Raw genomic sequence first — 121,896 nt, 5'->3', positions numbered from 1 at the left:
TCTGTTAGATCTTAGTGGTGCATTTGACATGAAGTAGATCCCACTTCCAATAAACGCATCTTGGCAATTGAGAAAAACTTTTAAGCTGTATGTGGCAGCATTACAGTAGCAGCATGCACCACATGGATACGGCATATCAGACATTTTTTTTTTATTCTCTCCCAATTATGTTACCATGAAGGATATCGACTGTGAAAACACAGAAAAAAAACATTTAATTTAATAAATGTATTTGAAGCTTTGAAAATAATAGTGATGTTTCAAGAATTGAGCCAAAGCCACCACGAAAAACTATAATTGAACCTAAGGAAACAAGAAAACCTTATTTTTAAGTGGGCAAAGCAGAAATCATCACTGTCCATGGTGCTAAAATGTTGTATTGTGCTTTGTGCCCACTGAGGTGCATTCAGAGAAGAGCAGAGCACTGTTTCCTTTACTAACAGGGGTCATCCTTTATCTGTTAGGGGCCCCAGGGGAGATGAATACTTTATTGGATTTTTTTATTTTAAATTCCATAAATAAGCACAACACTGCCCTGTTCTCAGTCTGTATCTGTCAAAAAACAAACTTTTCCAGATATTTTATATTCTGTGCTGTAACTCCAGTGGCGTTTGGGATGAGTTTCTAAACATACTGGACTCAAGGACATAACAAACATTTATGTTTAAAATTTTATATTTGCCATCTACTCAAACATTACTGAAACATCCACAAGCTGGGTTAGAGTGAATACAGCTTCAGAAACACAGCTGAGAAGGCAATGAAAAGAAAAGCTTTGCATATCCATGCACACTGGAACTAGCAGGGCCCCAGGCCAACCCCAATTACCAACCTGCAAGATATGTTAGTTTGGCTTCAAGGGAAAATTTCACCATGCCATTCAAGTTAAAACTGTTACAGGCCAAGAAGCCAAAAATGTTAGATTTAACAATCATAGTGGTGACTCGTTCTGTCTGCACAAGGCAGGAAACATAGATAACTACATTCACTGGGGATCTGCATTACAATTTGTTTTCTGTAAAAGACCACAAACAACTAAACATTTCTTGTCAGCAGCCATAGTCTAACTTTGTTTCCCCTCTTAAATCCTGCAATACCAGTGCAGCCAGCAATTATATAAGCTGTCAACAAAACAGAAAATGAACAACTTGTGTAACCCAAGCGCTGCCTTCATCCTACAGCAGCTGGGCCGTGACTCTGTAGATGCCAGAATGAGGATTGTTATGTTCATGTTCAGGTTTATTGTAATTTCCGCATGTGCATGATAGACAGTATGTGTAATGGGAAAAAAACTAGAATGTAGTGTAACACAAAATGCACAAAAAGATGAGTGCTAAGTAATTAGTATGAGTAAAACTTACTAAAAGCTAAGCTAAACAAATGCCACACAGTCTTAGGGGTAGAGGGAGCACTTTTAGCTACAACATGGATTTAAATGTTGAGCTCTTCCAGCAAACATAGCATGCCAGTGTTATTTTGTTAATGCTGTCTTTATTTTTGGTGAGTAAGCTGTTAAGAATCCTCACAGTTTGAAGAAAGAGGCATCTGGACAACCTGGGAGTAGAGGTATTTATACTTTTGTAATTCCAGCCAGATGGTTGCGGGTGAAGAGGCTGTGGCCGGGGTGGGAGGAGTCTTTCATGAGGATGAAGGCCTTCCCTGACTCTGGATTCCAGTGGAATCTGTTAACAATCAGGCTAAAGGTCAGAGGCCATTAGCCAGGACATGTGGAAGTTTTATCTTTGCATTGTTTGAAGCACAAATTGAACTTTTTGTGTCAGTAGGAGCTTTAACTAAAGCTAAGTGTTGATGGGTTCATTCTTAATGAGGAAGGTACCGACTGTAGAGGCATGTCAAACATAATCTGACAACAATGTGGAATTTGAAAATGTACACACAAACATGTTTAAGGATTAAAATGTTAATCCCTGGGCCCTTTTCTGTGGTAAGATGACATTTCATATGCACCTGCTATTTTCATTTGAACTGAGTTTGAGTTATTCTTGGTAATGCATTGTGTTTTCTTGCACAAGCCAGACTGTGGTTACTTGCAAACAAACAACAAGTGAAATGAAAGTCTAAAAACAGAAAATACTAACAAATCACTGCACTGAATTACATCATGGTAAAAAGAAGCAGATAGTACTAAAGAGTTTTACTTGTGCTCAGGTTGGAGTTGGGATTGTGCCAACATATGTTGTTTTTATGGTTATGAGAGGAGCTAGAGAATGTACCAAGTCAATGAGTGTCCTCACAACTATTGTAAGACAAGTGTGTGTGAGTGTGTGCACCCTCAGCCCACCATATATCAACTTAGTCTAAATCTACTTGTCTGCCTGCCTTCCTCCCCTGACACCATAAATAGAAACTACCCCAGACACATTACTATTCCTACAACATAATCCAATGCAGGTACTGTATAACCTACATCATAGCATAGAAGGGATACAGTGGTTAAAAAACGGTTTCATATTTCTTCCATCTCCCCAGCATCGCCTCGAAATCAATAACAGTCGGCTGAATACGACTGACCTGCGTGTTTTACATGATGCGCGTTGAGAAATATCACAAAAAGCAAGTTAGATACGCTCGTACTTGGTTCCTGTCTGTGGTTATAAAAACCTGCGCCAGAGCATCCCTCCTATCCTGAGACGAGAGAGAGAGGGAGAGAGAGAGATACAGGCATGCAGAGCGACAGTGAGGGATGCGCTGGCTAAAAGTGAGGGGAGAAGTCCGGAATTTTCTCTTTTCTCACCCGTTTTGGAAATAAACCTCACATGACACAAATACCGACTTTACCGCAAACACTGGTCGCTTCTGGACACTTTTGGGGAAATTCGACACCCGCCGACGTCGACCTGTCCGTGTTTTGAGGCTCACAGAAACTTGCTTACGGGTTTTGTTTGTTTGTTTGTTTATGTGTTTGTTTGTTTGTTTGTTTGTTTGCGTCTGTGTGCGCAATGGCTGCTGCGTTACATCGTCTGTCTCTCCGTCTCCACGTGGACGAATTTGGGACGCTTGGCTGAAAATAAATAAATAAGCAAATAAACAACTGCGGCGGATCCGAGCACAATCTTCTAAGTCTGGATACTGGGAAGATTTATTAGTGTCTTTCATGAAACCTTCTCACCGTTTCGCTTGGGGGATCCACTTAGGAGTCTGTGCAACGTTTTAGCTCAGAGCGCACTTGTGTCTGACTCAACGATGTACTCCAGTGGGAGATACTGTGTGTTTCTGTTCTTGCTTGAAAGTATACTGTCGGACCCGGGAACCACAAACCAAGGTGAGCATAATGACCAACACTGGATCTAAACATATACTTAGAACAAAGGATGCATCTAATTATTATTTAAGGTTTTTTTTTGTACAAGAAAGATTCTCTGCTCTTCCCATAAAACAAGGAAACATAATGTTTGCAGTTCAGTCTCGTTTACAGTGCACAATGCAGTGTTTTGCTATGTCTGGTCATGCAGTTTATTTTGTTGTTGTTGTTGTTGTTGTTGTTGTTGTTTTTGATTGAGTTGACAGCAGATCAAACAGCAGAAAAGACAATAAAATATGCATCCACAAACATGCATGTAAAGATGCCATTGTTTTAGCTGAATTAGTAAATGTCATTTTTTCTTTTAAGTGTATGTATCCTTCATAAGCCCTAATACAGTATTGCTTACCACAAATCCCAACATTTGACAGTAAATACATTTCACAACTACTCTAATTGACCTACGATTTTGTCAGAAATACTAATTTATAGCATAAATGTATTCACGGTCTCAAAAGTTAGTTTATTGGCCAAACTGAGAAATGTGAGTCTTTGCTTCAATAATAGTTAACAACACAGCCCTATCAAAGACAGTGGTCATAATGATTTGGTTAATATTTAAAGTTTATGGATTAAATATTCCCTGTTAAAAAAACTTTATCAGTCTAACTCAGATTTTTTTCAAATTTATTGAGTATGTACACACATACATACTCACATTTACATACACACATACATCCATGCCCATCAGTATGTGGGGGGCATGGTGGGAGAGTGGTTAGCAATTCTTTAGACAAGCAGTGTAGTTGGTGATTCTGACCGTGTCTGTGTCTATATGTGTGGCCGTGTGATAGACTGATAACCTGTCCGGTGTTTACTCTGCCTCGTGCCCAGTGTCAGCTGGGATTAGCTACAACCCACCCCCACCCACCCCCACCCACCCCCACCCACCCAGTACTAACTGAGCAAACCTTACCAAGATAAGTGATATAGCTCATTTTCTGTTTTGAGCCTCAATAGCTCTAATCAAACGAATATCTTTAACAAACAATATGGAAACTTCATCCAAAAATACACTGCTCTGAATTTCATAACAAATAAACACACAATTACTGATTCAAAATTATTCTCCATCTCTCACATTGCTCTCTACCTCCAAAATCTCTACATTTGTGCTCGGAAACATTACCACAGCTATAGGAACCACTGAGCGTCATAGTTAATGTCAGACTCTGCCATACTCTGTCACCCATACTGAGAATTTTAGGTGGCCTACTTCTGCCTCTCTGTTTTATATCATGATTTCTTACATTCGTTTATGAAAATATAAGCGATTTAGGCTTATACAATCCCAAGAGGATTCCCAATAGGTACTTGTGTTATACTTACATAGAAATTTGAATTTTATCCTGTTGGGCTGCTAGTTGACACTAAAAGTGTCAGAACAATTTTCCACTTTTCAAAATTAATTTCCAGTCACATGGGCTGTGCTTGCTGTTGCATATGTATGAGAAACACAGAACATAATAATGTTATCTCCTCTCAGTTATACTCATAAGTCACATGGGAAAATAGTTACCATAATGCAATCTCTTCTTGACATCTTCCACTTTGCACATTTGCAGAGGTCAGTTTAATATTCCTTCTTGAATGTTTAATGTTTAGGATACACAGTTTTCAAAGACGACAGCACCAAATGTCAAAGTCTCCTTCACTTCGTTTTTCTATGTGTATGTCTGTGTGTGCGTGCACTGAGTTGTCCCCACAGGATGTCTGTCTGCCTGTGTTGGTGACGGGCTTGAAGGGGAAGGAATACACACAGGGGAAGCTTGAAATAACGACAACGTGAGGAGTTTAAAATACAGTGAGAACAAGCTAACGTGTTAGCCACGTTCAGTTTATCTAATGAACATTATTCACCTCTGTTTGTCCTTTCAGCCTAAGAAAAAGTGAGATAGATGAGATTCAATCCTTGTACAATAGAGTATGTATTAGTCATTTAGCTTTTTGGATTCAATATAAAGGTCATTTAGTATAAATAATGTATATAATGGTAACTTCTCATCTAAAACTGCCTTGCAATCCTTTAAAATGACTTCTTCAAACTCCTCTCTGTTACTTTTGTTCAGTTTTCCTCTTTCAACACAACACATATGTAGTTTATAATAATAACAGTGGCAGATTTTCTATTGAAATTCTCAGTAATTTTTGAAATGATGGATGCTTCTTTTAAGACAGAAGTAGACCAAAACAATCTTCTGATTTCTATCCAGAAACCCGCTGACTGCTTTCTCTTTTTTCTCTGGCAAATTTTATTGGCTAATGCTATTGCTAATTTTGCTAATGTTTACACCACGAGCTGGTTGAAGATGTTTTTCTGCAGTTGATTCCTTAATGTGTCCATCTGGGGGGTTTCAAAGGGGACTCTTACTCTGTACTGTACATGATAGCTGTATACATGATAAATAATGAGTGTAAAACCACATGTAGCAACATTTGTCTGGTAGTAAATGGTCTGCACTTATATAGCGCTTTTCTACCTATTGGCACTCAAAGCGCTTTACACTGCTTCTTATTCACCCATTCACACTCACAATGATACACCGATGGGGGAGCTGCTATGCAGCTGGCCAACACTCACCGGGAGCAACTAAGTTAGGGTTCAGTGTCTTGCTCAAGGACACTTCGACATGTGACTGGAGGAGGTGGGGATTGAACCAACAACTGAGATTGGTGGACAACCACTGTACCTTCCTGCGCCACAGTCGTAGTGAGTCCTAGATTAAAAATAATGAGAAAAAACGCAATCAAACTGTTGTTATAATTTCTTCTAAGATAAACTGTGCAATTTCACAATGTACACAAAATGGACAATCTTTTGTTTGTCTAGTTTGCATTTTAATATCATGAGCCTGGCATCTCTGAGATACTTTCTTCCCAACACAGCACTAGCATTCAGGCAGATACCGCATTGTCTTCTTCCTGTCTTAATATGGGAAAGACACGTCATCTGTGTTATAATAAGGTGAATTAGTTGCTGCTGTCAACCTTTATTACCATCTTATATAGAAAATAATGATTCCTCCTCTATTGCTTTCTATTGGAATTGGATTCTAAGGAAACCACAATCCTGGAAACTGCAAAAAAATTCTGAGGGCTTCTATAGAAATGTCTCGTTCTCTGGGGGAACTCAGCCAAGTTCTTGTCTACTTGAATATCCATAGTACTGTATATTCTTACAGTGTATATAATAGAGAATTCTGATTTAATGTCCAGGTTCTTGAGTGTTCCAGAGCCAAATATATATATGCAAAATGTTGTATGTTGTTATCAGTGAAAAAATCTATACAGTGCAGTTTGTGACTGAATAATAGGTTACACTGTGAGTCTTTCTTACACATGTAGTTCATCTGAACTAAATACTTGCTGGCACATGGCTGACAACAAAAGTTGTTGCTTTTGTTTAGGTGGTAGGATTACAGTTCAAACAAGATGTTACAATGGGCTACACTGTAGAGGTTGTTCTGCAGTGTACATTATTATTACATCCTGAAATGTGTGTAGTCATGGCTAATTATGAAATATGAATCTAGACCAAGGAAATGAATAATATCAGGAAATGCAACTGAAAGGTAAACATACCAGTACTTTTGTCCTGTAAAATATATTGTAACCTATAGTATGTAAGTATGTAGGTTGTTTGTCAAGCTGTAAACATGCATTGGTTGTTTGTTAAAGGTTTAAACGTTTTGTTTGGAGAAGGTTGATGCAGATGATTTAACAAAGCACAGCACTTCCTCACAGAAGACCAAAGTCCAGTCTAAATTTTCTGACAAACTCAATACTTCTCTTAAATGCATTGAGTCAGCTGCTCACAGCAACCTTTAGAACAATGGATCTTCTATTTGGAGCTGAATAAAGACCTGGAGTAATCACTTAGCAGCAGAAAGTATCTTTTAAAATACTTGCAGTTGTGGTTTGAGAAAATATTTAAAAAACGTATTCAGAGCAGAATCCTTCACAGGTTCAGTTTGCTAACCTGTGCCCGCACACAACTAGCTAAGGTAAACGTGAACAAATCTATTATAGTGCCTTTACAGACCGGAAAGGATCGGCATCTGCCAAAATAAAGCTGGTCCAATTCCGATCTATATATTTGAGGAACAATGGCTGTAGGTAAATCTAAGTATTAAATCTGAATCGTTTCACGGAAGGTAGCAGATTGGCATAGTATTCCAAATAATTGTAAGCATAAATCCTGAAGTATCTACAGTAAATAAAAAAATCTTGCAAAGACTCAACTTACTGTATTGAATAGTTATAATTAAATGTAGGCTTAGAGATGCTGCAGTAAATGATGCAGCTGTTAGGACGCACAATGGGAAGAAGAAGAAAAACAACATTAACATTGCTTTTAGCAGCAGAAACAACATCCTTAATTTCATTGGGTTATTTTGACTTGTTTTTCCCTCTGTTCAGAATCAACACCACCTCACTCAAACACTGCTTACTCTATGCACTATTGGTACAGTGAATTATATTGTTTAAATGCATGAGGGCTGTTATTTAGCAATCATATTCATCTTTCTGTTGTATTTTAAAGATATTATTGAGTGTTTTCAAATCTGCAAAGGAGAAGAAGAAGAATGTACCTAAATGATTGCTCAGTATAAGTAGCGCAAACACACTCCAGCACTTGCTGCACTAGTCTACATCACCTGCCTGTTAGTTTACATTATGTATGCGTGGTGATATATAATAATAATTGTGTGCTATGTGTGTGTTTTTTGTTGTTGTGGTTAATTTTAGAACTTCACAGAGACTTCCTTCCTTCATGCTGTAGACTCTAAGTCAGGGGTTTAGACTTTTGTTTGTATTGTGCCGTATTTCAGCAAAATATGGCCAACAGTTCTTTCTTTATGTGGCTCGTTATGGGATCCTCAATGCTAAATGCAACTGATTCCATCAGTGACAGAATGGATTACAAAGACGTTCAGCTTGAAATTTCACCCTGCAATATTGGTGCAAGTATGACACAATGACAATTTACTAACGTACAGTTTGGATAATATGTGCAGAAATTAAGTTCTAAAATGACAGGAGTAATTCGACTGCTCACTGTCTGTTTGTGTGTGTGTGTGCACGTGTGTGTGTGTGTGTGTGTGTGTGTGTGTGTGTGTGTGTGTGTGTAGGTGTTTCTGTGTGTGTGTGTGTGTGTGTGTGTGTTTGTGTGTGTGCACTTTGAGAAAGAAAATCTGCATATCACATTCAGTACTCTTGCTTTGGGTTATCTATTATTTCCTAGCTCTGAAAATACTTTCATGTAAGAATAAGACAATGAAAAAAGTTGATGGAAAAAGTTTCACATGGTATTAAACATTGCTTGTCATTATGAAAGACTATTTTTATAATTTTGTCAAAATGTATTATCACTCTGTCGCTTTTGGTCTGTGTCACAGTCTCTCTCCCTCTCTCTTTCTCTTTCTATGTCCTCCTTTTGTAAAGAGGCAAGGCCACCTTATTATAATTCAGCCCTTAATTACCAGGAGGGGATCAAGGCTGAATGAAGTCTCTGTAAATACTGAAGCAGTTCATTCAGTGTATCTTCTCTGGTTATCTAACTTCTTCTGAAAACAGTAGCAACCCCATTAAATTACTCCAGATTTGGCAAAGTCTGATGTACACTGAAGTGACAGGTCATCTGAAGATGTGACTCTTTGGTCTGTAATGTCAACCACTGAAGTGGGACGTACTTTATTGATAGAGATTGTAATTAACTGGCTGTTTGGAGACAAAGGAAATTGCACATTCATCATATCAAATTGGCTCAGGAGGCTTAGGAAGGGCCAGATAATGGCTCTCTTCATGCCTGAGCCGTGACCAGAGTGCAGACAGCTTGAGATCGTTACACTTGTATGTACACAATGCTGTCATGGGCATGCACACAGAAACCAAGTTAACATGCTCACATTAAAACACCATCCAACATGAAGGATGAGACCAGATATGACACATTTTTGTCTTTTGAAATGAGTCATAAATCTGTGGTGTGATGGCCACGAACCACAGCAAACACGACCAATACGAGATGCCATGTTCATGACTTGTATACAAAACCATAATGTTCCAGGGACTGAGCTTACCGTTCCACTTGACAGCACTAGCTAAACATGTTTTTGCATTTCACTGTTGTATGAATAAAAGTGAACCTCTGTGGTGAAGGTGGGATTAGTATTTCTCCTTCCCACTCAGTAGAGACGGTATGTGGGTGCACAGCCTAAACACAATATGCACCCACACAGGAGGATGCTGCACTCATAGGTGTGATTTAAACGATTAAGGGTCCCGACTGGAGAGTAATATCATTGCCAAATGGCTCTAGGTTTGCAGTAATCAAATAAATTATAATTTATTTTTTGCTGTGCATGTTTAGTTGTGTAACGAAGTGCACCTACTGTACAGGTCAGCATCACTGAACCACACTGCAGAAGGTGTCAAACTAAGCAAACTAAACTAAGCAAACAAAAGAGTCCCAGATTTTATTTTCCACTATTGCAAACAACTCTGTAAAATGAGAAATGCCTGTAATCTAAAAGTTTTCCTGCTGTTAGGCTAACACTGTATTGTCTAAATGTATCCTAAGACAGACAAATATGAACACGCACTCTACCCAGAACAAAACTACAATAGCCTAACATGAGCATGAGTGTCCTTTCCATCTATCGGCATGGTGTGGGTCACTTTGGGTGAGTGGGTGTGTCCTTTCAGGAATTGACTTTTGGACCATTTAGCATTTTCAGTTTGACCAAAGCCATTGGATGCTTGATGTATTCACTAATCGATACATGACAAACCTTGGGTAGCAGTTTACTTTATAATATTAATAATAGGTAACATGTCAGAACAAACAAGCTAATAGAGGGGTAATATTCAGGTAATAGGCTAATAGTGTAATATATTGGTAATAACAAGCTAATGTAACAGGATTATTGTGTTGATAAAAATTACTAAAGTAATATCACTGTAATCTAAAGTGATAACCATGCAATATCTTGGTATAAGCAATGGATATATTTAGATAATGGGTGGTACAAAACACCTTTGGGATATTGGGATATTACCAACCAGTTAAATTGAATTTATACTTTAATTTATGTGTTGACTCTATGCCGTACCTCGCATAGGTAAAAGTATACCGTGTGATGTGCCACACACTAGTCCACTAACCCAAACACCGCACAATTTTTAATTTTCTCACTATATTGAGTAAAGACAACATTATTTCTTGTATGGCACGGATTTTGGAATTGTAAATAAATTGGTGCGGAATCATGCACTATGAGTAGATACTGGGCTTTGCAACCAGGGGACAAAATTATATCATTTGGATCAGATGGGAACGTTGGCAGAGTTTAATATTCCTTCCTGAATGTTTAATGTTTAGGATACACGGTTTTCAAAGACAAATGTCAAAGTCTCTGTCACTTAATTTGTGTGTGTATAAAATAATATGTATATTGCTACTGAAATTCTTATGACATGAATGTAGAAAGGCTGGCATACTGACAGTGACAATAAGAAAAAACAAGGGCAAATAAATTTGGAATATCTTGCATGTATGAAATTATCTTATTGTCAGATCTTCATCCAAGTTACAATTACAGTATAAACTAATTCAGTTTAAATAATACTAGATTATTCAATGTCCAGTTTTTGACCATATTGAAAACGTTAAATACAAGATTAAGATTGCAGGTTCAGTACTGCAGCTACAGTGGACACATTCCAGATGCTAGAAAAAAATTTAAAAAGAAGCCCAGAGTAGCAGCTATAGGACTAAAGGAATACTCAGAGCTCAACATCTCAGTTCATGAATCTAACAAGCACAAATTGGAGCATGATGTTGATGGCATGACATCACCACAGGAGACTGTGCAACTGTCATTTAACAAAAAACACTTTGACACTCCACACACCATCTGGGAAAATCCCTTGTGTAATAATCAAACTAAGATGGAATAGTTTAGGAAGAGTATGCAGCATTAAGTATGTTAAGGGAAAGGAAACTGCATACCAATGTGAAGACGTCGTGTCAAAGATGAAGTACAGTGGAGAGATGTATCATGATCTGTAAGCTGCTTTTCTGCCGCTGGGCTAGAACTGCTTACCATTATCAATGGTAAATTTTAATTGCAGTAATTAAGATTAATTAAGTTTGCCAAACACAAATAACTGAATAATGTCAGAGTATAAGTGTGGTTGACAAGTTGGGGATGAGTGAAGCTCAGTAGAAGTTGGGGGATGCAGCAGAATAGTGAACCAAAACATCAAAGTAAATCCACCACAAAATCACTACAAAGAAAATTTGACTTTTGCAGTGGCCCAGTCGGAGGACAGTTCTTATATGATTCTAATACAGATCCTGGTCTAATGACCTCAAGAGAGTTGTTCATCCCAGACATCCTAAGATTATGGCTGAGCTGAAGCAGTTCTGTAAGGAAGAATGGTCCAACAAAACCTCGAACAAGCACTTTCTGTAGCTGTGCAGGTCTGATGCACAGCTACAGAAAGTGCTTGTTTGTGGTTATTGCTGCCAAAGGAGGCCTGACCAGTTATTAAATCCAAGGGTTTGCTTACTTTTTGCACCAGCACTGTGAATGTTTAAAGGCTGTGTTCAACACAGACACGAAAAATTCTAATTGTTTGTGTGTAATTAGCTTAAGTGCCCTGTGCTTTTCTTTACTGTACGAGGGATTAAGGTGAAGAACCCTTCCAAAGGGTTTACAGTATATACTCTTTCCTGCTGTTCTCTCTAAGGAGTTTTAATTGAATTAGTTAAATATTTAAAGATTCTACAGTCCTTCCGTCTTTCCCCTTCAACTCTCTTTGACTTATCTTTGATGCCATGTAGCAGAAAGCTCCTGACCTCTGAGAAGGAGAGTACCAATCTTCCAGACTTCACTTAGAAGGAGGGCGGATCTGTGTTAATGTGGATGTTGCTCTGGGCTTTTCTAAGAGCTGTTATTTCATAGGTGGTTGAATCTGATAAGGGCTTTACAGCTCTGTCAAACTCCTTGTGGACAGCTTAATAACTATTGTCTGCTTTCTTCCTATTTTGTCATCTCCATTTTTCTTCTTCTTAAATTCACTGTCCAACCTCTCTTTCCCCCTCTCCTTTCCCCTTTCTGTTCTCTCCTCTTGCTCCTTGTGCTTATACTGTTGTTCTTTCACTATACTGACCTTTCACCCCCACTTTCCATCATGTTTCTTTTTTCCCAACCCATTCAAGTGGTTCTGTTGGACACTACGACAGTACTAGGAGAATTGGACTGGAAGACCTATCCTGTCAATGGGGTGAGTCACATTGTCATTTACTAAAGCGATTAGAATATTCACTGTTTTTTCAACACATTTTTTAGCAAACTTAATGACATTGAATATAATCAGCCAAACAAGTTAACAAACTAATTCAAATGCACCAAACATGAAACAACCTTTCTTGTGTAGCTGAGTGTAGCTGAGACTTAAACTGTCCTTTCCTCACAAAACTGGACCATTGAGCCAGTGTTGTCAGGGTTATTTCTTGGATTTAAGACCTGACCTTGGGTCACATTCAAAATCATACAGGCAGAAAGTGACATATTTCAAATGCCAACTTTCCTGGCAGCATTCAGAGCCATCACCCAGTGAGCTTCCATTTGTGGATCTGTTGATCAAAAACGTCTGGGTTAAAGCTAGGCCACACTGCATTTTGTTAAAAAGGGAATTTCTTCTAAAATGTCTACGCTCGATATACAGAATTTTAACACCATACTTTAAAATGTAGTTCAGTCAGCCAAGGCATGTAGAAGGAGTCATTATTTGAACAGTGTACACCACTGATCGTTGTTGCCTTGGCTCTAACCTCACCAATAAAAGGAAGCAAAAGTACTGATGAGTAACCACATTAACTGTCCCCCTCCACTCCAAGGCGAAGCTATGTGCCTAGATGCTACAGCTGGATCGTGGGGTGGAGGTGGTGCCAGAAAAATGCCAATGAAAGTGACAGCATAAATTTCAGGTGGCCCGTAATGGCTTCAATACACACCATGAGCAAATGGGTTAAATAATGCTTGTTTGTAACCATAAACATATCTATAGGTCTAAAATAAATTTTACTCTCATTTAAAGTAGATGTCATGTCTTTTGAAATCACTAAACTAATGCTCACTTAACACAGATTTTGTGTCAACCAAATGGAGCCAAAGTCAGCTTTTCAATATCACACCAGAGGTGTCCTGTTGACATGTTTGCTCTGGAATATCCCTGGTAGGAAACCCAGATGCATCATTATTGTAGTTTTGAAAACATAGGGTGGATGGTCTCGGGATAATTTGGCATGTAAATACATTATTATTAGTATTATACTACTGTCACTGCCCACGCATGTGTTTTTTTTCCTTGTGTTTTTTATAAAGAACACATGCAATAATGTTAAAGTGCAATAAAGATTTGATCAACCCTTTAAAATATCTGGAGAATAAAGTAATTTAATTGTGACATGTAATTCTTACAGGGTAAGCCTGAGGGGGCAATGCTGTAGATTTCATTTTTACAAATATTTCAGCTGGGACTGAGCAACTATCAGCAACAAGAATAATTTGTCAATGATGTTGTGTCTAATTCGGGACACAAGGTGGTAGCGAGACTGTTTGTGCTTTCAGGCTATTATTAAAAGTGTAATAAATCCTTTGAAGCAAAACCAATAAATAGAAACAAAATACTGAGATATTTTCAGGGCCAAATACCAATATTGAAACAGCTTCTCTTCTCTTGTACACAGCCTTAACAGGTTTTTGCTATAGGGTGCAACAACACCATTAATTGGTTGAACAAAACACAACACCACCACGCAGATTCACATCAAATCAATAATTCATCACAGCTACAGAGTTAATGATATTTTCATAACACCTCTCTCTCTTCCCTTTAGTCTGACAATGACAAGGCATCCTGATTTAATCAAAGCCCCACACCTCTTAGCCAGGTGGTGCGAAACCACCGTTGCTCTTAATGCAACAGTACCTGTCTCTGCCGTGTGTGTGTGTGTGTGTATGTGTGTGTGTGTGTGTGTGTGTTAATAGTATCTTTTTTTAGATTCTACTGGTGTGAAACACTAATAGGAGTTTCACCTTTAAGGGGAAATCCACATTTTTTACATGAATTGTAAGATTTATATTGGTGTGTTGTGTACAGTAGGTGACTTTGGCTCAGTCTTTTTCTTTTTTTCCATTAGGTATATTTTGTTTGTTGAACTTCTAATTTTGGTATCAGCTCCTATGCTAACAATAAGAGAGGGAACATAGGCAAAGATATTGTTTTCTACTGTGAATGGAATGACAGTCGTCAGCACAGCTAATACCAAATATTTTTGGAAGTGAAATGCATTGAAGATGATAGACTCATAGTTCTATCATCATTCAAAAGAAATACCTCCTGACAACTCTGTTGACACTGAGCTTACAAGGCCACTCACAGTAGTCAAGTCATAATGACAAGTTTGTTTGTCTTTATTTGTTAACAACGTTTTCATTTGGCATTTCTCAACAATTATTATTATTTGATTATTATTATTTTTTTGCCCTTTTGTCTTATCCCGTGAGTTCAGGGTCACCACAGCAGATCATTGTCCGCATGTTGATTTGGCACCGTTTTTACGCCAGATGCCCTTCCTGACACAACCCTCCCCAATTTCTACCAGGCTTGGACCAGCACTGAACAACTGGGAAGGGGCTGTTGGGGGTTCAGTGTCCTGCCCAGGGACACTTCGACATATAGCCTGGACTGGGGATCGAACCACTGAACTTGTGGTCCGTGAAAAACTGCCTTTACCAACTGAGCTACAGCCGCCCCATTTCAAAACAAATATACACAGTGCAAAACAATTAAACTTACAACAGATCACTGCAAAGTAATAAAAACTAATTATAAATATACATTTAAAAAGTATTCTCCACCTTTAAAGTCAGTATTTAGTAGATGCATCTTTAGCAGCAGGTGCAGCATTCAGCCTGTGTCGATAGGTCTCACTTAGCTTTGCAAAATCCCTATTTTCTTTTCTTTTTTTTCAAAATTGGTCAAGGTCTATCAGGTTAGGTGGATTGTGAGTGAACAGCAAGTCCAGCTACAAATTCTCAATGGGATAAATGGCTGGGCTCTAACTCCAGAACACTGACATTTTTGAAAGCATGTCTGTGTAGTTTTGTTTGCAGGCTTAGGGTCATTGTATCCCTGGAAAACAAATCTTCTGTAAAATGACAGTTCTCTTGCAGACTGCATTAGGTTTCCTTACAGGAGTTCCCTATATGATGCAGCATTCATTTTACTGTATAGATTATCAAGACCTCCAGGGCCTGATGCAGAGAAGCCTCCACACAGCATGATGCCGACACCACCATGCTTGTCAGTGCTTGCTATGTGATGGTGATGGTGTGCAGTGTTTGGTTTCAGACCATAGCACCATCTTTTAGTTGACTTCAGAGTGATGATTTAGTGGGTCACTTTAAAAACACAGTCACTTATTGTCTGTTTAAAGGGCAACTTTACCAATTTTCAATTTGCTCTCCATGGCATTAGTTATGGTGTAAATATACAGTAATGCTTTTAAACTTCTCTCTGACCTCCCTGATTTTAAATTATTTCTCTTCTGCTGGCTGAAAAATGCCTCTAGATGACATCAACCGGAGGAGTTACACATCTGAAGTCCTAATGATGTCTAAGTCCTTCAGGTGATATCATCTGGAGGTATTTTTCAGCCAGAAGAAGAAAAATATTTTAAAATAGGGAAGTGAGAGGGCAAAAAAGGTATATATATATATATATATATATATATATATATATATATATATACATATATATATGTCCCCAATGAATAAAAGCTACACATATGTATGTACCACTTATTCAATTAAAGCACAATGTCAGAAGACAGTTCTTGCTTAAGTAGATTAAAAACACAGTCACTTATTGTCTGTTTAAAGGGCAACTTTACCAATTTTCAATTTGCTCTCCATGGCATTAGTTATGGTGTAAATATACAGTAATGCTTTTAAACTTCTCTCTGACCTCCCTGATTTTAAATTATTTCTCTTCTGCTGGCTGAAAAATGCCTCTAGATGACATCAACCGGAGGAGTTACACATCTGAAGTCCTAATGATGTCTAAGTCCTTCAGGTGATATCATCTGGAGGTATTTTTCAGCCAGAAGAAGAAAAATATTTTAAAATAGGGAAGTGAGAGGGCAAAAAAGGTATATATATATATATATATATATATATATATATGTCCCCAATGAATAAAAGCTACACATATGTATGTACCACTTATTCAATTGAAGCACAATGTCAGAAGACAGTTCTTGCTTAAGTAGATTTGGGTATATGAAACTTTGCTATTAAAAGCAACGACATATATGTAAAGTGGCAAAGTGCGGAATAATGAGCACAACTATTACCACAATGGTACAAAAAAGTACCCGGTGTGAAGGGTACAAAGGTGACCTCTTAGGGAACAGCCCCAGTGACACTCGGTCCTACCCCTAAAGGTACATTACTGTCACAATATGAGAGCATCTGTCTTTTACATATTACAATCACAATGGATTGTTTTTATTAAGGAGGATTCGTTTAGAAAAGAAAGGAGGAGAAGGTAATAATCAATACATCTATGTTCCGCTAACTTTATTTAAGTAGATTTAATAACTTACGTTAAATGTTAAATGTTCTAATACAAGTGTCCTGTAGGCAAACATTGGGTGGTTAAAGGGTAATGAACTGTAAAGAAAATATGTTTTCTCCAGACCCTTTTAAAGATTGCCATCAATTATGATCATTTTTTCAATGAGGCAGGTAGCAGTGTCAAGCTTGTCGGGTTCCCATCTGTACAGGCTTGGTCCACTGCTTTTGTGATTAGAGTTGGACACTGATGAATAAAATTCACAACCACCTTCAATGGTGAAAAATGCTCAGCCTGTTTGTCTAACATATTGCGTGGCAGTGAGAGATTTACTGTGCCATTTCAGGTATCATATGCTATAGTTTATAAATTGTTGACCTGACAAACCTCAATTGACCAGATTATGCCGTGTTTAACCTTAAAGTATGAAATCAGCATTACCTCGTTGCTGTAAACACTTCCTGTCATCATTCTTACAGTTCTTTCATTGTCACCACTGGCAGCGTAGTTAGCTTATTAACAAGCAATGAATGGGCAAAGTAGGGAAACTGGGGGGGGAATTGTTGTGTGAGGCAAAAACAACCCCCAACTTGTCTTCAATTTAGTAATCAGTACCAAATTCTTGTTATATTTAGGTAAGGTATTTAGCTGGCACATGACTGATGAAATGATAGATGTCTGCTCATAACAGTAATCCCAGATTTGGGAGGCGATGTCTTTATCTGTGAGGCAAACTCCTAAAACCTCTTTTCATTGACAAACAACTTTCATAACAGCTTTCCACTGACTAAACCCACTGGCTGTCAAAGATTCCTGTCAGGAGCTGAGCGCAGACCTTAGGCTGCCTGGAACTACATGGTGAAAAGACCTAATTTCATTACAAGAGGGGTTGGAGTTTTTAATATCTGAACAAATCTGCACAGCGACAGGGCTTTGCATCTTTTCTAAGTGCTATGGACAAGGCTAAAGTATGTGAAAACACTCAAAGATGATGCAGAAAACTGCTTCACCTACTAGGTACTGTAGGAGCTGTCTTTAAAGCCCAGGCTACACAGGATGTGAATTAAAGGGATTTACATTTGCAGGTTGTAGTTGCTCTGCCGAGTTGCTTGTTTCTGAGGTCTGGGACATAAACAGCGAGGACAAAGAGGAGAAACGAGTAAAAACTGGCTTAATTCTGTCCGACACATGCTGAGGCAGAAGAATCCAATCTAACTTTGTGCATTATTATACATGTGTTTTTAGAAGTAGTTTGATACGTTGTGTTTAAGAAATCACCTGTGCAGATGAATCTACAATAAAGAAGAAGAAAATACATTCATAATTATGAGTATATTAGATCTTCCCCTTCCTGTGGAATCTTATAGCGTGTCTCAGGACCCACCTGTTTTTTTATAGCAGTATTTGTGTTTGTTTGTTTTAAAGTTATCGTTTCCTGTCTAGTGGTGGCATATTTTACTGTGCGATCTTCTGTTATTTATTAATTTACTTATATTGCTTAATTATGGTTGTGCTTAATTGACTGTAACCATCATTCAAATAATCTTATAATCTCCTCTCTCTGTAAGCACATTGGTCAACATTTTTGTTTGTCTTTAAATGTGCTTTATGAATAAATGGACTTTACTAATTAAAGTGCCAATTCAATTACAAGCCTAATTTTCGAAAAGCAAATAATAATCGAAACTAAGCAGGATCTAATTCTGCACTGGCAACTGCATTTGAATTTCTGAAGTGTTTCACATTTATACTGTATATAGCAGTAAAGATATGGAGTAATGGCTGATCAGTACATTTCATTTGTTCTACCCTGGACGTAACACAGAGCAGCTGATGCACACACCTACAAAATCTTGGTTCTAGTTGGTTGGTACTAAAACATCCTGTCACAAGTTAATTCCAAAAACACAAATTCAGTATGTTCAAATCGGTCAATGTATGAGCCACACAAACCTCTCAGAACAACACAAGTGTAGAGTATGTCTGTCTATGTGCAGCCCAGATAAGCATATTCCTCTCTTGAGGATGCTATGCACCAGAACTATCACTGTGGGGACATCAGCCATGAGTACAAATCTACTCAGCACAATTTTAACCCATTAACCACAGCAAACTGATGTAAACTAAGCTGCTGCTATGTTTATGTCCTTTAAAAGTGTGAAGAGGCAGCGAGGCTCTTGAAGTAATGGCAATCGACTAAGCAATAAGGATGAATTCTTGTATGATTCTCCCACTCAAATCACCATCTGTATGCACACACTGTACTCATTAATTGCTGTGTTGCAGACCTAGTTAAAATCCCTTTGCCCCTTGAGAACAAGCACTTGAGCAAGTAAGAGTCAATATGACATTTCATAGGGGCAAGTCTAATTGTAGTGTGAGTGTTATTGTGTTGATATGACATGCTTTAATTACTTTTTGGATTAAGTGAGAGAAATGTTAACAAACTCAAAGGTTGTGAGGCCAAACTGAGACATTTGGCCCAAAGTTGTAATGAGTACCCCAGTAATGAATGCATAGGTGTTTGTGATGGAAAATCAAGCATGTATACTTTTAATGCTTATGATTTAGTTTTACTCATGGAATGTGCTCATTATGCCTGTGCAGGATGTTTTATGGGGATGTTGTGACACTTTGTTTTGATATATATATTTCAGTTTTGAGGAGTGCCTGCAGAGGTGAACAAGGTCAGCTATGTTGTTGTCTGCCCACACGGAGACATCTCCAGGTCACACCAAGTTCTTATGTGCTTAACATATGTAGTAAAAGTTACCATAAAAGGGAAAAAGCTGGAGGTAACAGCCTGGAGGGGTGGGTGGGGGGGTAAAGAGTACTCTGCCCAGCAACAGGAAGATATAAAATCATGTTTGACGTGTTAAGACTTTAGCACTACATGGACTGAGACTTGAGAGTCTGATGCACTATTTGATGCACTTCTCTCTTGCAAGAAAATAAAACCCCTAAAGACATCCTGGATGTGGAAGCTTCTTTACCGATTACACTTGAGGTGTCTGTTACCAGTAATTGTTCAATTTTGCCACGACAGTGTTTCAGTCTCAACCTTAAGTCAGGGCCTTTTTATGGGCCAGTTGCAGGAAACCAGGTATTGCACTGTTGCAATATTAGAAAGTTCAGCACATTAATTAGTTCACCTAATACACCTTGTACTCAAAACCTTGTTTCTGTCTGCTAAGCTTGGGGCTAATAGGCAGAGCGATTAGTAAGTGCATATCTCAGAGAGCGTGGGCTGCAGCTCATCTTTCAAACACGGGGTTTGCATTTGTTTTCTCTGCTCTGAACCATGCCACATCCCAAGGGTGCATTTTAGAACACTGAGGCACAGAGTGACAAATCACCATTTCTCTCTTTTGTATGCATAATGGAACTCCAATTAGTTAATGCTGATCTTATGCAAACCAAAAAGCATTTTTACTTAAAAGATAAGTTAGGTTTCTGTTTCGATGTTTGTAAAGAGGGCACTGAAATGACATATTAGTGTTTATGTTAAAGAAACACTTCTCACATCAAGTATGTGAGCCCAGCACTTTCTTTCTATGACATCTACAGCTCTTCCACCTCTATTCTGCATGCGGCAAAAAATCTCACAAATGACAAGTTGAATGGCATGTAGAAAAGCACCGCAGAGGCCTTGCAGGCATATACAACAGTAGTCAGCTTCTCACATTTGTGAGCACAAAATAAATTCCCTGACTAACAAATACATATGTATGTGTTAAGTAGTTTGTTGAGGCTATACAACACGGCATTTAACAAGATTTCTTAAGCTATTGCAGACAGAACATACAGATTTTAGATTGTATGCCTTGAACATTTTTTTTAAATGCATGATTATATACTGCATAAAAGTCCAGTTACTGTTATGCAGGTACGGGTGCCGCATTACTGGGTGGCTGGAGTTCCAAATGAGAAGAGAGTGATTACGATTGATTAATCATTTAGCCCTTGGGTGTCACATAGAGCTAATTTAGATAGCTTAATTAATATAAGATTAATTGCTTTTGCACATTCCACTCAAGGTTAAAATATTATTTAATAATTTATATCTGAGAACACTCTACCTCACTTGTTTCAATTTCCTGTATGACTCAATGCGTTCTGTCTGTCTTCCACCTTTATTGAGTCTTTCTTGTGCGAAACATTCACGATATTCATCATTAAGCTCTGTGCAGCCACTGTGTTTGTCTGTGTGTTTGAAACTGAAGACATTTGCATCACATTCAGCACAGCAGCTTTGAGTAATTTTCTCCAATTGAATACGTTATTTTTCAGATCCCAGAGATACGGTGTTATATAATGTAGATACATACATAGAAGAGAATGCAATCAATAAAAAGTCATAGAGTGCGTTCTATTGTGCTCCAGATTGTGACCAAAAAAATCATACTATAGAGAAAAACTTTAAGAAGCTAAGATTCTTCCATCTTTTGCATCTACGACAGAGGACACCTTTTTTTTAACCCAACATGGACTCCTTTTATTGGATATCTGTTTAATAGCTCTGTTCAAATTCAGAGGATGGATCCTGGAAACAGTCCAGACTAAAAACATTGTTTAAATGTCTCTGAGATTTGCAGGGATCCCACATTATGTAGTAAGACCCAATTCTTGTCTCTTTTGCTGCTCTTGGTATCTCATAATCCATTGTGCAAGTCTTAAATGTCGCATTCTTATAGCCTTTTGTCAAATAACTTTGCGTACTGTATTTATATCTAATGTTGGCTCTCGGGTCTTTTTCATGGATTTAGTTCATGTGGCAAATAAATAAACCAATGGAGAAAAAAAAACTCCAGTAAACAATGGACATAAATGGTAAAAAATTCTAATGTTTTTTCTTGTTTGCAGTTTGCATTGCAGTTATATTAATATTAGTGCAATACTACAGACATATGCCTTGCAAGTCTTCAATCTTAGTTTTGATTATACCTTAAGTTCAATAGAAGCTTGAGGTTTTGTCAATTCTGTGAAACAAATTGAACCAATGGCATGTTAGTAAAATAAAGAGGCTGCTCTCTTGTAAATTACGTTGTTTGTACCAGCAGCCAAAAACAGCCAACACATACTGTACTTAATACTGTTTAACAACATCTATATATACTGAACATAATTAGTGCCTGCACCTAAACCTCACGTCTTGTGTCAAAACCCACCCAACTACTATGGTTGCACAGTTGTAGTTCAGAGTTTTCAACTGTTTATTTAGGGTAAAGAATAATTTGTTTTACCAGGTATAATGTTGGCTCTATTGTAAGAAACAGCATCTAACATTTTGGTGCCAAAGGGTTGCACTTTTAACATGCTGTAAATTTCTCTATTATGGCCTTTACAGGACAAAGTCAAGCAGAACTGTTAGGATGTCTCCCATGTATATCATGCTCTTGAAATGGTATTACAACGTTAGCTGTTTAACAATGCCCATTCAATGCCACAGGAGTTGTGAGATAGAAGATCTGTCAATAAAATGTTAGAGCCTTTGAAATGCTGATCATCACACCAGTAAAGCAGTGTAGACAAATAAGAGGGTCTGGCTTATGTAACAGCTTGAAACTACCTTGGTATCTCACATACGTCAGGTTTCTTTAGAAATTAAGTTTTACTATATGAAACAGGCATGTTAAATATTTTACGGAGCAGCTCTGACACCACATCATTCATTGGCACCTTGAAGTTTGCAGTATAATTCATAATTGTAATTGTAATTGAAGGTTTGCATTGTAATGTTTTGGTCATTATATTTTAAAAAAAGAGGTGGCCAAAACATTATATCCACCTCTTCTTATAATGCCCTCCAGTACGACTACACCACCCACTTGGACATCAATAATAAACACATAGTAGAATTATCACCTTTCTGACAGTTTCAACCTAAAAAACTGAGGAATTATAACATTGTAAAAGTAGAATTTCAGAGTTGCTGTACTGGATTGCATTATATTACACAGGTGTACTTAATGTTGTGCCTGATCAGTGAAAGGGGCTGAGCCAAAGACAAATACTTTACTTGCTACACAAATATACCCATGTTTATTTCCTGTATTTTTACAGTGGGATGCCATCACAGAGATGGATGAGCAGAACAGACCTATTCACACCTTCCAGGTTTGCCATGTAATGGAGCCCAACCAAAATAACTGGCTACGTTCAGGATGGATTCAGCGGCAGGCTGCACAGAGGGTCTGGACCTTATCATAACACTTCCTCTGACACATACTGTTGTTGTTCAGCAATCTTTACTAGGAAATTGGGATCAAATGAAGTAGTCTTCAAACAGGGCCTGCTTTTGACTTTGTCTCAAGGTTGGGAAAATGAAACTGACTTGAGGGAATGCAATTTTCTGCCTAAAATATTGGGAGACAAATTGGCAGGCAGCTGTAGTGTAAAGTAATAAACACATGACCTCACTTTGATACAGGGGGCAGGTTTACATTTAAGTCAGCTTAAAACCACTCATAATACATCAAAGATGGGAGCGGATTTCCTCTTTTACAGCTGAAGAGCTGTTCTTCATTGTAAGGCAATTGTGCCTGGCATAACATTAACAGAAGCTATACAATTCTATAATAGTAAGAAATACTAATTCTCCCCACTCTGTGAAACATGATTAACATAAATAAAACATAACTTGATGAATAAATACAAGTCAAAGTAGAAAGCATACACTTGGTCAATTAAAATAAAATGAAAGCACACCGTGAATGCACACAATAATCAGTAGGAATCGATTCTGTGCCACTTCTTATGCTACCCCTTAGACACCCAGTAGTTATACAAAAGTCAAATAATTACAAAGGCAACTAGCCCAAGATACAAGTAACACCAAAGAACTACTAAAATCAATGTTAATTAAACAACAATGATAAAGTTTAGCTTAAAACACACTGAAATGATTAAAACAAGCTATACTGAAACACGGCCCAAAACTAAGCACAAAAGAATTTAACCATTCAAAACAAACTTCAGGCAGAGCAATTTAAAGACAGAGCAGCAGTGGTTTATCTGCAAAATAATTAAATACTATAAAAAAAATACTGCATTAATTAAATCTCTGTGAATTTGGTATAAAACAATACAGTAAATAAAAAAGAATAAAGTGTATCTTGACTGCACGTCTCAGTCCCACATCAGCCCAAATTCACTCAGAGTCAAAACAAAGCTGATACTCATATTTGAAGATAAGTTATATTTAGGCTTTGTTTATCACATGCATTTTCTTGGCATTTAACAAACGTGCCAGCCTATAAACAGGGCACATTAACAGGCAACGCAGCAAATGCCAGTGTCACCTGAAATGGGATGTCAGTTCAGAAACAAAGTAACTATACAACAGTGGATGCCAGAGAGCCAAACACAACGAGCTTCAGAAGGAGGGAGAGCACTTCACTGGGAGGTATTTATTTCTGCAATTAGCATACCAATGAACTGATAGTATTGCATGCACTTTCATAGTTACCTTATAGGCATTCTTTATTCTTTAGGTACTTTGTTTTATTTATTTCTGTGCTATGTTCATCCTGTCTGTTCATTGTTTGTTTGTTCATTGTCTGTTTTGTGACCCCCAGCGACCTAAAAAGTGCTTTTAAAAAAAAGTGTTATTTTTAATATTAGTAGTAGTAGTATAGTAGTAATAATATAAGAATGATAACATTTTCATTACATTTTTACACCTGCAGTATTACAAGTATTGCACTGAATGCATTTATTTTAAAGATAGACCTGACTGCAAAATGATCCATATAGCTACAAATGTAATGTAAATGCTTAATGGCAAATGCTGCTTTTCCACCTTACTGGTAACCAAAGCACTTTACACTGCGTCTCATTCACCCATTCGCACTCACAACCGCACACACATTCACACACAGGCTGTTGTGCCGCTGACATGCACTCACCGGGAGCAACTAAGCTGGGGTTTAGTGTCTTGCTCAAGGACACATTGAGATGTGACAGGAGGAACCAGGAATCGAGCCAGCAATACTGGGATCAGTGGATGACTGCTCTGAGCCACTGTCTGATGTGCTTGTGATCATTTGTTTATCTATACTTTATTTCAGGTGTATGTGGAGCTACGCTTTACCCTGAGAGACTGCAACTCTATTCCTTGGGTGTCCGGAACCTGTAAGGAGACCTTCAACCTCTTTTATCTGCAGACAGACGAACCGCTCCCTTCAGGGACCCGGTTTCGTCCTGCTGACTATGCTAAGGTTGGTTTTAGGATCGGCATCAAGAAAAAGGGTTCTCATTTACTAGCAATGGATAAAAAAAGGAATTTTACAAATGTTAAACAAGCCTTATTTCTGGGAAAAGTTTTTTTTTTTTTTAAAGAAAGAATGTTTTGCATTGAAAAAGTATTCTCATTGTGAGAAAATATATCTTTTTCCTTTTAAGATATTCCAGCTAACGTTTAGCTACAAGCACCATGTTAGTAGAGTTGTTACAGCTGTTGACTCACAGCTTATGTCCATCATTCGAAACCCTGGCCAGCCGTGGCCTTTCTGTGTGGAGCTTGCTTGTTCTCCCCGTGAATGCGTGGGTTTCCTCCGGGTACTCCAGTGTCCTCCCACAGTCCAAAGACATGCATGTTAGGCTGGTGACTCTAAATTGCCAATAGCCTGTAGGTGTGAATGTGAGTGCAAATGGTTGTCTGTCTGTGTATGTCTCTCTGTCTTGGCCCAGAGAAAGACTGGAGACCTGTCCAGAGTGTACCCTGCCTCTCACCCAGTGACAGCTGGGATAGGCTCCAGCCCTCTGTGACCCTAAACATGATAAGCAGTTAAACATAATAGATGGATGGATGGAAGAATAAGGACACTTACTGTACACAACTTCTCAATATAAAAATCTTACAAATGACAACATTTAAAATGTGTTCAGGAATTTTATTAATTATCAACAAGTGTCAGTGCGGCCATAGCCTACAATCCTTCTGTTAGAGAAAAGAATCTTCTCCCTTATATTTAACAACATTACTATTAAGAGAGCTGCACTCCGATCTATACAGTGTGCACAAAGCACATTATGAATGACTGTGCTGAAAACTGTGTCACAATAACGTACAGTAATGTGCCCATTTATAAATATATATTATATTTGCACCTCAACCTGGTTACAATGCATTTGGACTATCTTATAGATAGGGAAAGACAGAGATGGCGACCGGGAGATGGCAGAAAGTAGTTTCCAACACCAGTAAGTCTGCTGTTGTTGTGATTTTAACTGCAGCATCTGAAAGGTGAAGTCAGAGAGTATTGTCGAGTCTGCAGCTGCTTTAGCTCTGATTAGATCTGATGAGTCTTCATTCTCACTTGGTCACAACGCAAATGTTGTTTATTTTATATTTATGTGACTACATTTGTTTCTGATTAAATAATGCAGTTAGGGCTAGCCTAACGCTAACCCTGACAAATTATTGAATGGGACCATGGTCACAGAACTGTAAGTGGAGGAAGCGGTGATTTGTTTAACTGCTGTCACTATATATACTATATACTATATACTATATACACTATATTCAATCACTGGCCACTTTATTAGGTACACATGTACAATCTAATGCAATCTAATACAGCAGCTCTTGCATGAGTTGTACAAATTTTTGGCCCCCTCATTCATTTTACATAGGGTGGCCAAAATATTAGAACCACCTTTTCTCATAATGCACTCAAATAAAACTCCATTAACCAGTATGAACTCAATAATAAACAGAGAGTAGAATTCTCACATTTCTGGCATTTCCAACTTAAAAACTGAGAAATTATAAAAGTAGAATTCATGGGGGAACTGCTGTATTGGATTGCATTAGATTGTAGAGGTGTACCTGTTAAAGTAGCCAGTGAGTGTTTACTGCAATACTACTGCGGAGTTTAAAGAAGGGTTATTGATCACATTTGTTGAATAATAATTTAAAAGCTCAAATGAAGATTTTTATTCATATTTTAAGCTATATTTATGTAAATGTTGTTTTTGCAGTGTGGTGCAAATTAAATGTTTGTCCCTGGCTTTAAGGTGGACACCATAGCAGCAGATGAAAGTTTTACACAGACGGATCTTGGAGATCGTGTTCTTCGCCTCAATACGGAGGTCAGGGAGGTGGGGCCAGTTACACAGAATGGATTCTACTTGGCCTTTCAGGATGTGGGAGCTTGCATTGCTCTTGTGTCTGTAAAGGTTGGTAAACAGTGTTGCTTTATGAATGTTTGTATGCACTACAAATAAGTCTGTTTTATTTCTTTCACAAAACTGTCTACACTTTTCCTCTTTTACATAAGGTTTTCTACAAACGTTGCCCATCCACTTTGAGAAACCTGGCAGCATTTCCTGACACAGTGCCACATATGGACTCATCTTCTTTGGTGGAAGTCAGGGGTGCATGTGTGGAGAATGCAGAAGAAAGGGACACACCCAAATTGTACTGCGGTGCGGATGGAGACTGGCTGGTGCCATTGGGCCGCTGCGTCTGTAGCATCGGCCATGAGGAGAACGATGGCTACTGTCTGGGTGAGAGGCTGTTCTGAAGATTTAGATGTGCATGTGTGCATTTGCATTAATGTTAGAGCAGTTCATCAACAGTGAAGTAATGTGCAAATACAGTGAAGAAAACAAAAAGAGATGTAGGGAGAATAAAAGAAAAGAGAAGAGAAGAGAAGAGACTGCATAACACTAACAGATCTCTAGGGCCTCTCTAGTCATCCACAGGAGTTTGAGTTTACAGAACTATTCCCTGTTCTCATTCTCAGATCTTGCATCCTTGTCTGATCCTTTCCATTCACATCTCTCTTCATCTCTTTTCAGCTCCACCTCCCCTCATCATCATCTCTCCTCTCTTGTCCACTTTGTTATTCTTCACTTGCTCCCCTCTTCGCTCTCCTATTGTCCTTGTTTTTCCTCTCTTTTCATTCTACCCATAAAACTCCCACTCTCAGTGCTTCATCCCCACTGTTTTTCTGCTACAAAACCCCAAACAATGTGAATATGAAGAGATTAGTGGGTGTTACACAGACTTTTCTGACATTTCAAAATCATTGCTTTGGCTTATATGATTGATGTGGTTTATATGCAATGTTAATGTCTTGTAATATTTAGCTTTTTGGGGGGGATTTGTGATATTTTTTTCATGTTTTCTTGGTAAACATCAACTTGTGGTAGACAACTGCAAACATTTGTCCACTTAAGATTTACATAAAGGCTCTTAAACTCACAAACTTTGAAAAACACCACTAAGCTTTTGGGCTTTTCAGCTCTCTAACTAGTCATATCAACATTCCCCTAAATGTGGCCCATTGTCAGCAGAACAAATTAAGAAAAAGTTAAAGCAACTGTTCAGTTGTTCCAGATAGTCTTTGACCTTGTTTCTCAATTAGACTGAGCAGAGAGACTGGGGCCTAGCTGGCTAATTGCCTTCATTTGTTAGATTCACAGCTAATTTAGCTCGCACCTTGTGTTTTCTAAAACTCTCCCAACCCTCTCTTTCATTTACATGGTGCTGACTTACTCTTGTAATTTAAGCAGGAGCTTAAATGAGCCACGCAGTATGATTACGATTGAAGTGCACCTCGTGTTACTTAGTACATTTTGCAGACATACAGAGGTCTCAGCTGGTTGTGTTGAAATTCATGTAGTACCCCTGTGGTGATGTGGTTACTCAGGTTATTACAGAGAGAACTCCGACAGTCATTAGCACTACTGATATGTAGGACAGACTTTAATATCTCCTTTATTTGCTCCTTGGGTGTAATTTTTCTTTTTATCTTCTTCTGTTTTATCTACTTTTTATTTATCTTTTTTTTATCTCTCACTCTCAATCATCTCATAGATGTAGTTAAACAACAAGAAGCCTGTCAGAGGAGATTACTGGTGAGATGGCAGCTTAAGGGCAGCCCTCTCACACAGTCTCTCCTACACATCCTATATCTATACTCCCTATTCATCTCTTTTGACTCTCAGTAGTTCTCTTGATTGTACTGTAGGTACAGAGTCAAGGGGCTCTCGACAGCCACTACAATGTATGGGTCAGTAACTTGTGTAGCATTAACCCACTGGGCACTTGAAAATCGATGTTTGTATATTTATGTCAGAGCCAGTGACATCTGTAGGCAGATTTCAGCTATATAAATCAGTATTGTGGTTATAACTACATATAGCAAAAATTGTAATTAATGAAAAGCCAGATGTAAATGGTTAAGCTATTTTATCCCCTGTGTCACTATTGTATATTTAAATTTACATGTAGTCATTTGGCAGATGCTTTCATCCAAAGCGACCTACAAGTGAGGTACAAAGCAAGCAAAAAAATCTAAGTCAGGCATAAGCAGACATAAGCAATAATAGTGTTATGACAAGTTTCATGATGCAAGAGATGCAAGTGCAAGATAGGAAAGATTTATTTTTTCTTTATTGTTTAAGAGTATAAGAAAATGCAGAAGAGCTCTGTCTCCAAAAATGTTTTGAAAATTGGAAAAACTCCTGAGCATAGAGATTTTGGTAGCTTGTTCTACAATCATGGAACCCCTGAGCTGAAGAACTTGGGATCTTTTGCTGTGTGGTGTAGGGACCACCAGATACAGTTCACTGGCTGAGCACAGTGGGTGTGAGGGAATTTGGCCTGAATGAGGATGTGTAGGTAGGAATGTGCTGTTAAGTTGAGCACTCCATAAGCGAGGCTTTGAACCTGATGGGGGCAGCTACGGAACAGGAAGCCAGTGCAGAGATCTATACAGTGGTGTTATGTGTCATTTTTAGCTGATGAAAAATTAGACATGCTGCTGCATTTTGAATCATCTGGAGGGGTTTGATTTTGCATGCTGTTCAAGGCAAGATATGACCAGTTCCTGCACAAGGATTTGGGTTGAAGATGTCTCTCTGTCATCCAAGCAGAGATGGCAGACAGACAGGCACAAATGCAAGATGAAACAGTGGGGTCATTTGTTTGAAAGGACAGGAAAAGCTGTGTGTCATTAGCATACAATGATAGGAAAAGCCGTGTGAGTGACCAATAGAACCCAGGGATGTAGTATAGATGGAGAACAAGACCAAGAACTGAGCCCTGAGAATGAAGTACAGGTGGATGCCAGCTCTCCGGGTTGGGGGATTGGTGGTCAGTTTCAGATCAAATGAGGTCAGAAATGGTAGAACGTCAGCAGCGTGACATCAGGTAGTGCTTCACTCATCTTACCCCCATCTGTAGTCTGTGAAGTAGTAGTAGTAGTAGTAGTAGTTTTCCTCCTGGTAAAATGCACCGTAAAATTTATACAAAATAATTACTGTACTGTACTAAAACTTCAGGATAATACCTAGCATATGTCGAATTTAGGGTAACGCAATACTAATACTAAGGATAAGAGTGCTGACTAAGCTTGTGGTACATTGTACTACAGACAATACTTGTGCAGCTGGTGTATAATCCTAATCAGTGAGCAGCCTGTAGAACTGCAAAATGTTACTACAAACAAAACATATTTGATATCTTATATAAAGTGTAAGAATTTGTAAGATGTCACAGTTTTCCAGAACCCAAAGTGATGTTTCCAAATTGCCTGTTTTATCTTAATAGAAGTTTAAAACCAAGGAAGACTTCTTTAAATACAATAAATATAGTATAAATAAATAAAGTATATGACAAATAAAAACAGCAAATGCTAGAATCAGATAAAGAAACCATTATCAACAAGATCAAGATTATTCATTTGTTTTTCTTCTGACTAATCAATTAATTGACTAATTATTTTTGCTCTAAAACTTAAAAACTCTTAGGAGGCTATACTTTCACTTTCTCCAGTCTTAACTCTGCTGAACATATCTCTGGGTTCTCGCTGCACTGGATGTGCAGACTTGTGGCTAATATCGATCCATATATCATCTCGCTGAGAGTCTGACAGAAAACAAGCATATTCCCCAAAATGGCTGTTCCTTTAAGATGTGCAGTTCTCGGAAGGAAACCATCAACCCTACTATGCTGCATTGTTTTCTGTGCATTACTACTGTTAACTGTTGTGTTCAGAATTGTCAGGTTATACAGCAACTATGAAGAATGTTTGCTCTGAATGATCTTTGAACTCATTAACATTACATTAGATGACCTTATCAATAGCAACATCTATCTTATTGCCTTGGAATTAATGGTTTTTGGTTTTAATGAGCAATGGCCAATTATTTTTCTTATCAGTAATTTCCCTAGGATTTGCAGAGCTTATACTGTGATGAAGATGTGCAGTTTGCAAGTAGTTGCAGGAAGTTTAGGCATGAACTTGCGATGACTTCTGCTTTCTCCTCGTTTTCATTTGGAACACTGCTTCAAAGGGTACTGTGATCAAAGCTGTCTGAGAGGCAGCATGGGGAGAGAGAGAGAGACAGAGAGAGAGAGAGAGAGAGAGAGAGGAAAACCCCAGTGCTCCTGAATATAAGCAGAGCTGTGCGCTAACACGTCCATCTTTCCCTCCCAGCTGCCTAAACAAAGGCATCAGCGCTTATCAAGCCCTGCTTTCCACCCCAATAGCATTCTGCCAGACTGTTTTGACATCTCAATCGAGTGCTTTATTATTCTATTCCTTTCATTCAGTGTCAGCCACAAGAGGATTACTCAGAGATAGGCTGGTTATATCATGACCTAGATAAAGCAACATCATAGAGCTAATGCTATTTGTTCCACATCCTTTCGTCACAGCATCATATTCAAAAAGAGTCAGTGAACTGTGGGGGAAGCTAATAGAGATGTCTTTCAAAATTTCTGTTGAATCCCAATAGATGTACAGACAAGATGAAAACCCCACCTCTAGTAAGTGATTACATTCAATAGCCAAAACAATCTATTTCTGTTTCAACAAAACCTTTTGGATACCTTTTTTTATTTTCGTTGCTAACACCTTCAGGAAGTGCACACTAACATAGCTAGTTTTCTACTTAATGTACAGATGGATAGTGAGGAAGAAAATTAACACACATTTTCTGAATTTTATAATAAGGTTCATCAGACCTTTCCCTTTTTCCCCATGACCCAGCCTAGTCAGAGCTCTCCAGAAATCAATAATACTTACCTTGCTCAACAAGGACCTCTGCTGTCTTGAGACACAGGATTGATCAGGTGGTGCAAGCTACAAACTTGTTACCTTAAATTCAGGTAAAAGTTGGATAGGAAACGAGGAAACAAAACATAGTTGTATCTGAGTCACTGTGCCTCTCCTCCGTCCATTAAGGTCAGTGTTTACTCAGGCCCCTTCGCAGCTCAGCCAGACTGGAGCATCACTCATTCTGTGTGAACTTTCCATCTGCATATCAAAGCAGAGAGACCAAGGTAAACATAGTCTCTGGCTCCATCTGTTTCTGACAACATAAAGCCAAGAGAAATCTTCCAGCTCTCTTAGTTGGCATGTCATTACATTCTCTTTACAGAGCTTAACAGCATCTTTCAGCTCCTTGGTTTGGTTTTCAGGTCCCGAGCTTCACACTTTGATTCACTTTGTGCTCTTATCACCAGTGTTTTCAGCCGGCATGAAGCTATTTTCAGGAAAATGTTCTAAAAACCCACTATCTGCAAAGCACCAAAAAGCAAATAGACATAGTAAATGACTAGTGTGCAAACGGGTAGTAGTTAAGACCCAAAACCTTCCTTATAAGTGCTCTATACAAAGTGAGCTAATGTAGATTAGGGGCTCGGCACTAATACAACACTCTCCATTCACCTCCATCTTTGTTGTCGATCTCCTATGTTTATTTTTATTGGACTTTGAAGAGCCAACAATCCATCGTCCCACCTGTAACCAGGTTACAGTAGACATTCTCACGAAAGCTAATTCCTGCAGATGGCACACGTAGCAGATTTAAAAGGTGGAATCCACCCAAAATCCAAATAAAACTGAAACATACACAAACAGCTGTCTACAAGAGCTCTGCGCTGCGTCTCTCTATCCTCTCTGACTGTCTTTCTCTGTGAGCTGTCATTCTTCTCCACACACACACAGGCCGAAAGAAAGTGGCATTTTTGTCACTATACGATTCAAATCTGTGAAGTATGTTTCCAAAATACCTTAGCAACAGAAAAGAAATGTTATTGTCTTGTCTGCTTCCTGCAGCCTGTACAGTATATTACCAAGAACTTGTTTAATTAAGTGCATGTAAATGTAATTACTGACCAATTACAACAAGAGGTAAACATTAAAAAAACACAAATTCCGCTTGGACCACTCTGACAACACTCACATTGTGAGATATAAATATAAATCTTGTTCACGTTTGGCAGTGCATCAGTGTTACATAGTGACTATGTAAAGACACGCTACAATTGCCACCAGCGTTTATCCATTAAGTGTAGCTGGCATTCGCTAGTGCGTCCAAATTACTTTTTGCATTCACAGATGCACTAGCCTGAGGTGCAACTTATAATCAAGCCTCAGATAGCGATAACTTGCTAAACCAGCCGCAAGACGACATCTCTGTAACGCTGTTCATAAACATTATTGTCACAGATGTCACAGTTTTCTCACATTTCATTGGCCAAATGATTGCCTGATTAATAAACAAAATATTTTGAAGAGTAATTAAGAAAAAGTTATTAGTTTCAGTCCACAAAGTTATTAAACGGTCAAATATAGTGTGTCTGTTTTATTGTTGCTTGTTTTGTGTGCATAGCAGTGTTTGCTCTGAGTGGGAATAAATATTTTGTGGCAATGTTGTTCCTTTCAAGAACAAGAATACCTTATATGACAAAAAGGCAGACAAATGGTAGTGAACAAATTTGATGTCATTATGTCTGTGTGCGCATGATTGTGTGGGGTGTTTGCAAACTCTTTGCTGGAAATCGTGCTATGAGTGTTGGTATGATTATAATTGCTTTTAGTGGTGATCTTGCCAGCTTATAGCAGAGAGCAGGGAGCAGCTGGAAATTCAAATGAATCTGTGTGTTTGTTGCCTTTGGCAAGAGATCAGCATACGTCGGAGGAAAGTAATATCCAAGCGAATGAGGTTACTCAAAAATTGGAAGCTGGGTGACAAATTACTCTTTTCATTCTATTCTCACAAGGATTTCTGTGTGCGTGTCAATCTTTAGTCTCATCCCTTTCACATACCTTTACTCAGTTACATCTACCTGCTTATACGCAGATGAACAAAGGAGAACAGATCAAAATATAGCCATTTAGAAAGCAAAGTTGAATCCATCCATTCCTGTGAACCTGATATCTCAAAAATGGTTTGAGGGTATTTCTTTACATTTTCTGCAAACATGCACTTGGGCTCAAGGATGAAATCATTATAATTTGTTGTTCAGAGGTCAAAGGTTAAGGTCACTGTGGCCCCTCGGCTTTTTCATTCTTGTGAACAAATTATTACAGGAATGCCCTGAAAGAATTCAGATTTGGTAAAAGCATCCACTATAACACAATGGTGAACTGATTAAATTTTGGTGGTCAAAGGTTGGAGGTCAAATTGACTGTGAACTAATGTCCACGAGTTCTTGTCTATTCTTGATGCTATATTTCAGTAATGCCAAAGATTTTATTATATCATCCATAAATGTTCTCTTGAACTCATGGATAAACGGATTTAAATATGAGTCTGAACAAACTCGATACGCAGAGTTATAATACCACGATGCATGAAACAACTGCCTTTGGGTTTTTTGTAACAGACTACACAAATAAAATGTATAATATTATGATTATTATCCAGTCATCCTTCCACTATCTCTCCCCACTTATCCTGTTCAGGGTTGTGGGGGGTTGAAGCCCATCTAAACTTCCATTGAGGCAGGGTAAAACCTGGACAGGTCACCAGTCTATCTCAGGATCAACACAGAGAAAAACACATTCAGTCTCTCACTGTGAGAGTACCAGGAGGGGACACAAACATGGGGAGAACATACAAACTCACAGAGGAGGCAGCTGACAGGTAGGTCAGAAATGGTTGACCTTCTAGCTGTGAAGCAGCAGTGGTAACCACTTCACTGCTCTTTGCTGTCTGTTATTATTAGTACTGTTATTTAGCAAGAGAATCAGACCAAAAGTGAATAATACTTTGAGGAATAACAAGCAGGCAGGTAAAGCTGCACTACAGAGATACCAAAACCTGTCTGACAAGGAGTGGCCTATGTGTACGCTGTCCAGTACAGTGCCATCAAAAGGGTCATTTATTTACCTATTTACATACAATGATAGCTTGAGGTCTCCACTTGCGACATCACAATAAGCTGGATATCTTATCAGGTGATGCTCTGTCAGTTGGTAATGACCTATCTTTTATCTATTGTGAGCCGTGTTTCACTGAATAATGTTATGTCTTCCCCGCTGCATAAAGGCATGCTCAGTTCAGATTGTGTAAATGACAAGGTCGCCAAAGATATGTTGAAAAACTCCTTTATTGCTTTAGCAGGATGTTTGGGATCTTGCTGTAAAATGAACCACCACCCAACGAGTTTTCAGGCAAATCCAATCAAATCAAGTATAGCATCAAGTTTATTCATAAACCCAAAGTAACAAATAGCAAATTTGCCTCAAGGCGCTTTTTTTTTGTGTACACAACGGCAACACCCTGTGTCCTGAAAAAAACGAGTAACGAGAAAACAAGAGAAAGTAAGACAGCAAGAAGCTGCTCAAACCCAACTGGAATAAGAGAGGGAGAGATGTTCCTAAGAAAAGAATTTATCAAGCACAGAGAGCCTGACAGAAAAGAGGACTGGGAAGAGGAGAGAGACAGACACACAACCTGAACACTTATGTTAAATGGCAAAACCACTGATAAGATGTGTAATGGTTTTCACAAAATCCACTATAATCTCATTGGGAGCCCAAAATATACTGTACTTGCAATGTTTGATAGATCTTTGAGACTGAAACCAACCCACCAGCTTAGGATTGTTAAAAGATGCTAGCCCTGAAATAATCAGTTAGTAAGCCACTGATTCAAAGTTAAACCATATAGACAAGTTTTAAGCTGGGATTTAAAAGCTTCTTCAGAGTCAGACTGTCTGATGTCAGCAGGGAGGTTATTCCAGAAGAAGGGGACACAATAGGATACGAACCTGCAGTCAGCTGACTCTGGGGACATTTGGGAGCACAATGCAGAGAGCGAGGGGTGGAATGTAAGGTTTAAGGAGATCAGGCCAGAAAACAGAATGCTAGCTCGTAGGCAATCAAACTAGCATCGACCTAGGCAATCATTCAAGAGATTTAGTCTGAAAATTAGTTAAAAAAGAGATTATAGGGGATTCTACGCATTGATTGACTGGTTTTACAAAACAAATTATACCCAATATATCATCTATTTTACAGTTGAAAAAATAAGAAAATAAAATTGGAGAATTTGCATTTCTTTTTATTACTTTTTAGTCTCAAACATTATGGAAGGAAACGCATTGTATATGTAAGGCATATGATTAGTGGATGAGATGCAGGTGAGCAGAAAGGAAGGGGAAGTGTGGGGTGACTGAACTGGTGGGAAGCAGTGGTTACTGCTTGGCCCTGCCAGGTTTTTAAGGACAAAGAGGTTAGTCCATAATAAAAAGGTAGCAGATAATAACTGGATAACTGAGTGAACTGTGACTATAGTAAAGATTACTGTGACACTGACAGATGTATGTTGATAAAACTTCAAATTGCTTGGAGAAAGTAATGGGTTTTATTCCACTCGCTCATTTTGCATTTATCATTGAGGAAAAATACAATTTTGGATGTCGAAGTTCAGCTACAGTATATCAGGTTTCTGGCCTCAGATAGACTCAAGTAACTAAAATCTAGCCTGAGATATAAGGTCTAATACTAATTTTGGCAGTAGACTCTCAGTGTTTTACCTTTTTGCTCACTCATTGCATTGTCTTTTTTAAAGCTGGCATATTTGTTTGCAAATTTTGAAATTATTACTTCTGCTACATATCCTCATACAAATCACTCTGCAATACAATTATCCCAAGATATCCAGAATATTAAATAACTGCTCTATTCATGCTTTATTTTTCTTTGCTGAGATAAGTCTGGGGACAAAAACGCAATCTGCAATGGTTATGCCATCTTCTGATAAGCCTTAAGGGAAAGAGTGAAGGAGAGTAAAGCAGGAGGGCAGATGGGAAAAGGAAAAAGATATTGGAAAATGAAAAAAAGCAAGAAACGCTGAGGCGAATTGTGGCTGAGCAAAACAGAAAAAATTGGAGAGATAAGGAAAGAAGAGTTGGTTGAATAGATGGAAAAAGGAGAAAGGGGAAGGCAAAATGGGAGACAACTGGAGGAAGTAATGAGGTGGGAAAGGGAACTGTGGCCTTGATGGAAACCTGAAGAATAGTGGGGTCAATGTAAGTGAATGTGACTGTGGAAGCGAATAGACATTTTAGACTGAAAGCAGGCTATAATTGCATTTTCATAATGCATAATTTATATGTTTTTTACCTGCCTGACAAACAACACAAACATTCATCTGTCTGTATTAAAAGGAATCTGAAAGTTGAGTTTAAACCTGCAGATTAAAACAAATGGAGTCCAGAATGTTTTCCATTGTTTAATTATCCAGATAGTCTCCTGAAGTCTTATTTTACTATGTCTAAACTAACCTTTCCAACACTTGTGTTAATGATGTTAACATGCAACAATGAAAACCCTCTGCTTTTCAATTGGATGTGCCAACTGTCCCATGGAGAGGTTGGTTGAGGTTTACCAGATTATAGAAAAAGACACTGTGGTGATGTTGAAAGTCTCCCAGTGGATCTGTGCTGTTTGCAATGTATTTATTCAAAAACATATTTGATTTATTTATTCACAAAAGGGGCATTTGAGGTGTGTGCCATTTGTTAGACTAGACAATGGGCAGGACCATAAGCATGTTGCTTAGTGAGCTAAGAAGAAGGTGACAGTGATCCATTGCACCTTTTGGAAATAATAAGGTCAGCCCACAGGTGAGGAGTGAAGCACCTGGAGTTTTGAATTCAATGTATGTGAACTGAAAGAAATGCAATTGTATGAAAAACATTAACCTTGTGTACCTGCCCCCTTCCTTCACTTCTGTCTGTCTCACCAGCTTGTAAACCTGGCTCCTTCAAGGCATATGCTGGAAACACTAAATGTGCCAAGTGTCCTGCACATAGCTCCAGCCATGACCAGGCTGCCACTATCTGTCACTGCGATAAAGGCTTCTACAGGGCTTTGAAGGACCCCTCCACCATGGCTTGTACAAGTGAGTAGAACGTTGTTATTCTGAAAAGTTTTAGTCTATGATTCTGTCTGTCCTACCTGCTTTGGATGTTATCATGCCATTTAGAGGCTGTTACCTGTGGTTATCTATCTATGAGCCAGCTGGTACCAATACTCCACATACTAGTAGGCTCAGTTGGTCATTTTCATACAAAATTATGCACCAAAATGGATTTTTTTTTTTTGCCTTCATGAAGGAGGATTTACTCCAGGATTGTTAAATTGCACTGAATGTCAGCTTCATGTACCCAGTGAACTGACGACTGAGTGAAAATTAATTAATGGATTTCTACCCCAGGAAATCACAGACTCAAAATCTCCCTTAAATGTAAAATGTCCTGACATTAATCACTGGGTGTTGATTAAAAGTTTAAAAAGAATGAAGAATATAGAAATCAGTCACACTTACTCACTGGTCCTCAGTGCCGAGCAAGTCCTGCTAGCAGAGGGAGGAGCTGTTCGGGAGTGGGGGAGCTACTGTCTCAGTGTTAAGATGCTGTACTGTCTATGTAAGGGAGAAATATTATCTGTACAGCTCTCGGTTTAGTGTGTTCATAGTGATTAGTGAGAGCAAACAAGCTTGCTATGTTAACACATACTGTACTGATTGTGAATGGGAGGCAAGGGGGGGAAAGCTGGAATGATAGCTTTGGTGCATGTTTATGCTTGTTCAATGGACGTTCTTGTAAACTGCTTTTATTGGCTTGTTACTCACTTATATCGCACGAGCATAGAAGCTAAGCGTTTGACCTCAGCTGGGCTCCATCTGAAGCTCCCTCTCCTTTCATGCAGCTCTTCAGTATGTGTGGAACTCAGCTTCCCACTTCACTCACACAGAGGGGACTGTCCAAATCATTAACTCAATAAATGTATATTCCGATCCACCAATCTTGCTTTCTTCGAGTGTTAATAAAATTCTAAGAATCAGCTGGAATTCCCACTCAGATTTGCACCTCCAAGTTTTTTACATTCACATGCTCTAATTTCAAGTCGGGCCCTGCTTTGGTGTCTAAACACACTAAACACACGTACTGCAGATTCAAATTATGTTCACTGGCTGTGAAAGGACCTTAACAGTCCAATTTTGGCGATCATGTGCCCACTGTGACTTTATCATCAAGGTCAGATGAGTGGTGTGATCTGAGGTGCTTTTTGTAGAATGTAGCATGTCAGAATGATGTTATTACTACTCATTTTATCGTTTTTGCTAAACTCTAAGCACTGTTAATAGAACTCCCAATAGGTCTACAGTGTCAGAGACGTCACAAATAATCATCACCCATGAATCATGTCTATTTTTTAATTCAATCACTCAATAACCAAGAACCAGCATTTTTTAAAGGAATTGGTGTTTTAAAAAAAAACTACCAGAGTAGATGTTAGGAGTTATCTCTTTGTCTCTGTAAATGCTTTTATTTCTCTTCAGGGCCTCCGTCAGCTCCCAGGAACCTGGTCTCTTTGATCAATGACACGGCTCTCTTCTTGCAGTGGATGCCTCCTAGTGATACAGGAGGCAGGAAGGACATCACTTACAACATCTTGTGTCAGCGCTGTGATGGAAGTGACACTGACAGTAGTGCGAGTCAGTGTGAGCCATGTGAGCCAGACCTGCGGTTCATCCCCCGGCCACTGGGTCTGACTGGGACCTCTGTGGCAATACTAGATTTTGCAATGCACGCCAACTACACCTTCCACGTAGAGGCTGTGAATGGCGTCTCTGGGCTAGCTGTTACTGCACGCTCTCTGGCAAATGTTACTGTCAATACACACCAAGCAGGTGAGTTCCAGAGCTTCTGTTCACTTCAGTCCAACTTTCCAATTTTGTTTCTTTTACGGCACCTCCCATAGAATTTCAGAGCCCACATCCTGTACAGTATGATGATATGGTTTCTTGCATTACTGTAAAAAGTTAATGAATTAATCTAAATTGCTAAAATAATGTCAAGTTTGTTATTCCTTTATCAAGCAAAACACATTTGTTGTTTCTTGATAGTCACGTGAGAGAATTTGCAGATTTTATATGTCATATATCACTATAGTTTATTAAAAAAGAAGAGCCTTACGACTGAGCTCAAGGGCATCATTTAAATAACTGTTTTCTCACAATTGATGAACTTATTACTTTAATAGAGAACAGTTAATATTGTAAACATTTGTTCTTTGACAGGATTTTCTATATATATTATGGCTGAAAGCCAAATTGTACATGTTGTACTCTCTATACTTGTGTTCTTGTGGACCTGTAAACCGTCATCAGTCAAAGCCAAAGTACTTTTCTAATTTAAAGTTAGCCTCTATGGAGAATACTTTGGTAGTGGCTTATGTAGACTTGAGGTAGCTAGGTAATCCAGAGGTCTTGGCCAAGCACTGGAGCCAGGCTCAGTTCAACTCTTATCCTAGTACTGCTATTACGGCACATTTTTAAGTAGTAGTAGTTTTCTCATTCACAAAAAAGTACCCTTTTAATGAACATTTTCAGCCCCATGACAACCGTCCTGTCAGATGAGACAGTGGCTATGTCAACAGTCTGCAACATCTGCCGTCATCTCTGAGATAACAGACTTATTTCAGTAAGCTCTGTATTGTAGTTTTACCACTAGTTCTGTTGTCAGTAGCATTTTTATGTTATTATTTACTGTGGAAGATGAAAGCATCTTAAAATATGCTGCGGCCAGCTTGTCTGAAGGGAAAATGTAAAAGTTTTATTTGATATTATGCCACAGTAGGGCTGCAGAAATACTTATGTTTGAATATGCAAAAAGGTGACCTCACATACCCTGGCTTGAATTGTAGCCGCTGTTATACTAAGATATATATATGATATATATGATATGATGTTTTATATCTTTCGGACATACACATATACCTTAAATACACAGTATTTAAAGAAGTGACTAAACACTGGCTCCCTGTACTCATATAATTGGATGGTTATCTACGGCCTAACAAGACACTTGATTTGCTTTTCTCTTCACTGGGCGTCGTGTTTCTTCTCTTACAGGCTCTGTCTTTCTGTCTAATTTACGGTGTCAACGGGCAAAACACATTTATAACCCTTGAATAACTCACAGAGCCACTGTGACCTGACCATAGTTTTAATTAGCTGAGCCCAACTGACCTGAGGGCACCTACAGCTAACAGACAGCATTGTCTTGGGCTCGAATGAGGAGAAATAAGATGCCTAACATTCTCAGAAACCAGAGCCTCATAGTGTTTAAGAGCAAGAATATTGATGGAATATGAAATGAAGAAGGTTGAGATGAAGAAAGGAAAGATAGTGGATTAATAAATTATGCTGGGATGTATATGCCCATTCTGTCCCCTTTCAGCATGCAGAGCAATTACTAGGAGGAAAGTCTGATTGAACAAGACTGAAGTTCATCAGTAATCAGTAGCTCAAAAATTCATCATTAAGTGCAAAAATAAAATACCATAATTGTATTACACTGTCAATGTTTACTGTTTTCTCTAGAAAAAAGAAAACTATATATCTATACAGAGTGTGTTTTTCCACACATGCGTGTTTGTATAAAGAGAGAGGGGGATTTAATTAAATGGACTATTACATGCATATGTTGAAGCAAGTATAATTTTACCATGATCATCATCATAGCTATTTGTGTTGGTATTTGTACATGTGACTATTAACACCAATGACAATGCTTTATTATCATCTTGAAGGGGAACATATATATCTGTACAAAATGTAATGTCAATATATAGATGTATCACCACATGAACTGCCAGTGACACTACACTTGGGATGGGGACCATGAAAACCATGAACCAATGCATTCAATGATATATTTTAGTCTGCAAAGTTTTGGACTAGCCGGTTCACCAACCCATAATGACAATAACCCATAATTAGACAGGTTATTTGCAAAGCTGAGAGCCAGATTCCGATTTTGTGAGATAGAATCAACAGTTTGTTGTGTTAAAAGCTGTAACATGCTTGATGAGAATAACGCAGCACTAATGGTTGAGTCGGCAGTTTAAGTGACAGCAAGGAACCAAGACAGACTGGAGGAAATAAAAATGTCATTTCACATTTGTTGTCAAGTATTGAAACTGTGCACATGGCGATTGCAAGGCAGTACAAGAAGGGCAGACTTTCAGGTTTATTATTAACATTTCATTTAATCTAGCAACTTTTCTGCATTTAGTTGCTTTTTGTAAGGATTTAGCTTCGTTGGGTTTGTGGTTCACTCAGATTTGCAGGCAATATAATGTAGATGGAGTGTAGTGTGGGGGGTTAACCATGGTATCAGTTATTTTGTAGCTGTCATAATGGTCAGGAATGATGCTTTTGATCGTGTGAGAAAACTAAACTCTACCAACAATCACCAGCAATGCCCCATTATACAGTGAGAGATTGCATGAAAGTAATATTTTTAGATATTAACTGTTGTGTGAAAAGCTGCCATCCTACCATGGAAACAAGATGTCAAGTGTCTGTGTCACTCCTTACCTACCTCTCTGTCAAAAGCAGCTAGACTGATGGAAAGAAGTTGGAATGCAAAATAATCCCTGTAGACGAGGAGAAGCAGCCTGTGGGGATGCTCCCATTAGGATGCTTAGAGTGGATTAACTTGTCAAACTGCCTTTCCCCAGTAGATATCCTGTATGCACACACAGCCAGGCACCATGCAAACAAGCAGGCAAACAAATTCACACATGTGACATCTACACCCCCATATTTTTTACCCATGTACCTCATGCAGCCTTGCTTGTTTCCAGCTATCCCCCTTGCTCTACTACACATACATGATGTTTTTCTTTTCTGGTGGTTCATTTAGAGAGAGATGTAGTATTTACTTTAGAAAAAGGAAGTAGTCTTTAAATTAGCATGCTGTACGACACCGATAATGTCTGAAAACGGTTTGGAATATATGCAAATTTCCAAAGCATTAAAATATTGTGCACTGTTGCTGTACCATAAACTTTTTTTAAATACAGTACAGTCTATAAAGCGTACACAAAGAAAAATCTTTCAGAACGCTTACTAATAATCTTGTCACAAGTCTGCTTTAACTCTTCAAAGTACTACAAGGCTGTTGTTAAATCCAAAGCATTCTTCACACACTCCAAAACTCCCTATAAATTCAAATGAGAAGGAACAATTACTGAGAGAAATGCTCGTTGCAAATCTCCGCTTGTCCAAACGTGTGTTTGGAGGGATTCAGGATGGACAGGCTCACTGCCAATTAACACAGATGCTGCAAGGTGATTCAAATAATTGATTGTGATATTATGCCAATGGTGGAATAATAGCCAATCAAAACTAGAATTAGCAATTAAGTGGATTTCTTTAGACGGAGGCGATTTATTTTCTGCTGTCATGCTATCTGTTTGTAAATTGCATATTAATGCCTCATTATGCTTTTAATTATTCTAAACATATTAATCAGAATTACTAATAATTTCTCTTCCCTGTTGCCTGTGTGCTTGTCCAACCTTGATAAGTTATAATAGTCAGCTAAGAAAGATGCAGGATGAGTTTGTTTTAGTTAAGACTGCATGTGGAATACTGGAATTATTATTCCAATAGTCCAGTAGTCTGTAGTCATAGGAGATGAGCAACATCTGTCCGGTCATGAATTCTACGAAAACACATTTGATAATGTTGAATGCTTTTTTTTCCCGTGCATATACTCCTCCACACTTAATTGCACTTTTTAAAGAAGGATGCTGGTTTTCTGCTTGTTGGAGCTGATGAAGGTCGGCCGTTGTCCTAACGCCTCTCAAGACAGCAATGCAAAGCAGAGTGAGCGAGATGGTCTCTGCGTTTATGAACAGCGAAGTGCACTCCTCTCAGAATACACTGTAGTTATTGCTCAGCCAAGCGTTTCTCACTGAAGATTCCTCCCACAAAGTTCACTGCAGTGTTCTGTGAAGAGGCACAGAGAAATCAGTGCAAATTTGTGGAAGGTGTTTGCTGCACAGAGGAAAAATGTGTTCCTACAACAGGAACAGAGAGGCAGCAAAGAGAAACTTGCCCTGTACTTTTATCCTTATGTAAGATTACATAAAAGGCAAATGTAGTTCTGCATCAAAAGCTGAAATGTTGAGCCTTTCAAAGTTTCGAGTGAAGATTACATTTGTGAGGGGCATGTGTTTTGTTGATGCTGCTGATTGAGTTTTTTACACTTGTGGAGCATGAAAGAATCCAAATTAAAGTAATTACACATGTAGTTGGAAACATTTCATCACTATTATGTGATTTATTTAAGAGGAGCAGAAATAATCTCAATCACAAAACTGCTGCTTTAAATTGTTAAAATCCCTACGGAGTTGTTGTTGTTGTTGTTGTCATTTCAGGCTCAAGTCCTGTACTTCTCCACTACTACAGATTGTACATCTGCTCAAGATACTAGTTCTTAAAATCATACAAATACATACTAATTAAGTAATATGTTACAATTGGATTTTAAATTGTCCACTGACTCATGGTTGGTTCTATTTACCTCAACAGATGTTTGCAAGATTGACAAACGGTGCAATAAGTCACATTACATTTACAACCTGTGGGACCTCAATTGGTCATAGCTTCACATGTACAATGAGTTCACTGCCATGACATCATCTGTCATGTTTAGAGGACTGCTTAAGATCACAGTAGGCACAAAGCAATGTTAGCGATAGTGGGTCCTGGGCTCACAAGATCTACAAGAAGGGGCAATAAAAGGGTTTCATTGCAACTGATATTGTCAGATGACTTAGAAAGAGACAAGAATGATGACTGTCAACTGCGTGCACCTGGTTTTTTCAGTCATGTTTTGTGAGGGGGGTTCCTTTCTTGGGTTTGAGTATAAATAGAAGGGGTCTGAGAAAGTTCTGTCTACAATTCTTCTAAGTTATAGTAACACTTGACTAAGGAAGAGGGGAAATTTCTATCACAGCCCATACCCTGCAACCTGTAGGTCTGTGGCATGTTGTGTCTGTCACTGTGTGTACCTTTTAAGAAATCAGTCATGGCACTACGTTGGTGCTGTTTTGCAATAATTTCACCAACGTCACTTCTTTTTTCTTCACCCTGACACGTCTGACTGACAGTGCTTGTGCAAAGCAAAATGTCACAATGCCAACTGCAGCTATTTAGAAGACAGATCGCAAATTAGTATTCTGAGTATAACACGATGCTGTTTAATCATACACCCGGTGGCTTGTTTTAGGCCTTTTCACAGAGTTTTCCCTTTGTTGACTAGTTTGGGAAAGGTATCCGTAGTTGAGTCAGAGCATTTTCACTCTAATCGTTTTACATGACATCTCTGGGATATGGATCAGTGTTACAGCACAATATTCCAATTATCTCTGTACCATATTTTGTGAACGTTTGTACAGTATACTGTAAAGGTAAATGTGTCATGCATGTGAGGTTTGTTTTTGGTTTAATGCCCTATGACGAAAGACTACTGTATGTACAGTAGAAATCTTGTCATCCACTTTGATTCCAACTAACCCTGAAAAGTACCTGTTCCTGTTTTTAAAATATATATATTGTGCACTGCTTTCATCAGCAGTGTTTTTTTTTTTTTTTTTTTTTTTTTTTCAGAACAGTACAAAAGTCATGCAAAGTTGTCCCAGTGTTTTGTGGTGTCCTGATTCAGGAGATTTTCTCTTTTTCTTTGCTCGTTGCCTCTTTCGTCGAGTGGATTCTCTTCTGTTTTCATCTCCGTTGCTCTGGGAATAAGACTGACTTCTATTTATATGCTCAGATGCTGGGGAGATGCAACCTCGTGGGATTTCTTTACAGCTCTCCCTGTTCACTTGTTCTCTCTTCTTCTCCTTCTGTCCTTTCTTTGTGTATTTGAGCACATATAGATGAGGGTTAACCTATTTTTACACATTGCCAATAAAGCAACTAGAGCCTATGGATTCTCAATTATCTTTGGCTGTGGGGATTTTGATTGAACTGTAATGACCATAATTGTTCTCTTTGAGCCACTCATCCATAGCAGTACGTATCTAACCAGCAGAATGATTTACCCTGAACCTAAAATAGCTTCTTACATAAGAATGTAAAGTTGTGGGGGTTTTTTAAGTTTCTTCACTTTGGCAAAAATTCTAAATTCAAAAATGCTGGTTCTCACAAAGATGGGACTGCAGCGACACACACATATGCAGGGGGATAGATACATAACATTATACAGTATGCTGCTGAAAAAAATCCCCTCCAGTAATGTGATTCTTGCAAATATTCTTATCTTCTAAGTGGGTTATGCATATTTATCTGCGTGGTAGAACTGATGCCAGCTGAAAAACACCACTGCTGCTTATTTTAACGTAGCATGCACTGCTTAAATGTCCTTTATCAACCGATGAATTAAAACCACAAGCACAAGTCACAATTGTACTCTTTCATTCAAATTTTTAGACTATTCATGAAAGAAACATTTAGTGGTTCAAAATTCCAATTAATATTAATACACAACATACATGTGCACATGGCTCACATCCCTTATAATATATCACATGGTGACAAATGTTGACTTCTTGATTTTTCAGAACATTGTGGGATATTTAAAAGCAAAGATGATATTGTGCTACAGCCACACAGTGCACATTTAATAGTTTTTGTTTAGCATTACAGTGTATTCATGGATTGGTAATGTGGTCATACATGAATCAGCCGAAACATAAATGCTTACAGTTTCCTGCCAGATATTTGGCTTCTAAAAACTTAAGTTTTTAATTATGAGCCTTTTTTAAATGTATCTCCTCCTTTGTGCATTTTCCTGATTATTATTATTATCATTATTATTGTTGTTATACAAAACATAAAATGATTCAGGCATAGCACGGAAGACATTTGCAAAGCAACTCAGTAGAGGGTGTCCTTGGCCAGTCAGTGCACTTTTGTACTGTGTTGTTCTGTCAATACACACTACACTGTATATTTCTGTTGGTGTGCCTGCTTTTTGCCATTAATAACTGCAGCAGGCAGCCAAACTGAAGCGCTTAAGTTATTCCCACAACACCTTCAGGCTCTCCACACAGCTCAGGCACCACCTGCCACCAGGATAGAAAGGGCATGTGTTACCTGGTATAACATGGATTACAGCTATGTGTCACCTCTGTCTTCAAATTGTTTAATAGACAGCACAGTCCAGTGATTGAGATGGCATCCATTTCTTCTGCCTATCCAAGGTTTTGATTTATTTTTTTTATCATGTAAGAATTGTAGAAATTTCACATCATACATGGTTATTTCTTAATTTTTTGGAGCTGTTTAAGGTATGAAAACGGCTGGCTGAAAATGGCCTTGTTTTTGTGTCTCAGTATCACAGACAGGGGATTATGTAGAGGTTTAGTTGCATGTTCAAACAGACTCCACTCAGGAGTCTCAAAATGTGCATTGCAATGTGAATGTTGCACGCACCCTGAATTTACATATTTGTCACCTTGAGTGTACCTTTTTGCAGGAGTCAGCATCAAACTCCTATTTTCTGTGTGCACCATTATTCTCTCTGTGCTTTTTTGTTTTAATACATGTTAAAACGCATGAGCTGCTGGACTGTGAAGAATTGCATCTCAGTGATGCTGCTGCTAGAAAATCGTGGCCTCTTGACAAGATGGGAAAGTTGCTTTTGGACTACAATGTGTCTGACTTAATACAGTGGCACATCACTTTTCTGAGGGGCCCCATCTGGTTTTAGGCCTTCCCTGTGCAGTAGGTTATCCGCCTCTCTGAGCATGAGGACAGCTTAAGACATCAATCTGGCCCTGAATTTTCATTCCAGCGATGATCTTCCGAACAGCACGCCCAGCAACGGAGGGTCTGGATCCATTAGTTTGCTAAATCTGTTCAAGCAAAGGTTTTATAAATAATTGATGGCAAATATTTGAATCTCTGCTAGGTGATTGTGTGTCTCCCCTTATGTAAAATATTCCCTCAAATTCAGCAATAATGACAAACATGATAAACACTTGCTGTCGATCAAATGGTCTGGTTATCACAAATGTTTCTTGAAAGCCACACATCCTACTGGTAGTGGACAATAAAATGTTTTTCTCTCGGCTGTATCTTACCTTTGGGTATTAATGTCACAGTCAAACAGTTTTTCTTCCAAACTGCAGCCAGGTTATGTTTCTCAAAAGTCATTTGACTTAGATTGTCAGCTGTATGCAGGAGAGTGGAGATGTTATATTCTGTATTCGTTGCCAGGCATTTTTCACAAGCTCTATTTCAGTTGTTTTTCAGGTCTGGAACTTTTTGTTCAATGTTGATGTCTTTGCTCTGATGACAGAAGACACAGAATAAAAGTGTTTTGCTGTAGTCTCTCTGAACCCAGTGGATTCACTTTAACTTCATTCACTGCACTGGGTAGAGCAAGAAATGGACGGAATCATTCATTTTCTCATTCCCACGGGTCTCTCAGGCGACTCAGAGTTGCTCTGTCTCTTGTTTCTCCCAGAATTCCTGGTGTTTTTATGTCAAGACTCAGTCTCTCATGAGTCTCTCATTTGCATTTAAACTGCTACCTCAGTACATGCTATAAATTAGGCACAAATCTTTTATTTTTTTTAAATATCATTAAAGTGCCTTTGTGTGGAGATTTGTACCAGCGTATCAACTTGTCCATGTGAAAAGACCAGATGAGTTTTTGTTGTTGAACATTCTTGTGTGCATAAGCCTAAACCTCCAAAAAGCCAAACCCCCTCGGGTTTGTAATGGCAACTGACTCAAATCCCTGTACTTCTTAACTACACCTACAGGTCCTGCTCTGGTGGGTGTAGTCAGGAAAGAGTGGGCCTCTCAAAACAGCATCGCCCTCTCCTGGTCAGAAGTGGAACTGCCCCCTTCAGACATTGTGGACTATGAAGTCAAATACTTTGAGAAGGTATTTTATCATAATAAATAAGGTAATTGTACAGTGTATTTAAATTGGTTTGAGGTTTAAGTGGTTTGATTTGTTACAGCTGTATTTACACAATAACACTGGGAACAATCCATGCTCAAGAGCACTGTGCATGTTTAGCATACAGAAAGCTAATGTAAATGTAGATCATCAAATCTGCTTTGATAGTTAATAGGATAAAAATGTATGTGTTTTGTTGAAATGTTGCTATGACAATGGGCTTATGCCAAAGCATCAGTTTCTGTCTTACCAAAATGTGCCATTGTTTATCACTTATGATAATCTGATTCTGCATTTCTAGGAGCAGGAGCAGTTGAGCTACTCCTCAACAAGGACCAAAAGCCCCAAGGTTGTGGTAGCGGGCCTCAGACCATCAACTGTCTATGTCTTCCACGTGCGAGCTCGCACTGCTGCTGGCTACACAGCTTACAGTCCCAACTTTGAGTTCGCTACTGCAGCTGAGGGTATGAGGCAATAGTCGTTGTTTTTTTTGTTTTTGGTTTTAGAGAGTATCCAGGTGTCCAGTCAATTCGATTTGTGTTGAGATTCCTATGGATAGGGAGCTTTTGTTGTATTAAAACAATGCACAGGGGATGATGGGAGCTTTAAAGCCAAACATGTGGAGTCACCGGTGTTGATCAACAACCTGATAAAACCCTTAGAGACATTTTATGGTCATTCTTTGCTATGGATCAGTGAAACTCATCAGTGCTTCTTCAGGCGTGAGCCATTTATTTAAATGTTTATAAGCTCTTTAAGTTCCTGATTCAGGCTGTGCACTTTTGCCTATGATAGTTTTTATGCACACATAACGCTCTGCTGATTCCAATCCTGAAATATGAAGGAATGGGCAGCCTATTGCAAAATACAGACTTTAGATGATGAATATGTAGATGTCCAACTTAATATCTTTATACTTATGTAGACCATATATGAACACACGACACGCCAAAACAGTGGTTTTACCTTGTGCACACTTTATTGTGTTGTAGGTTTCATTTTAAAAGGTTAAAATTGCCCATTTTGCCATCTACACTTAATAACCCTTGACTACGAAGTGAAAATATTGTATCATTTTAGATGTTTTGGCATCTTACTTTTATAAAAAACTATTAACACCCTAATACTTCCTCAAGTCTCAAGCCAATACAGCTTGGCACACTTGATTTGTGCATTTTATCCCATTTTTTCTGGTAGTCTCAAGCTCTATCAAATTAGATAGAAGTGTCTGTGAACTCCTTTAGTTTTCACTTTAAGATTTTTCTCTTAGACTTTATAGCTGTCCTTTTGTCCTGACATGCAGTGTGAATGAAATCAAAGGGATCTGAATACCTTCTGAAGCCAAGGTAAATTATACACTGGCTCACTAAATAAATGTGCGAAAAACTTTGTTGAGTTAAACATTCACATGAGGCTCCTTTAGTGGCTTGTCTCTTGCTAACCCTCACTATTGTTAATCTGTGGGGGAAGGGGAAGCATAAGCTAACATAAGGATAGTTTATATAATGTATAATGTGAGTGAATGCAAGGAGTGTGTCCGATTACTGTTTTGAACCAAGAACAGGTACCTATTGATCTTTTCTGTTTGCCCTTGGCTTTATTCTCATTTTCCTCAGATCCTGATATTGCTGATCAGGGTCAAGTTCTGGTGGTTGTCACAGCATCTGTAGGAGGCTTCTCCCTGCTGGTCATCCTTACCCTCTTCCTCCTCATCACTGGACGGTAAGACACTATTCTTTCTCTTTGTTCCTGGCTTATCGCAGCTGCACACACATACACACCTCTTTGCTTCTCTTCTCATAATCTCCAGAGTGGCGCTACGACCAGAAGTCTGTTAATGGACTCTCTTTTGCCACCATGCAGACACTCCCATTTTCCAAATGGCTGAACCAATTTTCTGCCTAATTACTCAGCATGTAATGCATGTACCAGCAGTTTGCTCCATTCCATTAACTTCCACAGGTCAGCTCGGATTGTTGTCTTCAGTCTGCCTCCGGTTTTACCATTTTTGGCACTTATTTATAAACAATGAAAAATGACCCACTATCCGAGGATAGTTTGTCTGAATTTTCACCTGATTATGATACAAACTAAAGTGAAAATCTTTGATCATACAATTTGCAAATATTATATGCTGAAAACATCTCCACTGAGGAATGGGAGACTCAAATAATGTAAGTAGAGTTTTTTTGTATTTCAAATAAAAATCTGTTGAAGATAAGTGACAATACTTAAATACATACTGTTTATGCAAACCTGTGAGCATAAAGATGGTTTCATCTAGAGAGTTAGATGAATCCATCTTTATGTTCAAACATGTGACATATGTGTCACGTAACAGTTGTTTTGACTTGGGTAGATATACTGTTATGGGTGTCATCAAACGTTACCATTAATACCACTGCCTAAAATTACTATAAGGCTGCCTGTTTGTCCCAAACCATGAATAACTTTAATTAATGTGTTAATGTGTGTTAATGTTACCTAATCATAAAAAAAAACCCAACTCTGTCTCATGTTGTACACCATGAGATAAACATTCTAATAACATTACATTATGTAAATGCAAAATGTAAAAACAAATCCTCATAAATTGCTTATGTGCTAAAAATGAACAAATGTACAAATCTACTAAGGGTTTCTGCATGAGTCACAATAAGATTTATTTTTACATTGTACATAAAACATTAAGCCCCTTTGAGAAGTGGATAAATTCATCAGCTATCTCAAGTGCCAAAAATGGAGGAATACTTGCTTTATCTCCAGTTTCTTCTTGGCCCAGGATAACTGGCTATGCTGTCAGAACAAATAGTCACTTTTCCACTTTTTTTGGAATAGCAGTAAATCTGTTAATCCCACACGTTTCTGCTGACAATTTCAGTTACTGAGACTGTTATTAGTACAAAGTGTAAGGGCAGTGGGGGACAAAAACAAGATCTACATGGTTGTTTTATTTGGTGATGATTTAGTCTTTGGTTATTTGGTTCACCTGTGCAGGTGCCAAGGGTACATTAAAGCAAGGATGAAGTCACAGGAGAAGAGGAGGACACGTTTTCACAGTGGACACGGTAGCGTATATAATGTTTCAACACATTCTTATTGTGTGTATTTTAATTCAAATTTCTCTTCTGATTTAAGTATTGACTAAGCATCATCAAACGTTCTGTTTTTCTGTTCAATTTATTCAATTAATGGTTCTGTTATGGACTAAAGTGAGTCCAAAAGACTCATTAGAACTGACTTTCCAACTCTGTCCTGTTAATTATGGCCACTTGATTGATGGAGCTGATTAAAGGTTTGTGGCTTGTTATGTATGTCTAAGTGAGTGCATTAGGCTGATGTGTTGTAAAAAATAGCAAAGTCAACACATGCTATAACCTTGCAAAATACCAACCAAAGCTCCAAAGGCTTAAAAAAATATAATCTATTTAAGAAGCAACCTCATCAAAAAGATGAGTTCAACATATCAGCCAATATTGGCTTATTGCAGATTTATCACTTTTAATGTAAATGTCAGCTAATAACAAAAATTGCAGTAAAAATGCTAAACAAGTTATGAGATCATTTAAAATCAATGGTTACATGACACAGTTTGTCCATGATAGAGCACTGACGTGTGCATTTGTAACTGTAAAATGTCTGTATGCATCTTGGACACTGTTATTTTAAAGAGATGATAGGAAGATTGTTTCAAGATTGTTATTTGGTTATTTCTTTTAAAATATAATGGATTGGTAATCCACAAATCCCATCAAAAAGCCAACAATGAATTGTATTAACTCACTGATTTTATCTCTTGTCTGTACCACAGAGCTCCACTGTTGTCTAAAAACTATTAAAACCACACCAGTGGCTCACACTGATGCAGTGGGTGACATGTTTCTTTTTCAAGAAAAATGAACAGCTGAAAAGAGATTTTTCTTCTTTCAACTGTCATTTCAATCCTTTCAGCACACTGATCAAACTAAGCTTTTGGTGGAGTCTAATTACACCAATTTGTAATAATGCCGTGCTTTGCAATTTTTATAATTACCAAAAAAATGACTTTTACAAACACTTCTGTCTGTCTCACTTCATGCACACAATTGATCATGTTCTGATGAAAATTTAAATTTTGAGCACTCACTACTGTATGTTCTGACATTTTTCGACATAGATTGGCCCTTTTTCAGCACTAAATCTTTATCCTTGCTCACCACAGTATCTGATAACATATTGGATTTCGACAAAACTTGGGTAACCAGTGTTCCATTTTCAGAATTACAGGACTGCCCAGTGTGTGTTGCTGCAATTACAGATAAAAACAAGGTTATTGATTGGCCAACAGGGGAAGCATGTCTATCTTTGGGAACACAATGTTGTCGTGTACTTTACTAAGACAGTTCAACGGAAATTTTAAGTAAGTTTCGATCCAAGTTCTGCAAGGGGACAATGGCTTCTGAAACAAATCCAGCAATTCTACCATCTCTTGGCTTAAACCTGAAGAACCTGAAGGACTGTAAATGAAAATATCGTAACAGGCCACTTCTACACACACACACACACGCACAGACACACAGGAAAAGGGACATCAAGCATTTCTTTGTGTGTGCACTACTACGGCTTGCATCATTATGCTATTGTTTTTTGTCAGGGTACACAAAGTTAAAAAGTGACTTTTGTTTTAGTTACAACACATGTTAGTCAGAACAATTTTGTCAATACAAATGTATTTCTTGAATGAGCCTCTCTTCAAGTGTTATAAAAATTATTTGAATAGTTATAATCCTTCTCAATCTGTTATTATTGCTGTTTGCTGTGGTGTGCTGGGAAGGCATCACCAAGCCAGCAGGGATGTCCGCAAGCTCAACAAACTGGTAGAAAAGACTTGTTCTGCTATAGAGCTTAGACGCCCTGGAGACAGAGGTGGAGTGTAGACACCAAACTGGAGTCTGTCTCTAACGAAGCCTTCAGTCCTCTACAATATGAGCTGACACAGCTATAAAGTACGTTTAGTCCCCAGCTCATCTGCTGGAGGAGTACAGGGGCTGCTTCAAGTTATCATTTGTGCCAGTCATCATGCACAGGGCTCACTGCAGCAGCATCCCCAGCCTCAGCCAAAGAGGATGATACTGTGTAACTGTATGCATTGTTTCTATTCATTGTTTTGGAGCATTTTCTGAGCTTTCTTTCTTTCTTTTTTCAACCTTTTTTTCAATCCCTTGACAAAACACAAAAAATACTTACAGCTTAATGTAAGCAAATGCACCACCATCTTCTCTGGCACAGGCTCAACAATGCATTCAACCCTTCAAAAGAAAAGAAATCTACAAATCATTAAGCTTATATGCAGACTGTTTTGAATAAACTCTTGTAAACACCGGGTTTTAGGTTTTAGAGCAGTCGAACACAAGTAGAACATCAAATATAGCAAAAACCTTTTTAAATCTGATCACTGATAACTGTACTGAACATGTTATTATGTCTTGCACAAAACAGATCAGATTTTAATGAATAAATGATTTTTCACTCTGATACATAAATCATATAATTTGATCTAATTCTTTTACACAATTACAGTCCACATATACTGTACCATTTGTTTTATCATTTTGTCCATCCTGCTTATACAATATGCTACATACGTTAAAACCTATGAAAGGTTCTTGCATGTTTTAGTTTTGTCAGGTGTATACTTTGTGTTGGATATACTTCAGTGTTGGTTCTAGTATTGTTGTACTACTCTACGTAAATCCGATGTATTGCTGCAGTGCAGCTGTATGGAAATCATTCGTTTTCTGTTCCACTGCAAGATTTTATGCAACATATCCTACTACATGTTATGTTTTTTGTCTTATAGTCCCATTCTCAGGCATAAAGACCTATGTGGATCCAGATACGTACGAAGACCCCACTCAGGCTGTGGAGGAATTTGCCAAAGAGATTGATCCCTCATACATTTGCATCGAGAGGGTGATTGGTGCAGGTAAAATTACTACCAGTTAATAAGCTCTAATAATGCATTATTTTTACAATAGCTACATAAATTTTTGAATGCTATTATCTTTCCTGTTTTTTGTTAGTATTAGTTAGTCATTTGTTTAAAAAACAGAGGGTTGTCTAGTACCTGTGATAGTAAACCAAACCCACGTTTTATGTTGAGTAGCATTTTTAATTTATAGGAAATGTTAAACTTCATAAAGTCCTTGTTTAAAAACTTTACAACCCCTTATAGCAAGCTGGTTTTAATGTAATTTATAGCATTGTACCTTAGAGTAGCAAAGCCTGAGGTGCTGACTGTGAATAATTATATTTGATGGTTCATTAAAGTGAACAGATTGTGCCTATTTACTCCATGAGTGATAATGAAGGTGCCTCCTATGTGTCGTGTTTTTTGCATCACTGGCTCTATCTGGTGGAGGCAGGGTGCAATCGCCTGTTTACAAATTGCTACAACAAAGCAGAGCATGTTATAATGTCATCTTTATTATGCTTTTGTTTCAGCATCAAGCTGTTAAAATTGATATTTTATACAAACATGAAAATGGCATTTTATAAGCAACAGTGACTAAAACTGAATTTTGTATTTATAATTGCATTTGCCGACTCTATTTGCAAATCTGTGTGTGTGTGTTTGTAGGTGAATTTGGAGAGGTCTGTAGTGGTCGTTTGCATTTACCTGGAAGGATGGACATCGCTGTGGCAATAAAGACACTTAAAGGTGGCTATATGGAACAACAGAGGCGGGACTTTTTGCGCGAGGCCTCAATCATGGGACAGTTCAACAACCCCAACATCATCAGGCTGGAGGGAGTAGTCACTAAGAGTAAGCTCTTACACTGTATGTCTGCTTACATAGAGAACCCATCATATGTCACAAAACCTTTTCTTTGGTCCGTTTTCTCAGTCAATCACTCAAATTGTGTGTTTTAACTTTTACTCAGGCAGACCAATAATGATAGTAGTTGAGTACATGGAAAATGGTGCACTTGACTCCTTCCTCCGGGTGAGAAGAATACATGTTCACAGATGTAAACCTTTGTCCTGAGTACATATTGTCTTCTTTTTGCCTTATTTGACCTCTGTCTTTGACACAACCTCTCCAGACACGTGATGGTCAGTTCACAGTCCTCCAGCTGGTTGGCATGTTGCGCGGCATAGCAGTCGGCATGACCTACCTTTCGGAAATGGGTTACGTTCACAGAGACCTAGCTGCTCGCAACATCCTGGTGGACGCAAACTTGGTGTGTAAGGTGTGTGATTTTGGCATGTCCAGAGTCCTTGAAGATGACAGTGAAGCAGCCTACACTGCTACAGTGAGTGTGGATTCTGCTGTTTTTACAGGATATTACAATATGACATTTATGGTGGCAACTCTGAATTTCTCTCTAATCAGCTGAATTTTTTTGCCACATCTGTCAGGGAGGGAAGATACCAGTGCGCTGGACAGCACCAGAGGCTATTTCTTATGGAAAGTTTTCTTCGGCCAGCGATGTATGGAGCTACGGCATTGTAATGTGGGAAGTGATGTCGTATGGTGAGAGGCCCTACTGGGAGATGTCCAATCAAGATGTAAGCTGCTGTTCACATTTCACCTTTCTAACTACTGCAACACTGGCAACATTTAGTGCTATTAGTTTTTTGTTTCTTCGGTAACTAGATGAAAACATTAAGTGGCCTGTTTTAAACACGTTAACTAACAATCATCTCAGGTAATTTTATCAATGGAGGAGGCCTATCGTCTGCCAGCACCAATGGGCTGCCCTGTGACACTGCATCAGTTGATGCTACACTGCTGGCAGAAGGAGCCTAGCCAGCGTCCACACTTCAACGATGTGCTGTCTTTCCTTGACAAACTGATAATCAACCCCAGCAGCCTACTGACTTTGGTGAATGAGGTTCAGAGGTAAGTACTTATTCACACAGACATCGTGTAGAAGGACCATACCGATGTTTTTTCCTACTTAAACCCACTTTCTAGCAGTGTAAACACCATAATACAATGTTAATTGTTTCTAAACCTTTTTGGCTGGTTTTGCATTTCATATCAAAAAGGTGAGAAATATAATTAAGATGAGGTTAGTACTCTTAAATCTATTAAATTAAAGTAGTAATATTGTGTATGGACGATTTGCACTTCGTTTGGTTAAACAAGCAAAACATCCTTGATGGGATATAAGAAAGTTAGCGTGCGCACTAACTATTTGTTAACATCTGTGTATATTTCTTATTGATCTGTTTGTCATGTCAGTTTCCCTGACTCCCCAGAGGAGATGCCAGACTACCCTCTTTTCATCTCTATTGGCGACTGGCTTGACTCCATCAAAATGAGCCAGTACAAGAACAACTTCCTTGCAGCGGGATACACGACACTGGATTCCATTTCAACCATGAGTATAGAGTGAGTGCAGCTACAGTGTCATAAAGCACACTGAATGCAAGCTAAGTAACATCAAAGGAACAGAAGGATGTATGTAATAAAACTCTTTCCACCATTACAAATCGTGAAGGAGATATCTGTACAGTATGTGTATATGATGTTCTTTGTTCTTTTTTTGTTATGCTATAATATCAAATGTGTAATTTTGGCTTCATCACTTTCTCATCATGAAGCTGCAGGTGTATCCAAACACTTTCTCCACATACTCTGACAGTCTGACTTAAAGTGTTTTACTATTAGTACTGGTATCACAGCAAGAAATAAAACTATTAATTTGAAAATGCATAAATCTTCCTTCTGCCCTTTAGCGACATCAGGCGTATCGGGGTCTGTTTGATTGGACACCAGAGGAGAATCATAAGCAGCATACAGTCCCTTCGCCTGCAGCTTCACCACATCCAACAAAGTGGCTTTCAGGTGTGAGACCATTGCACAAAGACAGACTGTGTGTACACACTGATTTGGAAACAAACCAGAGCTCCTTGGCTTCTTCATTCTACTAACTGCACAAACACCAGACTGTTAGGTGTAACAGGTACCACACGCTGCTCATGTGAGTGCGGACTGCTGCACACTCATCATGTTATGGATCATTATCAATTGAACCTCCACAACAACCAACCTCTGTCAGCGTTGGCCAAATGTGGTTAATTTTCTCAGCAACTACTAGCATTCACTTGAATTTAGATCTTCTTAGCTCTAGTGTCTATTCAAGTGTTCACCAATACCTCTTCTCTTTCCAAGTGACAATCCAATGGTTTCCATTGACTTCGAATGGTCTCAAGTATGTTACCTCATGACTAGAGAAGTTGTGGTTAGAATAAACGGTATGGTGATGTATGGTACAGTATGGGGTTTAATAACACCCTTTCAAGTGGGTTTATGAATCAATTAACCTGATTTCAAAATTAACAAAATGGAAAATACAAACATGTTTTTTGAACTGAAGACAGCTGAATGTCAAAAGATTTTACAGAAGTGTCTGTTCTATCCTCATGATAATGCAGTATGTCTTGTACAAAAACGTCTTGTGAAAGTTGTATGTTTTCTTCAGTATGTTTGTTCCTTAATAAACAGCCCTATTTTAATACCTTGTTTTCTCTCAGACTTTAAAAGCCACAGGCCTTATTATATATCTCTCTGTTGCACATTTGTTTTCTCCTGCCTCACAGCTAAAGGTTTTTGGGTTTGAATCTGCCAACCTGCTGTGGCTTTTCTGTGTGGGTGTCCTCTAAAACTCCTGTTTCCTCCTAAAACCTAAACATATGCAGGTTAAAATACCTGGCTTTTGCCTGTGTTGGTCGGTGTGAGTATTTCTTTGTATCAGTCCTCAGAGACTGGCAACCTGTCCAGGCTGTACACTGCCTCTAATTCAAAAACAGCCAGATGGATGGGATGCGCAAATGAATTTTTATAAACCACTTACAAAGGCAGTTACACTGATGAAACAAATTTTGTTTAACCTTGTAGTTTTTCTTAAAGTAGATCATTCAGAATAAAGTTGCATAATACATAAACTTAAGCCTAATAAATGTTTGCAATAGGTTGGGTTAATGGTTTTTTTTTTAGTCTGTAAATTTAGTCTAATGTTCCCTTTTATTATATATTTTCTTTCTTTGATTTTACCACTTTGTTGTGCTACAAATGTAAAGTTATGAGTATTATACATTTTCCATAACTCTAATAGTGCTATATTCAGGATTATTTAATGGATGCTTGTGACACTACCATGTTGTTGTGTGTGTAGTAATAACATGAATAGTAGCCAGCTCCCAAACATAGTGAGGAAGCTCAAAAAAGGGTATCTGCAATTTGAAGAGCATTACCATGTATTATTGCTGGCTGAATAAATGGTTTGGCAAGATTTATTTTAGCCCTTTCACGTTACAAAGAACCAAGAAAAACAAAGAAAGACTAATAAACTCACAGTTTCTGAGTAGGACCCCAAGTAGGCCAATATTGCTTCACCTTAGAGTTAAGAAAAAGAGAAGGATCTTATTTGTCATCGTAGACACGTTATCCATAAAGCTGTGACAATAAATGTGTTAAAGGAAAGAAAAGGAACCCTAAGAAGCTGCTTGTCTGTATGACATCTGTGCTACACCTCCCATAACAATCACTTCATCCTGTCGGTGTCGGACGTGAAGCCGCCTCGTGCGGCCTGCAGGTGGCGCACATTAGTCGACGCAGTGGTCTCCCGGCAACACGGTGTAAATAACTCTCTGTTTTCAGGCTAAAGAGGAGAGGGTGGAATGAATGAAGCATCGATTTGACTCTGGTCATTTCACTTACCAACTTCAGGGGCCGTTAATTTCATTCTGAAAGCAAAACCTCAAGGCTAAAACGCAGGTAAAATTCACCTCTACAAAATCATCAATTTTCAACACTTGACGTGTTAGCGTTGGCTAACTAAACGATAAGCTACTTAGCTAGTTATGTTAAGTTTCACACATGCTTTATGTCACGTGTGGTGCTTGTTGTTGTCTTAGAAATCTTGAAATGCAGAGTATCGCAGAGGATTTCTCTGGCTAGATGGGTTAAATACTGTCTATGTCACTTTGGCTAGCTTAAGTAATTATTGCCTAAACCTTAGCTAACGCTAATCGTTAGCTAGCAACACCACCAACAACAGATTAGTTGGTCACCTTAATAGGCTAGTTGTTGGGTGTTAGCGGGTGTTTTCTTCGATAGGACCAGGTAACGATTAGCATGTTAGCGTATGCTAACGTTTGCGAACGAATGCTGCTGGATAATGTGTTTTGTTGCTGTGATGAGCTGATGCACAAGCATCTAACAAGCATGGACGTATTATCTTATCGTATTATCATGTAAAACTAAACTTTGCAAAATGTGTCTTGAATGAGTGAACATGTTGAAGAAACAACATCGAAGGCTGTTATCGATCGTAATGTACTGTACCAGAGTTACCCAGTGACAAAACGACATTACCGTTTATATTCGTTCAAGTATCTTAACGTTTTCGGTCAACCTGTATAAAAGAACGTGTGATGATCATGTGTTTGTCCAACAGCAATCGTGATATTTTTAAAGAGAATTCAAAGCTTTAGTCCATACATTAAATTACATCTTATTTCAAATAGGCAAAAGTAGACCCATCATATTGTAACTAACCTTATGGCGTTTTGGGAGAAAGTATTTTTTTATTGATGTCCACCGTAGGTGACCATAAAACCACTTGGACACATGCATGTCATAAGACATTTTCACTCCATATATTCCCTCCAGAAACAAAACTGCTAAAAGCAACATAGTTGTGTGTGTGTGTGGGATCATTTTACTTTTCTTACTGGGAAATGATGAGTTGTCTTTGTGACTTAACAAATGTTATTACTTCATGCAAAGGGCTTTGGCTGAGGGACCACCTGACATTTACTAGGTCTGTACCCAGTAGGGTACACATGCTGTGCCCTGTGAGATCTGGACTTGCATTTGAAATACAGCAGTGTTTATGGTCTTTTTTTCTTGAAGATCAGACAGACAGCTGATGGTTGCTGGTTAGTCAATGGGGCTGTTTGACAAGTTGGCAGGATGGCTGGGGTTGAAGAAGGAGGTGAATGTGCTGTGTCTCGGCCTGGACAACAGTGGAAAAACCACTATCATCAACCAACTTAAGCCCTCAAATGTAAGTCTATGTGTTTCTGATACTAACATGAGAACTAATGCTTTTCTCTCATACAGCGACACACATGACATTTAGGCATCTTCAAAATTAATTACTGATTGTACTGTACTGAAATTACTTTCATTGCTTTTCTGTAATTACGATGTGCACTTATTTCTGTGTTAACAGTATGGTGGATTACAAAAAAAATTATAATTCTTTGCTAATGCATGCTTTCCCTTTTGGCTGCTGCTAACTATATACTGTATTTGTCTTTCAGGCCCAGGTGCAAGATATTGTCCCAACGATTGGATTCAGCATAGAGAAGTTTAAATCGTCCAGGTAGCTGTTCATCATAAGACAATTTGTCTGGACAAGTCCAATTAATGTATTAATCTTCTATCACCCTTTCTAGTTGTATAGGTAGTTGTATATAATATTTTTTTTCTTCTGTCCCCTTCACATAGTCTTTCCTTCACTGTGTTTGACATGTCGGGTCAAGGCAGATACAGAAACCTGTGGGAGCATTACTACAAGTGGGTTTATGGATGGCACAAAAACCCAAAACACTTTCTACGTATTGCCTTGTAGACTAGTGAAATTAACATCTTTGATCTCCTTGTTCACCTCAGGGAAGGTCAAGCCATCATATATGTCATTGATAGTGCAGACAAACTACGGATGGTAGTGGCCAAAGAAGAACTGGACACACTGATAAATCATCCTGGTACGTTCATTTAACACAATTCTTGACCTTCTGCTTCTATGGACTTGAATCCCTGCCTAGTTATTGTGACTGGTCTATGTGACATGGTACATTTAAGATTCAAATAACCTTGTTAATCCTACGGGGTGACAGTTGTATATGTAATGATTATGATGATGGTCAGAATGATGCATGGATGTGTACAGTACAGTTAAGAATTTTGATGCAGTATTTTTTCAGTATTATATGAGCTGGATTAGAATGTATATATAATTTACACATTATGATGGCTTTCACTCTTTGTTTTTGTTTTACGTAATCGAATCTTTAAAATTTGTGGTTGTTGAATGAAAAAATTGCTCTCCGTCTCACTGGCAGACATTAAACACAGGAGGATCCCTATCCTGTTCTTCGCTAACAAGATGGATGTCAGAGATGCTCTGTCATCAGTCAAGGTCTCACAGCTGCTTTGTTTGGAGAACATCAAAGACAAGCCATGGCACATCTGGTATGAACGGAAAGCTGCACTTGCATGTGTTTATTTGTGCTTGTTCCAGTGCCATTGAGAAACCAGGCATTACTGATCATTTTTTGTCTTCTGTAAAATCATACTGCCTGGAGTGTCAAAATCCACACAGTATTACACAGTTTACCCCCATTTTCCATGCTCTTTTGGAGTCAGCAGAAGGCCACGGATTACTCAAAGCTACCAGGATGTTGTGCAGAGGAATTAGTGACACTGATTAATTTTTGTCATTAGTTAGTTATGGTAAACAAGTGGTCTTGACTTATAATATGTTCCTGCTATTAAAAATAAAAAAGTACGCCGATTTGTTTACACTTACTGCAACTATTGTGTATTTTTGTAACACATAGGCGATTATGATCAGTTTTGTCTGTTTCTTTGATAATATGATATGACAGTGCTGTTAATGTAGCCTGTGCTGTTACTATGTTTCAGTGCCACAAATGCTCTGACAGGAGAAGGTTTACAGGAGGGAGTCGACTGGTTACAAGGTACGATGAGAGTTCATAGGAATGAAAGTGAGAGTGGGGGTAATGGTGTGCTGAGCTCAGAGTGGAGTTTAGTGGAAGTACTACATTTTAGAATTGTTTAAGTAATTTCTATTAAGAGCTTATAAAGAAGGAAATGCTGACTTTATGTACCGTAAATCTGTAGAGTTAAACACCTAATATTTACTTTAAAACAAATTAAAATGAATTATGTTTGTTTTAATGCATAAATGTGTATGAGTTGAAGATGTGCTGGGTTAATGCAATACAAAAATATTGGTAGTTAATCCCCATACCCATACCCATGGAAATACACAATTTCAATTTGGACACCTTTGGAAAAAAAAATAAACCAATGTAATGAATGTATTTCAGCATGAACCTTTCTAATCTATTTCTGCAATAAGGATAAGACGGAGCCTTCAAGTAATAAAAAGGCATTACTGTTATTTAAGACTATAAAACTGTGTCTAAAAATAACTTTTTAATTGTAATTTAGCTCCTGAAAAGCTTGGTTGGCTCAATTAGTTTGTGTGCTTTACACCTATCTGTCCTACCTAACGTCTTCCTAATCGCGCCAATGCAGTGAAAAGACAATTTAGTGATGCCTATTATATGGTATTACGTTATGGCTTTAAAGACCCCACCGAGGCTGCAGCACACACAGCATGCCCACAAACGTGTCAGTGCGTGAACATCATTATGATGTGTATGTTGACAGGCTGAATGGTAATGTCAGTAGCCTGATGACTAACGTTTTAAGCAGCAGCCAGCTCGAGTTATGAACTATCGCTTTGTTAGCTTGAACAAGCTAACATTAGCCTCTGTTAACATTTGCAGCTGGTGCAATTCACAGTCCTGGTAATTTTGACACGTCCATAGAAGATTACCAACTGAAACTCTGTTACCTTGAATTCTTCATGCAGATCTGGATGTCTGTGTGTGAGATGCTAAAGTTTAGATGTTTCCTTGTTTAATTCTGAGACACTTTGTGTAGCAGCATTTGATGGTAGATAACTTGTCCCTTTTGGACTTTTTTTTTTTCTCCCTCGAGTTGCAGTGAATGTGTTGCTGCGCCTTCTGACACCAGCCCTCCACATGTTGTTACCTTCCTTCTTCTCTTTGTGTCTAATGTAAGGTTATTATGCTGCTTTGTTAGGGCCAGAGAAATCACGTTCTCCAGCGCCTACCACTTCTGCTATGGTACTTCCGATACTATTGGTACCATAGACAACAAATACTGGCGCATTTTCAGAATTTTAGTACTGAGTTGGTACTGAAGTATCAATTCTCGCTTCATCGCTATGCACAGCACTTCATCTCTTTAATCTTTTGTACAACATCAAAATCATTTCTTTTCTTTTTCCTTTTATGTTTAACGCTCTCATACAAATTGCCCATAGATCAAATTATGCAGTGAGTACTTGGTGTTTTGCACTTCCTGTCTTATACTGTGTCTTGTAATGATGTATAGGTGTAGAATATTGTACAAAAATACTCCTACATTTTACCCCAACCGTATTTGTTATATTAATGTGATTTAAAGGAAAACTTCTGCCACTTTCTACCATCACCATACTGATGCTAAAATACTGAATCTCTCTACTCACATTTAGTTAGTTGTCAGCCTGTATACAATTAATACAATTCATTTAGAAAATGACCAAAGTTATCCTTTGAGTTTTAAATTGGCTGAGTGAGCATCTAATATTCTGAGTTAACAGTCTCCTTACAGACTGTAAAGAGTCTGTAACTTTTCACATGCATGAAGTTTTGTTTCTTCATACAATGTGTCCCAGTATGGCAGGTGGTGTTTCATATAAAAGTCTTAGTCTTTTGTGGAGGGCAACAATGGTAGTCAGCTAGGATTCACAGCATCTACAATGTGGATCTATATGCACAGTATTTTCACTACTGTTGCACACACAAAAGTAGCACTACAAGTAGTTTCCTTTTTATTATTTTTATTTTTTTGCACATTACCGAAGTCACAAATATCAGCAGTCATGATCTGTCATGTCTTTATTGAATACATTAATTAAAGATACTGTGGACTAATTAATGCCCAGACCTAAACTCAGAAGAGAGGTTGTGGAATGATGTTCCACACCAGACGTCCTAAGAATATGGAAAAGCTAAAGCAGCTCTTGATTGAGGTTATTGCTGGAAAAGGTGGTTCAACCAATTATTAAAACAGTGTGGTCATTACTGTTTTCACCATTACTGTGTATTATTAAAGCATGTGTTCAATAAAAACATGAAGGTTTATTGCTGTTTTCATTTGATCAGCTTAGAAATATTGTTTTTGTTGATATTTAAAACTTTGGTAAAGATCAGATCGCATTTCATGACCAATTTACACATAAATTTCCAAATCGTGCCAGAACTTTCTTCTTGTGACTGTAAATAATGCAGTTTTTAAAAAAAAAATTTCCATACATTAATTTACTGAATTTCTCTTTGTTTTCCAGATCAAATCAAAACAATGAGAACATGAGGTCATAAAAAGAGACACGCTGGAAGTAGCAGCATCTGTAGAAATTTTTTATGAAAGGCGAGTTGACCATGTTATCAGCAATGCTAAATTGAGAGCAGAGAAATATACAAATTAGGCATCTGTAAAACATTGATTTTCAGCAAATTATTATTTTCTAAACACGCATTTTTTAGTTTAAACTGATAAATACTGATATGCACCTACAGTACTTTAAGTTGTATTTACATTAAGGAACATGACTGTAATATCTTTGAGGGGAAAAAACTCATTGCTGGGTGCGTTTATGTTGCATGTTTTACACTATTTGTCTATGTCCAAAAAATTGTATGTGGTAGATTCACTGAAGTTTTAGTGACCAACGTTTGATTATATCAGTGATGTAAACTAAGTTTTTTTGTATTGTTTTGAACATTGGCTCAGAGTTACCAAAAAGGTGTAATAATGTGTGCAATGATTACAATTCCACTGCACCTGAAAGCAGGAGTCAGTCTCTTCAAAATCTTTATTTAACAGGATAAAACAGTAGAAATGTCTTGAAAAAACTGTCCTTATCCATCCTCCTCTAAAATATGCCAAATGCTGCAAGTTGTCTTTCTCTTTCTCTCAGGCCTCTGTAGTTATATGATTACTTTTGTGAAATTTGAGCATCACAACAATTTAGTTTTATTCTCTGGTATTTGACTGATACTATTAAAAAATTCATGCATTCATTTTAGTTCTTATCACATTTCTCATTGGCTCATCTCTTTGTCACTTTAAAAGCGGGAGTTACTATATCTTTAGGGCAGCTATTACTCCATGCAGCTCGGCTCATGTTAGATTAACATTACTCTTTATTGAGTAGCTGTGACAATTCATATGTGCATAGAGAAGATTGTAGTTGGAACCAATTAAATGTTGTTGTATATACAGTTGCTTGTGGTTGAGTATCTATTTTAAAAAGTTAACTTAGCTGTAAAAATGATTGTAAAAAATGAATATCAGGTTAGTTAGCCTGTATAGGTTTTTTTAAAAGTCAAATAATGTCTAGGCAAAGCAAATTTTTCACCTTGTGTTTTTATCTTTGCCATATTCGATTGCTCAAAGAAAAATATACTGTATTCAAATCGAATGCTTCTTACATTTTATTCAGAGTACTTCACTGATACAAAGACAACAGTTGAATGAAACATCTGTTCAGTCTGCATGGGTTTACAATGCAAGCCTTTGATCACCTCTGACTGAAAGCTTTTAATATTATTATTGTATTGCATTAAAACTGAGCAGATCTGAGTCTGTTGTTGCTTCCTTTTTTGTTATTTCATAAGCTTTATACCAAATATAAGGTTACAAAAGGAAAATAACTGACAAGATTTAACAAAAAGATAAAGTTAAATAATTGGAAATACATTGTAGTATTTTATTTTTCCCATTATAGCAACTATCACCTATCAGAGGTTTTTCTCACCATATTAACACGGAACTGAAAATTGACACATAATATCAGGATTATTAATGTCACTGTCTTCTTTATTTTTAGGACTGAAATGCAAAACTATACACAAAGACAGTCCGGTCTTGTTTTGAAAATTATTTTGTTTGTGGTTAAGAAATTTTGAATACCTTTGTAAATTTAGTTCAGTATATTTTAACTGAATGAAAAGTCCATTAATTTTTACTTAATTCAATTAAACCGATTTACCAAACAGAAAACTTAGCAATTTAAAAACAATCATAAAAAGTTTCAAGTACTTTTTTATTTGAAACTTTTTTTGTCATACTGTTTAAAATGTTTATATTCTGTATACTGTATATAATTATTGTAATGCTTTTGTTGCAAGAAGACTTTTCCAGTGTAAATTGGTCTTTGTATTATTTTGATCCCACTCATATCAGAGTCCCTGAAGTCGGTGTCTCTTTTATAAAACCACTAGGGGACGCCCAATCCTAATCCTGCTGATAGTGGCTCTAAAGATACTACATTGACTTCATTGTAGTCTATTTCTTGAAAGACGTCTCAGAGTGGAATTTTACACATCTAGTCAACAGTCAGACATCTTATTTCACATTTTCCAAAGAGGGAGAAAGTCCTTTTAAGATCATGTTTCACATCCTCCTGACATCTATGTTAAATCAAAGTCACTCTGAGAACAAGTTGTGAATTTGTCTTTTAAACTGTGTCAGTAAATTAGCTCTTTGAATTTTGTTTAATGTATATGTCCATTTTCAAACAACTGCAGTTGGAAATTGTTTCATATTGTTTCATGATTTAACCTGTGCTCTCTCTCTCTCTCTCTCTCTCTCTCTGTGTGTCTGACTCTTTCTGTCTGTCTCTCTCTTTTTTGTCTCTCTGTCTGTGTGTCTCTCTCTCTCTCTGTTTGTGTTTATATCTCTCTTAATCTTTCTCTCTCTCTCTCTGTCTTTGTCTTTCTCTCTCTCTCTCTTTTTCTCTGTCTGTGTGTGTGTCTCTCTCTCACCCTCTCTCTCTCTCTCCCTCCCCCCCCCCCTTTCTCTCTCTCTCTCTCTCGCTCTCGCTCTCTCTACCTCTCTCTTTCAGACATCTTTAGTGCTGCCAGCAACAGATGCTCATTAAATCTTGAGTCCTTGGGCCCTGAACAATTTATTTGGTTAATTACAATCATTAATTTCTTAAAGAAATGGGCATTTCTGTTATGCTGTGCAGCACTTCAGTTGATGTTTTGAAAATGTCTTATTAGTATATATATGCTGATGTAATGCACGATTAGGTGAAGTGTATGTGGCTATGAAGCCACAATCCCGCTGAAGCTCAGCTCCAGTTTTTGGTTCGAAAAAAGTTGAGATCATTTCCCAACCATCTGTCAAACATGTAGTTAGGAAACTTTCCAGCTGTCTTCCAGATGTTTTAGATGTTGGCATCAGTACTAAACAGAATCACTTGTCAGATGTGATGCAAGTTCAGCTGTTCAGTAGCCGCTGTAGTGGTTTTCTTTCTTTATTTGTAATTGAATTTAATTTGCTACAATCAAATATATATATAGAAATTATGGAAATCAAAGCGTCCTACATAGAAATGTACAGCTCAGCCTTTCAGGCACAATTAAATCATGTTTTCATCATTATTCCTATTTGAACAAGACACATTGTAGCAACAAAAACCTCACACAAGGGTAAATTAGCACTGAAATGCTAAAAACACGGTAATTGTACGTCATAGTCTTCATGCATGAGACATAAAGCTGATTGCATCACACAATGGAATGACCAATATACAAAGAAAACAATTAACTATTGAACTTGGCAAATACTTCAGCCCCAGTGCAGGAAACGCTTCTGTAGCTTTACGCGAATAAGTTCTTCACATTGAAGTTTGTGCGTGTCTGTCCGTATGACTGCACTCAGGTTTTCGAAATCTCTTCCGCTTTTTTAGTAAGACTGTATCATTAAATGTCCCTGCTCATCCTCTAGATAGATCCTAATTGGATGCTTGTCAGCGGACAGAAGAGACCATTAAGCACCAACAGTTCACTGATATAAAGAAACTAGCTGATTTAAATTGTTTCTAATTCTAAGGGGTATTTTAATAAACAAATTCTTATGTTGAATGGTAAAATATGCTTAAGGAAAATTATGTGTATTAGAGTTTTCGAAATTGCTGTCTTCTGCACAGTGTTAAGGGAGCAGTAAGGCAGTTTCTCATCCTCCTTGTTATAAAGGTGCAGGAAAGAGTGACAGTAAGAAAAGGCCACACGCTGTATGGCTGCATAATTGGACGGCTGTTTAGCTTGAATGAGACATGAAGAAAAACTCACACTATTGATCATTCAATAATTTAAAAATGCAACGTTTATATTAAAATTCAGGTGATTGCGTTGAGCGGATTAGTTTTTTAAATGTATTCCCCTTCATCAGCCCGCGCACTCTGACGTGTTTCCATGCGAGGTGCTCATTAAGAGAGACATTTGGTTCCTCTGACGTGTATCTCAGTCCTCTGACGGCACCTGCCCCCTTATAAGCCTCGGTAAGTCACCCGTGGGACCTCCACCAACGCTTCATCTGACCGTTTCTCTAAAGAGGCGCGACGCTCATCATAACCCATCCACAACCGCTCTGCTCTCCGCACAGGATTCTAGAAATACTCGAGGTATGTTTTGTGTGTGTGTTTTCAAGTTTTTGTAAATTATTTAGTTTCCCATAATGGAATTTGAATAGGGTTGTCTCGAAGTGGCTGTGGTTCTGTTTTTTTTTTCTATCGTGAATGTTGTGCGTAATTAGATTTTTACGCACAAGTGTCTGGATGGAAGGACAAGAGGGGACATATAAGTGCGAAAGTGATTGGCTAAAAACACGGACTGATTATGTTTTAAACAGTTGTCATAGATTTGTTCGATTTTTATTTACATCTCTGTAAGTTTGGTGCCTTAAAGTCATCTATAAAAAGACTTTTAGCATCACGGGGACACATGAACTACATTAAATAAGCAGAGAAAAACATTTCTTTTAGATTCATACGTTTTCTGCTTTCACAAATCAACCAGTGTGTAATCGGTTGAACCTCTAATTTAATAAAAACCCATCAAATATCATTTAGAAAATCTTTTGGATGTCACATGAACCAGGATGATGTCGTGAATCATGTAACAACTAACTCATATTGTTTTTATACTAGGTTATAAATGTTTTCTCTACATCTTTATCGTGCGCCATCAGGTCTCCATGCATGCCCGTCCCTAGCTGAAGACCGGTGCGACCATGACCATCCATGTTGAGGGGCTTGTGGCTATCGCGGTCTTCTATGCGCTGATCCTGTTCGTGGGCATCTGGGCGGCATGGAAGAACAAGCACTCTGGGGAAGCGGAGGGCACCGACCGCAGCGAGACCATCATGGTCGGGGGCAGGGATATCGGATTATTTGTCGGTGGATTCACCATGACAGGTGAAGTTTGTATTTATTAACTAACAGTTCTGGGATTTTAGATCAAATAGACTACATGCTTTAAAATACCCAGGTTACCTCTTTTTCCAAGACAGTTTGACCTCTTCTGTTTTTAATATGTGAACAACTCAGTTCCTCTTTGTTCTCATTTAAAATGACTTGTTTTTCTTTTCTTTTTACGAATATGTGCCTCTCATTTAAAATTGGTTTGTTAGATACTTGATTCATCTTCAACGTGAGTGATAGAATAAATACTTCCCATTTGCAGCACATTAATTCTGGCATTAACCGATTCTTTATCGTTTTAGTTAGACAGTAGAGAATGAGTTTGGATCAAATAGTTTTTAGCTGTGGATTTTTACTTTTCTTTTCTTTTCTTGTGATCCAGCAACCTGGGTTGGAGGAGGATACATCAATGGCACAGCGGAGAATGTGTATAAGCCAGGTTTTGGACTAGCTTGGGCCCAGGCTCCCTTTGGATACGCACTCAGTCTGGTTGTGGGTGAGTGTTTCTTGGTTTGTAATTAATCCAAATCCAGTTTTTACTTTGCTTTAGACATTAGACACATTCATCTGATTGAAATGAGATGGGACTAATAATATCTGTCATGTAAAATACTGTTGTTTCTTTGTCCTTCCTTCTGAGGGGTGCAGCTTTAACCCTACAGCAAATACCTTTTAAATGTCCTCTTTTTTATGACATGTTTTTAAGGATTCCTATGGAATAGTAAATAAAAGAAAAATAAAATCATAGGCATAGATTTAGATGCCCCAATCTGACAACTGAGGCTCTGCATGTTGCCTAGGTTTTCAGATTGTAACGTGTCCACTCTTGGTCCCAGGTGGTCTTTTTTTTGCTAAGCCCATGCGTTCACGGGGTTACGTCACAATGTTGGACCCGTTCCAGCAGCTGTATGGGAAACGGATGGGTGGCCTCCTCTTCATACCTGCACTCATGGGTGAGATCTTCTGGTCAGCTGCAATTTTATCTGCCCTTGGTAAGTTGATGTTTCCATCTATAAAAAATCAAATATTCTTGAGGGCAATACGTGTATTTGGTTTTGTCCTAATGTCTTTGAAGAGACCATAATGTCTATTCTTCTGCTTGCTCACAACCTTAGGTGCTACTCTGAGTGTCATCTTGGACATGGACATTAAGATGTCAGTAGTTATCTCAGCACTCATTGCTATCTTTTACACCCTGGTTGGAGGACTGTACTCTGTGGCTTACACTGATGTTGTGCAGCTCTTCTGTATCTTTATTGGCCTGGTAGGTCTATGTTAAGCTGGGGTAAAAATAAAAACAGTAATTACTTCTTGATTTTGAGTAGACTATTTGTATTTTAATTTGAACATTTCAAACGCCTTTCAGCAGGGATAAAAGTTCACTTTTCAGCCCATTTCAAAAATATCCATTTCAAACATCTGCTGTGCCACTTGGATTTGAATTTTAAGACTATTGCACCATGGCAGATTTTTAACACTATAACATTCCTGTACTTATTTTGACATCTAAATAACTTTATGTAGTTTCTACTACTCTGTATCGTGTGCATTACTACCTATCTGGAGTACTTTGATCATATTGTTTTGTAGTAGCAGTGTGCTAGAGGCTACAGTTACCCTTAAGCCTGCAAGCTCGTGTTTGTAACTCTATTTGTTTCTCTTTGTCTCCAGTGGATCAGTGTCCCCTTCGCTTTGACCAACCCTGCAGTTTCAGACATCACCGTTACAGCAGTGAAGGAGGTGTACCAGTCACCCTGGAGAGGCAGCATCAGCAGGAAAGATACCTGGGTCTGGATCGACAACTTCTGCCTCCTGGTACAGTAACTATGACTTCATCTGTCACATCGTGAGAATATAGTCCACTAGGACCAATACTTTCTCAAAATGGTAAAAGGTCTTTAGTGATGAACTCACTACTGTTAAGTGGTAGAACTGACTGCAAAGTGGACATCTCTTTTTAAATCGTGTAGTTAAAAATTGTAACAGGGCGTTTCGTGTTTTTCTGTGTTTATATAAAACTAAAGGAAGAAAAGGTTGTTGTTTTTTTCTTTATCAGAATTGATAGAGGGTTCCATGTGTAGTTTAGATGAAAGGCATTTGATGAAAAGTATTTGGACTATATAGTAAAATTGGTTTGATGTAACGTTGTAGAGCATTAGTTCTGTGAATGTTACTGTGCTACAGATGCTTGGAGGAATCCCCTGGCAGGTTTATTTCCAGAGAGTCTTGTCTGCCTCCTCGGCTACCTACGCCCAGGTCCTCTCCTTTCTAGCTGCATTTGGATGCATCGTCATGGCTGTGCCTTCTGTTCTCATCGGAGCCATCGGGGCCTCCACAGGTTAGAGAGCTTACACAAGCTTGTATATGCAGCAGTCTGTGTGTATGTTTGTTTGTGAGGGCAGGCTCTGGAGGGGTCCGTGTTGCCCTTAGATCTGAGAAAACCTGGTAAATAGCAGCTGTCTTTCAGCTTCATAATGAAGCAGCAAGGCAGCTATTAAACGACTTGCTGCTGTTTGTGTAAATATTACATAAGAGGATAGGCAAGGGACCAAATTTAGAGGTTTGATCTCCAGACTTCCTCTGTGAAAAAGTGAATGCAAAACTATATTTGGCCTGTACAAAAATCTGGGTTAATTTAAGAAAATTTAAATAACTACAGTCAGTTTTACACAACTTCCTGCATCTTTGCAAAAAAGTCATTATATTAGTTTGGCTAAAGGTTCGATTTCTTCATTTCCATTATTAGTAACGTTTCCTTTATTTAAGACTCAGACATTTGGTGCAGTTTTTAAAATGAATTTAATGTGTAAATTGAGTTTCACAGTGTGGATTGCATAAGCATTTTAGAAATTACAATCATTCACAATGAAGTCATTTGTTTACGGTACAGTACATGCACACTATGTGTACGTGTAAATGTTTAATCTTTTCTTTGCTCAGACTGGAACCAGACGTCTTACGGTCCCATTCCTCCTAGACAGAACGACAAAGCAGACATGATTCTACCCATTGTGCTCCAACACCTTTGCCCACCATTTGTCTCTTTCTTCGGCCTGGGTGCAGTGTCTGCAGCTGTCATGTCATCTGCGGACTCTTCCATCCTTTCAGCAAGTTCAATGTTTGCGAGGAATATCTACCAGCTTGTCTTTCGACAGTCGGTAAGTACATGTATGTGTTTCTATTCAGGGACCAAAGTCATCTAGGTGTTGTCACTGTTTGTGCTTGTTTTTGACTGTACTTCATAAGTCATAATGCCTTTTCCACTCCTCCCTACCTCATCAGGCTTCTGACCGTGAGATTGTGTGGGTGATGCGTATTACTATATTTATATTCGGCGGCCTAGCAATGTTGATGGCGCTGGTAACCGGGACAGTTTACGGCCTCTGGTACCTGAGCTCAGACCTGGTTTACGTCATCATCTTCCCTCAGCTGCTCAGTGTTCTCTTCATCAAAGGTACCAACACATATGGCTCGGTGGCTGCCTACGTCTTTGGCATGATATTGCGCATAGGCGGAGGTGAACCCTACCTGCAGCTGCCTCCTTTCATTTATTACCCAGGCTGGACCACTGAGAAGCGAATGCACCACAATACTAAAGAAATGGTGGAAGTTGTCATTCAGAAGTTCCCCTTTAAGACTGTCTCTATGCTCGCCTCCTTTCTGGGTAATGTCGTTTTCTCCCACCTGGCCAAGTACCTGTTTGAGAGCGGCAAGATTTCACACAAATACGATTTTCTTGAAGCAGTTGTGTCCAAGCACAGTGGAGAGATTATGGATAGGACGACACTTGTAACTCGTGGCAACAACATTGGGTTATCGGAGATGGTGTCCGTCAAACCGCGGCTGAGCGTAACCTTGGCTGCTGCGTTCACACGCCGTGACACACTGCCAAAAGAAACAGTGGAGGAGGAGGAGGAGGAGGACTCCAGCCCTGACTCCTTCCACCATGATAAAGAATGATAAACTCTGGATGTGATTTTAAAAAACTGAGCATGTAAACTAGTTACTGTGGCAGACTCTCCAAAAAGAGACATCAAGCAAACGTCCCTCTCTGTGACTACAAAATACCACATTGTGCTTGTGGTGACTGGATAACAGCCACATATTGTAGCAGCATATTGACGCTGTCTTCCTGCAAAGCATCGATACATACACTCACATGGTACTCCTAGTTAACTGGGATATCTGTAAATTCATCATTCATTGAACAGGGTTTAAGGTATATGTTTAGAGACTCTTGATTTGGTGAATTTTATTTAATTTTATTTTATTTTATTATAGACCATTTTAAAAGTGCAGACTAGTGGAGGTACATCTTTTACCTGCATCCAGTTTCTTCATAGGTGAAGCTTTGAAGTATTAGATTTATATTAAGTGACTGACAGCACAGCCATAGTAGGCAATGGGTACACTATATGTACCAAATAAAAAGCAATAACATACTTACATATTTTATCAACAACAAAATCTGAGTGGATAGTGAAAGTAGTGAAAATTATGGAACTCCATCAACTACTGATGTTATGTTTAGTCAAAATCACGTTTCTAGCACTGAGAAATATTTTTGATGTATGAATAATTTAACACATTTAATAGAATTTAATGTCATAAAATGACTAACATTACCAACACCCAAAGTGAGAGGCAATCATATCTCTCATTTATATTATTAGTGGTAGACACATTATGACTGTGAATCAAAAAAGCAAAAGGTCATCTACCATGGTGAGTAGAATATATACAAGCAGTAGTGATGGTAGTTAAAGCATTAGCTAATATTCTCTTTAATGTCAAAGCAGTTTAATCAAAAGATTTAATGTGAGCTAGTGTTAAAGAATTACCTTGTATTCAACTGCCTTAATAAAGTTGGCAAAAAGAGATTTCCACCGGTCGGACTAGACGCGTGTCAGACTGTAGTGGACACAGACTTGAATATGAATGTAACCTCTACAAAGCATCTAGTTATGTCAAGTAGTGTATCTTTACCGCTGTTTGTGTATGTTTGTTCATGGTTTGCAAAGTCAAACAGTAACTGTTTCAGAACAATGTAGCAGGAGGTTCATATTATTTTCTGTGATGTCTATGTTTGTAAGGAAAATAATTTAAATATATAGATAACGAAATCCTGGTTAAAATTATTCATATAAGATGGATGGGATGCTTTTTAAGTGTTTATTTATTTTTGTTGTCAAATAATTAAACAATAAAGTGGAAAATTATTTCAGGCATATTTATAAATCCTACTTTTGTAAGAAGATAAAATTGTCATGTCACTTTTTTCTTTGCTGACTCTTAAAAAATAATTCACTTTCACAATATCGAAAATGTAGTGAATCTTTTGGACAATGTGTTTTATTACAATATTAATGCTCATTTTGTTTGTTTGTAATTTTGAGCCTAAAGAAAGTGTTCAGGCTCAGGTTTTAGGACGAACATTGAATGTGTAGTAGCGAGTCCAAGGTCTTTCTTGTCTGTCAGGCCCTTCAGCTAGCGGGATGAAAGACGGAGAAAGAAAATGGTCTGAAAACGTGACTGAAATTATAATCGCTTGGCTTGCATCTTTGTCCCCCTCAATGGCCACAGTGAAAGACAGCATCTTAAAATAGCTCTCCCTCTCTCTTTATTTGCATTACCTTAAGTGCTGTACTCTCTCCCCTCTGGGATTCAAGGAGGAGCCACCTGGGAGTGGGTGGGGTACATGGCTGCGGTCAGGCAGGGCAGATAAACTTGGGTGGGGTTTAGAAGGAGGGTAACTTACTGGTGCCTGTTGGCATAAAATCCGCCAACCACGATGCACAGCAATGACGCAGGTGCCCCACCCATCCACTGCACCTCCTCCCACCATAGCCAGCATCCTTTCAGATGTCCTTGAAAAATAAGACCAATCCCATAAAAAGAACAGAGAGCGGCGAAAAAGAGAGAGTGTCCCATCCCCATTCACAGAAAGTACCTCAGAGAGCACTCATGATAATTAACAATTATAAAGGAAAACTATTGCTTGTCCTAAAGTCAATCCATTTATTTCAGGCTTTGCGGATGAGGCAGAGATTGTTGGGGGGATGGTTTTTGCGTAGGACACTTCTATAGAGAGCATTTGGATCCAGACCAAAAGAGGTCCATTCATAACCAAGATACATTTAGAACATCTGTAATGTCTTTCCAGGAATCATTGACAAATTGGACAGACTCCTTTGTACTGAATTTGTTGTCATCTGCAAGTAGTAAAATGTTTCCTTCTAAAAAGTTCATATTCACTCTGGTGATATCTCTGCATTAATTTAGAAACCCATAGAAGTTGATGGTCTGGTCAAACAGACTGAGAATTCTTACATTTTTATTTCATCTGGAGGAAAATTCTTTAAGTGTCTAATTAGATCCCAAAAGGGAACCAGTAGATGTAAGCTCTGGCCCGTGGACAGACAGGCAGTTTGGAAAAAGTGAGTTGAACCATTTATCTGTCTTTTCATTTTATCTGCTTTTTTGTCTGCTCTAGTTATTCCTGGCGTTGTTTTCCCAGATCACAATTACTCATTTAGCAGATCAATCTTAACAGAAAAGAGGAAATTCTGGGAATTAAAGTCCCGCTACAGCACTTTACCTGAATGTGAACGTGAGGAGATGAGATTACAGAGGAAGCATTCAGATAGACATCTAATGAGCTGGAGTCAGATATGACTGAGAGAAGGCTCAAGGTTGGTGCCTGTCCAGGAATCAAACAGTGGATGTTAATATTATTATTTTATTTTTGAAAGATATGCTATTTTACTATTTTTAATGCTTGATATCAAGTGCAAATTTGTCAACAAATTTCAGTCTTAAGATCAACATTTACTTTAAGTATATGGGATTTAAGCACATTTTCAACAATATATAATCATCTAGTAATTCGCCTTGAACCATCACATGTGTAAAACATCTCTGATACAAACTAATGAAAGAAAATGATTGAATTACTTTAAGGAAATGTTAGGTTAATGTCTGAATTGGATTCATATTCATAAAAATAACAACATTTTCAGTGTAAGTATGTTGCTTCATAACTAGTTGTGAAGGCATAAAACCATGGTTTGGACCATGTCTTAGATTTGTATTGAAGGAGAAATCAGAAAAAAAGCTTTTATCTTTCTGGACAGTGAAGGTCACGCACATGAAAATATGAAGAGAGGCTTTAATATAGAAAGAAATGTGGGATTTGGACAGTGTCAGACATGGCGTCAGACAAGAGATAGTGTTTCATAAGGCAGCTCATATCTCATCTGAAGTTGAGGCACCACTATCATGTCAGTGGACCATAATTTATGTCCTTAAGTAATGTCCCCCATAATTTAATTGCAAGGCAGTTAATTGAAACGGGAAGAGGGCGAGGGATGGAGAAAGGGAGAAAGAAAAAACAAAAGCAATGCAAGAGTGAGAAGAAAAATATCTGGTTTGTGTGTGGAATAAAATATTTTTTCTCCTTTTGACACGAATATAGAGCTTTTTTATTCAGAGGGACAGATACAGGCACAAATACACATACCAAGATAATGTCAGGTCAAATAGTTTCCCATTTATCTCTCCATCTCCTCCATTAGTCCATCCAAGCAGCTGAGGAACATCTTTAGCAAAATGAATGTAGCAGCTGCTCTAATCGAATCTGCCATGAGAACCTAATTATAGATCCAGCTTTGTTCCACTCGAGCCGGCTGCAGGTAGACAGTCTGGGGCTCACCGCAGGAATGAGATGATCAGCAAACCCACTGATTCTTAATGGGTTGGAGTCATGAATCAGCTGTGGGACAAATACTGAGACCCTCTGAAACTAGATTTTATAGGTGGTGAAGAGATGTCAGCTCAAATGGATCAGTGAAAACTAAATAGCTCCACTGGACCTCTTTGTACTGTATATGAAGACTCAGTGGTGCAGAGATTGTTGTTATAGTTGTTGGTTTTGGTTAAAATACATTCATTTATTTGATGACATTTCTCCAAATATGCACAATAGATTTTTGTTACAGAATTCACAGTTGATTTGGCTCAAGTGTTTTATTAAATGTTCAAAACCTTTAATGCAAAAGCTGTTTTTACATTTACACGCAATTCAGTTTCACCATATACACCCAATAAACTTCGTAGCATTGCTGCATATTTGCTAATAACTGTATCACATTTAGATTTACTCTAGAACTGTACTGAAAAACAACAGCAGTATATTTGAATATATTATAATCTTTATTCATATGAGTGATGCTCTGCTCTTGGATTATGCTCACCTCAGCCTCAACTCTATTCTAAAGATAAGAAGGAAGGATGGATGAAGAGCTTTTTTATCCAATACAAAGTAAGTGGAGAGAAAAATGACACACAGAGAGAAAAAAACACACACACACACACAAATACAAAAGCACACATTAGCCACAAGGGACCTGTTCACTGAATGGAGACAAAGTAGGAGTGAGGCCAGGACCCATGTGAACTATTTACAAGAGACTGGTGAAGATGGTGTGTGTGGGGGGGGAAAATACTTTTAAAATGTCAGATCATTAAATTTTATGGTCATTTAACATAAGAAGGGTTTAGTTTCATTTTACAAAAAGTGATTCTAGATATAATTATTGTTTTCTACAGAGTTACTGATAATTAAATAGGAACCACAGCACTGATGGATAACAATAGTGACGCACAAGAGAAAAAACAAAGGACAAAGACAGGAAGAAAATGTTGGGAGGGTCATCATACCTCTTAGCTCATCATGACACACATCTGCCTCTCGCCCCACCCTGTCTTCTGTGTGTGTGTGTGTGTGTGAGCGCGCGTGTATGTGTGTGTGAGCGCACGTGTATGTGTGTGAGCGTCTTTAGTGTCACAATCAGTGCCCTGGCTGAGTCTAAGCCAAAGAATCCATTAGAGCTAATTGAGGAGCACAAGGGTGCAGACGTAACCCTGAGAGAACGTGATGAGAACACACACACACACATATTCCATCCTACAACATGAGGCCACCTAGAGCTACAAACACAATATGATGTTGCACAAATGTAGAGACACAACAGGAACAGAGAGGCCCACAACTAGCTATAAAATAATGCACATGTAAACATCCAGAAGGAGACACACTCATCTAAAACATGTGCCTCCAAATAATTGTTTTTCACAGCTGAGTAAGAAGAGCATGCACCTTACCAACAACACAACTGATTTTACTCTAAGCAAATACTTAATGTTACTCGTGTCTGGAAACAGCTGTTTGCTTACATGTATTTACAGGTTGTTTCCGCAAAGTCCCCAAGTGAGCAAAAAATCATTTATAGCAGATTATAAGAGTATAAAAATAACCTTCTCGACTTTTAAAAGTGATGTAAGTATTCCCAGGTGTGGTTAACTTCTATGTGGTTAACTGTATCATAATTGAGTGTAGGGTTACTGCAATAATGCAAATACAAGTATGGAGCCAAGCTGTAACTCAGGCAGTCAATTGTAGTCCCGTGTCCTCCAATCTCAAACTGTCATCTCTCACATTATACTCCTCCTCCTGTATTAGCATTTACTGAGCACAGTGGTTGATTGATTAGCACTGCTGCCTAGCAGCTTCAAGATTTCTGGTTCAAAACCCAAACGTGCTGGGGCCTTTCTGTGTGGAATTTGTATGTTCTCCTCGTGATTGTGTGAGTTTCCTCCCACAGTCCGAAGACATGCATTTTAGGTTAACTGGTGACCAAATTGCCCATGAGTATGAATAGTGGTCTGTCTGTGTTGGCCCTGAATTAGACTGGAGACTTGTCCAGGTTGTACCCTGCCTCTTGCCCAGTGACAGCTGTGATAGGCTCCAGCCCCTCACAACCCTAAACAGGATAAAAGGTTAAGATTATGGATGGATGGATGAGTGGGAATGTTTCTTTTAATGTGCGTTCATTAAATGTGGCACACTCTGCATCAAGCTTCCACTGATTTGTTCCAGGGCAGCACAAGAGCAGAGGCAAACTGCCAAACTCAAATGCAAACACTGTAGTTGTCATGAATGGGTGAAATATTTTCACTCTCCTGGCTGAAATTAGAAACATTCACACAGCGTTTAGACTCTGTAGAGCACTCAGCCATGTTCAGCATAAGGGAAGCAAGTAAAGTAGAGAAAGAAGAAACTAAAAGTGTATAACGTAAATTGTTAGGTAACACTTTACAATAGTGTACACAAAACTATGGTACAGCAAATACTGACGATCAAATAAGAAGCTACCTGATAGTTCATGAGTATTTCACAAATAGTTATTGAATAACTTCCATAATTTGAGTTAATATAAACAGACTGGGCAATAAAATGTTCATTAATGATCTGAAAATATTTGTCATCTAGGTGAGGTTATCAGGAAGCTGAGTTATGACAATGAGTCTAATCCAACTCATCACTATCTACTGTATCTAAATTCAGAATCAATTCATGAGCGATCAGGTCCCTCCTCAGTAACTAGTAGTGTTTCTGAGTGGAGTGTTTTAAAGTGTTAACCGTTATATATGTATATGTGCAAGTGTGTTTTGCAGCAAAAGGAAAGCTTTCTTGTTGACAGCAAAGAGAGGGTTTATGCCTCTCTCCTCTGTGTCTGTGTGTCAGAGGAGCTGAGTGGGAGCAAGAGAGAAGGGAGACAACACACGGATGATGAGCCAGGCGGCTCAAAGCGTGCAGACATAGTGCTGAAGAGGTCACACTCCAGTACGCTACAGAGTGACAGTGTTTGGCTGGGTGTCACATCAGAAGGCTGCTTTATGTCACAACCAGGAGGTCACATGATCACTCAGCAAGCACACACAAACACACAGAAAAATAATTGTACAAATCTGAAAGAAATAACAAGATCCAACAATGCAAAAGCCCTTCTACATAAATAAACCAGAGGTAACATGTCCCTTGTTTTTCCCTGGATGTCTGAAGGTGCATGAAAATAAGTCTTTTAATCATTCTATTTCTTAACACTAGGTGGGGCCATGTGGACTGGAAAAAATGTTTGCACCTTTGAATTTGAGTTATGCAAGAAAAGTTACTTCTACATAGACATGTAACCAGAATTTTCTGTTGCTTCTGTAACTAAACTTACCTCCAGTGAACCTGTGAACCTTCATCTTTTGGTCAGTCTCAGTCAGTGAGTTGTGGGTGCTATGAGATAAAGAGGAAATATTTAAATATCCTGCTGGGGATATGAATACAAATCATGTTTTATGTAAAATAAATGATATTACTGCTGTGAAATTATTCTTTAAATGTTAAAAACATACACGTCATAAGGGGACTGTTAGAAATAATGACAGGTGGAACTTTCTATGTTGGTAAGCAAGCAGACATATTTCTTTTTTACAGTAACCTCCAAATTGTTCAGGAAATGGCTGAAAGAACTTTACATCTTCTTTATCCAATTATCTCCTGCCAGACTGCGACAAAAATTTTAACCTTTAAAGGTGAAGACACAGACATGAGGTTGAGACTTAACAGGTGATGAAAATTGAGGTTGCATGTGCAGAGAGAAACAGAGAAAATCTACCATTTTTTTAATTTTAACAAAACTACTGAACAGTGTTTGTGACACATCTGTTAATTGGTGTGTATCATACTCAATAAACAAACATACTCGTAAAGCAGAGGAACTGAGCCAAAGCACAAAGGCGCATAAAGCATTTTGTTTGTGTTCTGCAGAAATTTCTGAATTACTTATTTGCACAGTTTGTTTTTCTAACTCGGAAATGACAAAGTTTTATTGAAGGTGGCTCATGAAAGCATGTGGATTAGTACTACAGTAAATATCTCCATGTAAGTAACATAAGAGAAACACCCTTTATTTACAGACACTAGATGTCAGTCTAATGCAACATTTGAATGTCACAGAGAAGGCTGGGTGATATATTTGAGGTCTAAAGCAACAAGCTCAAATGTCAGGAAAGCAACTCATGAAAGTATCATGTTTACAAAGAGTGAGCTGGTGATGTGCTGTACAAACGACTGAATGACAGACAAAAACAATCCCACAAGCAGCAGTGAATTGAATTTTCTTTTCATTATGGTTAGGAATATTTTATACAGCCTGGTGGATCAGTGGTAGAGCATTGGGATTGGGATGCAGAAGGCCATGGGTTCGAAACCTACCCTACCAGGTGTGGCCCCACCCACGCACCAATGGCCACCTTAGTGCCGGTCCTGGACCAGATAAAATGGGAGGGTTGCAGCATATATATATATATATATATATATATATATATATATATATATATATATATATATATATATATATATATATATATATATATATATATATATATATATATATATATATATATATATATATATATATATATATATATATATATATATATATATATATATATATATATATATATATATATATATTCTTATATATTATTATTATATATATATATATATACTCTTATATATATATATTTAATAACATAGGTTATTAACTTATTTAATTCAAGTCTGTTTTCTGCTTGGTTTCAGTTCATTTGTATTGAAACGTATTTATATTTTGTGGCTTCGGACTAAATGTTGTGATGGTTTAAAAGCCTTTTGCTTCTCCAAAATCTTTATTTGTGTATGCATAATCATATTTATCATACAAGTGTATCAACATCATTTCTCCCACAGCACTATTCTGATTGGCCTTGATTACTTACTGTGTCATTACGATCCATTTGTGCAGGCTGCAGCTGTCTCTCTAACTGTTTCTGGCCTTTCAAACCTTGTTTGTTTCTGAGTGATATTATGACAAGAGTTGTTTTCCACGATACAGATAGATCCTAATCAGCGGTCTCTCCTATGGCGCTCTGGCTAAATTCACCATCAGAGATAACAGACTAGTTACATCATCTGCTGGGACCATGAGCGATGATATCAATGGTCATCCACGGCAGAAATGGTGGAGCATGGACTGAAATATGAATACAGCTGACACTGCACTTGGAGACTAGATCAGAGAGCTCTTTGGTGTTGTGCTGAAATCGATCCTGAGTGAAGACGTACAGCATGTGGGTTTGAGGAATACTGTGTCCCTCTCAAGGCATTTTGGAGACACCGCAAATCAATCAAACCAACTTTATCTTACCTTTAAAGTAGACATTTTTGGCACAGTGTGTGATGAACTTTGCCTGTTATTCTATTTTCAGATTAGGACACTCTCAACCTCTCAAGTGTGCGGGAAAATGGGTTTAACAGTGGACTTACAGTTCTTGCATTTCATCTTTGAAACAAGGTAATTGACTTCTGCAGCCAATGTGATGTTTTTGAACAGCTATTATTATATAAAAACATAGCTACACACAGCGAAGCTTTGTCTCACAAGCAGTACTAAGATTCTCAACTAAAACTTGGGAAGATGGGTTTTATTCCTGTGGGGGCCAGAAGAAAACATTTTCCAGGGCAAAGTCCTTGCCCCCGTGAACTTGGTCAATCCTAAAATAAGCAAGACTAATTTTGGCCAATTTATTATGCTCATAATACATAACATAAAAAATGTCCTATAATAACAACAAAAATATGTATTGTCCAAAGTTGGCATTGCTACAACAAAGTAATGGAGTAAAAATTGTAAAAATATATTTGAGGTGCTTGTGCTTGACTTGAGTATTTTACATCTACAAATGAAGTATTGTGTATAGAGGCAAATGTTTTATTAAACTACAACTGTTTGATAACTGCTACTTTAGAGTATGTATTTGTATGAATAATACAATATAACATTAAGATAAGTCTTTATTGATTCTTAGAATGGAGCAGAAGTTTTAAAGTGAAACAATTGTATTTAATTAATCATTCTATTTTGACATAAATAAAACGTAGAGGGGTTAGCGCTGATGCCTCACAGCTAGAAGGGCACAGAATCTAAGGCCTCTCTGTCATGTTCAGGGTTTAAATATGCATGTTTGTCCCAGGTGTTCTCTGCTTACATTGGTTTCCTCCAGATACTCTGATTTCCTCCCACGGTCCATAAACATGCATGTTAGGTTAATTTGTGACTCCAAAGTGCCTGTAGGTGTGAATGTGAGTGTGAATGGCTGTCTGTCAATGTGTGCTGGGCCTGAGACAGACTGACGACCTGTCCAGGTTGTACCCTGCGTCTGAGCTCCAGCCCCAACCGTGGTCATCCAACAGGATAAGTGGTTACAGATAATGGATGGACGGATATTTCTTCCACTACTGTTGAAATGTGATGAGGAAATATATAAAGTACCATATAATAGAAGTGGTGTGGTGGTGTAGCTCAATAATCTGGACCCTATGTGTAGCCTCTTTGCCCTTAAGGACACACCATGTCTCTTGTACAAGTAACTTAATCAAAACATAAACACTTTTCTGTATTGTAGTAGTTATAACATTGCTAAGTCTGAACTGTCTGAAATCCTGGCATATTTTAGCCCTGTGTTCTCAACACACTGTACATACTGTGTAAAGCTGCACTTTAAGGTTATTAAATATTAAATAGTAGACTAAAGTATAATAAATAGCAGCAGCACTAGTCTCTTCCTTCATCAACACTGCTGTGGTGCCTTACACAGCAGACCTTTGACCCTTGCAGATCCAGTGGAGATTTTCAGCATCTGTGTGAGATGCTGGGCGGCTTAGTGGTTCTGCTAGTTTGCATCATTTTGACTGCTTTTCCATGCATCCCTGCATTATCCTATCCTGTTAAGGGTCACAGGGATACCATGTTGTCATGAAAACACCAGTAGCTTCATTCTACTTAACAATGCTTGAGGTGAGATTGTTTGTTAAGTGCTGTCCCCAGTTTGAAATGTCACGTTTAGCATCTAAACATGGATGAGAAGTCATGAAAGTGCTCAGGTTCCTGAACAGTCCTCGTGTTTCCGTGGCAACCGATCAAGCTCTGGCTGTGAAACGTTGAAAAGATCCAGAGGAAGGGAGAAAGTGGACCTTAAGCCGGGATCCTAGGTCCAAGTTCAGAGCTGATACAGTGATAGTTTGCCCTTTGTTTCTCAGCAACAATGTTGAAATGATTAAAAGTTATGGTCATCTCATAAACCCGCTACAGGGTTACGTTATTAGACAGAATCCGGTTTCTCTCTCTCGGGGAAAATTAATGAAAGAAAAACTTTCGGTTATACAGTGGGGGAAATACTTCCGCACTATGGTTCCTCCCAGTGAACATCTTATTTGTGCACAAAATCGACTATAGACAATGAAATTTAAAAATTGGACAATGTCTAAGCTCAAAGCGTCCAACATTGTCGCGGCTGGACACGGAACACTTTCTCTGCTGAGCAGCAGGTTGGCGACTCTGCGCGTCTGAGACGGGCGCACCTTTATCGTCAGGGCGTGACAGAGCCGCAGAAAGTGACGCCACGCGTTAAAAATGACAAAAACAAACATGTTCTCACTACTTAGCTCCCCAATCTCAGCCCAGCTGTTGATTGCAGCTTCGTTTAATAAAATTTAAATATATGCCCCAATGGTTTCACCTGAAAGCTCTAAACATACTTCCAAAGTCTCAAACTTCTCCTTAGGACGGCAGATCGAAGTTTCCAAGTTTTAAAGCACGGACGTTGAGACTTACAAGCAGCCCTTGAAGGCAGCATGGTGCTTTTTTACAGCTTTCCTCTGAACAGTTAACGTCCTTTTCCTCCTCCTCCCACTGAGCCAACACAATATAAACATTTGTGAAGAGTGAAGATACTCTCCAACTCTCCGTCCACCTCAGGCGCCTTCAGGGACACTGAGATGGCACAAACCGAGAGCCAGAGCTCAACTTTCCCAGAGATAGTGGAGCTCAACGTGGGGGGTCAGGTGTATGTGACCCGAGTTGAAACTCTCACCTCGGTCCCCAACTCTCTCCTGTGGGCCAAGTTCACTCAGAGCTCCCCGGGCGAGCTGCCAAAGGACAGCAAAGGCCGCTTCTTCTTCGACAGGGACGGCTTTCTCTTCCGGTACATTTTGGATTACTTACGAGACTCGGAGCTTTTTCTGCCCGAGTTTTTCAAGGAGAGGAGGAGGCTGCAGAAAGAAGCGGACTTCTTCCAGCTCCCGGAGCTGTCGAGGCGGCTGGCGGCGGTCAGCAAAGACAACTCGTACACGGAGGACAGCGGGGACCCAGAGGAGGCTGAGCTCGCCAGCCCTGTCACCTCCTCATCGGACAGAACCCCGCGCTCTCCTGGGGCTGACGCCGGTTTCATCACCATCGGCTACCGAGGCAGCTACACCATCGGGAGAGACATCCAGGCGGACGCCAAGTTCCGCAGGGTGGCCAGAATAACGGTGTGCAGCAAGATCTCCCTGGCTAAGGAGGTTTTTGGGGAAACCCTGAATGAGAGCCGCGACCCGGACCGACCCCCTGACAAATACACGTCCAGATACTACCTCAAGTATAACTTTTTGGAGCAGGCGTTTGACCGGCTGGCAGAGGCCGGTTTCCACATGGTGGCATGCAACTCCACTGGGACCTGCTCATACGGCAGCAGTGACCCGGGGGAGGACAAACTGTGGACCAGCTATACCGAGTACGTGTTCTGCCGATGAACGGGCAGAAACACTCCAGCTCAGTTCCACCAACACTGAGGGAAATCATCAGTGGCACTAATTTTCGCATCCATTAACATATAAGACTTGCAGTTTTAGTCTTATCTAGTTTCAGTGTCTTGTGTTTTTTGTCAGTCTGTGCTACAGGGGGAATCAGGGAGTAGCCAGGGTGAACTTCTCTGCCATTTCCTGCTCTGCTTTGTTGGAGGAGGTTTCTCTAAAGTCAAACATACAGTGGGTCTCAATGGTTAATAAGGAGGAAAAACAAAATGACTTTATTGATATGTCACCAGCTGGGTTATCTATATGACTGTGTTGGAATCTTAACCTGTACGGTTTTTACAAAGGCTGTTTTGTTATTAAAGGGGGTGGCAGAAATGCTGGGAGATGGTGTCTTTTGATCTGTACAGAGCTGCTGTGTGTTGGATTAGCTAGAGAGACAAATGGTTTCTAGCCTCAGGCCCCCGTTTGTAATTCTCTTGTCTTAAGTGTGGGGGCTTGATAGATAAAGACAGTACTCTTGGGTATGATATTTTTTTGTTTTTGATTTCGTTATATCACACACAGTATCACTGCTTTTATCATTACTCTGAATGCTGCATTGTTATTTGCCATCTATGAGCTGTTGTTGTTGTTGTTGTTGTTGTTTTCGCTTTAGATATAAAGCTACCGCAAATAAAGTGTGACATACTCCACTTGATTTCAGTGCAACTGTTTAAGATTAAATGTCTGTTTCAGATGCATCAATGCTTCTTTGCTACCACAAAAGATCTTGTGGACACTTTCATTAAAACATAATTTAGGAAACTCTTTATTTCACTGATTTATTTATCAGCAGGTGATTACTCTGGTGCCATCAGACACAATGACAGTCCTTATGGATACAAAGCATGGAAATATTATACATAAAGTACACGCCACCGTACTGAATGAGCGTTGACCTCAGGAGATTGTAATGCCAGAAACGCAGTTTGATGGGAATTTGACCTGAAGTAAGTCACACCATGTTGGTTTTAACATTTAGCGTGACATTTATTACATCACAAATTCAGAGGCCACTGAATTAAAAGAGAGGAAGAAAGATAATGTTATAAATAGCATACAGTAGAAGTGCAACAGCACAGCAGCTACGTTATATCAGATGCAATCTGTCTCAAAGTCACATGTTTTCTGGTGAAGACTAATACGTGGTGCAAAAGCTATTAAATAATGCTGGCAGCAATGCTCGCTCACTTCAAAACTGCATTATGAATTTGCTCATTTTTGCACATTGAACACTGCAGGAGAAACCTATTGCAATCTTATTTCTCCTCACACACATTTATAATTTTAAGTACAATTTGCACTACCGTTACAACTTCACATTTCTTCTTTTATCTGTGGTGGAGATGCTTAACCAGATCAAGGTAAAGCTAAAAGTGTAACCAAAAACAAAATTTAACTGGTGATGTGAAAGAGGAGAAAAGTTTTGCTGTGTGTGTGTTGGGGGGGCACAGTAATCAAATGTCATTTTCCATGTGGGACTCTGCAGCACAAATCCAAGTTATCGTAGGATCACCTCTAATGTATGAAAAGGTTTTGTGTATACTCCAATGGAGATGTAAAAAATATGCAAAATGTATTAGGTGTCCACGAGCACAATTGATATAGGGGCAGCGCTGGGTTCCGGTTTGTTCTCCATTTCTCTAAATTCAAATCAAGACATATAAACAAACAAAAATGTATACACACCCATGAACACACAGCTTTCTAAGAAGCAAGCCTCCCACACAGTCCCTTCTGACTTCTGCTAACAGGGAGCATCATAAGGGCGTCAAAGATAGACATTTCTACACCAGAGACCTCATATCTCCTGTCAGCTGATGCTGCCATCTGTACAGGAAAAAGGAAGGACTGACCGCAGCTCTTCCTCTCCAGAAACAGGGGAGTATGGTGCACACTGTCCTCACTGTCCAGCAGCCAAAAGGTCAACAAAACCAGACACCTTTGTCCTCATCCTGTGTCTCTACCTGCACAAGCAAAAAAAACTGCTCTGAGACATATGGATGCTCTGAAACACATTACATCGTCTACATTAGAATGATGATATAGGAAAATACAGGACTAATGTTGGATGAAAGGCGCATAAAGGCCTCATTCCCTTTTCTTTTATACTGAAGCAATGACAAGTTTTTCTGCCAAACAGCTATTTCTAATACAGACCTCGTGGTGAGCATCCATGGTGCTAAAACACCTTAAAACACAGTTTTTTTTAATTCTGATGGCCAAACTCTAAAAATATGCCCACACGAACACACATGCACAAACACACACGCACACAGAAACACACAGACACACAGGAACAGAGCGCGCAGGAGGGAGACAGATAAAAAGAGCCAAATTAGCCAATTTGCGACATTGGATATAACACAGACAAGCTGGCTTTTTTCATATCAGCCTCTGTGTGCTAAATATTTCACACATTCTCTCACAGTCTCAGCTTCTAGCTCACTGTGACCTGCATGTGTTTAATACTGTTAAATTTTTTTAATCATCTCCAACACATCTGATATAGACACCCCACATTGTTCACACGGGGAATAACACATGAAAAAATAATTCAGACTGTTTCTTTTTGTTTAGGTCGAGTGGGAGCAGAAAATAAAACCGAATGGCCATTAGCAAAATGTAAAGACATTCTCCCTTCATTTCCTTGTCATCTGAAGTGGCTCCTTCAACATTAGCAATGACTGCAGTGGTTTTTTATTCCATATTCAATATTTTGTACAGCAGGATGTTTCAACAGCTTACAGCCATCTACTTAATTGCGGAGCACAAGCATGAAAAACGAGGAAACCTTTTAGACCGTTGAATTTGTAAACTTTATCCCCCTTTATAAAAAATGTCCTGAAGATTAATTTAATAGCAAAGAAAGATAACGGAGAGAATATGGATATTGTTTTTCCATGTCGTGGTTCCACAACATGGCTACACCACTATTTGTCCAAAGGTAAGAAAATCTGCCTATAGATTTAACACATGAAACTAGTACTCCCACTAATAAATGATTTTGTTCTCTTACTAAAAGTTTTTATATTATATTTATATCATAATATTTACTAATAAATACAATTCTAATGTAATGGTCTTAATCAGAGTTCATTAGCCTGAGCTTGAATCTCTGAATTAGGATCCCATCTTAAGGTCCACTTATATACTTCTTCTGGATCTTTTGATCATCTCACATCCAGAGCTTGCTTGATCACCATGGAAAAATGAAGACTGTTCATGAACTGGAGAACTTTCGGGACTTCTCAGCCATGTTTAAATGCTGAAAGTGACATTTCATTCTGGGAACAGCACTTCACAAACAATCTCACCTCACGGTCTGCTTAAGTGTTCATGAGTTCCTTTTATTTATCTTGGCAAACACTCACAGCCTGAATGAACCTGTGACATTTTTCAGCCAGTTACTACAAATGTAAAGCACACATAATGTAAGAAACTATCCCAGATTCATTGTTAGTGCTTGCTCACGACCTGGAAACAGTAATTAGTCCAGGTAAATGTTTTTGTTAGGGTTAGGGTTAGGAGTAAATCCATTAAGGGTATATGCATTCCTTGAATTATTAACAGTTCTCAGAGTTGTGTTGAAATAAAAAAGAAATATTCTTATGTGTGTTTGTGTATCATATCATGGATATGAGTAATTGGTGACCTTTTCTGTTTCTTCAAGTCCACTAGCAGGTCACAAGAAAAAAACAAATACCCACGTTCATAAATTCTTCCTTCCAGCATTCGTTTGGCTGAGGCACTAAACACAGTTTAAAGCCACAATCCATCATTTGGATGTTATGTTATTCTCTTGAAATGCAACACTCTTAATTCATAGCAATCGGATGCTAGTATCTTGATGTAGTAGTATCATTCAGTTTTACAATCTCTTGGTTTTGTTGCAGTCATAATAGAATGCAGTTATATATCGGACTTCTATTGCCTCTTCAATTATAAGCGATACATTAGCAGGGCTTTCAGGGGTTAATGATTTTTTTCTGTGTTTGTGTATTGAATTCAACTACTGCACTGGAAAAAAGCTAAGATACAGGAAATGAAAGCAATAAGAGGCAGCCTGACAGAAGCATGGTTCATCTTATGAAGTAAACTCCCAGCAACGGGAGCAGACAAGACACAACAAGCTTTTGTTCTTCTACCATTCACTTTCTTGTAGTTGCTGAATACAACCCTGCAACAAAAAATAAAAATAATTAAAAGAGGACATCAGATCCAATCATATTTTTAATCACAACAGCATCACACAAAACCGTCACGCAAATCACCCTGGTTTTATTTAAAGGAATTTCCTCATGTTGCTGCTTGCAACAGCATTGAAGCCAAGTGAAACTATGCCCTAAGTTCATGTTTATACAATCCACCGTGTGCAGGAAGGCGTCAGAAACAAACATTTTTTTAAATTAATTTTCTTTTGTACATTTATTTAGAGCAGAAGTAAGACAAATATTGTAATTATTACAATATATTATTATTATTATATTTAATATTATTATTGGGTTATATTTTTGATTGAATTTCTTTCAGAAACTTTGTTTCTGGCCTGATCAACAAAACTTGCTCCCTGTTAACTTTTCTCCAACTTTCCAAACCAAATTCAGATGATAACATATTGTGGTTAAATTAGTTACATTTTGTAAAATGTAATTAATTTATAAATAATGAAAATTCTATTAGTGCACAATTTTGAATCCCGCCTGATAAAATAATTAGAAACTAAGTTTAATTTCTAATAAAGAAACATTTGTACTGAACAAATGTGCATTTAATGTTATTAAATATTATGTTGAAAAAAAATCTTTGTTTTACTGTTTACACTAAGGGGATGTAAATGTTTGCACCCAACACTATTTTATATAGAGGAAGGTTTATACCATTCACGTATGTGCTCTTCTAAATGGATTCATGGAAAGCAAGTTTAAAAGCATTGAAGTCACCCTTTACTAGGTGAAATCAATTCTCAAATAGCAGATAAGCTTCAGCTACTGTAGTTAACCTTCATGGAATTATAAAGAACAGATCAGGTGGTTTTAGTGGTGAAAACATCTAAAATTTGATTTTCGTTAAAATTTTAGCTGTTGTAGCACCACAGTGTCCATCCTGAAAATTACAGCTGCTATCGACTAAAGGGAGAATAAAACCTTTACTGCAGTAGACAGAGATTGAAATCTGTGATCCTCCATTGACTATGTTAACGATGTCCTTTGAGGACTTAACCTCAGTACCTCTGCCCAGAAAGCTCTATCTCTCTGTCTGCTCTGTGTCGTTTTGTTGGATAAAGGAAGGGCGTAAATGTCGCCAATCTCTGCTGAGCTCCTCTCAGTGCCCAGCGGCAGACCGGAGATTGGTGCAGCTGACGGTGATAAAGCTTCGGATTGCACTGTACCACTAAAGTAAAAGGTAAAAGGCTGCCAGCATCAATCAGCTGCAGGGAGCAGGGAGGAAGAGAGGGAGCATCCTATTTCCCTGCTGTGACTGCAGCAGGCTTCCTTTCACAAGAAGTGCAAACCCCCTCCCACACTCTCACAGGCTGTCTGAAAGGGCAAGACGTGTAGGAAGCTCATTCAAAATCCATCCCTGAACCATCTTATCAGCCATCTCTGTGTCTGTAAGTGTGTCTTACTAAGGTCACTATAATTTCACCTGTGACACCTACAGTAATGAATAGAAAGATTCTGCATTATTTAGCCCTTTGTGTGGTGGTTCAGTTATAAAGTATTTTCTGCCAGAAACTGATACTCTGTAAACTATAACCTAGTACAAGTTCAATACTCAACTAAAAGTGGAAGTACAGTGTATCCAGAAACTATTCCCAATGGTTAACTTTTTCCACATTTTGTTATGTTACAGCCTCATTCCAAAATGGATAAAATTAATTAATTTCCTTAAAATACTACAAACAATACCCCATGATGACAACGTGAAAGAAGTTTCTTTGAAATCTTTGTAAATTTAGACTTGAGCAGGCTGGCCGGCCAAACTGAGCGATCGAGAGAGAAGTCAGGGAGGTGACCAAGAACGCAATGATGAAAGAGCTCCAGTGTTTCTCTGTGGAGAGAGGAGAACCTTCCAGAAGAACAACCATCTCTGCAGCACTGTACCAATCAGGCCTGTATGGTAGAGTGGCCAGATGGAAACCACTCCTCAGTAAAAGACACATAGCCCACCTGAAGGACTCTCAGACCATGAGAGACACAATTCTTTGGTCTGATGAAACAAAGATTGAACTCCTTGGCCTGAATGCCAAGTGTCATGTCATAGCGGCATCATGCTGTGGGGATGTTTTTCTACAGCAGGAACTGGGAGACTAGTCAGGACCAAGGAAAAGATGAATGCAGCAATGTACAAAGATGTCCTTGATGAAAACCTGTTCCAGAGTGCTCTGGACCTCAGACTGGGGCGACGGTTCATCTTTCATCAGGACAGCAAGCACACAGTCAAGATAACAAAGGAGGGGCCACGGGACAACTCTGTGAAAGTCCTTAAGCGGCCCAGCCAGAGCCCAGATGCTCCCCATCCAACATGATGGAGCTTGAGAGGTACTGCAAAGAAGAAGAAGAAACTGCCCAAAAACAGGTGTGACAAGCGTCATACTCAAAAAGATTTGAGGTTGTAATTGGTGCTAAAGGTGCTTTAACAAAGTATTAGGGAAAGGCCATGAATACTTACATGTCATTTTTTTTACTTTGTTTATATATTTAAATTTAAAATAAACTTCTTTCACATTGTCATTATGGAGTATTTGTAGTAATTCAATCCATTTTGGAATAAGGCTGTAACATAGCAAAATGTGGATAACGTTCAGCCCTGGAATACTTTCTGGATGCACTGTGGGCTTAATTGCCTCATTAAATATTCTAATATACTTTGTACAAATAAAGGCATCTCCGCACATTTTTTCTGATGTTGAAATAAGTACATGCTTTGAAATGTACTTAGATATAAAGTAGACTATTTCCTTCTAAAGTAGTGGGTCAAAAACACGTAAAGTACAAGTACCCCAAAATTATACCACAGGCACAGTATTTTAGTAAATGTATTTACCTGTACTGTATCATAGATGGATGGTAGTAGGTTGGCTAAACAGGCTGAACAGGCCAACTAGGAACAGGAAGGGGAGTCCAAAAGGTCAGAGGGGCACTGGGAACAGAGTGTCTTTATGAATCAACCAGTTTATACTAATTTTAAGTCACATAAGTCAGCTAAAAGATGTTTAATGATTACAAAGACACTCAAAACAAATTATCACAAAGAGATGCAAAACTATTAAAAGATCTAGATGTACAAGATCCAAAATGAAAACAAAGAGATACTCTCACAATGACAACAAAGACAACTGCCTAAAAAGACTACAAAGAGACAAAGAAACAAACACAAAAGAGGGTGAAGCAAATATATATTTGAAATAGTTTTTGTCCTTTTTAGACTGGAGGCCTAGTAGGTTACACAAGGGTTGGGGGCCATTGTATTATAATCCATCTATGCATTGTATTCACAAAGCATTTCAACACCTGCAGGCTGACATTTGTGGTTTTTGCCTGAAATGGATCAACAAATATTGAATGATTTTGCATATTCATTTTATGGTCACCTCTAAGAATTCTAATAACAATGAGTCATTATGTTGGTATGTATGTACTGTGCCTTTTTCAGAGAAGCTCTAGTAGTAGAGTTTCGATACTTTTTGTTTTACATTAAAAATTTACTGAGGCTCTGAAGTTTATTGGAGCTCTTCTTCATACTGTTGATATTCTACATACATTATGGACCTTATTGTGGTATTTAGTCATATTAGCAGGTAAAACTCAATGGTCATGTTCCACTCATCAGAGGCACAGACACAGTATAGCAAACATTTTTAACATAAAACTAAAAGACTTGGTATCTGTTGAACTTACAGGTTTCTGTAATCCATTTCCTCCTAGTCAAAAAGAACATATCCACATTGACATTCTTCCTATCAACTACTGTCACTTCAGATAGCCACAGTCATTCTTTCTTAAACATGAATATTTCTGAAACATGTCACTTTTGTATATCATGTGTATTGGGCTTTCAATTTCAGATATCTCAATTGTCAGTTTAGATATTGAGAATGAATACTCTAGATACCTGCAATAGAAAAACTCCCAGTTCAGATCTCAACAAAAGTGTTGGTCGCACATTCCAGATGTCTATATAGCTACCCTATAGCGGTTTCAATATAATGAGAACTGGCAAGTTCTGACGGTGAAATAAATGAAATTCTAAAGATAAAAATTATATCATTATGTAGAATTTTGTACCAGTTGCAACCAGGCAAATTATCCCTGCATGAACAGATTTTTACCTATCCCCAAAATGGTTTATTAAAGTTAACAATGGCTAATAGGTTATACTGTATATTTGACACTTCTGACACTGTTTACTGTTTATTGGGCATTTAATATATAGATCATTATTTCCAAAAAGAATTTTGAGTTTAAAACCTTTTGAATAATTTTCTATTTTGTGCAGGGCCCCCAGTCTGGGCAGCCCAGTGTAAAGTTTCTAGATCCGCCCCTGGATATAGAGTTTGACTAGAAAGACTTAAATGACGCATATCCGCCACAGATAAACAGCTTAGATATTACATATTAAAAGAGCTTCCAAAGGACTTTTAGGTAACTTTTGAAATACAGTTCATACTAAAAAGAATGTGATTGTATATCTTTATTTGCCATTGTAAGTAGTGAGAATAGAATTTGGACTAGGGGAAATGCGTTTATGGGTATCTAACACTGAATCACAGATACGAGTGTGGTTGATTTAATGTTCAAAGCGCGTGCCGTGGACACGACCACTTTTTATTCTCTATCTCTGGATGCAACTCAAGTGTCTGTTACTCCTCACTCAGCCCGGAAGTCGCTCCGTCCCAAATTCTCTTCAATTGCACTGAGTTTGGAGAAATGAGCAAGAACACAAGTCCACAGGAGCGACACGCCACTTTACTTGAGCCCTGTTGTTAACAGGACGCTGCGGCCGATGTGGACCTTCGGAGGAGAACGTGGAACATGGAACATGGCTGAGTGAGAAAACAAGGGGAACCAGGATATTTCACTTTTACAGACAAAAGAGCTTAAAGCCAAGCTTGAAACTTAAAGCTATTTCCTCATGTCATGCTTCCCTTTTAGACTGCATTAACACGTGGGCTGTACAGTTTTGGTGCTATTAACATTGAAGGAAACCACTGAGAAAACGCCTGATAGTAAAAGATAAAGTGAAAATCTTCCACAGACTTTAACTGTTAAGTGGCCAACCAACATTTATGGGGCGAGTTGTGCATGAAAAACAGTGAAAGCAATTTAAAACGCTACTATAAATAACTTGAGGGCACCCCCTGCATTTCTCCCATGTGGTGGTTTCCCACACGCAAAAGTGGCAATTAGGGTTTTCTAAAATTCTCCAGATTCTTGGACAGGGTCATGATTTTCCGCTTGGTTGCTCTTCAATCACGCCTTAAATAAGAAAAGCAGCAATAGTGGCCCTCAGAAATGTCCTGGTGATACTAATGATCCCATCATGTTCATCGCATTTTCGTTTTGTTTCCCAACGAACACACACAGATTTAAACACCTAAAGTTTAGCTCCCTCTTGATGCAAACACGTCAGCATCATGCAACAGCCGTGCACTTGTTGGTCCTGATGTTTCACAGCACACATTAAGGGGACACCTGCATTTGAGTGCAGCGTTTTCATGATTAGGTTAAGCTTATTTTGTAAGATTATTTTTCCAAATACCACTAAACCCAGGCTAAGATAAAAGACAAATATTTTAATTCTACAACTTGAAAAGAAAGGTTAACAAGTTTAGGCAGAAGTGAAGTATGAAAGTACTAAAGTCTCACTGCTGCTGTAAGACAGTTTAACTATTATCCTGAGAAGAATGTTTAACTGCTCTGTTCATTGTCCACACAGTCCATCTGGTTAATCTTCCAACTAAAATTTAAAGAACTCTCTGCATGTTTAGCTTGCCTGTTTGATTTGACTCTGCAGTTTCCGCCTTACTGTACTTCAAATACTGTGGTATTTAAAGACTGGAGTCCCAAGAGTCATCCTAAACAGATGGAACATGTCAGAAACTGAAAGATGTCTCTACTTGTGCCTTTGGGGAACTGAACTCTCCCTTCAAAAAGACCAGGACACAGTAAACTGTAAAAACATTTCCATTCATCAGGGGAGTGTTTAACATCTTGGCTATTTAAGTGCACACAGGGTTCAGCGCTCCAACAACCACTACAATGTTTTCCAAGGTAAAAGAAAGATGTCACGGCCACAATGACCTAGAGAAAATCTTTGTAATATTATGCATCTTCCTTATTTAAACCCAGATATTATCTGTGGTGAAGTTGTGTTAACACTGTTCACAACAAGAGACAGAGACCAACAATGAGGTCTGTGTGTTTGCTCTTGAAAAGGGATTATTTGCATTGCCATTTCCTCATATGGATAAAATGCTTTCCATGCAGCTCCAGTATCGTTTACTCACACATAGCCTACATTCATGACATCCTCACAATTCAAAAAGTCACATATAACTTAAAACCAACTTCTTAGATGTCTTCATTTCACAATAGTGTTCTTTTGCTAACCACAGCAAGTACAAAACCACAAACTCAGTAATTTTGCAGGTCTGAGTCTGAATCTGCCCGTTTTAGATTATGGCACTTCCCCCCCAAACACTGAAAGGCCTGATGACAAAAAACTCTTCCCTTTTGTCGCTTTAACCTTGCTTCATTCATTTCCTTAGAAAAGGTCAGTTAACTCCATCAAAAAATAAATAATTCCAAAAGGAGGCACGCGGAAGTTTATTGTATTCGTCACTGCATTACTGAGGTGTTTTTTTTTCCTGTTGAAAGGAACTTGAGTTTTTCATGAATATTGTAGGTTATCTGTACATGGAGATTAAGTGGTCTAAAAAGTTTCAAAGCCATTTTGAAAAGCAGAAACCTTATTTAAAGAGGAATTTCTGTGACAATAGTTTATGAAAAGCGACACCTTTGTTCATCAGTAACAGTGGCAAAACAAAAAAAAAAAAAAAGATGCTAATTGAGTTTGAGTTCCACAGTCCACATAAGAACTACAGCATAAAAACTGTCTAACCCATGCGAATATCTCATCATAAAAACACTCTTTGCCTAAACAATACAGTCTGATAAAGAAAGAGGAACTCTTAAGAAGAATACACAGTCAAATATTTAAACAAAGACATTTATTGGTGCTCTGGTTCAGTGGCAGATACAAAAAACACAACAATTACCACTGTTTTATTTTGAGAGGCATTTTCTAAACTTACCAGATGAACAAAGACATAATGTACTTGTTAATTTTCCTGTTTCAGCTGCAGTTATTTCTACCCACACAATCTAAAACGCAACATTCACAGAATCTATTGCAATTTTATTTCAAGGAAATGTTGATTCATTACACAGTTCAAGTGGTGTTGCATTACACTGCAGATTATAAAGATTAAACACCAGTTACCCTCTTTTACATTACAGTACTGGCAGTGGATCTGTTAATATCCAAGTTTAAAAAAAAACACCTTTTGTAAAGTACATGGCATATTTGTATATGCTATTATGTCGTGTTAATTAAACAGGAGTCTATAGATGTCACTGCAGTCAAAGCCATAACAGCACACTTGAGTAGCGGTGTTGGACTTTCAGTGTCAAAACATTACCATAAAACATAACTAGCAGTTACACTGCATGGTCGCTAAATTTGTGACTGCTTCAGGCATGTTTGCTCAAATATTTTAGGCATATTCAAATGGCAATTCTAGTGTGATAGTGACATTTCTGCTTTCCTCTGAGACCAATGATGCCATCATGTGGTACACAAATGAACAACAAATAACCCTCAACAGATCACATTCAGTGGACTTTATTTACAGAAACACTACACTTAAGATACCATTTTTAGGTGAGAAATAATTGTGCTGTACACACACACACACACACACACACACACCCCCAAAAAGTGCACTTAGTGAGTAACAGTAATGACAAAGTGCCACAGTACAAGGTAAAATGTGTCTCCAAACATAGGTTACATTAACGTTTGTAACGGGTGTAGATCAAAAGATAGCTCAGAGATGAGGACCGGTCACACAAACACTAAAATTAAAGCATTAATTGAACACTAATAATTCCCATCATTACTTTATTTGATATATTATTCCAAACGTTCTTTGAAATAAATTAGACAACAGGACAAACCAAGTACCACATTAAACATATGATTAAGAACAGGCAATAAGAATCTACTTTGCACAAATTGTCAAATTCCCAGAGTTTTCCCAGCCATACATGTCAGACACAAAAGTCACGGTTTGGCTGTGTGGACAGCATTTCCACTTCATTGTTTTCACCAACAGGATGCTACAGATATTGGGTGGCTTACTCTGTAATCTGAAGGATGGTATGTTGGTCACATGGAGAAGGCACCAGTGGCTAAAATATTAAACATATTCAGAATGTTTGACTTTTACATGACAAGCAAAAAACTATTTTCCTGGATATTAAACAAAAGTCCCATTTAATTTTAGTTGATAATTAGAAGTCATACATCTTTTTCATGTGAAGGAAACTGAACATAGAAGGGCAAAAAAATATATATTTTAGAGCATGAAACATACAAACTCAGTCTGGCTAGTGACACGAGGTACAGAAATTAAGGTGTGATGTGTTTCTGAAAGAATCTGTTGAGGTTGTTAATAAGCATAAATAAATACTCACACTTAAGTTGGAAATAGCAGGGCTCACAGTAGGGCTTCCGGTTTTGGAGTCGAACCTGGACTGCAGTCTCAGTTCCTCGGAGATGTCGGTGGCAGCCCACGCACTGAGGAGGAGGAATGAGTGAGAAAAGACTATTTAAGACAAATCCAGCTGACCTGTGAGTTGAGCCTTTTGTGTCTAAATCATTACACCAGACTGCTGGTCACCCAAGCACAGGGAAACTATGCTTTGTTTATGCATAGACACACAAAACGTGCAAGTGTTCCTCAGTGCCATGTGCGTCTTTAACTCAGAGCAGGGCTATAGAGGTGAACACTCTTGCATCTACATGTTAATGACCAAATGTCACGTAAATGTGGGGGTCATCTGGCAGTAAGATTTTCACAGTAAGCCTCTAATAGCAAAGCAGGACGACAGACTGACATCTTCCACCGAACCAGTCATATACAGAAAAATGTAGAGAGACACTTTGCACACAACAGACAAAAAACTAAAACCTTCTATACCAACACCCACAGGCCATGCACACGGTACAGTACACAGACTAAAGACAGGAGGGGCCAGAGTCAGAGATGCTCCTCACTGTGCCTATAAAACGACTACAGATGAGGCTCCTGGTGACCTTAAATGGTAAGATACAGTCACATTGTGTTTAATGTAAAGATATTTTTCTCTACAATAAGCACCAGAAACACCTGATGCCACAGATTTAATGGGGGAGATACACAATGCCTTAAAAAAAAAAAAAAGAAAAGAAAAGAAAAAATGGCTGGCAGCCGTAATTCTTAGGTTGGGTGCCATTTGACCACTGCAGGAGGAGAGGGCTGAATGAAGACATGATTAAAAGGCCCCTTTAAAAAAAACAATAAAGCTAACAAACTACCTCTATTTATTAATCCATTATTGTGTATAAGCATATGCTTATTAAGTTTTTAAAGCACAAGTCTTTAAATGTGCTCAAGAAATTTATCAGCATGACTATGTTTTATGATCTCAAATCTGATGTTTATCTTCTGCCATTTTCATCTCCTTAGTGAAATGGAAGATTGGGTTTCAAATACCAATTCACATGCTTCCTGTCTTATTAGACAGTCATAAAAACAATATTTGGACTTCTTCCCCTCCAAGTTTCAGGAATTTCCCCTGAAGTTGTTCAGTGTGTAGAATAAAGATGTGCTTAGCACATGAAGGGAGATGCACTTAATAAGGAAAGTAGGAAATGTTGCTGTGGTTTTTAAGTCTTGTGGAGTAGTACTGTATAAAATCAAAGTGACCACAAGAACAAAAAATGTACTGAGAGCTTGTAACTGAACAGCAGTGTAAGTAATTGAAAAACTGAATAATTATTGGCATCTACTGTGACTGCACCTTAACCCGGTCATGACCTCTCATCTGGAAACCAGCAGTTAGAATCAGAGACTAAGTACCTTGATTATCATGGCATGCCCACAAATACAGCAAGTCCTCCTACCACTGAAAACCCTGGGGCAGCACAGGTTGGTGTGAGGCCAAAATGCAGGATAAAATACTGAAAACAACAACTTGCGCAAGATAACACAGGCTCTATATTTGTTGAAACTGCAGACCTGCCATGATGAGGAGAGTCCTCAGATGGACTTCTCTGGGACAGAATTGATCCTGTACTGTAGCGGGAGTAGGAGTTTCTACTTGGCCCACAGTAACCTGCAGCAGCTGAATGTGGACGTGGGTAACTGACTGTAGTGGTCAAAGCCTGCGACTGATGCAAAGAGTCCAGGTTGTCCAGGGACTCATGCCTACACAAAAGACATTATGGTTTTAAAGCGAGGGAATAGAGAATGAGCAAAACTACAAAACTGCTGGCTAAGATGCATTGGAGTCTAATTTGGATGAGGTATAAATACAGAATCCACCTCTTTAGAGGAAAGCCAACATATGCCGGTTCCTTGTTAAAGCTGGGACTGCGCTGACGTATCCAGCTGTTATCTGTCAGGAGCTGAGTCCTTTTCTTCATCTCCTCCAAAATCTGCTGCCTCTCCCGCTCAGCCTTAGACTGGCCTTTTATTTTCCTCTGATCACCTGGGCCAAAAAAAGGTTAACAGTTTCAAAGTTTAACCAAGTACATCTTCCAATCATAGGAAAATATTATGACAAAGGAGGGCAGACCAACCGCCGGTCTGTCTGAGGGGCGTGGATAATGCTGGGGTAGACCAGGACTTGGTCCTATCGGAAGAAACAGTTTTTGTTATTCTATTAAAGTGAATAATGTTTATTAAACAGTTTGAGGAAAAAATTAAGATTAAAGCTGTTTCAGAGCTAAATTTTGGCAGTTACAACAATACAGATCTATGTTTGCAGACAAACTCATTACACTTGACCAAAGCTTACATTTACACTTCCGTATACCATAATTAAGTACATGTCATACCGAGTGTCTGAAAATAAAAGGGAGACTGAACCCATCTTGTTCTGACCTGTGCGCAGGAGACAGACTTAAGGCCCAGCAAAAAAGCAGCAAGCAGGAGGTAGAGCAGTTTCAGGACAGCAGCAGTCAGAGAAATGACAAAAAAATAGCTAAATAGAATGTCAAGCCTTGTTTTTATAGAAAGCATAATTATTGCACTAGATAAAAGTTTATTTACCATTCTGACCCAGAATTCATGTCATTCTGCACTCCTTGGGCATTACTTTGAGGTTTTGATCCCACTTCTTTCAGCTCATCTCTGCCAGGGCTCCATTCTTCTGTGCTTTTGTTTGTCAGTCCATTAACATGGGGCTGGATACTGGAAGGTTTCTCACCACCACTGTTCATCTCAAAGGTGCCCTGCTTTCAATACATCTAATTAAAGCTTGCAGAAATAATGTAAAGCACTGGGAGTTTAAGGCACATGGTTCGTAAAGGATTCTTAAAGGGCAATAAAATGGATTAAAAAGGTAAATGAAACTTAAACCTGTCAATCAAATTCAGGATCATCATGTTAACACCATGAAATTAACCAATTGCGTTACCCCCAACTGCCTGCAAAAGCCCCCCTCTGCATCTTGTTGAGCCTTTCGCCACTCAGCTTCCAGCCTCTCCTGAGCCTGCTTGTATTTCTCCTAAAATTCAGAAGCACCGTGTAAAACTGGCACAAAGTTGAAGTAAGATGGAAATATTTCCTCTTAGTGTTGTTCTGCGTTGTGGTAAAGATATTTACCTGCAGGAGGCGCTCTTGCTCTTCCTGCCACTTCTCCTGCCGCCTGCGATCTTCCTCACAGTCCCAAGACCAGCTGGATGAGGAGTGGGTGAGGGATGGCACCTGGAGCTGGTGATGCAAAAACAGACTGTGGGCTTGAATACAGTCCCAGTGCAGCGCACACACACACACACACATCTGAACACGCATAAACACATCTTTTGAAGTGTAATGTAACTTACATCAGATATTGCTGATTCTGAACCTCCTGTGTGAAAAAAATAAAATAAGTCAGCAAACCCCCTTAAAAATGATAAAGTTGTGTGTAATAAAACAGAAGCCAAAAAACACACACGACTGGGCACACATTATAAGAGCATTTTCAAATTGTACTTAATCACAGGCATCACTTATTTTATGCATTGAGAAAATACTAAACAACCACACTTTACTTTGTTGAGCCTACTAAACCCTGGACAAATTTTCAACAGCCTCTTGTTGTGTAACACATACAAATAATGGTACAGTTGTAGCCAGAAACAATAGAAATGAATTATAGAGTTCACACTGAAGCCACAGCTGGAGGTTGTTTGGCTGCTTTATACGAGGAAGTGATAAAGTCCTGCTACAGGCCTGAGCGACAACAATATTTGCTGAAGACCAAAGTACAAACCAACCACAAAATATGAAAATAATTAAAATGATAACTTTGCTCTTTGTAGGACTGGCTAAAATGTCTGATTATCAACATCAGTTGGCTCACGTTTACGAGTAGATGCGTGATTAAGATATACAGATACACTGCCGTGGCACAAACTCGACAGCATTTTAAATCAGCACACTACTCTGTAAATGTATCCCCAGCCTGAAGACACTGCACACACGCACGAAAGAAAGTGAAGTTTGCCATAGTATAAAAATAAGAGGCGTTCACATGCTGAGTTAACAAATCTGCTTAATCATTTTCTGAATATGTCCACAACAAATAAGTTATTTTATGCTGCAGAAATAAAAAAGCAAAATGCACAGTAAAACATTTACCACATAAGTAAACCCATGAGCTGAATCCTGCAGAGCCTGAAGACAGAAGCCATTGTAGTAGGATACACATGATTACTTAACAACCACACAGGACAGCATCAGTCATTGTGCACAATATTGAAACGTTTAGCAATTTAAAAAAAATTACAAACCAACTGAAACTCTGCATTTTGATAGTTTAGGTCAATACCTATAAATTAACCAAGCCGAACACCAGCCACCAAAGATGCTGCACAATTAGCCAGAGTTTAAACTGGAACTTTACCTTTTTGTTTGAAAAATTCTTCCCTCCTTTTCTGATTTTGCGTAATAATTTTACTACAATCTACATGAGGAAGGATGATAGAGTGAGAAATTCTATACCCAGTGTATCTGAAAAGTACTTTATAAAAAGACATGGTTCTGTTTTTTAGTTCTGTAATGTCACTACCATGTTACAGATTTTATCCTGTTTTTACCTTTACTTGTGGATGCCGTGTGATGGTCATCATGCTCTCCATCCAAGGCCGTACCTTGTATAACCTGGGCAGTGAAAGAACACCAACACTCACCTGATAAGAACAACTATCAGAAGAAGAGCATCCGTTCATTACTGAAGTAAAATGCTGCTCACGTTTTCTGTCAGCTCATTGACTTTGGAAACTTTTGTGGCTGTCCTGTCAGTAGAAGCAGCAGTGTTGGCATTGTGATCAGGGCAGCCAATCAGAACTTGTGCTGAAGGAGTCAGATTGAGGTTCATCTTGCTCTGGCCTGGCTGGTTGTGATGACTCCCCTCACCAGTGCTCCAATCTAATAACAACAACCAGCCATCAAAACTAAGGTCGCACATAAACCAGTGTGATGATGTTGCAGGTCAAGTTTTCAATGATAATTTCAAGGGGTGTCTTTTCTGGCTCGTTATCCTACCCTTGTTGCCGTAGCGGCGAATGTCCATGGTTAGACTGCCGTTTTGCAGGGCATGTGTCATTCTATTCTTCCACTCGTCGTAGTTCATCTGTGTCAGCGCAAGTCCATCAACAGCCACGATCTCATCATCCACACACAGGTGGCAAAGCTCTGCTGGACTACCTGAGCAGGGGAGAAACAGGTATCAGGAAATTAAAGAAAAATAAAGGTGGACAGGATAACAACAACAAAAAAAAAAAAAAAGGTACCAGCTTCAGGAATGATCACAATCTGTTAAAACAACCTCACTATTGAAGACAACTTTAATGCGGTGTTGGAAAACTGGCCAGTATTGCAAGCAAATGACAGTTTATACGCACAAACTATGCAGCTAAATAGCACAATAATAAAATTCTTCTTTTAACCACTAATTCGAAAAGTTCATGTATTGTAACTACAGTTACTGTAAGTCAGTAATTTTGTTTCGTTTCTATCGTTTCACTTTGTCTATACTGTATCTCTAAAGCAAATTCTCTTCCCAGAGGAGAAAAGACAAGACAGAACAATGTGGCATTACCATCCCTGTCACTACACTGCCTTTCCTACAGGATTTAAAGATTGAATTCTCTTTACTATGTCAGTCTAAAAATAAATGCAACGCTAGCGTGGCAAGATTTCAGTAGTCCAGAGTTAAACAGCAAAAGTCTTACCGGGTTGAATGGATTTTACTCTTACTCCTGTGGAGTCCCAATGAGTCTGGAAACCAAAGTCTTGTCTGGTGCTAGGTTTAAGAGTAAGGCTCACTCTCATGTCACTGTGATCCACCTGAAACACACACATGTAAAGGTGACACCCTGCAATCCAATGTCCTGTGCTTCATAGTGGAAATTAAAAATACTTGCTACACAAACATCGCCGGGCACACATTAAATGCTCTGACCAGTTTATATGTACAAGTGGAATTTTCATAGCTTTATGAAAAAGCAATGTCATCTTTTTTCCAGAAGTGCTGACATTGTGAAAACTCTATACTGCATCAAAACCTAATTATTAGCGTCAAAAAGATAACCTGGTAACTAAGTGTACAGCATATGCATATAAGGCATGTTCCCATTCTATATCCATCCATCTATCGTGTAATCTTTTAGTGAGACGATAGTGCTCACAAGGGTGCAGCAGTGTTTCTATTATTAATGAAAGCAATCCAAGAAAACAAAAAGGTAACACAAGCTTACCAACAGTGCACACACACACACAGGAACTGTCATTACATCAGCTAGCTGAAATGTATTTGGTTCTACAGCCCCCTGTGCACGTTCCTGAGCATTAAACTTCCAGTAAGCCAGACCCATTATTATCCAGGCTCTAAAATAAAATCTGACAGGTGGCAGCTACTTAAAAATGTGAAAAAGCTTGTATACGTCAGAACACTGAGGAACTGTATCTTCACAGTACACACGCACAAAACACAATCTTTCCTGATTCCATCATCATAATCATTAGCATTTGTTTACCATCTTGATTTCGCAGTCCAATACATTTTGAGTCAAAACATGAATGAATCAAAAACTTGACTGCTGATTAAGAAAAGAGGTAAATTTTTTGTGCATTTACTTTTAAGAAATGTACTAATATTTTCCATTTTCTCATTATCAAGACATCAAAAGACCAACAGATCACCACTGTGGTCCTAAAGTTATTCATCAACACAAAACTATTTTTATGACGAACATGACCACTTTTGTCCTGCTAACGTGTTAGCATGTTAAATGTACATTACAACAAAATACATTACTAGTTATGTTTTCTAAAAACCCTCCAGTGCAAAACTGCTAAACAAAATTCTTGTGTTTATAATATTTTCTCTGTTGTCTGGTCTTTATAAAGAATTTTATTAGCGTAACAAAAATGTAAAATATCACTAGACTTCTTTAAGTGAGTGCCTTGACAAGAAACAGGGTAAAGTGTTATTTTTCTACACGTCTTACTCTGTAGAGACCACCTGGTTAAACTCACACTGAACATTCTCGGCAGTGAGGACACCCTGGAGTGCTTGGTCCCAAAAGGTCTAGCTGTGATTGCAGAAGACAGACGGGTCGAGCCCTCAGACCGTCGGAAACCACGGGGGAGGCTAGCCGAACTGGACCAATTCTTGTAAACACCTGCAGCCTGTTGGCCTCTGCCTTGCTCCAACACTGATTCACATGATTTCTTCTGGCGCTCTTCCTGGGAACTTAAAGATGCAGTGGGACCGCTGGTGGCAGCAGATTTTACAGTCTCCTTCGGCTGTATGGTTGTGACCAGAGTTGAGGTTTGGTTTGTCAAAACATTTTCTGTTTGGACTAGTTCTGGCATGAACTGAGCTTTGACTTGGGTTTGGGAACTGAAAGGGCAGTCCTGAGAAGGTGTTGTAACTCCTGCTCCATCTGAGGCCAACGAGGCGATGTGGGTCTCCTCTCCCAAAATGTTCCCATCAGAGGCAGGTATTGCTCCAACTAAAGAGACCTAAGATAAAAATAAGTGAACACTGGTGTAAAATACAACAAAGTTCTATGTTTTTATACACCTCGCCTTGTACAACTACACACGGATCTGTGGAAGCTTCTGTTATTTCTGTAGGCACTTTCACTAAAATTACAGTAACATCAGGGAAATACACATAACTGCCAACTTTTACCTGGGTGTAGGCTGAAGTAGGGGGGTTATGTGGAGCAGTGGGGCTGAAAGGAGCTTCAGTGGCGTAGCTGCGGGCCAGTAGTGCTCGAGTATGCGGTCGGAGATCAGAGCTCGATGGTTTTGATGGAGGAGAGTTGGAGTATGGACGGGGGGTAGGGTTGTGCCTGTGTTGTGTTTGCTGGTCTCTGGGGAATTAGCATGTAAGGCAAGAGGAGCCAATGTAATAAAAGGAAGCAGAAAAGATGTGTATCACGTTACCTGAGTTCAATACAGCTTGCTCGGCAGTTCTCAAATTAGCAGCTTTTCATACACTTTAATTAGTGGTAGCAAGGTTTTGGAGTGTACACATTAGGTTTGTGGCAGAAGTGTACCTCTTTGGCAGTCTGTCCTGTGCTTCATTCTTAAAGTTTGTCACAGCGCCATTTGTCATCTGGCTAATGACATGCTCTCTGTCTTGCGACTTCCTATAGAGGTCAGACTTGGTGCTCCTGCGTCGATGCTTCCATTTTTTAAAGTCCTGAAACAGACAAAAGGCGGCAGTGACACTTTTGCTTGTGTACGTAACGACAATCTGAGGTCGTTATTATAATGAAGACTCAGAGACATGGTTCTGCTAGCATCCAAATTTCATTCTTGACCCTGGAAACAAAGTAACTTTCAAAATGGTTACACCAATAAATACATTTAGACAGTATGGCCAACTCTCACCACAAGGTCCATTCAGTAGCTGTTAATCAGTTTTTGATAAAATAAAAAGAATTGTCAGTAAAGTTGCCTGAGGTCAAGAATAAAATGTGCAGCAGCTTTGTCAAAATAGTTTTTTTCTTACATCCTGCCAGTGAGCTTCACTGTCCTTGGTGGCAACATTGCTCATATGTTTGTTTTCTTTATTCCATTCTCCTGCCATCTTAGAATCCTGGCCCACATCATAAATGGTATTTTCATTGGGGACTTTGCGCATCGGGTATACCATAGGGATGTCGCTGAGTGATTTGCTCCTGGTTCAGGTAAACAAGGAAACAGGGCATGGAAATAATGGATACACAGGGCAAACAAAGTTTTGGTAAACACTACAGCTTTACAGTATGTTGCATTAAAGTGACACTTTGAAGTGTGTGGCAAATTAAGCATGATTAACAGTATTGCAGTGTAGCACAAAAAAAGCTCACGAATTTGCCATTTTGCAATGCCACCTACTTTCCATGCTTGATGCTAGTCTCTCACACACATAGTAACAGATTTACCAGCTGCAAAACAGTACATTCTGCATTCAAATAGAATTCTTAGTGAAGTGCAAGCAAGGTAGTAGCATACACATTAAGTATTGCAGCAGTATAAACAGCAACAGATGTTGCTCTCTGGGTAACATAAGTGACTTGACTTGTAACATGTAATAGCACTGCTACAAACAGGGGTTGTCAGATGTGACAAATAACTTATACCACCTTCTAAACGTTACTGTATCAGAATAGCTATAATTTGATAGGAGAAAAAAAAAATTATGTAGTTTCCCATAAATTCCTGTGCCAAGTTTCTGCCCAGAAAATAAATTGTGGGAGCAAGTGCTGTTTGTGCATAATATCCTTTGTAGCCAAGCTGAATACAAACAAAAGCAGATCCAAATGAAGCAGGAAAAAAAAAAAAAAAAAAAAAAAAAAAAAAAAAAAAAAAAAAAGCTGTCGTGCTCAGGGGCAGCCTCAGTTTTATGCCTAAAATCTTGCACTTACCAAATCCAGCCAGGGTTGACCTGAACTGGTCTCTCAGGCCTGACCTGATTTTGATACCCTCTACAAAACCAAAGAAACAGACATGAAGAAGGATGATTGCATTTAAATGCAAGGTTCAACAAAACTAACTACCAGCGTAGTAACACATGATGGTCAGGAACGACAAAACACCAAACTAAGACCTCACATGTAGAGAAGAGCCATTGCATAGATTACTTACAGAGAGGCAATGCTGCTTCACTGCCACATCTGTAAGACAAACCCAGCATACACACAGAAGAGCTTGGTAGAAAGGTGTTTATTGCACAAATTCAGAGTGCGCACTATTTGTCAATTTATTGACCCACTATGACATTAATTTACAAACCAAACCATATCATAGCATTAGTGCTAGCAAGAAAAAAAAAAGTGTTATAAATAACATGATTCTGTTATGGCTATTAAAGTATGACACTGGGCGTGAATCATCCGTTTAGCCATTATGAACTATTGAGTCACACAGCATGATGCTGTCAAGAAGTCATCAGACCAGCAGCACCATAAAATGGTTCAAGAGTAAATGCCAGATAAAACATGCAGTACTTATCAGTAAGAGTACAAACTCAAAGCACATTTAATTTGCCTGATAATTTCATAAAACATCTTTTCCATAAACAGAGCACAATTTGCATCGCTTTGCTAAAATGTAGTTTGCTGATTGATTAGACTTGCAAATGCAAAAAAATAAGTTCACTTTGACGCTGTGGTACAAAAAGCGATACCGAGTGGGACAGAACAGTCTCCTGTGTGCAGTGTGTAAGGTTTGTCTACTTTGGGTGGTGTGCGGTGTAGAAATCCTCAGAGAGCATGTTCATGCTTAGAGCGTGGCTGTCACTAATAGTTAAGAGTTTCTCCAGATGTGGAAGAGAGGTTTCTCACAGCAGCAGATCTCACAAGCCAGGAAATGAAGTCAAAGTCTTCCGCAGAAGAACCCAAAGCTTTATGGCTTCAAAGAAAATGTGGAGAAAATGCACGAAATAAGTACAATGAAATTAAAAATAACAGTAGGTATTCTACTGAAAGGAAATTGATAGAGTTAATTGAATAGCTAACTAGCCAATTCTTGGCCTGGCAAACTATTATTTACTTTACCTAGTGTTGGACTTAAGTGAAAGTTGGATTTATAGCCACAAAAATAAGTGGCAAAAGACAAAAAAAAAAAAAAAAATCACATGCAGCCATCAATATAAATAATTATGTTTAACTTTCACCAAATGAGTTACAAACGAGCCTACAGACGTGCTGTTTTTACTGACGCAATGCTTCAACAACTTTGGACGTTAAACACATACAAAGGCAAAGCTGAAACTGCAGCTTTGTGCTTTTTGAGAGTGTTTGGGACATTGCTTTCATACACTGTTAGCACTCTCTCACATCAGACATTTAAAAACAGCCAACCGACCTCAAGCTTTGCATTTTACGGTACCAAGGTCTTCTCTGGGAGCCAAGGTAGATTGTGCGCACTCTGATATCCTCTTCAGGTGTCCAATAGTGTGGTAAGTAGCGGTCATAGTAGGGGTTGGTAGATGTCTGATGAAGAGTCTGACGCACTCGCCGTAAATATAAATCGTCTAGGATGGGGTCTGGTTCAGTATCATCTTCTGAGTCTTCCTCACAGAGTGCGTGCAGGAGAAGCTCTTCGTCAGGAAGAGACCGAGTGAGGTGGGGTTGAGGAGAGAATGGAGCATCTTCAATGCTGCAGCAAAGAGTGGTACAGCCACGTCCATGTTTATTCACAGCTGATGGCGATAATCATAAACTCATCGCTTTGGATAAATTAGTAGAAGCAAGTATCACAGTAACGACCCGACAGCATAAAGCTGTTACAAATGTTAAAAGGCAGAACGGTGACTTATTGAAGGAGGTGAATTCCCGCTTTAAGTCTGCAGCAGATTATGTGGTTGAGTTTCAGCAGAGCCAAGCACAGCACTGAAATTCACCAGTTCAGTGTGATCACATAAATATTGACAAAGCCGTAGCCTTTAGCCTCATTTTTACTGTGGATGGACACTTTCAAAGAAAAAAAAAACACAGTAAAGTGCACAGAAAATGGAGCCTGAAACTTGCACCTTGCAGCCAGAGACAGAACAAAACTAGACATCCAGTTTAAATGCGACCTCTGTGGTAACTTCAAGCTGGAGTCAAATTTGAATGTCTCATGTGAAAGAGTTTCACTGTTAGAACACAACATGTCAGAACAGTAATTCATCACTTGATAAACTCAGCTTTACATACAGTATTTAGTTGCCTTATATTTCTGTGTTAGTTTAATGTTCTGTGCATGGTGGATCTAGGAGCTGAAAAGGCGGTGCAGTGTTGTGCAATTCCACATAAAAAGTGATGTTAATCATTTTAGCTTAAATATTTAGAATAGACGTGTTAAAATGCAAATTAGACTGGAATGGATTGTAAATAACTACAGAAAGCACTCTCAATAATAAGTTAGTAGCAATGTGTAAATTTTCTGTGTGTAGTAGTTGACACATTTGCAGTACCTGGCAAGTGGACTGGCGCAGCCCCTTCCATTCTCTTCCTTTCCATGTTTTTTTCGTAGGAGCGGTGGTGGGATATAGCCTTTGTTTTGCTGGGCTGAGGACTGTGTGGGCTCCATCCTGAACACCTGCTCAGCTTCTGCGTCACTTCCACAACCTGAAAATATGAAAATTGACCAATAGAAAAGATAAGCTTAGAAAAGTAAGGGAAACAAAAGCTGAACTCCAAAAAAATGACAAAGACTGCATTATGGTTAGAACAGTCTAAATATCAGCGAGGAACCTTTAGTGGAGGTCAGTCTTCATACAGCCAAGTATTTTACCCTCTCCCACCACACTCACTTTTATCATCACGATGTGGAACTTGTCAGTGTATCACTGTAGTGCACTGAGCTCAAGCATGACTAATAAAACTATATAAGATGATGAGCAACTTGTTTATCCAATTGACACAAGCTGATCCAACATATTAGTCATTATGCTAGAATAAAGCTATTATGGTGCATGACTTGTTTATAAAACATTTCCGTTTGGGCGTTTTTGCACTTCAAAAGCATCAGAAAGGGTGTGGGATATACAACCCCGTTCCAAAAAAAAAAAAAGTTGGGTTGATGTGTAAAAGGTAATTAAAAGCAGAATGCAATGCAAATCTCAACCCATATTTTATTCACAACATAAACAACCTCTCAGATGTAACAGTTTTACACTTCACCCCAACTTTTTTTTTTTGGAATTGGGGTTGTACAGAGTTTGAACAATGACATGAGCAAAAACGCACAACAAATTAAATAAGTTAGGTAGAATAATAAAAGGTGTCATAATCCATTTGAAGTAGTACAATGCAGTGTACAAACTTTAGTCAGTATCATTTATGCGCCAACACAAGATTATGCTTACAAGTATGATGTGCATAAACTATTAATTAAAAGGAAATATATGGGGAAATAAAAGTTAATGTACCTTCATTGTTTGGATAGAGGGTCCGGGACTCTGGAGAATCAACACTGTCCACAGAATTCTCTCTCTTATAGCCTGGTCCCATGCGCTGACATTCCTCCCTCTCTGTGTACAAGGTGTCTTTCACAAACACATTACTGCCCTCATCTAGAGCCTACATTTTGAAATCAGGATTAATGTAGATCAAGAAAATAAAAAGGGGGCTAAAAGTGTATAAAATGCTTAGAAGAGCAGCTTACTTTGGACAAGGCCAGCCCTAACAGCCCTTCAAATGCTTTAAAATTAAGCTGAGGGCCCATGTAGAACGCATCTTGGTGAGCTTTGCGACCCAGCCAATAGACAGTGATCAGAACCTGCAAGAGTAAACAAAGATTTTGACTACATGATGGTAATCTAAAAGTTCAGAATGACTAAATTAATTTGAATTCATCCAGATGTGCGGTTTTCAGCAAATTCAAACAATTTGAAATACAATCCTCAGTATGGTGCTTAATTTCATAACCAACTATGTATCAAATAAGGTACAGCATTTTTATTTATTTATTTATTTATTTATTTATTTATTTATTTATTTACTAACTAACTAACTAACTAACTAACTAACTTGACTGCTCAGAGTGATTCTTTCCCCAAGTATGGGTCGCTTCCCAGATTTTATTGTTGCAGAAACCAAAGCATTTTGGACACGATTTTTTCCTCATTTACTTTGGGGCAAGGAATATATTTTTGATTTACTGGCTCTCTCCCCTGACAGAGCAGCCCCATGTCTTAAAAGGCATATATCCACTACGTATTAGAATTTCTGTGTCTGTATCTTTAGGTCATCATTGAGCTGCCAAATAGAAGAAAAAAAAAAAAGGAGGGCTTTAATAGATGACTTAAATGAATATTTGATTCCCCATTTCACTTGATCAGTGTCTGTAGCAGCTACCGTAAAAGTCAATTGAATAAATTTACTACATACAAAAATGATCTTAGTTCTAGCATCAGTGTCATTGTAAAGTAGAACAATGACCTAAAAAGGCTAACTTCTTGATTTTGTTCAACACAAAATGTGCAGGGGCACACTAAATTATGCAGTCTTTTAGAAATAGGCAATTAACTATTTAAGACTGCCCGGGCCACTGAAGCTGAAATTGGTTCTGCTTTTCACTCATTTGTAAAACCTGAAAGTAAACCAGTACGAGGATGTATTCATTATTCCCTGTGAAGGCCATTTTTAACACTGCATGCAACATCCCATAAAAGGTTCATCCTATTTAAAGGGTATTAATTGCCACATATATTTTGATATATAGCAAATGACTTATTAGATGCTGTCAACTAATAGCTCTAACTTTCATCAGTGTTGCACTAAAAGACCACCTCTCTCCACATTTATAGGAACTATAATCCACAGTATTTCAACATACCTAATAAGAACCAAAACAAAACCATTTACAATAGTTGGATATACTTTCAGTCTACTTATACTGTATGTAGAGCTGTAATTTTTACACTTTACAAACTAAAGACTCATTTGAGTGTCAATAGTTTCTCATTGCACTGTTACACAATCTTGCAACTTTAAAATGTATAAATAACTGCTTCAATTTCTCTGTGTCTGATTGGAAACTCACTCAGAGAAAGGATTTCAATGGTTGCAAATTGACCCAATTTGTTAATTTGTAGAGAGAAAAGCTAAACCCAATTCAAAGTAAAAGAGTTCTGACAACAGCCTCATTACTGAGCCCATGTTGTCAGCTATTGTGCAATTCAAATGAGGCTTTCTAGATAACCGAAAAAACCTCATGTTCTGTGGAATATGTAAAATACCAGCAGTGCATGCAACCGTGTACACATGTTTCACACACACAAAAAACAGATACTTACAGCAGCTTGAAGAAATTAGTTTACAGACAAAGAGTGAGGTATAGCGATAAGGTCGCTAATGCATAAGGTTCTATTTTAGCACGGGAGGTTTAATACCCGATTATTAGGATTTGCCCAAACTCTAAACAATGCCCATTGACCATCATCATTATGATCGAGTTGACATGAGCATCCGGAACTACAACCTTTGCACTACACCTACTGGTAATTAGTTTGATAAACGTCTTTGAGCACGAATGTAGTCAATTCAGGGATAGCATCAGAGGTCCTTAGATGTGAAGCAGCATGGAGCTTTTATTTAAAACATTTGAAGGCTAAAAAGGAGGAACTGGGAATATATATAAGAGATAAATTCAAACCATTTTCAGTGGTCATCCTGATTAAACTCACATTTTTGAGTCTTCTGTTGCCTTCATCTTGCCTAAAATAAAAAAAAAAGGAAAACATTAAAGAGTGACTCATCCTGCACATGCATATATAACTGTTAAGAAAATTACAGTGACATTTCCAAACGTCTCATTTGCAATGTTCTACTAATCAGTCGCTTATCAGAAATTACAGAGAACAGGCTATCAGCTTGTATAGAGCAGCAGCTTGTCAGGCAAACCTCACACCTTTATAAATGCAAACCAGCTACAGTATGAGACTCAAAGGTCCTTTGTCAGAACAGTTGCTGGAGTACATATAGTTGTAAATGTACAGCCAGTATGTTTTGTAGACATTATGGATCCAACTTTTTATATAGTTCAGCTAACAATAATAGTTTGAGTTTCAGGAGGAAAACCACTAATCTAAAACCCTTGAGCCTTCCAAACCTATACTAAGAAAATTAGCATAGAGCTGTCATGTTAGCCAAGTGAGTGGTAGTCTGTTGTATTTCTATGCAGGAATAGGCAACAGTAACTTTGGACAGTTGTACACAAGCTCTTGACCCGACATGAAACTGAAAAAAAGAAAAAGGGAGCAGCACCTGAGTGTTACACGAGTGGACAGGTCCTGCAGGTCTCCGGGATGAAACAGCTGTGACTCATTCAGTCCCAGTTTCCCACAGGCTTTCAGGAATACGTTCACATTATCCTGCAAATGAAAAATTGCTGAGATATTAAAATCTGAGAATTATAAGTAGGTTGTGGGTGATTGTGTTGCCTCTATTTGGGCTAAGCTACACAGCTTACAAAAATCTGTCAAATTATGTACAATGTAATGATTGACAGTTTTCCAAAAAAAAAAATAAAAGTTTATAATTTATAATTCATGAGCCACAGCATTATTTACAGTCTAATTGTGATTAAACATTTCTTAACATTTAGTCAAGAACTGTTAAGGCGATGCTTACAGCATCTAATAATAAAAAAATAAAAAACATTTTAAAATATGGCTGAAATGGCAAGTGTCTGCAGCAGATTTCATGAGCTGTGCTCAATAAGCATTAGTTGTGGGAGTTGATTAAACTTGGCTGTTATCTGGTAGCAGTAAACCTGCTCTGCGAGGTGCTGCCTCTATTATGCTTTGTTAAAGATTGTTTCCTAGAAGTGGAAAAGAAATATAGCGGTCTGCTTTCACCAGCTCTAAGCAGCAAGTGGAAATGCACCATTTGAGACTCTTATTCTCTGCAACACATCCCAAATGATGACACCGCACAGGGAGCAGCAGTCAAGATCTTTGTTAAGCAAGCAAATCAATACTTAAGCAAGCTGAGAACAGAGCTGAGGACAAAATTATGTAGCTTCACAATGTTTTTCATATTTTCATATTTTCCCTTTGTCCTCTTAAATGCACACAATGATCATTTAGCATGAAATTTTTTTGAATTAGTTACTACATGCTGTAGCTTGTAGACATGTACAGCACAGAACAAGTGTTAAAAATACAGGCAATACATTCTTACTTAATTCCAAACTGTAACATTTTGAACCCATGTACAACTTAACAAAAACCTGTTAGACAGCATACGGAAAACACATGCCTCGAAGTTCAACCTAGACAAATTGCAACACAAATAAGTGCACTTGTGGTTTCTAATTAAGAGCAACTGCATGGACAAGGCTATAAAACAAGATCTGCACTCTACAGTTTAAGCTCTGGTTAATGGTCTAGGATGTACTGGATATAATGTGGCTTGATGTGGTAAGAATCCGCCTCAAGTAACAACACACAATGGTACTTCATAAATATGGGAGAGGGCGGGTTTTTGAGACTAATCTGGCTGAATATATCCTCTGATTTAATTCCAATCAAAAACCTTTGCAGTATTTCAAAGCTGAAGGATGAACAACAAAGCTGCTCCAGCCAAGATAAACTAAAGAATATTCTTTAAAAATAAATAGATGACAGAACCCCTCTTCACAGATCTACCAGACTGGTTCAACCAATGTCAGAAGAGTTGAATTGGTCATTAAAATTAAAAAAGGGGGACATACTAAACATAAAAATCTCCCTAAGGATGTGTTGGACTTTTCACTGCAGTTTAATCAGTTCAACATGTCTCTTTTTCTAGTTAATTGACTTTGGCTAAAACAAAAACTACTACATTGGATGGAATAGATTTGTAATTACTGAACATTTTAGTGTAACTGAGCACTCTGTACTCTGTTGTACTCAGGTTTGTTTTCTATTGCAAACATGAAGAGTTAGTCAAACAATGCTTTGTCAGGCTCTAGTGGCAAACTGACAAACTACAGATATTCTGCAGCTAATATTCTTAGTTTTTATATAATTCACTTACTAACCAACAGTTACATATATACCTGATATAAACCCCAAGTTAATATTGACTGATAACGAGAAGTCAAAATTCTAACAAAAATGTAAAAAAAAAAAAAACACCTACAAACAGTATATATTTTAAACCCCTTCTAAATGGCTAAATACAGTATATACAGCTAAACATATCAAATTTCAACAGTAATGACAACTATACTTACTTAAAAACATTAAAAATCAACACTACGGTCCTTCAGGTTGTCAAAATATCTGCTATTCCTCTGCTGCACCTGCATCTCACACCTGTCCACTAACAACTCCAACATCCACTGTTAAGTTCTGTCTCATTATTGCTTCCTGATGGGAGGCTGCAAGTCATCTTTCCCTGTTTTTGCTTTGGGCATTTTTGGCAATTAGACTGTACAAAGTCATCGAAACACAGCCTGAAGCCTAAATAAAACCTGCATTTACAGTTCTGCTCAATGAAAAAAAAAAAAAAACGTTATATTTAGACGTTGCTTTGGTGCACTGAATTGCAGTTTCAAGATCATTCAAATTGTGGCAACACTGTCTCTCAGTGCCTTTAACAGGAAACCACAGTGTCAAAACTTCCTGGCTAGCAGGTGCTTTATTTTCATTATGCATTTTACATACACAGTAAATTCATTTTTAAATGACTTGTGTTTAATATCTCAGTTACATTACTGCAGTCTACAGGACAAATATTTACAGGGATTTACATTGTTTGACATGCACATGTACCAGACAGTAAGGCAACCTGCCCCCCCATCCCCCACCACACACACACACTGCACTGTCTCTCAAGTTTAACACTCACCAAACCAGCGATTGGAGTAGAAAGTCTGTTTACTCTCTTAATGATGCCAGGTTTCAATTGATTGATCAGGCTGCAAGTGAAAACAAATTAACATTTTTGAAATGTTTTTTGCACCACATACAGTTTCTTTTAAAGGACAAATATTTCCACCCAGATGGCTGAAACTACTGCAGTCCAATTTAACAGTTCTGCAATAAAATGCAATGAGGCTCAACCAAATAAAGGATGGGACATACAGATGCACCTAAGTGCCCTGATTACTCACGGAAACCAAGTTACATACATCAAGGAACATGTGTATATGCACTGTAGCAACCTGGTTTCTGTAAATGTGTGTGAATGTGCAGCAGCTCAGTAATCAGATTTGTCTTCTACCTTAACCTATTCTGAAACCAAGAGTTACAGATTCAATTGTGCAGTGACATAAAAACACCCCTTCCTGATTTATTGCTGTGTCTGCAAGAGCAGACAACACAGTGAAAGTGTCACACAGAGACAACTTCTATAGACTTCTACCTCTGTTTGTTTCAGGTTATTCCTCTTTCAGCACACATCTTCCTACAGAAATCTTATTCTTCTAATCCATTATTCCATCTATAATAACCAGGTTTGTTGACATCAGCTTACTTAAGAAATCCGTCTTTAACCAGGTTATTTAAAGCTACTATATGCAACTTAAGCCAGCACTAGCAAGAAATTTGAAGTCAATGCACTCTGCTCCTCTACTACACGACCACCATCTCCAATGCGCTTCCACATTCTGCACAGATCTTCAGGTATTAGTCATAATCAAATTAGGTGAGCCTCACTCGGCACTCACCAGTGTGCAACAACAAAATAAGCTTAAAGCATAATTCTACATTAAATAAGTTACACTCCAGCTTTAGGATATAGACTATAAGCTATACGTGATTAAGGATAATGGCAAATTACTAGAGTGCATGTTGAGATATACATTTTTTTTTGTTGGTTAAGGGCTGCTGAAGCAAAGCTGGCAAGCAGCTTAGCCAGACTAAACACTAACCATTGGTTAGCATGGTAATTTTCTTCCACAAAAGTGCAATTCAATTCAAGTTTGAGTATCAATACTTACTCGCAAAGAAGGACACCATTCTCCAAGGCAGCACGGAAGTTGTTGCAACCAAATGATTTTCCAGTTACTTCCTAAAATAAAAACACAGGTGAATTAATCTAATGACCATTAAACTTCTTTCTTTTGGCATGTGCATTATGTTTAAAGTCTCACTGATTACTGTATTTTTGGTGAGATTTGGTCTCCAGTTCACTGATGAGATCCAGTATTCAAATTACAGCCAGACATAATAAAACCTAAAATGGGTACAGACAAGCCTTCCCACAAACATCCAAACTATGTTTTTTGTCAAAAGCAAAAACACAACAAAACCTAAATGATTTTGTGAATGATGAAGTACAGGGCAAGAGGGCTTTGTAATGAAGACATAAAAATTGGACTATTAGGCTTCAGCTCCATAACTAACAGAGGGCCCCAAAAGGCTATTCTTCTCACTAATTAGTCCCCCCAGGAATCCACAATCACAATTCATTTTTGGTAGAACAGGGCACTGGGCATGGAGAGGATGCTCCTCTGTGGAATCAGACAAACAGTGAAGTGCCAGGTTAATACAATGAAAACACAATGTGGTCAAGATTCTATGCTGCGCCAAATGTTAATTCGTCATTTTAATAAACAATTTCCCCTAAGAAACCACGGAATTAAAAGATCAACCATGAGCTCTTCAATGCGAGTTGCAAACTGGTCTTGACAGTTTTGCTTGCTAAAAAAACAGTTGGATTATACCACATGAAATTAAAATAGAGGAATTACATACATACAAATTGTCTAATATTTGCTTGTTCTAGTTTCTCAAATGTGAGGATTTCAAGCTTCCCTATGCAACACAAAAGTACACTCAATATCGTTGGATTTTTGACTGCAGACTACATAAAAGACACTTGAAGAAATTACTTTGGTCATTTAGAAATGTTAGCATGATAAAACAAATATCAACATTATGATTGTGAATTAAAGAAGCTGAGATGAGATTTGTTGATAATGAAAACAATCTTTGGCTGCAGCTGTAGTTAAATTTAAAAGAAATTGCTTGTTCAAAAATACAACAAAACATTCTTAAAGTGTATTGTGCTGGTCCTGAAGAACCCAATCGATTTGGATTTCTTCAAGTCCAGTAGGCACTGAGCAAACATTTGTGTGTAATTGCGGCTGGTACTGTGCTAATGATAAACAGCAACAATTTCTGGACTCTTGATATATATGGAAGCTTATTATCCTGCAATCTGTAACAAAGAATATTAGTCCTAACATAATCCCATTGTGGTTTGGCACATGGAAGCATTTGTGACAACATTTAGAATTTCCTTAAAACATTTAGCAGATGCTTTTATCCAAAAGCAGCCTTCCTTGCTTCCCTCCTGTCTCACAGACACACAGAGCACATCACTGTTCATCCATCCTTTAATCCATTAGTCCAGCAAAATAGACGGGTAAAATTGGCATGGGCTCACTGCCAAGAGAGGCCTGCACAGAATTCTCATAATGATCCACTCAAACACAATTGACATTAATGGTCCCATTTAGAGTTAGTCAACATTCAGTACCCACAGCCTACAAGTTGTACTATTGCTTATGATTTAAGGATTATAACTTCTGCTATGCTTGGACAGGAGCAGCATACACCAACAGACGGGTATAAACCACATCCTCCTCAATGTGTGCAAATGTCCCATAGTATTAACCAAGACAAGTGTGCAAAAAAAGAGGAGGAAAAAAACCCAACCAACATGAGCTGTGTGAGCACATTTAACCAACCAGTACAACACATCAAGGAACCAACTAAATCTGCAAACCTCAGGGTTGTTAGTGATGGGGTACTTTCGATTTCTCTTTTACATTACCTAATGATCTGCACTCCTTCTGTGCATTTCACTCAGAAATTGAGTGAGTCCTGTAGTCAAATCATTTTTATCTGGATGACTGCAGAAGATCCTCATATGCACAGTGCCTCTGTGTCTAAAAAGCTCTTACCCGAGTCTTATCAGGGTGTGTTTTGCATTTGAATTCAAAGATAAACTGAGGCACCTTTGCAGACTTCAAAGTGTGTGTTGATTTTATGTAGTTTAAAAATTCAGCAACAGTTTTAGAGAGTTAAAAGTCAAACATGGACAAGTTATTTTTCCTAAGCGTCACATTTTGTCTCCACAATGGGATTATTCTTATTGGCTAAATGAGCAAAATAGTTTGGACATAAAAAAGGAGGAGAGAGGCTCAAATAGCAGCAGTGCTGTGTAGCAAATGAAAAGAAAATTAAAAGTACCTCAATCCAACGTTGAGCCTCGACGAACGCGTCTGCACAGCTGAAACTGCTCTGCTGGCGCCACTCCATCACTATATTCTGAGCAAGCAAGCAGCAAGAAGAAATATTCTGGTAATTAATCAGTTAATTAATTCAGCCGCCGCCACGCCGTGCACCGCCACCATACTTATTAAATAAGTTCACATCATGTCAATAAACACGGGGGAAACCTTTGCAGTTTGATCCAAGCGAAGACAAGTCTGAGGCAGCGCGTTCAGTCACCTTGTGCTGTGTGTACCTGCTCACCGGTGGAAGCTCCCGTTAATTGACATCCAGGTTACACTGGACACTCGGCACTTCTGCCACTGACAAGTTCCGTTTATTGGGTGAAGTAGAGAAGAAGGTCTCCGCCCACTGCAAAACTACAAGCAAACTTTGTGAACTGAGGTCAAACTGGGGGACTGCAGTGTCATCAGCCCTCTGCTGGTCTGTTTGTGCACAACAATGGGGTCAGTGGAGAAAAGTATAAGTTGAGGAAATGTGCACAGGCCTCAAGGATGAGTTTTGAAGTAGTGACGAAATGAAAGGGCCAGAATTTATCTGACTTATATTAGATTTGGTTTACGTTTATTTGAGCACCTTTTCTAGTTTGTTACCCAAAGTGAGTAAATCTATTAGAGCAAAATCAAAATAAATAA

At 38.4% G+C, this 121,896-nt stretch overlaps 5 protein-coding genes across 19 annotated transcripts; 4 read left to right on the top strand and 1 right to left on the bottom strand.

The window, feature by feature from the left end:
- The first annotated feature begins 2,523 nt into the window (after positions 1–2,523).
- LOC137122952 (ephrin type-A receptor 6-like) lies at positions 2,524–58,538 on the top strand. 2 transcript variants are annotated; one of them, XM_067496227.1, is made up of 20 exons: positions 2,533–3,283; positions 12,552–12,616; positions 23,039–23,167; positions 25,045–25,194; positions 26,996–27,157; positions 27,259–27,487; positions 37,979–38,134; positions 39,578–39,928; positions 48,871–48,995; positions 49,315–49,477; positions 50,630–50,735; positions 52,011–52,081; positions 54,853–54,978; positions 55,633–55,818; positions 55,937–55,998; positions 56,099–56,308; positions 56,415–56,564; positions 56,705–56,898; positions 57,244–57,393; positions 57,741–58,538. In XM_067496227.1, the coding sequence occupies exons 1-20, from the start codon at positions 3,205–3,207 to the stop codon at positions 57,853–57,855; spliced, it is 2,979 nt and encodes a 992-aa protein (XP_067352328.1). In that variant the 5' UTR covers positions 2,533–3,204; the 3' UTR covers positions 57,856–58,538. The 2 variants fall into 2 exon arrangements, with proteins under 2 accessions (XP_067352329.1, XP_067352328.1); XM_067496228.1 differs by lacking the exons at positions 55,937–55,998; positions 56,415–56,564; positions 56,705–56,898; positions 57,244–57,393; positions 57,741–58,538 and having other exon boundaries at positions 2,524–3,283; positions 56,099–56,241.
- Positions 58,539–59,602: 1,064 nt separating this feature from the next.
- On the top strand, positions 59,603–68,084 carry arl6 (ADP-ribosylation factor-like 6). Of its 5 annotated transcripts, XR_010913777.1 has the most exons (9): positions 59,604–59,781; positions 60,922–61,075; positions 61,335–61,396; positions 61,522–61,590; positions 61,687–61,781; positions 62,139–62,268; positions 62,722–62,777; positions 63,615–64,190; positions 65,246–66,548. XR_010913777.1 is itself a non-coding variant. In XM_067496225.1 (8 exons), the coding sequence occupies exons 2-8, from the start codon at positions 60,956–60,958 to the stop codon at positions 67,951–67,953; spliced, it is 678 nt and encodes a 225-aa protein (XP_067352326.1). In that variant the 5' UTR covers positions 59,603–59,781; positions 60,927–60,955; the 3' UTR covers positions 67,954–68,084. The 5 variants fall into 5 exon arrangements, 4 of the variants coding, with proteins under 4 accessions (XP_067352326.1, XP_067352324.1, XP_067352327.1 ...); XM_067496225.1 differs by lacking the exons at positions 63,615–64,190; positions 65,246–66,548 and adding an exon at positions 67,808–68,084 and having other exon boundaries at positions 59,603–59,781; positions 60,927–61,075; XM_067496223.1 differs by lacking the exons at positions 63,615–64,190; positions 65,246–66,548 and adding an exon at positions 67,808–68,084.
- Positions 68,085–69,224: 1,140 nt separating this feature from the next.
- On the top strand, positions 69,225–77,058 carry slc5a7a (solute carrier family 5 member 7a). The gene is made up of 9 exons (XM_067496222.1): positions 69,225–69,373; positions 69,940–70,165; positions 70,554–70,667; positions 71,008–71,163; positions 71,287–71,435; positions 71,843–71,986; positions 72,356–72,509; positions 73,112–73,329; positions 73,454–77,058. The coding sequence occupies exons 2-9, from the start codon at positions 69,982–69,984 to the stop codon at positions 74,129–74,131; spliced, it is 1,797 nt and encodes a 598-aa protein (XP_067352323.1). The 5' UTR covers positions 69,225–69,373; positions 69,940–69,981; the 3' UTR covers positions 74,132–77,058.
- Positions 77,059–85,776: 8,718 nt separating this feature from the next.
- Positions 85,777–87,370, top strand: LOC137122949 (BTB/POZ domain-containing protein KCTD12-like). Its single transcript, XM_067496221.1, has one exon. The coding sequence runs from the start codon at positions 85,881–85,883 to the stop codon at positions 86,673–86,675; it is 795 nt and encodes a 264-aa protein (XP_067352322.1). The 5' UTR covers positions 85,777–85,880; the 3' UTR covers positions 86,676–87,370.
- Positions 87,371–97,940: 10,570 nt separating this feature from the next.
- On the bottom strand, positions 97,941–121,573 carry LOC137122948 (LIM domain only protein 7-like). 10 transcript variants are annotated; one of them, XM_067496210.1, is made up of 31 exons: positions 121,429–121,573; positions 121,220–121,297; positions 118,960–119,030; positions 117,867–117,936; positions 115,296–115,402; positions 114,716–114,746; positions 112,693–112,806; positions 112,457–112,607; positions 111,500–111,653; positions 108,966–109,025; positions 108,068–108,236; positions 107,610–107,755; positions 107,240–107,423; positions 106,579–107,067; positions 105,273–105,387; positions 104,584–104,745; positions 104,291–104,466; positions 104,136–104,199; positions 103,943–104,002; positions 103,678–103,713; positions 102,879–102,904; positions 102,658–102,765; positions 102,470–102,559; positions 102,103–102,284; positions 101,935–101,952; positions 101,631–101,683; positions 101,374–101,539; positions 101,068–101,256; positions 100,909–100,963; positions 99,482–99,584; positions 97,941–99,196 (listed from the first exon to the last, which is right to left on the bottom strand). In XM_067496210.1, the coding sequence occupies exons 2-31, from the start codon at positions 121,286–121,288 to the stop codon at positions 99,174–99,176; spliced, it is 3,441 nt and encodes a 1,146-aa protein (XP_067352311.1). In that variant the 5' UTR covers positions 121,289–121,297; positions 121,429–121,573; the 3' UTR covers positions 97,941–99,173. The 10 variants fall into 10 exon arrangements, with proteins under 10 accessions (XP_067352311.1, XP_067352312.1, XP_067352315.1 ...); XM_067496211.1 differs by having other exon boundaries at positions 121,481–121,545; XM_067496212.1 differs by lacking the exon at positions 97,941–99,196 and adding an exon at positions 99,197–99,332.
- Positions 121,574–121,896: the final 323 nt, after the last annotated feature.

Source organism: Channa argus, chromosome 2 (assembly GCF_033026475.1).
Source record: "Channa argus isolate prfri chromosome 2, Channa argus male v1.0, whole genome shotgun sequence".
NCBI lineage: Eukaryota > Metazoa > Chordata > Actinopteri > Anabantiformes > Channidae > Channa > Channa argus.
Note: the sequence above shows the minus strand (reverse complement) of the source record. Positions and strands in the feature narration are given on the sequence as shown.

What these genes read in the sequence shown, in the direction of transcription:
- arl6 (XM_067496225.1), top strand. Translation starts at nt 60,956, where the DNA reads ATGGGGCTGTTTGACAAGTTGGCAGGATGGCTGGGGTTGAAGAAGGAG. An exon ending in CTGTGGGAGCATTACTACAA is followed by an intron (nt 61,591 to 61,686) that starts GTGGGTTTATGG and finishes TGTTCACCTCAG; the next exon opens with GGAAGGTCAAGCCATCATAT. An exon ending in GACAAGCCATGGCACATCTG is followed by an intron (nt 62,269 to 62,721) that starts GTATGAACGGAA and finishes ACTATGTTTCAG; the next exon opens with TGCCACAAATGCTCTGACAG.
- LOC137122952 (XM_067496227.1), top strand. Translation starts at nt 3,205, where the DNA reads ATGTACTCCAGTGGGAGATACTGTGTGTTTCTGTTCTTGCTTGAAAGT. An exon ending in GAACGATGGCTACTGTCTGG is followed by an intron (nt 27,488 to 37,978) that starts GTGAGAGGCTGT and finishes CTGTCTCACCAG; the next exon opens with CTTGTAAACCTGGCTCCTTC. An exon ending in TTCCTCCTCATCACTGGACG is followed by an intron (nt 50,736 to 52,010) that starts GTAAGACACTAT and finishes TCACCTGTGCAG; the next exon opens with GTGCCAAGGGTACATTAAAG.
- LOC137122949 (XM_067496221.1), top strand. Translation starts at nt 85,881, where the DNA reads ATGGCACAAACCGAGAGCCAGAGCTCAACTTTCCCAGAGATAGTGGAG.
- slc5a7a (XM_067496222.1), top strand. Translation starts at nt 69,982, where the DNA reads ATGACCATCCATGTTGAGGGGCTTGTGGCTATCGCGGTCTTCTATGCG. An exon ending in TCGACAACTTCTGCCTCCTG is followed by an intron (nt 71,987 to 72,355) that starts GTACAGTAACTA and finishes ACTGTGCTACAG; the next exon opens with ATGCTTGGAGGAATCCCCTG. An exon ending in AGCTTGTCTTTCGACAGTCG is followed by an intron (nt 73,330 to 73,453) that starts GTAAGTACATGT and finishes CTACCTCATCAG; the next exon opens with GCTTCTGACCGTGAGATTGT.
- LOC137122948 (XM_067496210.1), bottom strand. Translation starts at nt 121,288, where the DNA reads ATGGAGTGGCGCCAGCAGAGCAGTTTCAGCTGTGCAGACGCGTTCGTC. An exon ending in CAGGACAGACTGCCAAAGAG is followed by an intron (nt 107,424 to 107,609) that starts GTACACTTCTGC and finishes CTAATTCCCCAG; the next exon opens with AGACCAGCAAACACAACACA. An exon ending in GACTCTCCTCATCATGGCAG is followed by an intron (nt 100,964 to 101,067) that starts GTCTGCAGTTTC and finishes GTGCTGCCCCAG; the next exon opens with GGTTTTCAGTGGTAGGAGGA.